Source organism: Lynx rufus, unplaced genomic scaffold (genome assembly GCF_022079265.1).
Source record: "Lynx rufus isolate CCGP_SWC_20201006 ecotype Redwood Valley unplaced genomic scaffold, mLynRuf1.p SCAF_5, whole genome shotgun sequence".
Classification (NCBI taxonomy): Eukaryota; Metazoa; Chordata; class Mammalia; order Carnivora; family Felidae; genus Lynx; species Lynx rufus.
The window spans coordinates 40973464-41117642 of NW_025814867.1; the positions used below are offsets into that span (position 1 = coordinate 40973464).

Sequence of the window (144179 nt, forward strand, 5' to 3'; positions counted from 1 at the left end):
GGTGGTAAGGTTTCTACATTCAACTGAAGAGTTAAATATTAACTGAGTAGACTCTGAAAACGTAAGTACGTTTATTGTAACACTTGGAAAATATTCAAAGAGATATATTCAAAACTTAATTGACAAATTAAAATGAGATATTTAAAATATTTAATTAACCCAAAAGAAGGCACAAACAGTAGAGTGAAAAACAAAGGAGACAAACAGAAAGAATAAATGGTATAAACGTTATCGGTAACTACTTTAAAGATAAATAGTTTAAGCATACCAATTAGAAGACAGCATTGTCAGACGAGAAGAGGGAAACAATTATATGTGGTCTATAAGAAATGCACTTTAAATATAGTGATAAAAGTAGGTACAAAGGAAAAGAATACAGTTATACTAGTATACCAATCAGAGGAAAACTGGAATGGTTATAGTATTATCAAAGTAAACTTCAAAGCCAGCCGAATTACCAGAAATGAGAGACACTGCATCACGATAAAAGGGCCAATCCTTTAGGAAAATGTAACAATGCTAAATGTATGCAACTCACAACAGAGCTTCAAAATATGTGAAGCAAAAACGGATACAATGGACAAAAGAAACACATAAATCCACAATTGTATTTGGACATTTTAACACTCGTTTCTCAACAATCCATAGAAGTAGCAGATACGAAACCGTTAGGAATAGAACTGAAGGACATCATCAAATAATTAGGCCAATAGACTACTGGAGCCACCAGCAGAAGAATCCCCATTCTTTTCACGTGTACAGGAAACATTCACTTTGAGAGACCACACCATGGGTCATAGCATCAAGCTTAACAGATTTAAAAGAATGGTAATCATACAAATCATGTGCTGACCGTAAACTTATTATATACTTACCACATAATATAGCCCTCTCCCACTTAGCTAATTCTGTGGAGAAATGGAAACTTGTGGTGATGCAAAACATGTACATAAATATTTAGAAGTTTTATTCATAGTCACCTAAAACAGGAAGCAACCCAAAATGACCTTCCATAAGTAAATGCAGTTTAAAAAATGTAATTCATCCATACAGATTACTCCTCAGCAATAAAAAGGAACTATGTGTATACACAACACTACTGATGAATCCCAAAGGCATTACACTGAGGAAAAGAAGCCAATCTCCAAAGATTACAAGCTGTATGATGCCACTTACCTAACAATCTAGAAAAGGCAAAACCGATGTGGAAGAAGAGATTCATTGGTGTCAGCCATTAGAAGCAGGGAGAGGTTTTAAGTCCAAAAGAGCAGTCAAAGGGAATTGTTTGATGTGATGCTGCTATTCTATATTCTGATTGTGGTAGTGGTTACAGGAATTCACACACATGTTACAACTTACAGAAGTGTACCTCAAAAACAGAAAAGGTTAAGAACATAAACCTTTAAGTGAGTTGCCCAAGATTATGTGACTCTGATATGACGAGTCAGAACGAGTGTTTGCACTGGGCCTTCAAATATTTGTGGAATACTCCACTGTCAAAATAGTAATTTGGCAATAAATGAATTAATTGTAAAAACTGAAATCACAATTTTTAATGTATTTAAATAACACCTGATACCTTTCAACAATTCTTCCTGCTTCAACAATCTCTGCCATGGGACACTGCAGTTTTTCCTTCTAAAGGTTCCACGTGTATTTCTCCAGGCCTCCGTCTGGTTTCAGCTATGTGACTTGCTTTGGCAAAAGTATTCGGTAGAAGCGATGATGTGTCCGTTCAAAACCTAGACCCTGAGAGGCCTTCTATGTTTCCATTCGCCCTGTTAAACCTCTATCAATGCCATGAGAAACACCTGCTGGGATTAGCCCACCAGGCCTGGGGGAAAATAAGATATTTGTAGAGGAAATCCCATGAAACTGAGCCCAGGAGACTCACAGATCCATGAGTCTTTTGTGTGGCAAAGGCTAACTCGTATCTTTCTAAAGCACAAAATGACCTCCAGTCCCTGACAGGATCCCAGTCTTAGGGTGATAGCAATGAGAATTAAGGTATCTAGGAAAGAATTCAAATAAAAGGAACAAGACATATCCAGTTCTAGCAAATGGAGTGCATGATTTCTCCACAGGCTCAAAACACCTGGTTAACAAATCTGAAAGGAAAAAGTCAAAGCAAAATAAGCATCAGTGTTAACTTGTTACTTGATCTACATGGGGCTCTTAAGCGCAGACAGGATTAGAACTGAGTTAAAAGTAAGAAAGACTGAATCTCTAGGTGAAGGTCTAATAAATACAGAAATAGGAAAAAAAAAGATGAGTAGCTAGGGAGAGAGGAATGCCTTTATTGCAATATAAAGAGGCCACTATATAAGCATTGTGTTTCTTCTTTGGACTTGGTTAACATGGGAGCTTAATGATAAGTTTTATGTGCAATTACAGTAAACTTCTCACCACTTCTTCCAAATGATTCTGACCTTTCTTATCTCCATTTTACTAGTATTAACACTATTCCTTCAGGGAAAAAAAGCACTATTCCTTAGAACTATCTAGTAATTCATTTTACAGATGGGTATGACAGATATAAATATCAATGTATGAGTTCTTAGCCTACGAACTAATGCCTTCGAAATTGTACATTATAGGGGCGCCTAGGTGGCTCAGTCAGTTGAGCTTCTAAGTTATCGTTTCAGTTCAGGTCATGATCTCAGAGTCATGAGATCAAGCCCCTTGTCAGGCTTTGTGCTGGGTGTGGACCCTGCTTAAGTTTCTCTCTCTCTCTCTCTCTCTCTCTCTCTCTCTCATTCTCTCCCTCTGCCCATTCCCTCCTCACACGGGTGTGGGGGTACTCTCTCTTTCTCTCTCTCTCTCTCTAAAAAAAAAAAATGTACAATATGGTCGTCAACAATGTACTCAATATACCAAGAATAATGGGGGATACTGCATGAGGGCTGCTCCTTGTCTTTTAAATAAAGGGCCAGTAACATTGACTTTTGTGAAATTCTCATTTACTACACTGCAATATTCAGGCAATCATCAGAACTTGAAAAAAAATGTCTTGCCAAATGCTTCAGAGATGCAAATTTAAGTAATTACAATTGTTCCTCTTAACTCTTACCCAATACTGTGATTAATTTCAGATGTCCAGGCTGAAATTTTCTGTTGCCAAACTTTCTGAGAGAACACTCCTTTTAACAGCTGAAAGATCTCAAAAGCAAAGGAATAAGAAGTAGTTTAATTTGGATATGCCTTAAAACCCAGTGCTTTAAATAAAAAGAGCCAAGTAGCATAGCATTAATGCTTGTTTTATTTGGAAAGACCTTGAATTTGGAAAACCATCCTTTTATCCCATGCTTACTGGGCCATGTCATTTGCTATCAGTGATCATCCAAGTTTATTCGAAGTATGATCGTAAGATGTTCTTATATAGAGTACAAATTATGTTGTGCATAAATTCAGTAAGATAAGAAACATTAAATTGAAATGAATTAGTATTTATACTTTCTCAAAATCCTTTCTAAACTTCTCTAAACATTTTATGGACATCAACAGCAATTTTAATATTCTAATTTAGTTGAAAATTGACCTTATAAAATTGCATTTGGAAATTTTGGCAATCCTATTATTAGAGATAATTACACTGGAACAGAATAAAATCTGATATTTACATTCAAATAAAAAATTGTATTTACATAAAGGTTGAGAGAAACCTCATTTAAGAGCAAAACTCATTTTGTTACATATTAGAACAATTGCAACACCTTACAAAAATACCTACACCTGGGCTTTTACCTCCAGAGGTTCTGGTTTATTTCATTAGGGCCAGAACATTAGACATCAGTATTTTTTAAAAGCTCTACCGGGTGATTTTAATATGCAGCCTGGATTGAAAACCACTGAGCTAGTATTTTAAGTCATTGTGGTAGTGATCCCTATAAAACCTGATAAAATCTTAGGTGATCTTTCTAGAAGTACAGTGACCAGACCAAGGGAGGCAATCAGAACCACTGCGGTAGTCTATGTCCCACTCAGATGACACACTGGGAAGTGTGATGTTGACAAAGGAGAAAGAAGCAGGGAGTCACAGAGGACAGGGCGGTGACATGGTTGTTAAACCCTGAAATGTTTACTTTGGAGAGCAGACTTAGGAAGATTATAGTCCATTTGCATTGCTAACTCATGGAAAAGGCATTCATAGTCTGTGTTCCTCCAGAAAGCAGAACTAGAGCCAACAGGAAGAAGTTAAGAGGGCAACTGGTGTCAGCTCGAGATAGGAGAATTCTGATAACTACAACATTTCATCCACAGATGAGCAAGCTGCAAAATCCTCAAGTAGAGGCCAAGTGATCTGTCATCTAAATGGGAAGGAGGTTGAACTAAATGATCTTTTCTTTCTCTCTCAACCTGACAGAACATCTTGAGACTTCATGAAATTTCTCAAACTGTGTTCTAGTATTTTGGGACATGAAGCAGAAGAAACAATTGACTGTGGGAACTTGGCTGGAACCAAGGCTGTCTATAATCATGAACTGTTTCCTTGTGTGATCACACTCGGTCCAACGTGGCCACCTTAGCACTGGTCAAGTCTCTGGATGTAGTAACCGAGGGAGAAGTTGGTTATTTTTGTCTTCCAATATAGAAGTTTTTAGATTTCATTTAGATTGCCATTCAGCGATTGATTAGACATTTTTTATTCACCATGGTTCCACTAATTAGCTGGAAATCCTCATTCAGTAAGCAAAGCATAGGTTATAAATATTGTGTAGGGATAGAAATAACATCTTTGGTAAAGAAAAATTATTTGATGACACCTATTCAAGCACAGTAAGGCAAACTTTATTCAGGACCATTACAATAGGTATAGGGACCACTGCAGTAGGATGTTGCATTGAGTGGGAGAAATTGGGCTCAACTTAGAATATAGCATGGGCAGTGGGAATTTATAGCCAAGGAACAGGGTGGAGATCAGCTGATGGGAAATTCCTAAAAAGGAACATCAGGGAAAGGGGGAATTCTAGCTAAACCAACGTAACAGGATTCTTGCTGAAGTCTGGCCAGAGTGGTCAAATACCCCTGGGGGATGGTGGGAGATGAGGATCTCAATCAGAAATCAAAGGTGATCAGATATCAAGCATCTGGTGGAGGGGGGGGAGGGGTCCTGTTAAACTACATTTTTTTAAGCTTATTTATTTTGAGGTGGGGGAGGGGCAGAGAGTGAGGGGAAGAGAGAGAACCCCAATTCCAAGCAGGCTCCGCACAGACAGCACGGAGCCTGATGCAGGGTTCCTGAGACCATGACCTGAGCTGAAATCAAGAGTCAGAATTTTAACTGAATGAGCCACCCAGGCACCCCCAAAACTGCATTTTACAAGGAAGGGCACAGATTGGCTTAGGAGAAGTTTCAGGAGCCTGACTAAAGTTTGGCCAAGCAAAGCATCTTTGTCACTTTCAGGGGTTAAGCTAGATCCCGTCTTCCCAACCTTTGCTGTATATTAGATGTATTTAGGTAGCTTTTAAAATTAGCTCACCCCCCCCCAAAGGTAATTTTATATTAAATTATATTGACAAAAATCTAAAATATGAGCACTCTTCACTTTGTTTCTATACCACTAATACTTTACCTATTGAATTTAGATCTGGGCACCACCATGGGTATATGGACACATGTCCGTGGACATATTGACAAATCATTCCAAGAGGAAAGGAGAGTGTATGTAGTGATATTAACACTTTGTAAGATCAGGAAGCCACACTGGGCAGGAAAGAGGTCCAAAGGTGGTCATTTATACAAGGACTATGAAGAATCTGATACTTTAAATGTGGAAGAGATTAATATGGTGAGCCAGAGGTGGTGGAGGGGAACGAGGGAATGTTTGTGATTACTGCTTTAAATATTTGAAAGATAAGCCCATATTAAAAGACAATAATTTTTTTCACATCATTCCCAAATGTACAAATAGAAACTTTAAGTAGAAATTACAAAAGACAGGGGCGCCTGGGTGGCTCAGGAGGTTGAGCGTCCGACTTTGGCTCAGGTCATGATCTCACAGTTCATGGGTTCAAGCTTCGTGTCGGGCTCTGTGCTGACAGCTCAGAGCCTGGAGCCTGCTTTGGATTCTGTGTCTCCCTCCCTCTCTCTGCCCCCTCTCCCCACTCATACTCTGTCTCTCTCACTCTCAAAAATAAATAAACATCAAAAAAAATTTTTTTTTAAGAAATTACGAAAGACAGATTTTGACACAGTTAAGACAAAGCTTTGCTGTCTCTGTCTCAGGATTCAGTGATGAATGCATCACTGGATTGTAATGGAAGGACAACATCTAAGTCATTTCAGGTACAAAGATGGGCATGTAACAGATACTTAACAAACATTCACTAAATGAAATTTTCAAGTGTAGTCTTGGATAATCATCAACCAAGGAAGCTTGAAAGGGATTTATTTATGGTGGGAACAAGGCAGAGATGGGACTTCCTAGCTTTTAAGACCACTTCCACCCCTGAGAGTCTATTGTCAGATGAACAAATGAAACCACAAAACCCTACAATGACTCCAGTTTTTTTTATTATTTTAAAATCAACACATACCTAAGTCTACCATCTCCAAACAAAATATGTATCATTTTCTCAAATATATGATTGGTTTTATTAGCCAGGTAAAAATAAGTTATCTTATTGAAACTTTAACATATCAAGCTTCATTTCTTTTTCACACGCATCTATTGTGGGCCTGGCACCTGTTAAGGCAAACCCCCTTCCAAATAGTGACTCAGGACCCAGACATCTCAATATATATGCTTCAAGGGTCACTACTGTGGGCTCTGAAATGGGAGTGCTCTTAAATTGGCCTTTGGAGCGATCATCACTTCTGCTCATAAGCCACTGGCCAAAAGCAGTCACATGACTCCACCTAACTATGAGTGAGAAATCCGGGAAGCATATGAATGTTCCATGAAAAGCACATGAAACTGCCACAAAAGTAAACCATCACTGAAGATTTATATTCTGAGCTACAAGCATCTGAGAGTGGATGCAAATTAATCATGTCACATAGACAAGTACATATTCTGCACTTCTTGTTCTGTCCTCATTTTAGATGTTAAAAAAATAGTGCAACATTGGACTAAATATTTGCAAGAAAGCCTGTTGAAGGATGAAACTGGAAAACAGGGCACACAGCATACTTTCCAAAAATAACAGAACAATCTGAAATCTTAACATCAAAACAAATGCCCTAAATTAGTAGCTATAACCCCTCTAATCAATGGCAAGTTAGATGGGGGTTCATGCCCGCTTGTCACATTCTTATTTTGAAATATAATTAGATTGATTATAACTCCTGAACCTCATTGCTCTCTCTCAATTTTTTACACACTTGAATTTACTGTTTGTTACCTTTCAAATGGCTCAGATCTGCCAAATCCTTTACCAATTTTACGCAGTTAAAAATATCTTCTCCATATTTGTATAAAAATACTGCTTGCTGCCCGAGTCTGCTTTATTCAAACTATTACTTACATGCAGTCAAGAAGTTTCTAAGGTCTGGATTTTTCTGACATAAACTCCATTACAGCTCTCCGAAACAATTCATTTTTTTATCAGATTTATACCGGTCCATACTTCTGAAATTATAAAGCTTTAATTCCATTATTCATTACATTTCTAGGATCACACTGAAAAGATGTTAAAATGGCGCTTGGTTAAAATCAACAAGCCACACCCAACAGCAGTGTAATCTGTAACCATGGCAGCAACAGTGGTTCCAACGAAAATACACATCAAGGCCACACTCTCCTTGGAGTTTAAAAATCCACTATTTTCACAGTTTTCTATTTTATAGATAAAATATAGAGATGTTAGTCACTAAATAAGCATAATGCTTCTTAAAGCATTTTATTAAAACTGTCTTAAGATAGGTAAAACCAAACTCATGGAATTCAAAATACTTTTTGAAAGCCTAATAAACATATGGCCCCTAAGCAAGCTACTCATAAACTGACCACTCCCTGTCTCAGTCCTTCAGCACAGCATGCTGAGGATAATAGTGATATCAGTTTAATATTACAACACAGCAGTATATCATTCTATCCAACTTGAGGCCACCTATATATCCGTTTATTCAAGAACAAACTGTACAATCTTTCTCAAGTCTTTCCTTGAGAAAACACACCATAACCAAAGTACACATTATTAAAAGCGCAGATTTATTTTTATTTTTGGTCTATCTGTTAACTTTAAAACTCCTATTCCCTTCAGCAATCATTTTGATTCAACTACAATAAAATCTCAGACATAAAACCAAGTGTCCATTACTCACTCACACATAAGAACATATTATATGCCAGGCTGTATGCTAGGGTCTAAAATGGAAAAGATTAAACAAGGGCCAATCCCTTTCCTCAAAGAGCTTATGGCCTTATTGAGGAAAATGAAAGGTAAATAAACTGGTGTGTTAAGTGCTCAGAAAAGCAGGCCCAATTAGAGAACCAGTATAGACGATTATCCCTGGTTCAGTTATCTACACTTGACTGGGCTCAGCAGGTGGATTTGCTTTCGGACTCACATGTGGTAGCAGTAGGAAGTCAGCCATGGAGATAACAGCCATCTGAAGGTTTGACTGGGTTCATCATATCCAAATTATTTACCCACATGGTGCCCAATGATACTGTAGATCATCTTCAGCTCTTGGCAAGAGTACTTGTACACGTCCTCTCCTTGTGGCATAGGCTTTCTACAGAATGGCACCTGGATTCTAGAGGGACCGTCTAAAGAATGAATGCTTCAAGAGAACCAAGCCACAAGGTCTCCCATGACTTAGCTTGGAATATGCAGAACTGCTTCCCAGTAGACCCGCCCATATTCAACGTGGGAGGGAACTGGACAAAAGCATGAATCCTGGGAGTCATGGCTCATTGAGGACCATCTTTGGTGACTTGCTCTCACAGGTGCCAAATCATTTAGGTTTCAATAATCCATATTTATTTTTATCTCCTCTCCTCTTAGCTCACAGAAGATCAATAAGGAAACTGTCTCGGGATAATGCGAAAATCATTGAAGTCACTCTAGAGTCAGAGTTAGTTCAGGAGCACCTGAATTCAGCCAAGCAGTCAGAGCACAAGGTGATCCCCCGGGAGGAAAGGCAATCAAGAAGGATATGTGGGCAACATTTGAATACACGAGAGCTGGAGTAAATTAGCACTATGGCAGTACACCTCCCTTCAACAACTTAAGCAGGAACAAATTGCATTCATCCTCAAAAAATCAAAACAGAGATTATTAACTTTCATAGTTTGTCTGAATCACCCAGTTTTTGCGCCACAGGAATCCTGTCCTCATTGCTGCACTTACTGGCCCTTTGCTGATTATGAAGAAAAATATTATTATGACTTCTCTTTCCCTACCACAAACACATTTTTAAGAATATATTTATTTTTACAATTAAACTCTCTGGAACTGTTCTAATGTAAGTTATTTTGTCTACTCAAAACCAACTACTGTATCAGTTGTAATGGAGTCTGACCACTTCTATAGTGATTTTATTTTTAGTTCAGGCCCATGTCCACTAGTGAACACAGATTAGCAGTCTACAAAGTAGGTAACGAATAGAAAACAAATTATTTCCTCAGTACTAACTGGAAATAATGCTAGCTATCCTTTATTTCAGAAATAAGGTATCCAAATCCTTCTTTTAAAATATTATACTATGTTACCAAAATAAAAAAAAGCAATTCCTGAAAAAACATTCAACGTTATCATTTTTGTTCATATTAGCCTTTAAGAAAAATTTTGAAAGCATGAATTTTTTTAAAAAATTAAAGTTCCTGCTTTTTTGCTTAAAATTTAGACCCTATTAGTTATCTACATTGACCACAAGATGGGGCTGTGATGTCACAATTTGGCGAGATTTATAAAATATATAAACTATGTGAATACAGATGAAAATAATTTAATGAAGCAAAGTTTAATAGGATAATCTCATTTTAAATATGCATATATCTTCAATTAATCAATCATCTAATCATTTATGCTCATCAAGAGAAAATCACACTTTAATTTGTCCGTTTCTCACTTGGAAGTTATTGAGCTTTTTCAAACACAAAATTCTCCTGTGAAGATGCAGAATTAAATATCACGATGTGATTTCTTTAAGGATTCTACCATTTCACATTGTATTTTTAAAAGAAAAGTTACCGAACTTAAATCAGTGTTAAGAAAAATGTCGCTTAAAAGTATTTTTTAAATTATTTTATAATTAAGCACAAAGAAATTCATTCCTCATCAAAGCTTCATGAAATTTTTTCTCCTCTTCCACCTCTTAATTTTTTTGGGGTAATCTAATATAGTTGACCCTTGAACAACATGGGTTTGAACTGCACGTGGTCACTTATATGTGAGGTATTTTTTACATACAGTACACTGCTGTAAATGTATTTTCTTTTCCTTATGATTCTCTTAATAACATTTTCTCTCATTTTCTCTAGTTTAATTATAAGGATACAGTATATAATACATATAACATTTTAAAAAGCATGTGTTAGACTATAAGGCTTCCAATCAACAATACGTTATTAGTAAATTCTTAGGGGAGTCAAACGTCATACGGGGATTTTCCACTGTGTGGAGAATGGGGGTTGGAGGGTGGTCTTGGCATCCCTAACCCCTGCGTTGTTCAAGAGTCAACTGTATTTACTTTGGAGTGAGGATAATTTGAAAGAAACAGTATATTCTTTATGATATTTATGGCGTTCGTGATCTCTCCATTTCATTTGTTGAAACTTCTTTAAGTTGATTACTTCTGTGTTTTGCATCATTAAATAGGCAAAAATTCCTTTCTATTTTGAAAAGATTATAAGGAATCTGATTTCTTAGCCAACCATTTTTCAGTAGAGACACAAAAGCAGGCCAAAATAATCAGTTAGCTGATTTATTAAAAAAACAAACACCACCACCTCAAAAATCAGCAAAGACGTTACTTTTCACGAGTATATTCTATTTTAATATGTTAACAATGATACAAAAATATAATTTAATTCTTAAAATTAAAAAAAAAGCTGTAAGAGTTAAGATTTATAAAGTATATACATCCCTCGTATGTTTCATCTTTCCAATTGTTCTAATTCCTTTTATTAGAATAAGTTAGCTATGTTGCATTTTTAAAGCATGTCTTCATGTAGTTTTCTACTCTTTTCACTACTTATTTCTTAATGTATGTCTTCAAATTTAATGCAAAACCCATTGTGTTATTAAAGAGTTTTATACATTTTTCCTCTTCTTTTCCCCAAGGGCCTTTTCTTATTAAAGAGCTATTCTAAAAGAAGCATGTAGCTTGCTATTCTGAAAGTCCACAGATAAACGGTGCTGTTTGACAAAGGGTGCTTTCATGAAGCCTCCAAGACTTTAATTTTCCAAAGTAGTTGACATCTAGTCAAAGAGAGCTATTTGCAGAGACTGACTCTCAACTGTGACTAAAAATTGTATTTGGCTTTCCTGCAACTTGAAGAGATCTGTTGAATAGGCCACGCCATATTCCAAATGAATGACAGACCCCTAAAATGTCATACAAGGGGGACTTAGCGAGCAGAGAAATTAATAAGTGCAGATGACAGACAAGAAAACAGAGGAGTGAAGGAATATACAGATTCTGTCATCAGGATGGACAGAATGGACTCAATTTGTATGTTAATCGTTTTCCATACTTTTATTCTGTAAACAGGTATTTGATCTCTCAGGTAAGTTACCAACACAAGTAAATTATTAGTGCTTTTCAAAAATGAAGCAGAATCAAGAAAATTAATATACTGGACTACTACTAAAGTATCTGTATTAAGTGAAAATATTCACATTGATTCCTATGCACATGAAGAATTAGGAAAAAAAAGCCACTATGATGAGCATTTAAAGCTTTTTGGGAATATATGTTATACACACACACACACACTCACACCTGCAAACACAAATAATTACTATTGATATCAATATACTTCCATTTATTCAAATTAAATCAGTTATGAGAATTCTCCCCTTTTCTTTCTACTGGTTTTTTCTTTCTATTAAACAATTAATACACAAATATATATCTACAGCAAAAGATTTCAGTTCCACAAAACAGTAAAAAGAGCAGTGATATGATCTAGCAATTCCACTTCTTGGAGTATATCTTATTTGAGATAAAATCATTATCTCAAAAAGCAATCTGCACCCTTGTGTTCAGTGCAGCAGCAGGATTTATAAAAGCCAAGACACGGAAACAACCTAAGTGTTCACTAGTGGATGAATGGATAAAGGAAATGTGATATGTATACAATGGGATATTATTCAATCTTAAAAAAGAAGTAAATATTACCATTTGTGATAACATGGAAGGGCCCCGAGGGCATTATGGTAAGTGAAATAAGTCAGAGAAACTGAAACACTGTATGATATCACTTACATGTGCAATTTAAAAATAAGAACTCAGAGAGGCGCCTGGGTGGCTCAGTCAGTTGAGCGGCTGACTTCGGCTCAGGTCATGATCTCGCTGTCCGTGAGTTCGAGCCCCGCGTCGGGCTCTGTGCTGACTGCTCAGAGCCTGGAGCCTGTTTCAGATTCTGTGTCTGCCTCTCTCTGACCCTCCCCCGTTCATGCTCTGTCTCTCTCTGTCTCAAAAATAAATAAATGTTAAAAAAAATTTTTTTTTAAATAATAAATAAAAAAATAAAAATAAAAATAAGAACTCAGAGAAACAGAGAACAGATTGGTGGTTGCCAGAGGTGAGTGTGCCAGAGGTGAGTTTTCCGGATCCAACCAATCCTGCCTATTTCCTGTATCTTTCAAATTTTCTGACCTACTTGGGAGAATTTTTCACACCTTCCCTGATTATGAATTGTTCTTTTTAAAAGTACATTTCATATCATTTCATAAAACCTGAGATAAGAGGGAAGATGGAAAATGCTCAGTTGACTGCCTTGGTCCAATTTCTGAAAACATGGCACAAAATTAAAAGTTACTATAGTTGCCGTTCATGTATACAACAACTAAAAAGAAACAGGATCTCATAGATGTCTTTCTTCTGAAGTGTATCACAAGGGATATTAAGCTGGTTTGCACTGGTAGATTCTGTTTTTTGTAACCAGAATCTGCTCTGATTGGCTGGCATCCATACCAGTTGTTACATATTTAGAATACTATCCCTGAAGTACAGTAATGTAATTCAGAAAGAATTACTAACATGTCTCTTCAACAAAGTTGATGGACTTTGTTGGAATTTACTTTGAGTATTAAGTGCCACCAAAGAAAAGAGGTAGAACCCCACTGCCTTATTTCCTCGGTCCATCTTCCAGTATTTATATTATCTTGGTTATTATATTATCTTGGTTAAATATTATAATATTTATATTATCTATTTCCTCAGTGCCTGGAACAGTTCATGGCCCATAGTAGGCACTTGAAAAACACCACAGAACAGATATATTGAATATATGTTTTGTCTCTATTTCGTCACTTATAAAATAACTACATCAATCTCTAATCATTTTCAGATTGAAGATAATTACAATTCAATTCATAATTCAATAAGTAGAGTTTTCATTAAGTTATTATAATATCAGTAAATGTACCAAGCAAAATGAAAAATCATAGCCTGTTATATCCAGATATTTGGATACCCCATCATATATTCACTTCTAAAGATAAATCACCAATAATAAAGAGACCAAGAGAAACTTATTTTAAATTACTTTATTTTTCATAAGTTTCTAACACATGGTGTTAGAAAAATGAATTTTGGCACCATGACTTAGAACTTTTTTTTTCAAGTTTAACCTTTAAATTAAAAACAGTAGCTACAATAAGTATATTTAAACTGCACTCAGAAAAATGGTGAGAACTCAAGACACAAATTTTTTTGTGCTGGGGAATTTTTTTAAAATGGGATCAAGAAAAGGTAATCAAAAAAGTAAGAAGGAGGATAAAATGGGAACTAGGCTGGGAAGACACAAAGGTGAATAACTCTCTAAAAAAGAATGAGGAGGGAGACAAAGGGCGAGGAGAAGAAGAAAGGCTCACCAACTTTATTTTCCTGATATAAAATTCAAGTACTTAACAAAGTTTTTTTTAAATCATAAAATGCTACTACTAATCTCATGAAATTTTCTTTTCCTCATTATTTTCTAGAATTAAAATCAAAAGTCTGTTTTGACTTAAAGACACTTGCTGATCTTAGGTTGATACTTGATATACTTTCAATAATGGAAAGCTTTGAAAGCTTTCCTAAATCTAATACCGACTCAATATAATCCACCTTGGAAAATTCATCTGAAGGAATAGAGGGCTGGATTTGTAATATAAATGTAACCAAAAAAACTTTGTTTAACAATATAAACAGAAATGTTTTCAACTGGCTCTGTACCTCAATTGTGTTTTATACTAAGTGTCTTGAGGAAAAACATTGTGTGATATTTATTGTCCTCTGTATTCCTTCAGTAACTTCTAGAAAAGGTACCTGCATAGGTCATCAAGAAAGTACTTACACAATTAGTTGTATACAAATTCAGTTATAACTCCAGTTTTCCAATGATTCAAAAATTGTCAATATTCATTTATATTCATTTTGTCTACATGTTGATAAATAACATTCTTCCCGAGCTTTCTTAATAATAAAATATTATTAGTCTCACTTGTCACTTGTACATTTGTAGCTGAGTATCTGATCAAATGAAACATGAAATCAGAAAGTTGCCATTATTCTCAGAGACAAAAGGCATAGAAATAAATATTTGCTTTTACTTTTTTTCTTTTCTTCTTCAATCTGTGTTTTAAGGCTCAGAGCAGACATTATGAAATATCAAACAATTTTTTACAAAAAGTTTTTCAACGTTTGGCCCAAAGTGAAGTTGTTCTGTTGAAGTTATTTAAATATTCCTTTCATCTTCTCAAGCACAACTCCAAAGACAGGTTCATCCATTCCAAAAGAAAAATTCATTTCTATGAAAAGTAAATAACTTAGGGGTCTATAAATGACACTGCAATGTATCTCGTTCCATTTTTAACAGGAAGTCCTTCATGCAAATGTGTGAGTCTCCCTGGATGCATGAAGCTCCAGCCTTTTCTGGGTGATTCAATAGAGCAGTTGTACCTCAGAAATTTGCATCCGCCTCCCTAGAAGAGATGGAACAAATAAATGTATCAGCTTATTGTTTAATTTCTAATCGGTGGCAAAATTCAAATTATGCCCTCTGAGCAGAATTTTTAAAAAATAAGGCAAAAACCTTATCGTCATGACATATTTCTTTTAAGAAATGTAAAAAAATAAAAGCCGTAATTACTTGAAAATCTTCTCCCACGTTATTGAGTGCAATGTTGATGGTAAATGTAGAAGCATCATGATGAGGGCGAAGAGAGCGTTGCCTTTCAGGGGAGTATTTTACTACAAAATTCAATAGTGCAAACCCCTAAAAAAAGCAAAGTAAACCAATGGATTTGCTTATTAATAAAAATATAAAATAGCACGTTTGTGTAAAAACTAGTAGGAGGTAGACGGGAGGAATGGGAGCATAACTACCTTCGTATAATAACCTGCAAAGACCTTCAGTGTAACGGGTGCAATAAACTCCCGGATAAAATGAAGCCATACATTCTCCAGATCAATTTGCTTCATGTGGATATCATCAGTTGGGACATTTTCATAACCACCAGATATACGGCTATCCTAGAAACAGCATTAATGATGTCATAAAGCGTGGTCCACATGCAATTCACATTTATATTACCTTGGAATTTTTTTCAACCACAAGATCATAATAGACAATAAAAATAACAGTTGTTCAATTATGGTGTACCATCTGCTTTAATTGCAAAACTATCAAAATAACTTAGATAACATGGCTTTGCAAATGTATCAATGATGAAGCAAAGTATTGCAGAGTCAATGGACTCCTTTCTTACTTACTAATATACATTTGAGGTCTGACTGTCAAGTAAATAAAACTTATTTCCAAAGACTTCCTATGCCCTCTAAAAAAATTAGTTTTTTACAGTAACCCTTCAGGCAGTCTTAGATACTTGATGGATAAAGATTCTGCCAGTCTGCTCTTTGGATCCCCTATCACTGAAAACAGGCCTTCCCTGCTATGTTCCCCACTTCAATTTTATTACACCTCAAGTCCTTCCATGATTGCTTTTTATTATCCTACAACCTGCTGGCTTCAGGTTCCTTCTCATACTTTGAACTTCGGCTTACTAGCTGGGGTATGAAGTTGAGCAGAGGCAGTAATATTAGAGAATTCTAGAATTCCTTGGTATTGTTAAGGAGCAGGCATGTGCAAATTCTCAGAGGAAAAGAAACACATTGAACCACCAACGGTAATACTTCCTGCCAAGTCTTTGACACTGAATGTAAATTCAGTACTGAATTACACCAATGGCGTTCAAACAGATTTCTTCTTCCAACGTTTACACACAAGAAAAAGCTTTGGCAGTGAACCAGATAAACTTTGTCTTGGTATTTTCACTACAGCTCACTGTGAAAACGCAGAGAATAAAAAGTGGCCTTGGAGAAGACTTAATAGCACACAATAGGCATATATTTCCTTACCATTCCAGCCTGGAGACACTGACCTTTAGAAACTATCCAGTGTAATTGTATACATAAATGAGAAACTGAGGCCAGATAGATTAAATGCAACCAGAGTTCTCTTGACAGCCTTGGCTAGCCCCTGCGTTGAGGCACATAAGTCAGAGATATCTGACAAAACAGACAAATCTCCTCTAAATTCTCAAAATATCCATCCCCCGACTCCTATCCAACATACACATTATAGTTCTTTGTGTGAAAGTACAACTCACATGATGTTTCCCCCCAGACCACTGGCCATAATGCTCCATTTCTTCCACCAATTCATCACAGGCTTTTTCAGAAAAGATGGGAAACCAAAAGACATCGGGACAAGGCTATAAAACAAGGGATCATCATTAAGAGAATAATATTTTGTGTCTTTTAACTAATAAATAGATTGCAAAAGTAATTGGATGGAATACTCAATACTCATCTCACTTAGATGCCTTTTTAAGAGGTTTGCCCAATATTATTGACATAACTGTTACAAATGTTAGTTTTTTTTTAATGCTAAGACTTTTTTCTTTTTGCATTTTCACATCTGTAAAATCAAGACATATCTTGGACTCACATTTGACCAGGCAACCACTATGATGTAGCTGTAATGCTACAGTGTATGTATACTTGATCAAATTTTCATAGTTTCACCTTGTGTGTATGTATATATCACTGTGTGTGGATGTACATGTGTGCATTTAGCTGGTGTTGCACTTGAGTTGACTTGCCCTTTAAAATGTTTTTTAAATAATGTACACTATGATTTGCCATTGAAATGGAAATTATTATGCATACAGTGCCCTACAACATATGATAACATCTATACCTTGATAAGTCTAAAATAGCTCTTCCAATATGTATAAAATTAAAAATTCTAAATGACTAGAAAACGTTATGTCATAGTTTAATTGGCAGTATTCTGGTCATTTCTTACAGTACACAAAATAACAGAGCATCTCAGAATCAAAGATGCCTTATGTTCTCTGAAATAAGGTATTAGCAACAGTTTGGAACACTAACCTAAAACAGAGTTCATTTTTTAAAAGACATCTTTGAGAAGAGACTCTTAAAGATCAATTTCTTGCAAAGATACACTTTTATTAAATGAGGGCTACCTCAGAGATTTGCCAAAGGTTCCTTACTTTTAGTGGTTTGGGACAGCTATAACATTTGAAAGTATGGCCAAAAAAGGGAATGATCTTAAAATTATGGTTGATCTTCATGTTCTATATTTTTACAACTATATGATCCTTAAGGTTAATTAAGCCACATGATTTTTATCTACAAGATGGCTTCTCCACTTTCACAACACCTCTGATAAAGCAATATTGCATTAATATTGTTCCCTTCTGGAAAACATAGCAAAAGTACTCTACACATCATTGAAATTATTAATACAAACCTGTTCAACTATATTTTCAGTGAAAATTTTTGAATAATCCCGGTTTATATATTTTTCTTTCCAGTCCTATCAAAAAAAAAATCAATTGCACAAATCAAAAGCAAATACCTTTTAATAAATAATAGAAAATATAAAGTGTATGCATTTTAGAAATTGCTCAATTTATAAATGACTAGTGTATTGGACAAAAAAGGAATTTTCAGAAACCACAGTTTATGCTTGTTAAACTTTGACTCTATATGTTCACATCATTCTATGAAACATGAAATTTTTATTTATGAATTTTTAGACCTCAGGATTTTAAAATTTGTATGTTGTATTCTATACATAAACACAGAGATAGGTAAATATGGGCTTAAAAGTTAATGGTAAAGAACAAAATCCTAACAAATATTAGTAAAAATAAGCTAATTAATCAACTAGGGTCTTACTCATATATACAGGACTTTGAGAGTGAATTACTCTAAAATAGTTATGATATTTTAAAATGTATTTAAATTTTCTCTCTTCACTTCTGTTTTTATTATGTATCAAAGAATGATCATGGATTACTAATACTTTCATTTCTTTTAGTTCCTGAAATTAAGGTATAGAACCATACATTAAGAGAGAACTTGTCTTCATGCTAACTCAGGAATCTGATTCTTCTTTGACTAAGCTCTGATATATAAACCACATACTAAGGTATCTCAAGTTGTGTCAATATCAGCTAAGGAATTCTCTTCCTGAGTCAAGTGTTTAATTTAAAAATCACATATTTAGAGAGTATAAATGAAAATGTGGAGACATTTCGTATCAAAAAAAATCTCTTGTATTTAGACATGTTTAACAAAATTCTTAATTTTCTCTTTACAAAGTATAAACATGGGGAACCAGAAGGGAAGACTTGAGGTATAGACTCAAAAGAATTCCAATCAAAATATGTTTCAAAAAATATTTGTCTGAAATACATCTTTTAAGCCATATTTCAGAGAAACCCTGATAATGTGTATGCCATTCTTAGATTTTGCACATCTCTGCTTATATGTAGATCATATGAAAGAACCAAAGTTATCTTCAAATTCTTTAAATAAATTTCATTTATACTTCGTATATAATTGTAAGAATCAAATACTCCATTATCTCATTAATCCCTTTAATACTGATTAGTTCTCTGATTTCAGAATATGGAGGCAATTAGAAAAAAATCATTTATAACATTTCAGAATCTTTAAGTATTTTTTAAGCATCATTATCGATTTTTTGAAATTAAAAAAAAAATTCCTAAGATCTCACATTAAGGCATTAACGTCTCATTTTAGGCCACCCTTCAAATATCATTTAACAAACTCTTACTTGACTAATTTTTTAGAAGTTCTGATAATAGGACAATGGTTGAATATTTTGCTATGGGACATCCCTCATGAGGCGTATTGATCAGGGTAATCTACCAAAAACAAAACAAAGCCATGGAAAGAAAAGCAGTTCCTACTTACTTCTGATGTTTTCATTTCATATTCTCCAAAGTTATGAATCCTGACACAAATGTCTACAATTCAGGATATAATTTGGGACATTTTTTCAGGAGCTAATATTACCCAACAAATATAATAATTCTATTCCTCAAAATAACCAAGAGGCTCAGTGCCAAAGTAAAATATGTAATTCCACCCTCACCACTTAAAAAGCCTCTTTTTAATTACACTCTTGTGAAAGATGAAGATATGTAGCTTAAACGAAACAAAAATACTTTTAAAATACAAAAATGTCAAAAAATGTTATTTTTCTATTCAACAGAGTCTTCAGAGACTTTGAATTTACTATTCCTGGCTGTCAACTACTCCTACGAAATAAAAGACAATTCTGATCAGGTGGATTGAGTCTTTGTAATTTAAAACTTTTACTATTGGCAAGGGGAAAGCTGTAAACAGTAGCATTCCACAGATGAATACTAAAGAGAGTATTTTCCCTGGAATAAGCGTTCCAATTTGACTGAAGAGAATAGGCTCCAGCAAGACAAAAAAGGAATGAATTCCTTGAGGATTCAAATCTTTAAGATAAGAAATAATTTTAGAGTTTAGAAGGAAATAGTTTCCTCAATTTAAGACTTTCTATACATGCTGAATCCACTTACTCTGCAATTTTCTCTGGCTGTCTTTGGTGTACATTCAAAAAATTGTTATAAAAAATAAATAAGATAAAATAAAATGTATTTTCTCAAACTAACTCCTTGAATTCTCTTCTTGAGCTACTTGTAAACAGTTTTTCTGAAATTACAATTAAAAATCTGATGATGCTTTTGAATATATAAAATAGAAATATTAAGAGAAATTGATCATTCCTTTCCCCATGCGTAATATACATCTATATTTTAATATATTATATTTTAATATATTTTAATATCAAATTCTTGGTCAAGAAATATAATCAATTGTAGCTTTTAAAAATATTTATTATTATATTAAATTATTATAATTAACAGAGTATTAATTATAATTAATATTATTATACTAAATTATATTATTTTTAAAAGCTACAATTGATTATATTTTTAAACTGTTTTTTAAACTTTAACTTTTTAAAGCTTCTTATCACATTTTTATGTTATTAACCCAACTGATTTACATCTGAAAATAAGAAATAAATGAAGTTGAGTATGAAGTACATACCACAGGATTTTCAAAAATCTGCCAGAGGTCATTGTTATAATGTGAAGTATTGTAATTAGCAGTTGATAAAAGTCTTCCAAATTCATGTCTATTAGAAATGTACATAAACACACCCTATGTGCCAAAGAATAACAGTATTAACAATCTTAGAGGAAAGTACAAGAAAATAAACTTAACCATAGGAAAAATATATAGGAGATATTAATTTCAACTTTTATATCTCATTCCTGAACATGCATTTTATTTCTCATATAAAAACATGCATGATTTAAAATAAAAGAGATAAAACTTTTATTAATTATAAATTCAGGCACCACACAAAACTAATTGATAGCACTGACACTCAACTGAAAAAAAGAAGAGGAAGAATGACTGTTTTTGTCCCTTTCTCATTGATCCTAGATGTAGACATCAGGGGAAAAACAATTCCTGTTTGAAAGCAGAAATATTTTTGAGACACCAAGTGCAATGAATTGTACCTCTTTTGGCTTCTTTCCCTTTCAAAGAAGATGTCACATTTTTAAACAAGATTTCAAATGTCAGTATTTTTACATCAGACTATTTCATTTTCTTATTGTCCTGATGTTTAAAAACTGAACACAGAAATTATTTGTTCATTAAAGGCAGCTAAAGAAAATCAGTCTCGTATCCTTGCCTTAAACGAAATAAACTTGGCAAAAACCACCATGGTAAGGTTGTTTCTTTTTGTACCTGTTTTAATGGTAAAAGAGTTAGTTATTAATAAAAAAAAAAATAATGATGAAGGGTACCCAGATCTCATTTTAATCAAGATATACTTTATACTTACTCCTATTTCTTCTCTCCCTTTAAAAAACAAAACTAGAAAAACCAGTGAAAGAGATTTGGGTTTAACTTTCTCATCTGTCAACCATAAAATGTACATCAGCCTGAAGAACTAAGAATTTAATATTACACGATGCCCATCCCCAGCACACAAAATATACATACACATACACTAATTAAGAACCAATGAATACCAACATTTTACCATGCTAAATGGAAAGAAGACTGTTAAAGAAACTTTACTGCTAGGCAATATACCATATCTAGTATTAATTAAACAAACAAAAATAAATAAAAATAAATAAAAATAACACCTTTGGGGGGCTGAGCATTTGGAATGTTTCCGGAGTAGGGGAGTCTTTTTCCCTTTGTAAAGTCTAAAATGAAGAGAAGCATTGGGTAAGTTGACCTGCACACCCATACTCTCTCAGGTATTCTTAGGTAAATAAAATTAGCAGCCCTTGATCAAAAGCTGACATTCTGAAATGTCCTTCATAGACAACATGCATAACAAGCAAAGCTTATAGTGCACACAAAGAAACAACTCCAGCCCAATTTTTTTTTTTTTGGTCAAACATAAATCCAAGCTCATTCCTTAGTAGAGTTTTCATTAGACACAAAATTAAGACAAAGGGGAAAACGTGTAAGACAGGCCATTCCAGGACGCGCTGTTGAGTCAAATTAGCAAAAGATGAGCACAAGTTATAATCACAAGTACTGAAGATACTCGATATAACAATGCACACAGGCTTGTAGGAAAAACACATACACTCCAACAATACATGCCTTATTAAACTAGAAAAAAATACTTGCCAACTTTTCTGATTTTTTCCAAAATCACATTTGTATATATAAATTTGAATAAAATAACCCAATCATTTCTAAAACAGAAAACTATACAAACAGTCTTTACAACATTTACACATTTTGAAAAACAAACTATTTTCCACGATCATTAAAATTCTACAATGAAAGTATATTTGTAGAAAAACAATGTATCGTTACTTTTCACACAGATCAAATACACTCCGTAACTCATGCCTTCTCCTAGTATAGTGGTGAGGAGCGCCTTTTGAGCAGTGTGCAGTTTGTAACAACAGAAATAATGGAGACATTGATTTCAGAACAAAAGTGTGTTCTTCTTAAATGTGTAAAGGATTGTTTCACCCAGACTTATCTAATTAATTTAACTAGGTCAGGTTTCCACTATAAAATTTTGAATGAAAGTAAACATGATTTCTTAGAAATGCAAAGCTGATTTGCAACAAATCCATGTTTGTGACTGAAATCTTTTTGTTGTTTATGAGTTAGCCTAAGCACCAAAGCTAACATTTTTCAAACTGTTTCTACAGACAAATGGTCACAAATTATGCTCTATAACTGCTCCCAGTTTTTTCAATACAGAACCAAAAAAATTGGCTAGTACTTACAAATTAGAAAGAAAAGGAGCATCAAAACAATGACACATCAACTGGTAAAGCAGGCCACTTTATAAGAACATTCAAGCAAGCCATCATTGTATACCCTACCATTTCTCTAGCATTTCGGCACAGAGCCATATCAGGATCCAATTTATCACGAACAAAATAGTTCCTTTCATTCATCTCTGATCGGAGCGTCTTTCCCTTAATTAAGTACACGTTAGCCATGTATGGGACATTCCATATCCCTCTGAAAGTAAAGACAAAAGATTCCAAAATACCAGAAATTAAAATATATATATATTTAAAGGTTTATTTTTATGTTTTTAAAATAAGTGCCCTGTATGTTTTAAATTTTGTATATATAAATTATTGAATCAAATTACATGCAAATGCAAACACATTTTATGATATTTAAAATATACGCACACACATCTATGACATTACTTGTTACACACTACATGTTTATTTGATAAATACTAACTCCTTATATAAACTTCACTTTAAGACTGTTATCTGTTCAGCATTTTGACTATAATCCTTCATGTCATTGTTAGAGTATAACACAGAAAGTATTTCCACTTAGGATCAAGCAGAGTGATAGCAAAAATAATCACACACACACACACACACACACACACACACACACACCATATGGTGTACTGCAACCAGCTCACACTGGCTCCCAGAACACTTAGCTTCACTTCCCAAGTCTAGACTCAGTGACTTCATGTTGGAAGCTTGAAATCAGCCATGGCAGGAGCATTTACATCACAGAAACTGGCAAACACTACAAATCAGGGCATCCCTCAACCCCAAGACCCAGTTGTTACACATTCACCAGCACGCCACTGAATACAACCTAAAATTTTCCTAAAATATATTCTCTGGAAATTCACTAAGCCAACTCAAATTTCTGTAGAAAGAGAAGATAAGAAAAAATATAGCTAGAAGTACATGAGTGTTGAGAGACACTATTTTGTCCTTTATTCTTCCCCACATTTGTCTTCTCATTCTGAACATGACTCATTTCCTAAGAACAGCAAGTAAGGTTTCGCCTGAAGGCATATGCCTGTTGCTTTTAGAGAACAAAAAGGAAAGATCTTGACCAAGGAAATGTAGTTAGATATTAAAAGGAATATGATTTCACTTAGTCTTGCTAGATGAGCCTCAAAGGAAACAGCCATAAAAATATACAATGTGTCATCTGATTTCAGAAATTTATCACTGGCGGAGTAGGCAGTGTCTCAGTTTTGAAGAAACACACACACACACACACACACACACACACACACACACCCTTACATGTGTACATGTCATAAGATGTCATTCCTTCATGTAGCTTTTGGCCATGAAGTGCATTCTTGTATTAACTAGATCAAAAGCCTCTCCCATATTCTTTTTCTTACACTTTAAACAACAGTGACAGGAAGCTGCACAAAATATCACCAGTGCCTAAAGCAACTTAAATGAAACATAAAATTCTCTATTCCACTTCTGTGAGCCCTTATTTCTGCTATACCCACAGATAGTATCAGGCATTTGGTCTATACAAATCCTCAGAGAGACAATAAAAGTACTTTGAAACAATAGTATATGATCTGAATAGTGTTTTCTCAGCTATCATGCTCCTTAACCACAGCTAACAAAAGCTTTTATCATTTTTGTATTATTCAAATTTATTACTATTTTCACAAGCGAAACATCTTTTTCATACTCAACTGTTCAACAATAAATGTGTGGGGTTTTTTACTCTAAATTTAGGGGCACGTATATTTACTCATGAAAGAATGTTTTCGCTTTTAAGTGGGTGGATGCATCTGAGAAATTAGGCAAAGCCCTTAACACTCAGTTAAGATGGCCTCTGGTAGAAAAAATAAAAGATACCATGCCTCTCTATCTTACCTTAGCAAAACCACACTATTACATTTGTGATATTTTTTAGTCTAAAAAATACCAACTGTTGTCTCTGAAACAGGTATCAATCATGCACACACTTTGTAGCAAGCATATTCTTTTCAAACTCTAGAAATGGAAACCAGATATTAGTGAAGAAAGTGATCTTTAAAGTAGAATACTACCTATTTCACACAAAACTCTTGCAGTAGGAAATGTTGGAAAGTTATGGCCTTTGGTATTGTTTTTGTTGGTTTACTTGTAAATTTTAAAAGCTATCAAACAATTTTCATCCTGGGTGCTAGAAAAATCAGCTAAACAAAATTCCTTTTCTAAACTTTGAACTAAATACTACTCCTCCGACAGCTATCTCTGGCTGCCCCTATTAACCATGTAGTGTCTCTTACATTTCCCACAGCAGTAAGTTTGTTCCTGTGAAGATTTAGAATTTCAAAAACAGATTCTTTTAATATTAGTTTTACACTAGTATTTCAGGATTCCAGGTTTTCAAATTTCCATTAATCACAAAGAAAAGAGGAATAAAAATTCAGGTAATGTTAACAAGACCACATTTTGAGATTATGGCACTTTTACAGTAAAAGAGTAGATCAAGTAACTTACACTCTATTCCCTTGAACAATATCTACATAATCTTCCGATCGAGCATAGTATCCATCAGGACTCAAAGCTCCCCAGAAGTTGGACCACAGTTTTCCATGACGAGTTACAAGAGGGGCAATGATCTTTCTAAAGACAGCGTGAGAGAAAACACTAAAGTTCACTTAATACACACATGGTAAGTCCAAAACACTGAATTCTACTCCTGAAACCAATATTGCACTGTAAGTTAACTAACTAAAAATTAAATAAAAATTTATAAGAAATGAAGAAAAAAATAAAAGAAAAACGAGAATTTCTTTCCACTTTTTCTTAAGCACACTAATTTTCTTAAAACAAGTAACAAAAAAGAAAAACTGAAAATGCTAATGAAAGTCTAAAAACGACTTTTAAAATAAGTCAAACTACTTCCATTATTTAATTACGTTAAGTAGTTCAGAAATTATGCTAAATGAAATCAAATATTTTCACCGTCATTGAGAAGACATAATAGTCCCTGGCGTATTCAATTATTCAATAAATATTTGTTGAGTGAAAAAATGAATAAAGATGAGCTTAGATTTTTATAAATATGCCAGTTTTCCTAAAGTTAAGTCCTGAATCACTTTAAAGTATGTTTCTTTTTTAATTTTTTTTATAGCTTATAAAATGGGTTGTGCTAGCCTGGCAACACTGAACATTCTTCTGGTCCTTCAACTACTGTAAAAAACAAAATAGGTGGTAATTGCCATAGCACTCGATCTGACTACCTACCAGGAAAGTAGTCCCTTTGAGAAACGCACATGTTACAAATTCAAAATAAGTCACATTTTTCTTAGGAAAATCTAATTTATAATGTGTTAACACTTTCCAAATGAGGTAACAAAATCCGAAGCTGTTCTAGAATTACTTTTAAAATGAAATGAACTATAGTAGTGGCCATTTTTTTTAAGTTTATTTTGAGAGACAGAGAGAGGGTGCACAAAGGGGAAGGACAGAGAGAGAGAGGTAGAGAGAAAATCCCAAGCAGGCTCTGCGCTATCAGTGCAGACCCTGATGTGAGGCTGTATCTCAAGAAATGTGAGATCATGACCTGAGCCAAAACCAAGAGTCAGGTGGAAGCTTAACTGATGAAGCCACCCAAGCACCCCTGGTGGTGTCAGTTTTTATGAAAATCTCACACGTCTTTATCCATTCAACAGTTGATGGATATTTGGACTCTCTCCATAGTTTGGCTATTGTTGATAATGCTGCTATACACATTGTGCTGCATGCACCCTTCGAATCTGTACTTTTGTGTCCTTTGGGTGAATAACTAAGAGTGCAATTGCTGGATCATAGTTTTATTTTTAGTTTATTTAGAAACCTCCATACTGTTCTTGAGAGTGGCTGCACCAGGTTGCATTCCCACCAACAGTGTAAGAGGGTTTCCCTTTGTCCCCATCCTTGTCAACACCTATTGTTTCTTGTGTTATTGATTTTAGCCATTCTGACAGGTGAGAGGTCATATATCATTGTGGTTTATTTGTAGTTCCCTGAAAATGAGTGATACTGAGCATCTTTTCCTATGTCTGTTAGCCATCTAGATGTCTTCTTTGGAAAAGTGTCTATTCATGTGTTATGCCCATTTCTTAACTGAGTTGTTTGTTATTCAGGAGTTTAGTTTGGTAAGTTCTTTACAGATTTTGGACACTAAACCTTTATCAGATATGTCATTTGCAAATATCTTTTCCCATTCCATAGGCTACCTTCTAGTTTTGTGGATTGTTTCCTTCACTGTGCTTTTTATGTTGATAAGGTCCCAATAGGTCATATTTGCTTTTGTTTCCCTTGTCTTTGGCAACGTGTCTAGTAAGAAGTTGCTGGGGCCAAGGTCAAAGAAGTTGGTGGCTGTGTTCTCCTCTAGGATTTGATTGTTTCCTGTCTCACGCTGAGGTCTTTCATAAACCATTTTGCATTTATTTTTGTGTATGGTGTGAGAATGGAATATTACTGGGGTACCTGTATGTCTCAGTTGGTTAAGCATCTGACTCTTGATTTCAGCTCAGGTCATGATCTTACACTTCATGAGATCGAGCCCTGCATCAGGCTCTGAGTTGACAGCAAGGAACCTGCTTGAAATTCTCTCCCTCTCTCTCTGCCCCTCCCCTGCTTGTGCTTTCTCTCTCTGTCAAAATAAATAAACTTAAAAATATATTTAAAATTTAAAAAAAGAATGGAAAATTATTCAGCCATCAAAAAATGAAATCTTGGCATTTGCAACGATGGGGATGGAGCTAGAGTGTATTGTGCTAAGTGAAATAAGTCAGAGAAAGATAAATAATACATGATTTCACTCATATGTAGAATTTAAGAAACAAAACAGATGAACGTATGGGAAGGGTAGGGGTAAGAGAAGACAAAAGCAAACCACAAGAGACTCTTAATGATGGAGAAACACCAATGGGTTGATGGAGGGAGGTGGGTGGGAAATGGGCTAGATGGGTGATGGGTACTAAGGAGGGCACTTGTTGGGATGAGCAGTTGGTGTTGTACATAAGTGATGAATCACTAAATTCTACTCCTGAAACCAATATTGCACTTTACGTTAACTAACATTTAAATTTTAAAAAAGGAAAAAAGAAAGAAAAAGAAAACCTCACACAACACCTCCATGAGGATGTTTATGAACCAGGTATTCTCAACAAAAAAACTATTTCATAACACTCCAGTCTTGAGAAGACCAGGTGTGCCCTTTCTCTTACTCACAGAAAAGTGAAACACAGTCCATAAAGACATACCATACAAAATGGTTATTTTGGTTTATTTTTCCTGGTTCCTTTTAAAATGAAATGTTAACCAAAAACACTTATATTCTGTTTTGTTTAGAATATCTACAATATAAGATATATTGTGTTGATTTAAGAACATATATTATGTTGATTTAAGAAATAATTCAATGGTAAAAAAAAGAAATAATTCAAAGGTAATAACTGACAAGATCAAATATATATTTAAAAAATCTTGTAATTTATAATCCCAGCTGCCTCCCAAAGAAGGCTGGGCAAAGAAATGGAAATCAAACTCTGTCTGCAGTGTGCCTCAATATTTTTGAGTATTGAAATACAGTAGGCCCCCTTACCCATGGTTTCACTTTCCATGGTTTCAATTATCCCGGGGTCAACCATGGTCCAGAAGCAGATGATACTCCTTACGGTGAATCATCAGATCAATAGAAGCCTAATGCTACATCATACTGCCTGCGTCATTCACCTCACTTCATCTCATGCACTGGCATTTTATCATCTCACATCATCACAAGAAGGGTGAGTACAGAACAGGAAGATATTTTGAGAGAGAGAGACTTCATTCACATATTTTATTTTTATTATAGCATTTTGTTATAATTGTTCTATTTTATTATGGTCATTAATCTCTTACTGTGACTGATTTAGAAATTAAATTTTTACGTAGGTATGTACATATAGGAAAAAACATAGTATGCATAGCGATTAGTACTATCTGCAGTTTCAGGAATCCACTGGGGTCTTGGAACATATCCTCTGTGGATAATGGGGACTCCTGTATCAGGATAGCAGCTAGGGGATGCTGAATTACACGATATTACTGAAGGAGTAAAATTTGGAGCAAGGCAGTAAATGGCAGAGATAGGAAGAGGAAAGGGAAAAGAGCTGATGAGATGCTAGAAAGCCACATACCCTAGGATGTGACACATCCCCGTCCCTCTAACCTTCAGTCTACTAAATCTCACAACATTTTTGGTAGAAGTAAATTTTTTCTGAAAATTACATGTTTGGATACAGGAGCAAGAACCACAAATGTCATACGAACCAAAACCTTTGATCAGTAACAGAAATTTATGGAATTGGAGAAATACCCTGAGTTTTACTGGCACTTCAAGAACAATGGCCCCAGATGGCAGCTGAGTTACTTATGAGGTAATTTTATTTGTTACAAGGTTTAAAACATTAGGTTAATATTAAAGGGGATATATGCTTAATCCATAGTATAAATTCATTAAATAGTTCACTAAAAGAATAGTAAGTACCTACAAAAGTGTCATATATAGTAAAAACATACAAAGATTATTTTTAAAATGTGCATTCCACAATACTGAATTTAAATCAAAGTTAAGAGGCAATTAACACTACAAATTCAAGATAATATTACTGAATTCCACTAGGTTTTAAGAGTTACAAATTACAACTATAGCCCTTCCCTTGTCTCTAGGATAACCTAAATGCTTTTCCTTGCCTTATTTCCAAATCCTTATTCATACGTTTTGAAAATTACTTGTAACTTATAGATAGTTATCTTAGATAGATAAGCATCTATTGCTAGATATACAGTGGGGCTGTATATAGAGATTAATACTAAGAGATCTTGGATTTTGAAGTAATAACTAAATTCTCAAATTGGCAAATTATATTACATATAGAGTAGGTTAGAATAGCATAACAGATTTCTTATATATTTTACTAAGCAAAATAAAAACAGTAATTCTAACATTTCACTGTTAGCCATTCTATTTGCTAATTGTGTTCATACATATAAACATACTTAAAAACAATACTAGTCATTTAATAAGCACATACTGTGTTAATATATATAAACACACATAAAAACAATACAGGTCATTTAATGAGCACATATTAAAGGTATGCTATGCTATTGATAAGAGGATTAATAAGTATTAATAGGAATAGGAGTAATATAATAAATAATGATTAATATCATTATAAGCTGGAATAGATGGTGTCTTTTTCACACTTCAGTTAAATAAAAATAGGTACTGCTGAGTAATAATTATTAGTTCCATACTAAATAAAATCACAGATCTCTGAAATTTTTTTTCAAATTCTAAGAACTTAGATCTCTGTTTGCAATAACTTTTCAAAAGATCATAGGTTTTATGAATTCTAATTTAAAAATACCTACAGAGAAAAAAAATTCCAATTTTTCCAAATAGATCATAATTCCATCTAGCTTTAAACAGAAAAATAGTCCAACTATAATTGATAAACATTGCATTTGTGATTGTAACTAATATTAAATACTTCTAATTTTCATCAGGTTGTTTTCTTTTTGACTCCTTTAAAAGAAAACTAATCAGAATTGAAAGTTATAAGGTATAGAAAATAACTTCATGGGATTCCCCTCAATTCACTAAACACAGATAAGTATAGTGTGCCCACATAGACACAGAAAATGATTGTCATTTTAAATAAATCGACATGAATTTTAGGTAGTACCTGTTTTGTTCAATCAAAATTTTTAAGGTCCTTGGATTTGTCAAAACAACATCTGCATCGATACTGAAATAATAATCACAGCTTTCATCCTGACGGCAAAAATCCCTAACATTGAAAAGGAAATAATAATTAGATAAAATATATATTTGCTGGTTAGAAAATGTCAACATAAAGCTTATATATAAAATAAGGTTTCTCTCACATATTTTTTTCTAATTAAAATAGTTAGGCAATATCCAAAGGGATAAATATTGTCTTAAATTGCAAAATAGTTTGTCAACATACAAATTCATATGTAAATCAACACCAAAAATTTTAGGTTAAGTGAAATACATTTTCAAGCCACTAAAAGATTTAAGACATAAAATATCCAGTCAGAATGACAATTTAGAATTTAGTCCTCTCTGAAAAGGAAACACAATTTATCTCCATGTATTTATCAACAACTTTTTCCACAAATCAAAATGCTTTTTGCACGCACACACACACACACACACACACACACACACACAGTGCAGAATCTTGCTTACCCAACAACTTAATTTTAAGTATATCTGGAGATACAAATGTATAACTCTTTAGGTATCAATAATTTTTAATCTTGATTTGCATGGAATTCTAAGATATCGACTCCCCTGCTTATTATCAGGGGTCATGGACTATGATATATGTTCTTCTTGGTAGTGTCTGTAGCATTATTATCAGGAACAACAAAGAAGGAGCTACTTGTTATACACGTGAAATGCTTTCAAGTATTATGGTTTTTATATTTGGGGCTCTCTGCTTTCAAGCTCCTCTCCTTCACTGTTAATCCTAGTCCTCACTTTCTGCTACTGTCAGTATGTATCCTTATACCACATTTGTTTCTAAGCAACTGTCATATAGGACAGCAGACATGAAACTTTGCTAAAGTTGTGCAAAAAATTAGAGAAAATTTTCTTTAAATTTTGTAACTATATATGGTGACGGATGGTAACTACAGACTTATGGTGGTCATCATTTCACAGTGTATACAAATATTGAATCATTATGTAGTACATCTAAAGCTAGTATAAGTGAATTATATCTCAATTAAATAAATGAAATAAATAAAATAAAAACAAAACAGCCAAAATTATTTTAGAAAAAAAATTGAAGGAAGTTTACTACTTGATTTCAAGATTTTTTTTTAAAAAAAATTTTTTTTTTCAATGTTTATTTATTTTTGGGACAGAGAGAGACAGAGCATGAACGGGGGAGGGGCAGAGAGAGAGGGAGACACAGAATCGGAAACAGGCTCCAGGCTCCGAGCCATCAGCCCGGAGCCTGACGCGGGGCTCGAACTCACGGACCGCGAGATCGTGACCTGGCTGAAGTCGGACGCTTAACCGACTGCGCCACCCAGGCGCCCCCTTGATTTCAAGATTAATATAAATCCCTGGTAATAAAGTGTGGCATTGGTCTAAGATCAATGAAACAGAAAAGAGAGTTCACAGTCACTCATAAATATTCAGCTAATCGATTTTTGACAAAGCCAAGTCAACTAAATAGGAAAAGAAAAACCTTAAAATAAAAAAAGGGTGTTGAAACAACTGGAATTTCATTTGTAAAGAATAAAATTTGACCTCTACTTCACTCCAAACACAAAAATATATTCAGAATGAACTGTAGATTGAAACATCTTAAACATAAATGCTAAAACAATAAAGCTTATAAAAGAAAAATTCCAAAGAATAGTTTCATGACATTGGAATAAGAAAGACTTCTTAAATAGAAAATAAATTCAATAAGCACAAAGCATAAAAGAAAAAAAGAGAGAAATGGAATTTTATTGAAGTTCACATTTCTTCTCATCAAAAGACAGCACTAAGAAATTAAAAGACCAAGCCACAGAATGAAACGCATATTCACAAAACATTGTACACATAGACACACACCCATACAACCCTCTTTCTAGACAGATTATATAATGAACTCCTACAAATTAATAACAAAAAAGACAACCCAATGTAAATGAAAATGCACAAAAAGATGTAAATAGATACTCCACAAATGAAGACATATCAATTAGTCTTCAGGGAATTAAATTACAATTGCAATAAGATACACAATAAAGTGGCTAAAATAAAAAAGATGGGCAATATCAACTGTTGACAAATGTGGAGCAGACAGAGGTCTGTTACATTGCTGCCAGGTGCATACGATGGTACAACTATCTTGGAGGACTATTCAGTCGTTTCTTATAAAATTAAACATACATCTACTCTAACCCTATGTCCTAGTTAGTCTACTCCTTCATATTTTCCCAAAACATACTAAAGCCAAATAGGTCCACATACACATATACACCTCTTATAAGGAATCTTCATTAACAATCTTATTCAAATGGCTCTAAACTGGACATGACCTAATGTCTAGCAACAAGCAAGTGGAAAATGCACTTGTGGTATATTCATATGATAGAATATTAGTTAGCGATGAAAAGGAATGAACTGCTAATAACTACAATGACATGAGTGAATGAACACTGTGCTGAGCCAAAGAAGCCAGACACAACAGAGTATATTTAAAAAAATAAATAAATAAAAATAAGTTCTGAATTTGGATCCAAGGTATTCTCCAGTGAACAAACTATGAAACCATCAGTTTGGTCTTTCTGAGGCTTGCTTTCCTGCCTATCCCTTTACTCCCACATCAGACACTATCCAGCACTCTGAGCTCTGAGCTTCCACAGCACAAGATGAGAGGTCACCATGACTCATTCACCTTTTTCTCAGCAGGACTTAACCCATTGCTGGCATATCTAATCAACACTCACGGAGAAATCATTGTTTTTATTATTATCAGAATTTTACTAGTATAATTGCAATCTGCAGTATTAAAGGGGCTAAACAAAAGACCTAAAAAATTTCTTCTGAGGGTTATAGTATTATCTAGATCATTCGGTGACTAGAAAGGAGGAATACCTTTTTCAGTCTGAAACACACATTTTTACCACACAAACCTTCAGATAGTCAACATCTAAATCACTGTTATATCAGTCATACTATTCATTTGTCTGAATCACTTTTTTATTTCTTATTTTAATTAATCTCTACCCCCAATGTGGGGCTGTAACTCACAACCCAGAGGTCAGGGGTCACATACTCTTCTGACTGATCCAGCCAGGAAGACCTGTCTGAGTAATTTTAAAAATCTTGATCTAAAGTCCAGATAATAGTCTGATTAAATATGTTGACCCATACCCATAATATATCTTTCCATCTCTCTCTATATATAATATCCATTGGCTTTTACACATAAATACACACAAGCACAGATAGAGTCTAACATTCGAGGTGTGCTCATGAACATACACAAACAGACATGCACACAAGACAGTCGAGACACCCAAGTTTAGGATACTAATTTTGAAGAAAAGTTGTTTTTCTTTAAGCTTCTTTAGGAGAAATTGTTTAACTTAAATTGATTAAAACATACATTTCTTACTTGACACGTCCCCAAAGGCAAGGGAACGAAAAGCAAAAATGAACTACTGGGACCTCATGAAGATAAAAACTTCTGCACAGCAAAGGAAACAACCAACAAAACTAAAAGGCAACCAATGGAATGGGAAAGGATATTTGCAAATGACGTATCAGACAAAGAGCTAGTATCCAAAATCTATAAAGAGCTCACCAAACTCCACACTCAAAAAACAAATAATCCAGTGAAGAAATGGGCAGAAAACATGAATAGACACTTCTCTAAAGAAGACATCCAGATGGCCAACAGGCACATAAAAAGATGCTCAACGTCACTCCTCATCAGGGAAATACAAATCAAAACCACACTCAGATATCACCTCATGCCAGTCAGAGTGGCCAAAATGAACAAATCAGGAGACTATAGATGCTGGAGAGGATGTGGAGAAACAGGAACCCTCTTGCACTGTTGGTGGGAATGCAAATTGGTGCAGTCACCCTGGAAAACAGTGTGGAGCTTCCTCAAAAAAAATAAAAATAGACCTACCCTATGACCCAACAGTAGCACTGCTAGGAATTTACCCAAGGGATACAGGAGTACTGATGCATAGGGGCACTTGTACCCCAATGTTTACAGCAGCACTCTCAACAATAGCCAAATTGTGGAAAGAGCCTAAATGTCCATCAACTGATGAATGGATAAAGAAATTGTGGTTTATATACATAATGGAATACTACGTGGCAATGAGAAAGAATGAAATATGCTTTGTAGCAACGTGGATGGAACTGGAGAGTGTTATGCTAAGTGAAATAAGCCATACAGAGAAAGACAGATACCATATGTTTTCACTCTTATGTGGATCCTGAGAAACTTAACAGAAACCCATGGGGGAAGGGAAGGAAAAAAAAGAAAAAAAAGAGGCTAGAGTGGGAGAGACAGCCAAAGCATAAGAGACTCTTAAAAACTGAGAACAAACTGAGGGTTGATGGGGGGTGGGAGGGTGGGGAGAGTAGGTGATGGGCATTGAAGAGGGCACCTTTTGGGATGAGCACTGGGTATTGTATGGAAACTAATTTGACAATAAATTTAATAAAATAAAATAAAATAAAATAAAATAAAATAAAATAAAATAAAATAAAATAAAATAAAATAAAATAAAATAAAATAAAATAAAATAATTAAAATATAAAAAATTTTAAAAATTTAAAAATTAAAAAATAAATAAAAAAGAACATGGCCTGTTTCTGACCCTATCACAGTCAAGGATTGCTTTTCAGCTTTTTGAAATTCTGTCTTCCCATTGTTTCATTTGAAAACTTTCTGTTCTGTTTCATTTTTTTCTAGGTTTATTGAGATATAATGGACACTTATCATTGTATAAGCATAAGGCAGACAATGTGTTGATTTGATACTTTTATATATTGCAAAATGATTACGACCATAGCCTTAGCTATGACCTACATCCCGTCACACAGTAACCATTTCTATTTTGTTGTGAGGTCATTTTAGATCTACTTTCTCAGCAGCATTCAACTATGTGATACAGAATTATGAGCTATAATCATCATGCTGTATATTAGCTCTTGGTAGTTTAATTTGATTAGTGCTGATGAATTACTACTTTGTGCCAGGCCCTGTGCTAGGCACTGAGACTTAAAGAAAAATGGGACACAGTTCCTGCCCATGAAGATTTCTAGCTCCTCCACTAGCTGGCTGGGCAGACTTGCTTAACATATTTAACCTCTCTGTTTCCTTGTCTAGAGACTGAAAATAAAAAGAACCAATTCATAGGTTATTGAAAGGAATAAATAAGATACTACATGCAAGGTATTTACCACAATGCCTCACACAGTATAAGCACTCATATATAGTAGTTACTATCATACGAATTAATTACTCATATATAGTAGTTACTATCATCTGAATACTATCATCATCATCTAATATGATAGTTAATATTTTATTAAGGGCTCACTGCAATGCTGTCTTCTTTAAAGTATCTTCACCAATTTTGCCTGTTGAAAGTAATTTCTCCTTTTCCTTTTCTTAGTACTTTGCATCCTGAATTACTACTTCTTCCATTCACTTTTGTTAAAGATAATTGCACCTGTATCATTAATGTCCACTAAACTGTGGGCTCCTTGAGGGCAGAGACTATTTCTCATTTATTTCCATTCATTCATTATTCATCATTTATTCATTCATTTGACAAGCATACATTATAACCATCTGTTATATACCAAGCATTATGCTAGCCACTGGAAATATAGCAAAGAACAAGAAAGTCATAGTCTGGTCCTTGCTATCAAGTTTGGTAGTAGAGATAGAGAAACAGGTGATTATTGACCAGCCTATAAAAGGAGTAGGCATAGGGGTTTATTAGGAAAACAGAAAACAAAAAAACATACATTCCCATGTTTCTGGCTTCGGCTTGACTTAGGTTTTCTTCTGGTCCTACTATTTTTATAGTACTGATTTCATGTTTAGCTTTATCAAAAAATACCTTGATGTCCTTTTCATGATAAACTTCCTGTAACATATTTTAAAAGTCAAAAATTAGTGCCAAAATGACAGGATGACTGAAGTGTTCATACATAGGGATGGCATCCCATTCAAAGTTGTCAATTCCACAATTCACATTATTTCCTCAATTACAGATGAAATGATAACCTATATTAAACAAATTCAATTTCAATATCACATGAAAAATCTAAAGTAGATACATAGCAATATTTTTTTCAATAGAAGATACTTCAAAATTCTTCTGACGTCCACTCCTAGACAGGTCCTCGAATCAATATTTAAATCCTGGCTGCTATAAAATGCTCTAACTCGAAGGAAAATGGTTTGTGGCCTGAGAATCTTAGACATGTGCTTTAAAATATCCATAAAAATGCCTACTGAACATAATAGACATTAATCTAAGTTATAAATACAATCATATTTTATAAAATAAATATTTTAATACTCTTTAAAGCCAGAGAGAAAAATCAGTGGTCACATATGAAACTGTGTTTTTACAAAAAGAAGGTAAAGTTTAACAAAATTTTATCAATAAGGAAATATAATGGGAAAATTATCAACATATAAGTCATCAAATTAGTGTGATTCAACTATGCTAAAATTTAGATAAGATTATCTAACATAGATAATCCAATATTAGAGCATTTCAGAGCTTTTTATGTATCAAGTCTCACTAAGTATTTTTGAAAGCTTTCCACAGCTTGTTAAAACTACTTATAAAGCATAAAAGCTTTATAAAGTTCATTTTATATATAAAGTTCATTTTATATATAAAAAAGGGGGGGAGGCAAAATCCTCTGCCATTAAGAAGGTCCTACAAAAGGAAGAAGACCTAAATAAAAGACACAATACATAAAAACAAAACACTTTAATGTATATAAATACATTACAATGCATTTTACAGAGCAAATGCTCAACGATTCACCCTTCTAAACTTTTTTTAGCTATGAAACTTTTTCTATGAATTTAAAATATTCCCTGGAAAAGGCAAATGATAAACTGACATGAACATTAGGAAGAAAGAACAATATTAAACCAAAAGCATTAGGACAAAAGGGAGAAAACAGTATACTTCACGCCTATTGCATTTTTCTACAATATGTTAAGTGTCAATTGTTTTAACAGGAAAGAGACAAATATATGGGAAAATTCTGAGAAAAGGGTCTTTAAGTTTAGATTACATGTGGGAGGGTTGGGGAGGTTCTGTATATTTTTGGAGGAAATGACAGTATCAAAATCCTTTGGGGGAGAGCATGCCATTGTGTGATTAATCAAAACAATACTATATCTGGAAGCGATTTCAAGTTCTGATGCTATGGTATTAGCTTAAGCTGCAAACAATTTAATGACCAGTTCCATAAAAGAAAATTCCATAAAACCCAAAGGCAAGGAATACAAGGACCTTTGACATTTCTTCACATATATATTAAGTTGAGCCATATGAAATGAGCTGATATTCAACCATTTTTGATCTACAAAACTGAGTTTCACGTGGCTCATTCCAATGTTATGATAGTTTCCAGATCCTAAAATCCTTAGGTTCGACATAAGCAGACAGTAATTACTCCAAAAATTCCCCACTAAATTTATATAAGTAAATAATAACACATATTTCCAAAGAAGATAAAAAATAATTTTCACATAAAATATTCATTGCTCAAATACTTACTTTATTATGAATAAAGAGTTTAAGTGCTTCTTTTGGGTAATCCAGTGTCAACAATATGTCCAGAAATCGAGGTAGGAAAGGGGTTGGTTGTTCAATAAAAATGCCTATTGTTACATTTGGATGGACCTTTGTTTTACAGCAAACATGAAAACAAATTATTATTATTTTGGATTTATTCTTAATTTTATTTATTCTTAATTCTTAATCTTAATCAATATTAATCTTAATTCTTAATCAATACAACATAAAATATACCGGCAATATCATTTCAATATAATCTGCTAAATCTGAATTGACTCATGGCAATTCGCTAACATGTAAAATACAATCTTATGGCCTCCATCAAAGTGATTTTACTCAATCACGTATGGGCATTATGACTTAGGTTTGAAGAGGAAACTCACTATCCTATTTATTACATGGATGTAATAAAGGATATTGCTTACTCTATTATTCAGTGCTTCCTTTATGATAGTCTTTAAAGAAATGTCCTTCAGTTCTGAATCTATTTTGACATCTTCATCTAAGAAGCCATAACGCTAATTGTGTTTCTCTTTTGGTTTCCATGGCTTGGAAGTCCCTCATTTAATTTGTAGCTCAAATAAAGCAACCATGGAGTTCTTGAGCCTTTATTTCTATCCTTGAATATTTCCTTTAATCTCATTTTATGGACAGTACTCTATTTTGCTTCATTATTATACACGAGAAAACTATAGTTTACCTTGTTCTATTTTTATAGATTTTCAAAAACCTGTTTGGGTATGTATTATAGGATAGTTTATCTTTCATTCATTGCATGAAAACTTTTGAAATACTCTTTATATTTGTCAGTCCTTGTGATAAGCAACATTTAGGACAAAGAGTGAAAGTTCCTGTCTTGAAAAATTTACAAATGGTTGGGGAAGACAGAAACATAAGTAAATGACCATGTAATAGTGTTATTACCAAAACTATATGAAAGATTTCTTTATAATGCCTTTTTTAAACATGTTTTGAGGCAGCTGGATGGCTCAGTCAGTTGGGCGTCCGACTTCTGCTCAGGTCGTGATCTCACAGCTTGTGAGTTCAATCCCCACATCAGGCTCTCTGCTGAATGCTTGGAGCCTGGAGCTTGCTTTGGATTCTGTCTCCCTCTCTCTCTGCCCCTCCCCTGCTTGTGCTCTGTCTCTCTCTCTCTCTCTCAAAATACAAATAAACATTTGAAAAAAATAAGAAAATTAAAAATAAACATGTCTTAAAACCTGAATTTAAGGATTAAAGTTTTTTTAGAAATATCATATATGTTAAGTGCTGAATGAGGTACCTCATTTCCCATCTTTTCACACATGATGCCTCATATATTTCTGTTATCTGGATTATAAGTTAATATTTGTTTGCACTGATGTATACCTTGTACACTGTTCTACTTCTTTATAAATTCATTCACTCACCCAAATATTTATTATTGAATAAAAAAATCCAAACAACTAAAGACAAAATATCTACCCTCTGGGAGTTCTCAATTTAATAGAGGAAATAAGTGAAAAGTAGATCACAACTGTCCCTTATCAAATGATATAATACATTTCATTTACATTTCATAATAACCTTAGAAGTTATTTATTATTCCAAATTTACACATGAGGAAAATGGGATTTAGAGAAGTTGAGCAACTCAGAACACATAATTAACAGGTAAAGACCTGGGTTTCAACATGCTACAATTTCATTATCCATCTAAGTTGGCTTTATATACTAATGATAATACAACAGTTAACACTGATTGAAGGCTTAGCACTGCATATGTATATACAATTTATAAATATAAATATCATTTATATATGTATAAAGTTTCATTTAACCCTCCCTTTCTTTATATAGAAAGAACCTTACCTATGGCCCACATCCAAGAATATGGTAGGCCTGAGATCTTAACTACCCATATAATTTTAATTTTTATATCTTTATTGCATAATAACTAATATGTAAAACATATAAAAAATCTGTCTAGCAAAATATAATAGCTTTCCTTTCTAACATATTTTATCAGTCTGTCAGACAAAAGAGTTTAAGAAACAAGTGATTTACTCCTATATGCAAAAACTAATAGTGAGAAGATAAAAAATTTTAAAGTAAACATTTTTCTATCTTTGCACCAGAAAGTTTATGTAAAAGGAGACCGAACAGATAAAAAGCATTAACCCTCCCTCCAAAGGACAACACTACTTTCTGCAGAAAAGATCAGGTTGAATTTTTAAACATCATGATGCAGCTTCATTCAAAAATATTCTGGCATTCCTTCCGGATAGGAAACATTCAGTTTGTTATTTGAGAGACCGGCCAAAAAGTCTTATTTTCAAGGAAAGTAAGGCTCTATTCAGAAGCTCCTATATATGCACAAGTTACTCTTTGTCCTCCTTTCAGACAGTGATAAGCATAGAAAGTATTTAAATTCAGGAGCTTTGGTTCTACACAGTGAGAGTATTTTATATTTGCATGGATCCAGGAGTTGCCAGAACTACATTACTGGGAATTTTATTTTTGCTTATATTGGTTCTACTTATCTGGCATGCTGTAGAGACTCAGTAAACCCATGATGAATGAAGGAAAGAATCAGCCTTAATGACAAAATCATCCCTAGAATCCAACTGCTCATATATGTAATAACAGTTTTCTAAGTTACAAGAGCAACTTTTTGGAAGAAATACGTTACTATAGAATACACTGAAACTGCTCTGGTGGATGACAGAAGAAGAATGCATGCAAATGTTCTACAGGTAAATATTATTTCTAATTGCTCCTTTATCCTCAAACTAGTTATAATTCTCTATGAAATATGCCTATAAGTAGCACTGTGTCTGGCACATAATGTGTATATGACATCTAGGCGAAATTGCAGTGGTCAAGAATACAGGGTCTAGGGCCGGGCTGCCTAAATTCAAATCCCACCTTCAACGCCTAAAAAAACTGTGTGCCCTTAAGCAAGTTACTTAATCTGTGTGTCCCTCAGTTTTTCATTTGTAAAACTGTGTCAACAGCACTACCTACTTAAGAGATTTTGTGAAGTTTAGTTGGAGTATTTTATGCAAAATACTTAAAACAATTCTTAGTTATATAATCATATATTATTTTTTAACTCATCAAATTTAAAAATCAAGCACAGATAATATTAGTCAATACAAATGCTGAAGCATTTTTTTCCTCAATGCTTTGACTAAGTTGGCAGACTAAAAACAAGGGCACCCAATCATAATAAGATTAATATTAAATATTAACAACCAAGCTCCTTTTATTGGGATCAATTACTAGCCAGTTTTACTCTCAAAAACAGTTCAGAAATACAAAACTCTAGCAATTTTCTGTGTCATCCTGTTTTAGCCATATAAATGCATTATCTACCATATATCAAAACTATAAGCTAATGTTCTTTCAACAAATCACTGCACTTCCTGACATTTCACACATTTCCACTCACATCTACTGTAGACAAGTCAATTGTATCCAAGTCACAAAGAGTGCAGCCATTATCCTGTGTCCATGCATTAGGTACATAGTTTCCAAAATAATTCAGGAGAATCTAGTAAATGAAGGAAAACTGTATTAAAGAAAGTAAGCCTCTCCCATCAATGTGCTTTCATTCTCTAAACATCTAACTTCAAAGCAGGTTTTCTGCATTAGGTATATTCTTTAATAGTTCTACTAATATGTAAGACCTAGAGGTTTATACTGAACTAAATTCGTTCCAGACAATGAGTCATAAAACCAGGGCAAACTTTGTCTAGAAATGCCAAAAACTGCATTATAAATCATAAAGGTCATTGTATTTCCTTATGTAAGAAACAATACCAGATGAGACACAATTAAAGAAATATGTAAATAATGAAACACAGAGATTTAATTGAGCTAATGAGACTTACCAAAAACAACACTAATGAGAACAGTCACATGAATAGTAATTTAGTAATAAGACATATATGTTTAGGGGCGCCTGGGTGGCTCAGTCAGTTAAGCGTCCGACTTCAGCTCAGGTCACGATCTCACGTTCTTGAGTTCGAGCCCTGCGTCGGGCTCTGGGCTGATGGCTCGGAGCCTGGAGCCTGCTTCCGATTCTGTGTCTCCCTCTCTCTCTGCCCCTCCCCCGTTCATGCTCTGTCTCTCTCTGTCTCAAAAATAAATAAAACATTAAAAAAAAAAAAAAAAGATAATATATGTTTAAAGGCCCAGGGCAGACACCTATGGTGAATGGGGCAGTGCCAGACGATCGCCACTCAAAACAAGTTTTATACATACTTTATCACCAAAAAGCACTAACCTCTTCCAGGAAACCATGCTACCTACCATAAACTAGGCTTCTGGGCAGTGGTTCGGGGGGCACTGACTTCAGGAAAAGAAAGTCTGCAGTTTAAAACAGATCTACAACAAGGCCCTAATTACTGCCACCCCACAATTGTTAACAGTAAACTGAAGTACACTACTGCTTTTCTCCCCCCACCCCCCGCCCCCGCCCTCTGCTACCCCTTTTAGGTCACTCAGGGCATCTCCTTTTTAACTTTTCTCCCTCTGCCCTTAGGCATCATTGGAGATCATTTCACCTGTAAAATCTAAGTCCCTTTGTGTGTTTTGGCTGAAGAAGAAAGTGAGGGAAGGTAGATGGAGGAGAGACATAAACACACTAAAATATGCTCTGAGCCCTCAAACAAATCTTGAGTATCCCCAGAATGTAAACATTTTCAGGAAACTTGTGCGGATTTACTTATAGGTAAGATGAACTCAAAAGGGAAATGTGTCGATACATTAAGTATGATGGCCAAAAATGTACAGAAGTGCCTACTGAATTTTTCTAGCTTCCTAAGTCCCAGAACTTTTGGTGCAGAAAGATCTTATGGTGCAGAATAGATGAGGTAATTAGTACCATTTTACCAGATTCCTCTCAAATATATGGGATGCCATCTAAATATCTCTATTGTACTAAAACAAATGTTGTTGAAATGATACAGTATTAATTGCAATGGGAAAATCTTTGTACTATGCAGATATTGTAGATATAGTTACATTCAATTTGTAGATTACAGTCATAAGACATCGGAAGTAATTCATTCACATCTCTTTTGAACTACATGATAATTCAGGAAACAAATTACAAGGCAGGAAACATGTACTTATGAAATTCATTAATGACATTTCAAGAGTCAATGTGGTCATTTTAAGGTGCCTCTAGCGCAAAAAAAAAATTACTGTTGTCAAATTACAAATGCAAACATTAAACATTCATATTCCATACAATAATATGGTTTTGAAGGAAGAAAACAGATTCATGTGAAAATGGATCCTGTCCTAAATATTATTTCTAAAAGAAATTTTAAGAAATTTAAGGCTAGAGGAAAATATAACTTTTTTAAAATGTCCTGGAAAAGAGTTTTTCTTTAAAGGGAGAAAAAAAATCCACCATAGTTGGCCATATCTAAAAGCCCCATCTCTGTGTAAAGACTGGCACTTTCCTCATCTCAGAAATCTCATAAAAATTAAATATTTATTTCATGAATTATTGATCAGTCTATTAGAACCCTTATGTGAATATGAAAATGATCAATATCTTTTCAAAGGTTAGAGCATAAAAGGTATTACTTTTAGTTTTCAGAATTAAAACTTTATTTTGTAACCTTTCCACATTCTACTCCTTACCTCAATTTAATTTTCATAGATAATTAAGATATTTTAAAAACGTTACTTTTGACTGGAAACCTTTCTCTTTTGGATCGCTCACTACACAGGCAGAAGTTATCCATCACCAACCCCCACCTTCCATTTACATCTGTTTTCTTCATTAAAATCTGCAGACATTTATGCTGGCAGCTTTGGAAAGTGCAGAAAACTGTTTATGTAGTTAGGCTGTTCCAGGCAGTCCCCAGCTACTAGGTGGTAGTACTTTCCTGATCTTTCTTTCACAATATCAAAATGTTTCCAGAGATGATGTCATTTCATTGGCAGAGAAACTTTTCCAACCAAATCTTTTCTTTCTTTCTTTCATTTTCCCAAATCATCCAATTATTCAAGGTCATAGTGACCCAAGCATTTAATTTGTGTTTTTATGTACAGAATTAACATCCCTATTTTTATTATAAATCAAATTAGTTTCAGAAATGTTTGTTTTCACGTGCAAATTAGGTGATCTGATCTTCTGTTCAATTTTAGCTTGTATACTACCACCAATGTCATGATTACCTTAACAGGTATATTATCTGATATGTAAAAGAAAAGGTTAGGTGTTAAAGTAAGCATCTTTTAATGTGTTACGAACAATAAATGAGCTTCTAGAATAAAAAGTAAGGCTTCAAGCCAGAAATCATAGTTTCTGTCTAAAAATTTATTAATATTAGATTGTGTGTATCTAGCCAAGTGAGAAAATAAGTATGTAGAATACAAAAATATATTGTAAATAAAATGTTACTTAAGAAACACAAAATTATTTACATATCATTATGAAAATAAATGAAAAGTATAAATGCTCACAGATATAGACTAAAAAGACAAAAAAACCTGAAAGCAATCATGAATAAAACAGTATCAAGGGCTAGTGAGATTATAATTGATTTTTTAAGCTACTTATAATTTTTTTTTAGTGTTTATTTATTTTTGAGAGAGAGAGAGAGAAGAGTCCAAGCTGGGGAGGGGCAAAGAGAGAGGGAGACACAGAATCTGAAGCAGGCTCTAGGCTCTGAGCTGTCAGCACAGAGCCCAACATGGGGCTCGAACTCACAAACCATGAGATCACGACCTGAGCTGAAGTCAGATGCTTAACCGACTGAGCCACCCAGGCGCCCCTAAACTACTTATAATTTAAAAATTACTCTTACTAACAGCATGAGATTTAGAGAAATTAACTTTAATAACTTTGGTCTGTAAACACATTAAAAATAATTTATCATTTCTAGATTATGTATATATTTTTAAATGAAAAAAATGGCTTAAATATTATCAGTTAGGTCATTGTTATGGTTCAAAGCCACTGGCATTATAATCACCCCTTAACTAAATAAAATAGTAAGTAAAATAAACTTATAAAAATTGATAGAAAATATCCTTTTGCCTTTAACGATGGTTTAAAAACAAAGTTTCTATCTAGAGAATAATCTGCTTTCTTTCCCATTAGCCTGGACACAGGGGAAAATGTAATACATTCATGTGCCTTTAACTTTAACATAATATTATTAAATTAGATATTAGCGCTAAGTAAATGCTTATTTACATAATCTTTTCTCAAATGTTTATGTTATCACAAGTTTAATTTTTATAATAAAAAACTTGCTTCATTCTTTGTTGTCAAATAGAATCACAGGAAGGTAGACCAGATAGGATCATGTCAGAGAAAATATAATAGGATCATCACACTGCTTGAAATTCCAGAAACTGTGACAGCCCAAACTGAGAATGTTTCTTAGAAGACCTAAAACAGGTCTTTCTGGGGCGCCTGGGTGGCGCAGTCGGTTAAGCGTCCGACTTCAGCCAGGTCACGATCTCGCGGTCCGGGAGTTCGAGCCCCGCGTCAGGCTCTGGGCTGATGGCTCAGAGCCTGGAGCCTGTTTCCGATTCTGTGTCTCCCTCTCTCTCTGCGCCTCCCCCGTTCATGCTCTGTCTCTCTCTGTCCCAAAAATAAATAAACGTTGAAAAAAAAAATTAAAAAAAAAAAATGACTAAAAAAAAAATAAATAAAAAAAAAAACAAAACAGGTCTTTCTAAACGGACTAAGGATTAGGGCTCCTTTTCTCATGAGAGGTCCTAAATTAGTCACTCTGTAAAACTTTAGGCAGTATCATCCTGAGAATTCAGGAGAAACTGGTGATGACGTCACAACCACTGAACATCAGGGCTTGCCCACAAAAGCTTAACACTCAGGGCCATGCCCCCTCTTTAAAGACATTTACATTTGATTTAGAAAATTACCAAGAAGAAACAGCACCCTATGTGGTTATAGGAGATGTCTGGTTGAACAAGCCCTTGTCTAAATGGCACCAAGGATATCAGACAGAGGGCTAAAATAGACACTGTGTGCATGCACACGTACAAACACGTACGCACACACACATGTATTGCAAAGGACGCTTCATAGACAAAAGACGTCCATTTATCTGCTTAAGGAAAAGTTACAGGGATCCACATCAGTTTTATGACTTTTTTTGCCCTGCCAAAAAATAATCTGCCTTACCACTCCCAAGAATAAGCTAGGTCATTAGATTGTTTATAAATTCTGACATTTACTGAAAGGTTAATATATGCTAGATACGTGCTGGAGCCTGCGGAAACAAAAAGTAAACAGGATAGGTATGGTTTCTATAATTCCTAGGCTAAAGGCCCAGTAAGTAAGAGAGACAAAAAAAAAAAAAAAAGTAAATCCATACCTGTCTAGCGTGTGGTATTAGGTATTGTGATGGACAAAGTTCCAAATACTATAGAAAGCATGCAGGAGACCTGAGAAGTAAAGACTAAGCTGATGTCTACAAGATGAAGAGGATTTAGTAGGTGGGTAGAGCAAGTGGGATTAGGGGCAAAGGATTCCAGGGTTCAAAGTTCAAAGGAATTCAGTACGTAGGAGTGGGGAGAGAGAAAGAGGGAGAGAATGAGTATGAGAAACGTTCGTGCAGATATCTGCAGTGTCAGGAGCGGGGAAGTAGATGGAAGAATGGACTGGTGATCACTAAACCAGGAGTGAAATTTTAAAAGGAGTTTTACAAGGCAAGGTGAGAATTTGGCTCTTTACACCTAAGTCTACAGAGGGCATTATACAGGTGACTGATGTGACTGACTTTCTGCTTCAACACAATGCCCTAGGTTCCAGGTTTCTGGTGGGTGGTTTGCTAGGGGTGGCAGGGTGCAGGTGGCCTGAACTAAGGGAGCTGTCACTGGCACTGAGAAAATTAGACAAACCACCACATACAGGAATCAGAAAAAAAACAGCTCTTGGGTTGGGAGTGGGAAGCACCTAGAGCCAAAACAAGACCCACGTTCCCATGAACCAGCTGGACAAAAGAGGAGGCAGAGCTGAAGGTCTTGAGTTCAGGTCTTCATATGATACACAAAGCTACCAACTGGGTATTCAGACCTGGAGCCTGAGAAAGATACAGGAGCTAGAGCAAGGATTTGAAAATCATCAGCATCACAAGAGGATTGGCTGACATAGGAAGGAAGCAAATTAACCAAGAATTTGTGTAGAAACGAAAGGTGTCTCAGAGAGATACCTATGGAACACTTAATTAAAACAAGAAAGGAAAAAGATCGCTCCCACCACCCTTGAGCTGCCCCACCCATACGATGTCTTAGTTTTTTTTTTTTTAATGTGTATTTAAAAAAAAAAAAGGCAGAAAAAGAGAGAGATTTAAGAGGCCAGAAAATCAGTAGACAAACCAGCAGAGAATGGTGCAAAGGGAAACAGTGTTTATTTCAAGTAGGACCAAACGGGATCAACATGGTCAAATGTTATCTCTGAGTCAAGTAAAATGAGGGCTAAAGAGGATGTCACAACAGACCTTGGCAGGAGCATTTCTTGGTGTGGTGGGAAGAGGAACAGAGGTGGCAGTAAGTTGACTCTACTTTAAAGTGTGTGGCTGTGAAGGGGAGGAAAAAGGCAGGCAGGCTCGAAGGCAAAAGGATTGAGGAGGATGGTTTAGTTTGTGCTGCCTTGGCTTTAAGATGGGAAAGACTTGAGGGTCTTTACATTGCTAACGAGTAGGAGAGGATAGATCTGGGAAAGTGATACAAGACAGAGAAAGGAGTGCCCCCAGCCAGACTGCAGGAGGGCTGGAATGGGACAATACGCAAGTTGTAAAGATTAACTAGAGGGGAAGAGGAATCTTCTTCTTCCATTTTGAGGGTAAACAAGCTGCCAGTGTGAGCTTTCCCTTGCCCTGCTTCCCATGCGTATAGCTTTTACTGGAATTCACACTACTCAGTCCTCTGAAACAGCAGAGGACATCTCCCCATCCCCTCTTCCCACAGTGCACATCTGTTCATCTCTTTTCTAGGTACTTACAAACTAGGCATCTCAGTTTCTCGGAACACTGTTTCAAGCACACATCTGTATCTCAAACTTATCTAAACATTTTGCAGTCAATAACATTCTCAGCAAGCTCAATGATGTCTATCTGAAAAGCATCTAAAATTTCATTAGTCGCAATATGTCTTTCTCAACTATAACCCATCAACCTCGGTATTAAAATAAGTGCAAGAAGAAGCTTCCAGCCACACAGTGACACCTCAATCTTTAACAGAGTTGTTAACTCAGAAAATGGTGAGTTAAGGACCTCAGCATCTCCTATTCAGATAGGATATCCTGTATGAGGAAAATATGGCTCATTCTCAAGTTCGCTGTTATTCTTAAACAGTAATGTGTCAAAAATAGAATGAAAAAGTATCACTTTGCTCAAGAAAAATCATCATTTGATTAATCTGAAGGAAACCACATAATACACAGTGTAAAGATGAAGCCAGTAGATTGCTAGCACTAAAAATAGAGACTCTTAAAGATACTAAAAAAGAGAAGTAGAAGGAGGAGAAGGTAAAGGAGGGGGGAGAAGAAGATGACACCCTACATACTGCTCTGTAGTAAGGAAACAGGGAAAAGTCACTGTGACTCACCTTGGTGGGTCCATTTCCATTAAGTGCCACTGGTAATGTTTCATAAAATACATTCTTAGCTCTGGCTTTGCCATTTTCAAATTTTAAAACAACTTCATCTGGGTTAAAAAGGAAAAAAAAACAGATTTTAGTCATTTAAAACGTGTGTGTGTATTCATATGCACATATACATGTCTACATCTATCTATACCTTCTTGTTGTTATAAAATTTCTCACGAATGCTATTCCATGTGCTACAACACGTTTAGAAATTTTGCCTACTTTAGGTCCGCAGAGCACCTCCATCACTCCAACCCGGCACCCGCAAACTGAGGCGCTAAGACACTGACCGGGGTGTCTGGCTGGAGAAAAGCATCTTTGCCATCCTGCCTCCAAGGGCTCTTGATAGTAATGTGATCCCAGATGAGGTAAATTATTATCTCAATTTATTCAACTGTAAAAATGGGATCTTTGCCTGCCTTTCAAAGTTATTATGAAGATGATAACAATATAAATATGGCAAATAGAACACTGCCAGACATAAGCAAGGTTTCTGCAGTTGGCCATCATTGATAGTATTTCCAGTTCTTGGAAATCAGGCCTAATGCAAATACCAGGAATACACAAGTCAGATGGGAGCAGGAACAGCTGTTTTTTGTTGCTGTTTCCAGTTCCTTTCCTCACATTTCCTAAGCACTTCAAACTAAATGCTTTCCATTCTGAGAAACTCTTTAGTGCATGAACTGCCTTGAAGAGTTGTACTGAATTACAATGTATTTTTAATCTTTAAAGTATTAATGCATTAGTGAATTAGTGTATTTTTATTTTCAGTATATTGGTTAATTTAATGGATTAATGTATTTTTGCCAAGAAATATGTCTATCTAGGCAAACACACACACACACACACACACACACACACACACACACACACCACAGTATGTGTGCCTGGTTACCAATTACCATTTAAGCTAGGTAAAGTACTCCAATACTCTAATATTCCTCATTAATTCACAACACAGAGAACGTACACGGAAAACTGTGTAATAATAAGGTATCATTAAATTAAAAATATATCTCCAGATGGTGAGACACTAAATTCTAAATTACCTAAAGCTAGAAGCTTATCTTTTTTACACTAGTCTTAAGAAATGATTTTCAGTAAATGTATTTCACGATGTCAAACTAAGCTCAAGTCCATTGTTTTTTAAAAGTTGTAATATCTACACAGTAAACCTTAACCGCAGCCCCAAAATGGATATAATACAGGACAGAGAGTTGAAAACACAGGTGTTCGTTTGTATTCATGAACAATTCTGTATTTAGGAAGCATACCTACAGCTCCATTTAAAGTCTGGAAAATTTTGCATTTGTGATCCAATGTGATGTTAATAGCCTCCTAAAAATGAGAATAAAGATACTATTGAAAATGAGAACAAAAATAGCAAACAACACTATCGTGGTAATATAGTTTATTCTTTGGGGGAATTTAAGATCCTATTTGTAAATTATTCCAGCAATATTCTTCAGAAAGACAGAAAGACTATAGAGAGTTGACTGAATTAAAGGATAAAGGGTATGTTAAAAAATTCATGCTATTCTCCTAGTATTTCCACTTCACTGCATTATGACTAATTCTGACAAGTGGATTTTTAGCAGAAGTAAAATGAATCACTTCTAACCTGGAGCATGGAACTTCCAGTTTGAGACCCCAAGTGGCACACAAACTAGTAAGATCTATGATGGCTGCTCCATCAGCCGGGGTCCCCAAGCGACTGCAATAAGCAGAAACCCTCTGCTGACCTATCACTGACATGTAGCAGGAGACATAGACCTCTGTTGGGTTAAGCTCTTGAGGTTGGGTAATTATTGTGGCATACTCCCCTACCTGTCAGCTACAATAGGCACGTAATCAATCAACATGATTACAAAGATTAATCCCCTTTACAAACTTTATGATTCTCAATGTACCAGTTTTTCAGCTACATTTCTCTGTCACAATAATATTCCTAAAATTATCTTTGTGTATTCCTATAGATTGAATGTTTGTGTCTCATCAAAATTCATATGAAGCCCTAACCCACAATGTGATGGTATTTGGAGACAGGGCCTTTGGTAAATAATTAGGGTTAAACTGAGGTCATGAGAGCAGGGACCTCACAATAGAATTAGTGCCCATTTAAGAAGAGACACCAGCGTGTTTGTGCATGCTCTCTGTGTATGTGTGCGTGCCTCTGTGTCTCTCTCTCTTTGCTACGTGAGGACACAGCAAGGAGATGGCTGCTGTCTACAACCCGGAAAGAGAGACTTTGCTAGAAACCGGCCATGTTGTTGCCCTGATCTAGGGTACAGGGTATGTCAAAGCATTCATGCTTTTCTCCTAATATTTCCACTTCTCCACCATATGACTAATTCTGAGTTCCTCCAGAACTCTGAGAAAATACATTTCTGTTGTTTAAGCCACCCAGTCTAGAGTATTTTGTTATGACAAACCAAGCAAACAAGGACATGTGCTAACCAGATAAAATCTTACGCTAAGAGAGAAACTTAAACAGGATTTACACAACTAAAAACATTACAGACTCAGTAGTGAGATTTCAGGGAAAGCATCCTGAAGCACAGACAACTAAGTAAGACTCAAAGTACTTTCACGGTTGAATTACACAAAGGCAGACAGACATCATGCTGCACAGGCTAGCACTCGTGCCAAGAGCAGGCTTCTCCTCCCAGATGAAAGAAGAAGTCCTCAGGCTTGCTACGTCAGACACATAAGAGGGAAAGCAAAAAAGGGAGACGGATAAAAATAAACATTTTAAGCATAAAGTTTCCTAAGTATTAAGTGTCTAATGAAAACATTTAGATAACTGAAATGTTTATCTAAGAAACAGAAACAGCTACAGTTGCAAACTCGCTGTAAAATATACTTTAAAAAAACTTTTTTCTGGGGTGCCTGGGTGGCTCAGCCGGCTAGGCGTCCAACTTCAGCTCAGGTCATGATCTCACAGTCTGTGAGTTCAAGCCCCACATTGGGCTCCATGCTGACAGCTCAGGACCTGAAGCCTGCTTCGGATTCTGTGTCTCCCTGTCTGCCCCTCCTCTGCTCGTGCTCTGTCTCTCTCTCTCTCAAAAACAAATAAACATTTAAAAAATTAAAAAAAAAACTTGTTTCCAATAACAGCACCCACAAATTATATAAACTCAGTACATTTAGAACGATTATGTTACCTACGGTGAATTTATGAAACATTAACTTACATTATGTAAATATACTAACAATTTTCTAAAATTAGAGAACTTTGGTTTTACTTTTCTCCAAAGTTTCATTTAAATCAATCTCAGGGGGCGCCTGGGTGGCACAGTCGGTTAAGCGGCCGACTTCAGCCAGGTCACGATCTCGCGGTCCGTGAGTTCGAGCCCCGCGTCGGGCTCTGGGCTGATGGCTCAGAGCCTGGAGCCTGTTTCCGATTCTGTGTCTCCCTCTCTCTCTGCCCCTCCCCCGTTCATGCTCTGTCTCTCTCTGTCCCAAAAATAAATAAATGTTGAAAAAAAAAATTTAAAAAAAAATAAATCAATCTCAGGAATATTCTCTTTAGGGTCCATACCAGACAGCTATTGTTCCCTGCATTCCTCCTCCTTAATAATAGAAATCCGATTTTTTAATAGGACACTTACACTTGAAACAAAGGACAACATTTTCTTTGCATATTATGCGTAGCCACATAAATATGTTCTGGTCAAAGAAAAGTAACAGAAAGTTTTTTCTAGAAAGATTATTTAAAAAGAGGTAATGTAACTCAGATGGCCCCGTATTTACCATTCTGTCTGTTAACTGCCTAGAACACGGATACGATGGCTGGAGCTCCAGTAGACATCTTAAATAAGAAGGTTGTATTAAAAATGCAAGCTATTACATACCCTCTTCAGTGGATCAATGTAAATTTTAGTGTAAAAGAGCTGATCATCATCATTATCCTGGAGATTCCACTGCTGGACTATACGGTTGATATATGGAGCATAGCCAATAAATCCTGCAATATAACAGAGAGAGATTAGAGAATTTAGTAATCAAAGACCAAAACTGGTTTCTATTAATTCCATTCATCAGTTGCACAGAGGTGTAAATCCATCAGGCCTAATACTTAGGTTAGAATTTTACAGATTACCATGGAAGAAATGAGTTATTGAGCATACTTTGTTTTATATATAAACTACAAGAGTGAGTTTTTACCAACTGCAAATCAAAGACTTTTTTTGAATAAACACATTCCCAAAATTAATCGACACAAGAGAGGGAATAATGTTTTCCAAGGCTCCTAAGGGAAAAAGTTACTAGGAAAAGAACAGAAGAAGACATTTTTTTTCTTCCTGACCTTCTAAAATGATCTTTCTTGGATCCTTTGGAGAGGATTCACTGTTTCTGGAAAAAAAAAAAATCTCTACTATGGTGATTTAATGTCAGTGCAGGATGCTAACAAAATCAAAGGAATGTTGGAAATGTCACTGACTGCAAACATGTCAAAGAAATTTTATATCTAGGACATTTTGGGAATTTTTCCTTTACTTGAACTGGTCATAGTTGTACCTGCTAAACCATTTTCTGGCTAGATTTTTTATGTCACAGTCTGGAGAAAGGAAGTCTAAAATTGGATTGTTCCCCTTGGCCTTCGAGCATAAGCATTAAATTTGCCAATAACAGTTGTCTATAAAAGACACAGACAACAGTATCATTTTTCTCCTGTTTGAATCTTCCTCTGAATTTCAGAAATGTAGCCAAGCTGTTATGTTTCATTGACCTGCAATACTTTTAAAAAGGGACGAAAGTTACTCTTGTGAACTGAAAGAAAACCTAATTTTTTACCCTCAAAATTAAAATTTCCTCATAGGAATAAAAGAATGAAAAGAAATAGGTCCAGAAAAATTACTGTTATCTAGAGAAATCAAGAGAAAATGAAAACATGCTTAAACCAATCACTGGTTGCTCCTCATTTGTTATTTTTATCAAATTAAAAAAATCTTAAAACACTGAAATATAGTCAATTTTTTAATTCCTATTACCAATATACTATAATGAAAAATATGTCCAAGTAATGGCATATGACATTTTCCAATAGTTTATATTACTCTTTTTCAAAATCTATGTTTCCTTATCCTTTGTATAAACCCCATTCAAAAATGAAGAGAAATTTCATCTATTTTCATAGTATGTGATATATATTTTATGATTTATATTTTTCTATTAAATTTCCATATTATTTCAAACCAATAAAGTTTATAATATTCTGAAATCTTCCTGATAAGGAAACATGGTTTCTTTCCATAATTTTTTAAAACTAAATGATATAATCATAAACGAAACTCATGTCCCTTAAATAACTCTCAATAGTCCATTCATGAAATTATATAATCTTTTATTGAATATATTTAGATTTTCTAGCATCTCTTTAATAATTATGGCTACAGAAAGCATAGGAATCATGTTTTGATCTCTTTCCCACTTAAAAACACCTTTTCCTTAATTAAACTTTCTCACAAAGGCACTCACTTGCTGGGTTTTTGCTGTTTCCACAGCACTGTGCATCTGTCTGAAATTTAGATTCTTAAACACATATACTCCATCTAGATGAATTTCACCATCTCAGTGAATCATTACATAATTTGTATATAAATTACATCTAGATGTTTGACTATATATATGTTTAGAAAAATTAATAAATATAAAATAAAACTTCTCCCAGAGTCCCTCAGCTAAGTGGTTTTTAGACTATATAGGACTTCAGATAAGTTAAAAGCCAGCCATGTGCAACTGACAGGCTGACAGTTTGGGGGTGCAAGTCGCACCAATCCATAATTAAGGGGTTAAGACAAAGAAGTAAAAATTGGGAAACAATCTTAGGGAGAGGCTTTGTCAGTGCATTAACTATAAATCTAAGAAGGAAAGACTACTAAGGTAATGAGGTCAAGTGACTAACATGAGAAAACCGAGGTTGTAACTTGATTATGGAAGTAAAATCCAAAGGTGGTGGATAGATTAGGAGAAAAATAAAATGGTCAAGAAATCCCCGTAACTATGAACTGCAGTTGGACTGAGATGGAGAGAAAAAGTGAGCTGAAACTAGGCAGTGCAAACTGGAATTTAAGGTGTCAGAAGTGCAATATTTATATGGGCTGACAAAATTCCAAGGCATAACTATGGGAATATATTGCATAAAATACATTGCAGGTAAATAGAGCTGGAATTGAGGCATCACAGAGAAAGTAAATTACTTGCGAAAGGTTTCATTGCCATAAATTCCTTGATCAGAGCCTAGAATCCAAAAACGCTGCTGCTGCTACATCAAGTAGGACTTAACCTGAACTAAACTAAATAGTATCAGTTATGTACACGTGAATCATCCAAAAAAAATTTGTTTTCCCAATGTGGCTTGGAACTTTCACCGAACTTATTTCTCTAACATGTCTCCCATCCTATTTGGTTATGTCTTCGGGTCATATGTTTATATTAATCTCAGTCTAAGGAAAACATTTTGGAGTCATCATAATGTCCAAAGTCAAGTTTATTAATTTTTTTTTTGAAAGGAAAGGGAAAATGTGATAATTTGTTCCTTTAATCCATGGTGGAGTAGCTAATGCAGCACTTTACATCCACTCAGTGTTGAACCTTTTTGATGAGTGATTTCAAGACAAAATCATTCATTTACTCTGATATATTTAAAAAATAGATAGAATTAAGTAATGCCTATATTTTATAGCTACATGATTATAGCTTACACTTTTTCCTAAGTAAGGGAACTTACTTAGAACTTATTAGATAAACCCATTATCTAATAGCCAGAAAATTGTCAATGAAACTATAATCAGACCAGAATCCATGCTGTTTTTCCTTGAACAACTGAATGTCTCTAGGAGAAGTCACTTAAATTTGGGGAACATAGGTTTTCCCACTTATATTCTGGAAATCATAACATTTACACGGCTTAGTTCTGTTAGGAGCATCATATGATATAATACATGGAAAATATTCAGTTAACTAAAGCACACCATGGATTCTAAGCTGATAAAATTTTTCATAGTAATAAGAAGATAATGGTTCATGTCTATAGTTACCTATACAAAAAAAGGTTGTTTCATCAATATTTATAATTTTCTATGACTAGCAGTTAACTTCTCTGCCAGTATCTTACCCACCTCCCGAATTCAGGTAGCGTTTCCCAAAGTGCACAATGGGATACTTGTCTGCTAGTCTTTTGTCTGGCCACAGAATTCCATCGGCTGCAAAGACCACTTTATGGTTTGACTTTTGGAACTTTTTTAGAACTTCTTCTGGACCACCAGCAAATATGACATCAAAGCTGTTTAATGGGGGGGGGGGGGAGGAAGAAGTTTTAAAATACACTTGTCAGAATTTAGGCATGTAAACCAAGAAATAGTCATTAATAAAAATCAGAATTTAGAATCCAACATAAGATTAATACCAACTATTTACAGAATATTCCAATTTTCCTTCAATTTAAGTTATATGGGTTATACTAAATTATTAATGTTTACATCACATCGGCAGATAAGTCCAAATAAAGACAATGTTTTTTAGCACCAGTCTTGATACATTTTTTCAATAATCGCATATTCCCAAAATCAAAATGCTCAATCAGTATTGAAAGGTTAAAAAAATCAATAACTTGGGGTGCCTGGATGGCTCATTTGGTTAAGCATCCAACTCTTGATTTCGGCTCAGGTCATGATCTCATCATGGTTCATGAATTCAAGCCCTGGGTCAGGCTCTGTGCGTCAGCACAGAGCCTGCTTGGGATTCTCTGTCTCCCTCTCTCTCTGCCCCTTCCCTGCTTGATCTCTCTCTCAAAATAAAAAAATAAACATTTTCTAAAAATTCAATAACTAACTATATATAACAATAATATAGACATAGTCATTGACAGAAGCTGCCATTATAACTGCCTAATGTTTCGATTTAATTTGTATCCAACCATCATCATTTCTGAAGATTTCATTATCTTTGATAAAATGTGTTCAACTACTAAAAATCACCATTATAAATTTATATTTAAATCACTATTTAGCCTAAAATCCTAAAATAAAAGTGTTAGACAAGTGCATCTTTTTTTAAAAATTTGTTTAATGTTTATTTATTTTTGAGAGAGACAGAGCGTCTGCCTCTGCATAGCTTTAACAAGATGCACTTGTCTCTGCATCTTTTAAAGCTCAATAAAATTGAAAAAAATTATCTAAAAATTGACACTATAGGGCACCTGGGTGGCTCAGTTGGTTAAGCAACTGACTTTGGCTCAGTTCATGATCTCACGGTTCACAGGTTCAAGCCCCGCATCGGGCTCTGTGCTGACAGCTCGGAGCCTGGAGCCTACTTAAGATGTCTCCCTGTCTCTCTCTGCCCCTCCCCCACTCACGTGCTTGCCCTCGCTCTCGCTCTCTCTCAAAATAAACATTTAAAAAGTTTTTTTTAATTGACATTATAATGTCAATGGTTTCATTGAGTTTTCTGAGGACATTATTGCTCATTGTTCATTCACAGAGTAACAATGACTTAACAAAACATGAAGTGTAAAAGCCACAACCAGATATGCTTCCACTCTGCAATAAATTCTTTATCCTTGTTACAACCATAAATTCTTTTGCATCGTTTTTTTTCACATCAGAGAACTTCAAGACCAAAAGTTTCCAAAGATGATAATTTAATGACCTAATATCCCAGGTAGTAAACAGTAAGAACAAACTAATGCTCCTGAACTCAGCACCAAGTGTTCCCAACAGCCAATAGTGCAGATACACTGCTGTGATATCTGAATGGAGGAGTAAGGAGACTATTCCACATGCTTTTCCCAGCCAGACTCGCTCTCAAAAAGCCTGGTAATATGCCAAGGCTGTAGTAATGCATCAGGCAACATTTAATAACGTTTTATATAGGAGTTATTTTGTAAAACAAGCCACACGATTCCTCATCTCTATAAAAATAAAAACCCCATGAAGTTTTAAAAATTATTTTAGAGCGGCACCTGGGTGGCTCGGTTAAGCGGCCGAATCTCGGTTTTGGCTCAGGTCATGATCTCAAAGCTTGTGGGTTTGAGCTCCGGGCTGAGCTCTGAGCTGACACTGCAGAGCCTGCTTGGGATTTTCTTTCTCTCCCTCTCTCTCTGCCCCTCCCCCGCTTGTGCTCTATCTGTCTCTCTCAAAATAAATAAATAAACTTTACAAAAATTTACTTTAGCAAGAATAGTGTAAGTTTATACTTGTGGCAGCGGTGCTAACTGACCCTCATATACATTCCCCAGCCTTTATTTCAATAATGGAACCCCCCTGTGTTAACTGGGCTCATGGTCACCTTATTAAAGACTACTCTGAAGCTAGATGTGGGCACATGTCTAAGTCTGTCCAGCGGAATGTGAGTGGAACTGGTGTGCTTCTGTAATCTCCAGAACCTGTACTTTAAAAAGGAAGTTGCCTTCCCTCTGTTCCTTTCCTCTCTTTACCCTTCACGGTGAACTACACTTTACAAGTAAAAAGTACTCGACATACACAAACCCTCACCAGATAGTACACTTCTGAGTCTTAAACAAAACTAAACAAAACACACGAGAGTTAAAATGTTACTAATGTGCAACTACACTTAGTAAGTTTTTTAGTGAAGCTTTTTAGCCAAGTTTTTTAGAAAGAAAAAATAAGGTTGGGATCAGAGACGTTGACTACTTCTTTTCATTTTTATATTGTTCTAGAAAATTTAAATTTTATGATTTGTTACAGAAAATATCATCTCAAAATTAAAACTTATCTATATATATACCTTTCCATACATGGCGTCTTCTTTCTTCCAGAATCAATAGGCAAGCTTCTGCTAATACTATTAATAACATAATCATGAAGGGACTCAGAGCATACAGTTTGAAGTCTTCTAGTTGTGTGTCTAATTTCAGCTCTGCCATGTGCTGAGTAACCTTAGACAAGCTACTTAAATTCTTAATGCTTTAATTTCTTTATGTATAAAATGGGGGAGGAGGGCAGTACCTATCTCATCAAGTTACTGAATAAAAAATTAAGAACAACTCATGGCATGTTATAAGCACTCAATAAAGTTAAAAATTAACATTATTGTTACTAGATGAAAGGGACTGTAATAATGGGAGAGGCAGGAGGAAAACTCACTTTTAAGTTCATACCAATCTGTAGTTTATAATAATTTTATTTTTATATACACATATGTTAAGATAAATTTTAAATCAGAATACATGTGTTCTGACTAAAACCTCAAACTATCTTCTCCCTGCCTGTTGATTGAAAAAGCTGAATTAATCTAACTGTACAAAATAATATTTATAAAAATATATCTATTTCCTCTTTTTCTTATAAATATGTACAACTTAGTTCCTCAGCATGACCACTTTAGATTTGACCACTAATCCTATCTTACTTTCCTGAAGTAGGAAAGAAGACCAGTGTCATGGGTAATTCAGCCACGAGAGGCAAGACAAATAAATCAAACCTTCTGAGACACAGACTGCCCTTCAAGTTGCAGAAGACTCCCAACACATTGCCTAGAGATGGAAAAAAGGGATTATTATGTCAGAGAATCACATGATTGGGAGACTTGGGCCAACGGATTCAGAAATTTTGTAGGTAGCATCACATCTTCAGAGGTAGAAATGCACATTTGGAAAGTGAATATTTTCTGTCTTTATAAACCTGGTGAAGACTATAGTATCTATACCATCTATCTGAAACTATTAGCAGAATCCAGTAGCTTGAAAGGGAGTTGTAGCAACTTCTACTTTTATGATTTAGTAGTTGATAAGCAAGCATTACCTTTATAACACAAAATAATTATTTTCAGCTTATTTATTTATTTTGAGAGAGACAGACACAGCCTGAGTCGGGGAGGGGCAGAGAGAGGGAGAGAGAATCCCAAGCAAGTTCCACAATGGCAGCACAGAGACCGATGCAAGGCTCAAACTCACGAACCATGAGATCGTGACCTGAGCTGAAACCAAAAAGAGTTGGACACAACTGACTGAGCCACCCGGGCACCCCCCAAAAATAATTATTTTAAAGCAAAATGGAAAGGCAAAGATTATGTTCACACAATCGAAGTGAGAATTTAACTCTGAATAAAAATTTAAGGTAGCTAAAACTTTCCCATTTTATTTTAGTGGCATTGTTATTTCCATGTTTAAGGATTTTAGAACAGTTCTCTGAATTGATTTAAAACTTTTCAAACGGCAAGAAAGTTTTTCTACTTAAAATTACGTTGGCCACAACAACCCAAATAATCAAATTTTTTAAAATGCACAACGGTCATAAAAATAATTCTCACAGGAATTTGGTCCATTTAAATGCGAAAAATAAAATAAAATTTTCCATAGTTAACTGTGGTAAATATTCCTGGGTCCTGCAAAAACCATAAGGTCCCACCTTATGTGGTCATACTGAGTTCTCTAACAGACATGTCAGCATTCTATCTCTAACAGGTCATTCAAACTTTTACAAGTGTTTGCCCTTCTGTGTTCCCTGTTTCTGTGGCACCATCAACCACACAGTCGCCCAAGCTGAAAATCTTTCATCCAGCTTTACCTCCTCCCTTTCTATGCCCTCTCGAATCAAATATTTCACCAAATCCTATTGACTCCATCTACTTAATCTATTTAGCATTCAAATCTTCTCCACCCTTTCTAGAAGACACTGGACTAGATTAATTCCAAAACCCTACAAGCCTCTGCGTTACCTATCTCCTCACTTCTGATAAGGACTCACGGACAAACTCTCCTGAAAATCATTCTGTGCTAGTCCCCAGGCTGGATCAGTAGCTCACAACTAGGTCTAAAGCAGGACTCTGCAAATATTTACTATCTAGCCTTTTACAGAAAATAATTTTGGCTTTGAGGGCAATATGGTCTCCATTGCAAGGACTCGATTCTGCTGTTGTAGTGCAAAAGCAGCCAGAAACAATGACCATAGCTGTGTTCCAATAAAACTATTTATATAAACAAGCAGTGGTCTGGCCCCTGGCTTACCAGCACCTGGCCTACAGGGTAAAGTCTAAAAGAATCAGCGTCACAATAACTTTCCATTAAGTAACCTGTTCCAAAACCAAACTGAACCATTTGATCTGTCATTCTCGTATTTTCTCAAGATGTTTCCATCTGCTTGGCACATCTTCTCCCAATCGGGTCCAAACCATTCCCATTTCAAATCTCACCTCCTTTAAAAACTTCTATTTGATTCACCTAAATAGAAGAGACCCTTTCCTTCCTTTTAGTTCCCACAGACCTTTTTTCCCTTCTCATTTCATGAAACATTTTATTTCTTCCCCTTCACACTGGGACTGCCTATCTTATACTAGACTGCCTATTCTTTCTTCATATGCCAGATCCACATCATTATTCACCTGTGTATTCCTCTAGCTTTGTATCTGGGAGACAGTCAATAAATATTTGTTGAACAAATGAATAAGCACATGAATGAATGAGTCATCCCAAGTCTTAGTAAGAAGCAAAAGCTACTGGGTAGCCAGAAAAGAAAGCAATAGAAGTGTTCCCTAATTTTATTTGTTCCTCCCGAATACAACACTTTCTTCATCATCATGGACATACGCTTAAGCCAAAAGTTATAAGCATTCAATCTCTTACCAGCTAGTCTAATGAAACCAAAGCACACAAGGAGCAACGCACCTGGTACTTCTGTCTTTAATCATGTCCTCATCTTAAATACCTATCTGTATTTTCATAGATAATACCGCAAACTGATGCTACGAGATCACTCCTTCTCTCTCTCTCCCCTCACAAAAAAAAGTTAAAATGTCAACCAGGAGATGTCTGGCTGGCTCAGTTGGTACAGCTTATGACTCTTGATCTCAGGTTCATTCATGAGTTCGAATCCCACATTGGGTATGGAGACTATTTAAAAAGAATGAATGAATGAATGAATGAATGAATAAATAAATAAATAAATATTTTTAACAATGTCAACCCTGTTGAACTTGCAAAATAAATTACAATAAAATCACAGTATAAAATGATAAATACATTTCACTATAGGAATTTTGAAGGAAAGGGTAGGAATTAGCTCTTCTTAAAAAGCAGGTACTCTTTTAAAAAACAAATAATTCTGGGAGTATTTTCCTTCAAATGGTATCTACTTTCATTTCCTGTACAGTATTCCTACTGAGGCTGGGTAGAGGCAGGAGTCAGTCAGGACACTGCTTAGCTAGAGAGTCATTTTCTCCAGACTGTTTCCTGAGAACGGCTAGGAGTAACACCTAACAGAGAAGGCAGCCAAGGTAGGAATGGTGGCAAGACGTCAAAGTAGCTCAAGCTGCCATAGCTCAAGGCACCGTCACTCGCTTTTCTGGGTCAGTCTGCTTATTGCTAAAATCAGTAGTTAAAAGATGATTAAGTAAATGACAATTTTCCTTCTACTTTTAAATAATGCTTAAGTTTATCTCTGTAACGTTAGAACTTTCAAATCTGACACATACTTAGTACACAGCAAGTATTCACTAAATCAATGAGGGGGACAAAGACTTAAAAATCGCCAACATTTATTATGAAGCTCCAGCATGCCAGATACAACATATACAGAGCTATGTATGGATAGAAAAATATATCTAGGGAACAAGATCTCTGTCCCACTCAGCACTTGCCGCCCCCCCCGCCCAACTCCAGTTCCAACCACACGACCAGCACTGTATTTTGCACATAACAGATACATGTTTATTCAAAAGAACAAACTTCAAGGAGTGGGCAATCTGGTTTGGGGAAAAATTATACATATGCATTATATATTATATATTATATATACAAACACATATAGTCAGGCAAGTTAGTGCATACAAGATTATACATATCAATCGAGAGACAGATGATATATACATATATATAAACATCCAATGCTTGTTTTGTGTACAATTTATTTCTTCCTCATTCCAACACACCAATTAATATACTCAGTACAAATTAACAAGAACATGTGAACAATCTGAAAAAACAAAAGTCACTCATTTCCTACATAATTCCTAAACATATTTCAGGCTGTTCTGGGTAAGCCAGAAGACCATGCAATATATTTACATGACAGCTAATGATTTTAATCTTTCCTTCAAAAAAGGAAAAAAGAAAAAAGCAATACTCAAACTAAGAACTCTGATGTATTTTGGCTTTCCTTCATACTAATATAATGAAATGTTGTCCATTGCTAATAACTAGGTTCTTTGTGTCTGCACAATTAAATTGTCATCGCTGACAGGAAGGAGGAGTCCATCAAATAAATCTGCCGTAGTTGGTTAAAATTATAGCCATCATACTTGAAAAGCTTTGCTTTCAGAAAATTTTTTTTCTATCTTCTGAATAAGCTATGTAAGACAATATAAAATGCAGGCATTTTATACATACTGGGTATGTAATGAGCTATGAAAAGTATAAAATATTTATTTCATAGAATAAAATAAGATAGGATCTGGTCATCTGTAGAATTAATACACATAATGATACTTATGACTTATATGACTTATATAAAATAATTTTATAAACAATTAGCAGAATGATATAATAAAACATAATCTTTGACAATTTTCTAAAAGTAAATGATTCTAAAAAGATTATGTCAGGGGCGCCTGGGTGGCGCAGTCGGTTAAGCGTCCGACTTCAGCCAGGTCACGATCTCGCGGTCCGTGAGTTTGAGCCCCGCGTCGGGCTCTGGGCTGATGGCTCAGAGCCTGGAGCCTGTTTCCGATTCTGTGTCTCCCTCTCTCTCTGCCCCTCCCCCGTTCATGCTCTGTCTCTCTCTGTCCCAAAAAAATAAATAAACGTTGAAAAAAAAAAAATTAAAAAAAAAAAAAGATTATGTCAACATGCAAGTTTTTCTGAAATCATATTATTTCTTCCAAATTAGATTTGTTCAGTTTTGTTTGCAGAATTAGCATAATATGAGAATTCTTTGAGCATGGGATCTGTGTTTCTCTCTTTTTTTTGCAGTGTTAACTTTAATGCCTAGATCATAGTTTGTACTCAAGACACGTGTACTAAATACAAAGTAAAAAAATCTGTCCACTTATCTTACTTTTTCAGCAAAATAATATTTAATTAGGAGCCAAAGAAACAAACATTAGCTTACATGGGAAAGATCAGCAACAACAACATCATTATTTTCATGGCTTCTGACCATCAAAATTCATTTTTTTTTTAAATAATTGCAACCTTTGAGATCTAGAAAATTTGGACACTTCTTGGCCTTCGCCAATCGTTTTAGTATCTCCAAACGAATGAAGAAAATCTATCTTTAAAAGCAGTTTCAAAGTATCTACCATATTTCTTCTAAGATCTGTTTCTTGCTCTTTTAATGCCAGTTTCTGTTACCGAATATTTATCGATACCTTGTTGTTTACCCAGACAATATTTAAATCAGGTACAGCCCTCAGCCTCACTGTCTGGAAGTAAGGACAATTACAATTCAACATGCAAGGTACATGGAAGCTAGCAATATACAAGGGGTAAGGCATATATGTTAACAGAAAAGAATTTGTGACTAAGATTATTCCTGGATTTTCAGCCAGTGCCCTTTATCCTGGATCAATTTCCCAGGCCAGAGGCTTTACTTTATATTCATTTTAATTCTATATCAACTTTTGTGTTATAACAGTAACTACCATTCTAGTTTTTAAAAAAATTTTTTTTCAATGTTTTATTTATTTTTGGGACAGAGAGAGACAGAGCATGAACAGGGGAGGGGCAGAGAGAGAGGGAGACACAGAATCGGAAACAGGCTCCAGGCTCTGAGCTGTCAGCACAGAGCCCGACGCGGGGCTCGAACTCACGGACCGGGAGATCGTGACCTGGCTGAAGTCGGACGCTTAACCGACTGCGCCACCCAGGCGCCCCCCATTCTAGTTTTTTAAATTCAATCTTCCTTACTGCAATCTTTAGTGAGTAAGAGCTTATAAACTGCAAAGTCAATTCCTTTATCTTACCTCAAAATCATTTAGTTAATCATCTTTAAACAAATACTTTAATGAACCAAGCAGTTTCTTTTTTTAAAAATTTTTTTTTTTTCAACGTTTATTTATTTTTGGGACAGAGAGAGACAGAGCATGAACGGGGGAGGGGCAGAGAGAGAGGCAGACACAGAATCGGAAACAGGCTCCAGGCTCCGAGCCATCAGCCCAGAGCCTGACGCGGGGCTCGAACTCCCGGACCGCGAGATCGTGACCTGGCTGAAGTCGGACGCTTAACCGACTGCGCCACCCAGGCGCCCCCTTTTTTTTTTTTTTTTTTAATTTTTTTTTTTTTCACCAAGCAGTTTCTATATACCCCAATCCTTGGGTAGTTATTTTAATAGAGGAAATATTCCTTTTGGTGAGGCCAATAACCACCCTTGAATATGTCTTTTAAATATTTCATACATTAGGAGTCTTTCAAAATGTAGCCCATCAGCATCCTGATTAATGGCATTATTTTCATCACCAAAAAACAGAAATTTATGCTCAGTCCAAAATCAAAACAAAATAATTACATCACCTTTATTTCTAACAACTTTTCTGCTAAAGAATTTTCTCAAATGTATAAGAAAAAAATAAAACAAATCACTAAAGTTTTATTAGATACTGACACCCAAAATAGAATTCCACCGCATGCGTATTCTGGGGTCTGGACTCTGGCTGGTTTATATTTTATTACATCTAGTACAGAGCAAACTTGTGGGGATATTCAATTTGTATGACTCACAATAAAACACTTTTTGTTACTTACTGGCCTACATATTATTTAAAGAAAATACTACCTACTATATAATAATAATTAGGCCTGACCATCTGTCTTCAATGTGACTGAAGTAAAAGAAATACATAATTTACAAGGTAATTCTAAAAGTAATGCAATGTACCTTGTATTAAAACTCAAAGTGCTCAGTTACTTTGATTAAGGTGAATTATAAAATCTTTGTGGAATAATTTTTCTCCATACGGGAATGTGCAGCTATCAAGTTACAATATTTGTCCTCAAAATCTTCATGAGCATAGTCCAAAAGAACTCATTGCACTCCATCCATTAAAAGTCATCAAATTCATTATGATTGGAATTATCCATTACAATTATATTAAATAAATTCATCTAATCAAGGAGAGATGGTCAGCTTTACAAACCATCTAATTTATATTAACACACACACACACGCACACACACACTCCAGCATCAAATAACTTGAAAAAAAGTTTATGGTACTTTCTCATATGGATAGCTTCAATTTTCATTTTAAGAACCCAAACCCTTGCCAAATACTTGTTTTTATCTAAATTAAATACGATAAATCTTACTCTATATAGTACATTTATAAACATCTTGTCTCTAATTCTAAATTTTCATCCAAAAGTCAGTTTAGAATACATATTCCCATGGAAGCAGTGTTATAAAATTGTTCCCAAATTAATTCACAAGAGCGTGTCTAAACAAACACAAGGGATTATTTGGAGGTGTTAGAAATGCTCTAAAATTGAGAAGTGATGATAATTGCACAACTCTAAGATGACTAAAAATCATTGAATTTTACACTTAAAATGAGTGTATGTAATGGTATACAATTTATATATACCTCGAGAGAGGTTTTTTTGACAAAGCCTATCCAAACTATACAAACCATTAAGTACATAAATGTTTGTATGTTTTCATACAGTGGTGACCTATGCTTCCATAAAATGAATTATTACAGTTGAGTTGTCCTAAGGAAACCACCTAAGGGGCCCCATGAATGGTTCACGTGGTTAAGTGTCTGGCTCGATTTCAGCTCGGGTCAGGATCCCAGGACTATGGATGGAGCCGTGCGTCAGGCTAGGTGCAGAGCGTGAAGCCTGCTTAAGATTCTCTCCCTCTCTCGGCCCCTCCCCCCGCTATTGCTCTCTAATAAAAAAATATTTAAGAGAAAAGAAAACCACACAAGAAACAGGAATTTGATTTATAAAAAAATTAATAATTCTACCTTTCTGAATTCTACCTTTGACCAAAGGTAAACTTAATTAGGAGACTAGCAGTTTTGTTACAGAACGGGTATCCTAGTTCAAGTAATTTAAAAATAGCCTTATCCATTTCTCTCAGACCTTAGATTATGCATAATTTTCAACTATATTCATCACTCTGTACATGACACTTTTTTTAAAGGGTGCTGTTTAAACAAATAAATAAGAGGAGAAAAAAGCTCTAAGGTGGCAGCACCTGCCCATCCCTCTTTACCTCAGTTACTTTCTCATGGTCCCTAGGCTCTTCCAGCAGAACAGACATGCTGGGTCAAGATAGAGAACATGATCCTTCTCAGACAGTGGCTTGGCTGAGTTGGGTCTGCATATTTTCAGTTACCTGGCTGTTTTCACAGAGGAAAGTGTCAGAAATTTTGTCTGTTTGGTTCACTGATATATCCCAAACACTAACAGTGCCTGACACACAAGTCTTCCATTTAAAATGTTACTGTTGTCTTTTTGTCATGCTGGGTCTTAAAATATCATCTAAATAAATAAATGCAACTGCAGGCAGCTTTCAGATATCTAGAAGTATCCCTTTCCTTAAGAAAAACAAACTGGCACCTTATTAAACCAATTTTTCCCAAGGCTAAGTCCTGGATTGGGGGATGGGGGAGGTGGAGTGGGACAGGAGGGTAAAGGTAGAAGGAAAGAGGTTCTTCCGAAAACACAAAAGGAGGCTTAAGAACCTAAAACCATTACTGGCTCATATGTGGTAACTTGTACAAGGAGAATTTGCCTCGAAATGAAAATCAAAACGTACATGTGGCAAGTTCAAGCTGACCAAATTGGCTACTTGAAGTCCACCGTATTTTAAGTTTTTTTTTTTTTAATTTTTAAATGTTTATTCATTTTTGAGAGATGGAGAGAGAGCATGAGTGGGGGAGGGGCAGAGAGAGAAGGAGACAAACAGAATCTGAGGCAGGCTCCAGGCTCTGAGCTGTCAGCACAGAGCCCAATGCGGGGCTCAAACTAGCAAACCAAGAGATAAGGACCGGAGCCGAAGTTGTACGCTTAACCGACTGAGCCACCCAGGCGCTCCTCCGCCATATTTTTAAACCAAAACATACTCAATATTTAATCTAAACAGTTATTGTGAGCTTTCTACTCTTTTCCAAAGGTAAATATATATATAATAATAGATTCTGTATAAAAATTCCCAGTACTCAAGCTGACACCAGCTATCCTACATCTCATGTTGTAAGAAGAGGTTAGCTATAAGCAGAACTTTATTTTTTTTCCTCCAAGATATTAAGGAAATTCTATGGGGCACCTGGGTGGCTCAGTCAGTTAAGCGTCTGACTTTGGCTCAGATCATGATCTCTCGGTTCATGAGTTCGAGCCCCACATCTGGGTCTGTCTGTGTTGACAGCTCGGAGCCTGGAGCCTACTTTGGATTCTGTGTCTCCCTCTCTCTATTCCTCCCCCGCTCATACTAGCTCGTTCTCTCTCACTCTCAGAAATAAAGAAACTTTAAAAAAAAAGGATATTAAGGAAATTCTAAAGAAGCAAGTAATGTAGACCTTCTCAAAACTTTTAATGGTTGATGGCAGCGGGACTTTATTATGTCTATTTTCACTTCAAAATTTATGCCTTTCTTATATACATATTTGTATGAAATACATTACTCTTACTTTTATCTGCAGTAGTAATGGTTTGGGATTTTCAAACTGAGGAAGAGATTCAAATAAGCTTTCCTAAGTTAGAGGAGAAAATGCATGGGGATTTGAAATAAGCAATTAATGACCAAAACATAAAAATAAAAAGGTGAAGAAAATGGAAGAAAGAAAGTAGCAAACACTAATGACTCATGACAATTTGACATTATAAAAACATGCAGAAAGAAGGTAAAAGAGGACAGTGGGCATTCCAAATCAAGGAGAAGGAAAATAAAACAGTATACAAAAAGATACACACTGAAAAGACTTTTCTTCCTTAAAAATAGACTTTATTATTTCTCATTTATAACTTTTCATGATCCGTTTCCTCCTGGTCAGCCAGGACCCACTGAGTTATTCTCCTCAATAGAAAACCTCAACATGATCTTTCTTCCATCTCAAGTCAGGATTAAAACAATGATTTCACAAAAATGCTAGCTCATGCTGTATTTTCTCATTGTTGCTTATGGTAACTCATTAGATTTGATCCATTACACAACTATGTTAGATGATGGTTTTCTAATTATGAGTAAAATCTACTTTTTAAGTTAATGATTCCTTGTGAATAAAATAATATATAATCTGCAAATATGAATTTCAACTTTTTAATAATAATTTAATGTAGACTTAAAAATTCGTAAGTTATTTCTCTTACCATTCAGTAAACAAAACAACCAAATCCTCTTGATTAGCATAATGTTCCATGACTTCTTTCATTAATCTCACTTTTTGGCCCCCTCCAATACTATTAATTCCAGCACCACCTCTCCACTCTTCTCCTTGACCAAGGACCTATAAATGAAATCAACATTTTGTCACTGAGCAAAACTCAAGTTATAGCAGTACCACAGAAGTCATCAGCAACTTGTACAATATTACACAGTATCCACTCTTCAAACATTTCACTAAATCACTAAATCATGATGTTACAGAGAAAAAAACACTTGATGCCTAGTTCAGGTCATGGTTCTTCAATGTTATCCATCCCATAAAATGTCATTCCTGATTTTACCATTTCAAAAGTAGAATCTAATCCAAGGAGGTCAAGGGGGTAAGGAGCACTGAAAATATTTCTCATATCTTATTTCTACTTGTTCAGACTAAAGTGAACAAGAAAATACAGAAACTTCCCATAATGCTTTTCAATCTGACAGGAAATCTGTACAATGAACACCAAAGCCAAGTCCAGAAGGGTTTTGGACAGGACTCTTAAGTGATTTTCCTACTGAACCAAATCAGCTGTTCAAGGAAACACAGAGGGCATCAGGTCAGATGTCACCTTCTTTACTTTATAAAGTTTAAATTTACATTGCCCTCAAAAACTTAATAACAATTCATTAACGCAAGGAATTGCCTAAGCACAATTAATCAGAGCTAAACTTGTAGCTGTTCTCCTCACCGTCTGCCTCAGCCTCAGCAGCTGTCTCCCATATTGGAAGTACACGGAACCACACCTGGCTGGAGGGAGCAGCAAGTATAGGTTCCCCTCCGCCACACACACACCCTGAATTTTAATTCCATCACAAATTCTAATGTTCCCAAGATAATGCTCTTACTAGGAGATTTGTGAAATTAAGGGAGAATGAAATTAAACACAAGAGAAAGGGTAAAATAAATTTAGAAAATAATTTTTTATATCAAGATAGGTAATAGACAAAATGGACTTTATTTCTTAATTTATTTATGTACTATTTTATTTATTTTCCCCATGATAAGGGTACACTTTAATCTCTATCCCCTATTTCCCCCACCCCTCACTCACCTCCCCTCTGATAACCATTAGTCTGTTCTCTATACTTAAGAGTCTATTTCTTGGTTTGTCTTTCTCTCATTTTTATTTTTCCTTTGTTTATTTGTTTTGTTTTTTAAATTCTACATACGAGTGAGATCATATGGTATTTGTCTTTCTCTGACTAACTTATTCCTCTTAGCATTATATTCTCTAGCTCTATGTTGCTGCAAATGGCAAGATTTCATTCTTTTTTATGGATGAATAATATTCCATTATATATAATTACCACACCTTCTTTATCCATTTGTCTATCAATGGATACTGGGCTGTTTCCACAGTTTGGCTACTGTAAATAATGCTTCTATAAACACAGAAGTACATGTATCTCTTTGAATTAGTGTTTTTGTATTTTGGGGGTAAACGCCCAGTAGTAGTGTATTTACTGGGTCATAAGGTAGTTCTATTTTTAATTTTTTGAGGAACCTTCACAGCGTTTCTCACAGTGGCTATACCAGTTTGCATTCCAAGTTTACATTACAGTTTACCATGCAAGAGGATTCCTTTTTCTCCATATCATCCCAAACACTTAATGTTTTTGATTTTAGCCATTCTGACAGGTGTGAGGTGGTATTTCATTGTGGTTTTGAGCTGCATTTCTTTGATGATTAGTGATGTTGAACATCTTTTCATATGTCTGTTGGTCATCGGTATGTCTCATTTGGAGAAATGTCTGTTCATGACTTCTGCCAATTTTTTAATTGCATTATTTGTTTTTTGGGTGTTAAGCTGTATCAGTTCTTTATATATTTGAGACACTAACCCTTTATCAGATATATCATTTGCAAATATATTCTCCTGTTCAGTAGGCTGCCTTTTAGTTTTGTTGCTTGTTAGAAAATAAACATTAGCTCCAACTTTGCTAAACACTGAACCAAATATAAACTCTGCTGGCAAAGTCCATGGGGCTCCCAGCCTCAGATTTCTAGTTATCACTTCATCACTACACTCACTACTCTACTGCAGGTTGGGGATAAGTGCTAACAAGAAAACTCAAAACTGACATGTATCTGGATTCATACTGGGGCTAGTCTAGGAGAATTACTGGTCTGGTACAACTATTAGTTTTTACCCTAAAAACTGGCCTCCTATGGCCCATGATTTGCTACACTTCCATTCCAAAACCCTCTGGGCTTCTCCAATACTGCACTAATACCAGGCCCAGCCATATCCAAGAGCCTACTCTGTGCAGTGCACTATGCTAAGCTCCATTTTCTATTTTCTTTCCACTCTATCAGTATGTCAAACTTCAGTGTGCATCAGAATCACGTAGAGGGCCTGTTAAAACACAGACTGCAGAGTTTGTGATTCAGTAGATCTGAAGTCGAGCCTGAGTATCTCCTTTCTAACAATTTCCTAGACGATGCTGATGTTGGTAGTCTGGGGTCCACGCTTTGAGAACTACTACATTTCATAACGGGAAAACAGCAAGAATCACTCAAATGGGCTGGGGTCCAAGATTTAACATTTCATAGCCATATACCCTGGGGCAAGTTTTCCTCACCCATAAACCAAGTAATATCTAACATACATGGTTTCAACAGCATACCACATATAAAGTTCCAAACAGTGCCTCACACATAAGGAACATCCCACACCCTCCCCAGTACGAACTCTAATGATCCCTCCTCATTGTATTTCAGTATTATTTGGCATAATTTTACCCTGATTTCTCTGTTACTTCCATAATGCCTCCCATCAGTACATACTACTATATTTCTCCTCTATCCTAACAAACGTCTAACAGACTTCTCATTTATCCTGTAATAAATATCTGGTTGTTAACACTAGATCTCTTTTCCAGCAGAGTTTAGCCTCTTTACTAGCTGTTTTATATTATCATCCGTACCTAGTCTCCTAGGGGTTATGTAAGTGAATACTACCTTCCTTCTACATTACATACTAGAATAGCTCAATTTTCCCTAGGCAAAACAATCTTTCCTTCTTCTTTTTTGTTAAAGTTGTTTTTTGTTTCTTTGGTTGGCTTTTTGTTTCTTTGTGTGTGTTTTGCTTTTTAGTTTTTGGTTTTTTGTAAATGTCTTCAGTTTGTTGGTTGGTTTGTTTTCCTACCTGGGATACCTCCCCATCCGCCTCTTATTTGTGGAAAAGACCTGGCTGACAGATCCTCATTTCTATAAAAAAATAAATAAGTAAACAAAAAAGGCAGGCCTTTCACAGCTCAGTTTACTAGTTCTACTAAATTCCCCAGGTTTCCTCTGATCATTTATCAATGAGATATTCCCCTGGAGATCAGTCTTCTAAAAAAAAAACCTTTTATACTTTTAATGTTCTCAAATTCCTCTAAAACAAACAACAAGAAAAGCAACTCTCAATAATGAAACAGAAAAGGTATCCCCTTCACAGCCATGTTTCCCCTTCTCTGTAAACAAAGAAACATACTATGATAGACATACCCATTATAGAAAAAAAATTCTTCTTAGTAATGAAAAAAACTGTCAAATCTGCTATGCTGTGCTTGTACATGGCCCCTCAAAAGAAACATAAATATATATAAACATATTTTTCTGTTGTTTCATAGAACATGTTTATATAAAGCATTAGCAAATATGAAGAAATCATTGTCTAAGTGGCAGAGTATTAATAAGGCCAAAATGTATCCTTAAAACAATCAATTATATACACAAACTCAGTAATTATGTAACCAAATTTCAACTTCCTTGTGTAGACTGCAGATTGTGGCGGTAGGATCGTTGGTATTTTTATGAAAAATGTACTTTAGTCACATATTCTAACATGTCTGCGAATTAAAAGATATACTGTACCTTCACAGTATAATTGAAGTATTTGGCTGACTGCATAAATCGATGGAATCCATCACTTTCTTTTGTTGCTACAGTTATGACTAATAATTTATCTGTAAAGACAGAAGGGACTAACATAAGATGGTTTTGCAAGAGGTTAAATGCTCCCACTTTACAACCCACTACAGTGATTAGAGTCATTAAACCTACCCACCTACCTCCTATTCATTTTCGTAATGAACAGTCTTAGTAGCCACAACAACATATACATCGTCTTCACTGCTTTGTTGTTTATTTAGCAAATAAAGGAACCAAAATCAGGGCTGCCCTAGTAAATACACAGCTTTTAGTCACCATTCTATAATGGACAATTATTTTCAGTCCAACATAAAACCATTTGTCAGTAGGAGGAGGCAGACTTAAGCAATCATTCAAAACATCCATAAAAGCTATTAAGGAGAATGCTTATCAGGAAAAGGCATGCAGAAAAATGTATAAAAGAACAAAGTATATTAGCAAATATCAAAAGTGCTGGGACATTTCTTTTAACCTGAGGACACAGGAGGACTCACGGACTAAAAAAGCAAAAGTCAACATCTTTATAACATTCAATGCATTGAGCTGTACCGTTTGTCACCTGCATGTTGCTACCAATAACACAAAACTCACAAGGTATTAAATGTCTGCTAGGCAATAGGCAATTATTGGAAATAGCACTAATGCATTACAGAATTCAATTAGAAATAATTTCATATAAATCAAAGTAATTTTCCATCAAATTTTAAAAATAATTAAAATAATAAAATATAAATAGGTGCAATACACATGAAGAAATAATAAATTCAAACATTCACTAGTCAACTAAAGAAAGGAAAACGTTTCCATAAAGATAAATATCAACGTCCTTAGATTTTTTTCTGGAAAAAGGTATTTCTCACATAATTTTCACCACTATGAGAAATAAATATTCAAGGAAAAATAAGTTATCTTCATAAAGTTGACGGCAGCAAGTAAATATATTTTAAGAGCACTTTTGTAATTATTTTTTTTTAAAGACCAAGTTGTCTTTTTTTTTTTTTTTTTTTAGAGAGAGTGCGTGCATGCAAGCGCACACACACACACAAACACACACACTTGCACGCACACGAGCAGGCGAGGAGCACAGAGAGAGGAAGATGGAGAATCTGAAGTGGGCTCCATGCTAACAGCAGCGAGCCTGACATAGAGTTCGAACTCACAAACCATGAAATCATGACCTGAGCCGAATCAAGAGACAGACACCTAACCGACTGAACCATCTGGGTACCCAATTAACTGCTATTTTTTAAGAAACAAAATTTATACCCAATTAGCTGTTATTTTTTAAGAAACAAAATTCAATTTGTAAAGATTCAAGCAGGGCTTAACTGATTAAGAAAATATGACATATTACCATTCACAATAAATTTTAAAATGGAGACTACCAGATTTTATAAGAGTAAAAGAGCATACTTTAAAGTCTCTTTTCTCTGTAATAAAATTACTGTATTTAAAGATACCTTTCTTATCTTAACCTTCCATACATAGGTCATAAGAATTATCTACGAGTTTACATTTTGGTTAGATGGATTTTTACGCTTACCATTTTCAGTATAAAATTAGCAGCAAGGATTTCATCATCCTTAATAGGAAAAGTAATGTTGGCCAGACCACTGAGTAGACAGAAACGTTACACTAATCCAATGACTCAGAAGGCAAAGTTAAAAATGGGTAGTCTATGTCTGGCAATCTTATGCCAAATAAGGACTCCTATTGTTTCATTATTGTTGCTAATTACAAAAAAAACAAATAGTGAATTAGTAACTTTGTTTTAAAAAAATGTATGATTAATAGCATTACATATAAATTTCTGTTTCCTTTTATCTGCTATTCAGTACATTACTGTGATAAGAAACAAGTCTTATTTATAATAAATATATAATAAATATATTAGTATATTTATTATATATTAATATATTAATATATAATTTTATATTATAAAAATATAGTATATAATAAATATAATAAATATTAATATTGTAAATATACTCTATAATGTATTGATATAATATATAAAATATAATATATAATAAATATATTTATTATAAATAAGATTTATTTCTTATCAGTTCAAAAGTCTAACTTTTTCACCATTTATGAAATTTTCTTGTCAAAAACTTTAACCTAAATTTGATATATACTTAGATTTCACAATTAACCTATAGAATCAGTGACAAAAGGGAAAAAAATGGAAGGGAAACGGATACAGTATATTAACAGAATTAAGAGACAATTCAACCACATGTAAACCATGAACTTTATTTGGGTCCTGATTTAAAAAACTAACCACAGAAAAGTATTTCTGAGAAAATTAGGAAAATCTGAACATGAATTGGATATTTGTTGACATTAGAAATTAGTTAATTTTTTATCATGTTAATGGCATTGACTTTTTTAGAGTCCTTATAATTTAGAGACACATACTTAAGTATTTACCCAATGAAATAATATACAGTATTTACAATTTGTTTTAAAATTATCTGAGGTTGATGGGAGGCAATGGAGGAGGAGGATAAAGGTTAAACAAGACTGGCCATATGTAATGACTATTAAAAATGGATTCTTTTTGTGTATGTTTGGAAACTCCTACAATTAAAAGAGAGTTCAACTTCATCTACAATCCCTCATTTTCCAATCAAAAAAATTACAGAAAAATAGGCAATGGAATCATCTAATCGGTCTAAATCATCTAAGAGGAAGGATGAAATAGCAGAAATTCTAACTAAACCATATTGTAATTTAAGCAACTATCGTGAGTACATTACTCAATCCACCCACCACAACCAAAACGATAATATGAGATGATTGAGCAAGGAAATGAGCTTGAATAAAAGGCATCCATCAACAATTACCAAAATCAATCTACAATGGTGTCAAAGAAAAGACAAATGGAACCTCAACTGTAACCAAATGGAACCTCTGTTGCCACTGTCTGATCCTATTAGAAAATAGATTAATACAGTTTGCATGGGCAAGAAACATGTAACACACCTATAGAGTGCGGTAGATTAGAGCAACCATTTATCAGTGAAAATCACATCATGGCAAAAAACAAAAACTTCTGTCCTCATCTCTACAATCCCCCAAATGCCTATCATTATAGTAAGATTTAATAAATACTGAAGTGTTTAAATATATAGCACTCTATAAAAATTCAGGTGAATATCAGAAATTCTCCAAAAATCAAGTTGTCAATTTATTTAAAAATGCCAAAAAATGCTATATTCTCTCTTATTAATACACTTCTGGGGGCTGTGGGAATGCACTGTTAAAGAGCCATCTTTTGGGGCACCTGGGTGGCTCAGTTGGTTGAGCGTCCAACTTCGGCTCAGGTCATGATCTCACGGCTCGTGAGTTCGGGCCCCGCGTCGGGCTCTGTGCTGACAGCTCAGAGCCTGGAGCCTGCTTCAGATTCTGTGCCTCCCTGTCTCTCTGCCCCAACCCACTCACATTCTGTCTCTGTCTCTCTCAAAAATAAATAAACATTAAAAAAAAAGTTTTTAAAAAAAGAGCTATCTTTATTCTCCAAATAGTTATTTATAAAGAGCAGAATATATCAATATTTAGTGCAATTTTTGTTTTCAAAGACAAAGCATGAGTTTAAAATAGAAAGTGTTTTGTTAATATATCCTGTTTCCAAATTCTAAAGCAGCACATAAAATTCATCCGAAATTCATTATCTTAATGACAGACATCACATTAAGTAACTCAGCACCAGCCCAGCTGCTTTTGATCCCAATACTGAAGGATAACTCTCCTATCTTTCCAAGAAACTACACAGTCATACCAGTCCTTAATTTTAAATTGGAAAATATCAAGAAAAATAATTCTACAACAGGACCTATGAGTATACTGTTTTCACTCCGCAACTAACTCATTTTATGACCAGATACGTCCTTCATCTATAATGATCAGTGACTCTCACTGATCTACTAAAGGAAGGTATCTTCTTAGTAATGGTTAGCATAGTGCAGGGGCCAGCAAACTTTTTCACTGTAAAAGGCCAAATTGTAAATATTTTAGGCTTTGTGGACCACATATAATCTCTGTCATGATTTTTTCTTTTTTTAAAATACTTTTTAAATGTTAGATTTATATATAAATATACATATATACAACACATATAACATACATATATGTATGTATTTGTTTTCTGGCTGTCTTTACAAAAACAATGGGCCAAATTTGGCCTAAGAGTCATAGTTTGCCACTGTAGTTGGCCATATGAATCTGAAGACAAATACCTGGGTTCAAATCCCAACTCTACCATTTATTTGTTAGAAGTTGGCCACCTATGTGTGTCTCATCTGTATCTCATCTATAATATGTGTGTAATAGCTCCTGCCTGACAGGTTTGCTGTGATAATTAAATTAGTTAATATATGCAAACTGGCTGACACACTGTAAGGTCTACATATATCTACATATATAGTATCTTCTTATTCCTACTCAATAGATGCATAGATAAGGTGGGCTATATTAGTGAAATCTCAGCAGATTATAACTCCATCTCTTTCTCTACTAGAGTTATACACTCACGAATCTGATATCTCTTCCAACTCTAGATTTTATGATGCTAGTCATGACTGAAGCACACATACCCAACCTATATAAAAACAGTCTGCTTAAAAGTATGCATTCAAATATTTTAACAAGAAAATGCAGATATGCCCTCTCAAATGTTCACATGTCTCTCCATCTCCAAGCAAGCTATAATACTAACTCAAATTATGGTCATCACTAGCCCAGGCTCCTACAACAGCCTCCTAAACCCACTTAACCCACTCTAGTCATATCTCCACAAAGCAGCCAGAGTGAACTTTTCAAAACACCTAGATATCCAATCATGTCGTTCCACTGCTAAACACCCTTAAGTGGCTTTCCATTGCTCTTAGGATGGTGGCCAAGCTCTATCACTTCAATGTAGTCCTTGACTGTGGCCCTCTCCAATATCATTCATTACCTCCCCCTCTTTTGTTCTCTCTGCTCCAACTGCCCAGGACTTTTTTGGTTCTCCAACAATGCTCGCTCCTTCTCACCCAAAGAGAAGAGCGTATGCTACGTCATTATCTAATTCCCCTCTTGACCTCTTGATGGAGTCACTGCCTATTGAAATCTGAGGTTCTTACACATAGGCTATTTCCTTAGGGAGACCATCCCTGACCACTGCACTGTCTACCTCTCTTTCAGAGAACTTAGCACAAATTGTACATTAACACTCATGATTATTATTTGAGATTAAAGTCTCTCCCCCCCGTTTGACTCTAAATGTCTAACAAGATGTCTTTTTCTGAACACTACACTCCAGGGTCTATTAGTGTTCAGCACCTAGTAGGTTCTTAATACACATTTGTTGGATGAATAGATTCAGGGATAAGTAATACTACGCTTCATGTAGATGTGTGTAGAAAGCAACCTGTTTTCAACAAAATCCCTAGATTGTTAGCTTTATTATCTCCAATTCAAAAGTAAAGAAAGTAAGTTTTAAGTAAGTTAAACAATTTGGGGTGCCTGGGTGGCTCAGTCGGTTAAGCATCTGACTTTGGTTCAGGCCATGATCACACAGTTCGTTGAGTTCGAGCCCTGTATCAGGCTCTGTGCTACCAGCACGGAACCTGCTTGGGATCCTCTGTTCCCCCTCTCTCTCTGCCCCTCCCCAACTTGCTTGCTCTCTCTCTCTCACTCTCAAAAATAAATAAACTTTAACAAATAAATAAAGTTAAACAACTTCAGTGAAGTCACTCAACAAGTTACTAGTAAAGCCAGGAGTAGAACTTTCGTTATTCCTCAAAGTCCATTTCTTTCCAACGTTTCATGTGGACTTACTTGCTAGAGAGAAGTCAAGAGGCTAGAAGCAAACTTTGAGTTTTATTACATGTGTAGAAACGAGATAACTTGGCAAGCCTGAAGCTTCTATCCTTAGACCTGCTTGCAGGTTGGTCCTTGGCTGCCATCTGGAAAACTGAATTTGGGGAAGTTCCTACCATTCCCAGTAAGAATGGTTCACTGTGCCTAAATTGCACTAACAATGTACTTATGCTGAACACCTGCTTTCTTTCTAGAAGTTTGGAATTTTGATACAGCACTTGCCTGTATGAACAGTCTCCATTAAAAACCTTGGGCAGTGAGTCCCTAATGAGCTTTCTTAATAAATAACATTTCAAATGTGTTGTCACAGCTAGTTGCTGCGGGAATTAAGCAAATTTTGTGTGACTCCACTGAGAAAGGACTGTTGGAAGCTGTATCTGGTTTTCCTGGATTGACCCATGTGCCTTTTTCCTCTGCTGATTTTGCTTAATATTCTTTTACTGTAATAAATCACAGCCACGAGTTTGACTTATATTCTGAATTCTAGGAGTCCTCCTAATGAATGGTTGATTCTGGGGACAGATGGCCTTGAGGATGCCAGACCCAATATGCTTCTAGCTATAGGCAACAACTCTTCATCTGAAAAAGACATTATGAGCCTAATTGGTTATGTGTCTGATAAAGGGATAGATATTAGATTCAGGCTTCAGAGGCCAGGCTAGAGAGATATAGAAAAGACTCCAAACACACTCCACAGAAGTATTTGGTACATAAAGCAATCACAATCTTCTCCTCCACCGACAGTTATTTTATTGTGATGTAAATTGTGATCTCATGAACAAGCTAGCAAAGTCCAATTCCTTTACAGAGGAGGGAACCAAGACCTCAAGAGAAAACAAGGCTTGCCCAGGGTCCTGCAGTTCAGCTAGGTGGTAACCTATCCAGGACTGGAACTCAAGATTCCCAATTACTAAAAACATGGTTTTGCTAGGTCTTACTGAACAATTTTGTTGCTTTCTTAAGTACGGGGTCACCCAAACACTATGACAATTAAACCAAAGCCAAGGTATGTAGGTAGCAAGGAAACGAATTTTATTTTGTGGAACTGTTGAAAAACAAAACAAAACAAAGATTCTTCAAGAACAATTAATGCCAAAATTTCAACAAAGAAAAAAACTAAATAAATAGGATGTGTCAAAGAGACATCAAAGGATTCCATTGGGTTTTCATAGGAAATGGAGGAGAAATGAGAATACTAAAAAAAAAGAAAAGAAAAAACAAACAAACAAAAACCTCCAACCACTAATGCTGCATAGGGAACAGCTTTACACATCAGCATTCAGATGAATGCCTGAGCTTCCACAGACCACTCTGGACCATGCACAGATATACAGAAAATCAGGAGATACGCCATGAGGTAGTGGGAGAAAGGGCAGCATGTAGGGTGACCAACCACTCCAGTCTGCCCAGGACTAAGGTGTTTCCCAGAACACAGGGATTTCAGTTGTATAACCTGGAAAGTCCTGAGCCAACCAGGACAATGTGGTCACCCTAACAGTATGTGCAGTGGGATTAGAGAAGGTGAATATTGCCAGTTATGTATAAAAAGACGAGATGGCACAAGGAGTCAAACAGTAGGAAGGCAGTAAGTTAAGGATAAACTCTTCCAGAACCAGAAGGTCAATCAACACAAGACATCAAGTGAAGCAGGACCATATTAAGATCTCCAGAGGCCTCAGGCACCTAAAAGGACAAGCCACTGTCCTCAGCGAAGCCCATGCATAGAAAATTACGAGATGTTTGGCATGGTACATTGAGGAAAATTTTGACAAACATGGAGTTTGACCAGCATGGTTAGAGGTCTGGCAATTATTTCATACTTGAATAGTTGAGGGATTGAGAATTTTTCTAGCTGAAAAAAAGATTCAACACCTCCATTATCTTATCACATTTGAGGAGAAAAAAAAGATTTCTTCAATCTAAAGAAGATAACTGGATGGGGAAGAATTAATGGAGAGAAGGCAGATTTTATATCAATATTGTTTTAGCCCATTCAGGCTGCTATAACAAAATACGATGGACCCGGTATCCTATAAACAACAGAAATTTATTTCTCACAGTTCTGGAGGCTAAAATCCAAGATTACCCCACGAGCATGGCCATACTGTGGTGAGGGCTCTCCTCTTGGTTCACAGCCAGCACCTTCTCCTGTGTCCTCTCTTGGTGAAAGCAGCGGGGGTCTTTTTGGAGCCTCTCTTATTAGAGCATTAACCATATTCATGAGGTCTCTACCCTCGTGACTTAACCACTTCCCAAAGGCCCCACCTTCTAATACCATCGCCTTTGGGAGCTAAGTCTTCCACATATGAATATGGGGGAGGGGATGGGACACAAACATTCAGACCATAGCAAATATGAAGCATGATTAAGAGCATCCAGAATGAATGGACTGTCCTGGAAAAGCAGTGTTTCTTATCTTTACAAACATTAATACAAGGAGTGTAAGTCCACTTGCCAGGATTTATGACTCGGAGGACACACTTGATCCATTCGAAATATGAAATTTACACCCTGGATACAAGTTTAATGTCAAAGGGAAAAGGTACTGCCCCCTTTACAGACAGAACAGATTTTAATCTGTAGAATCCCAAGGGTTCAAAGGTTACAGGAACCTCCAAAACAGAAAGATGTACCAATAATTAAAACCTCCTTTGAGTAGGATGGGATAACCCATCTGCTAGCCAAATGCTTTAACAGAGACTATAAATTGCCTGCCAGAAATCTGGTCCCAAGGTTATGTAGTTTGTTCAAACAAATTTGATTTATTGCTGTTTATTCCATATCTTACATAGGCACTAAAAATATTTCCAGACTTATAAGCAAAGAAATCAATAGTAAAGTTAACAACCAGTACAAAACAGCAGAGGCTGAGAGGATATATTTCTGCTAATTCACCTACAAATGAAAAGAAGAGGTACCCTAGGGCAGAGACCAACTTGAGATGGACTTGCAGCTAAGCAAGCCCTGTGCTAAGAGAAAGTTGTAAGGAGGAAGTGCCTGAATCAAAATATCTTTTCTCCTCCAAAATGGAAAAAGAATCTTGCTGAAGTCTGCCTAACCTAAAGGAATAAAAATAACTGGCATGCAAAATTAAAAGCAAGCCTGATAAAGTGTGGAGTGCCTGAAATGGAAAGTCTTAACTTTATTCATCATCTTCAAGTATAAACATTTGCTTCTTCTACTCTACACTGCCATGAACACATTATAAATACATTTTTTAAAAGAGGGTATTTTCCATCGTATCCATCTTGCACAAAATGAGTACAATTAATCCGAGCAGCAGCCCATTCTCACACTGTCTGGAAAGTTTTACAGCATGTATTCCTCCCCCAACAACACACTACTTCTCCACATCGTTCAACAAATTGAACTTGCCATGTAAGAGGTTACTAAAAAGTTGAATCAGTATATTTAGACCTTGGGGAACATAAAATTAAGTGCAGATGAATTGATTTCTACAACTATGGATATTTTCTTCCATGGAAGAAGACTAAAAACAAAAAAGAGCCTCATTGTTTAATTTGTGTTGTAAACTGTCATAAACTTTCATCTTTACATAAGAGAAATGTCCTATTTTTTGGAAACCATGTCCGAGAAAACATAAAAAACATTCTAGCATTCACTGTGTCAAGTTAGAGTTTTAAAACAGGGGCGCGTGGGTGGCGCAGTCGGTTAAGCGTCCGACTTCAGCCAGGTCACGATCTTGCGGCCCGTGAGTTCGAGCCCCGCGTCGGGCTCTGGGCTGACAGCTCAGAGCCTGGAGCCTGTTTCCGATTCTGTGTCTCCCTCTCTCTCTGCCCCTCCCCCGTTCATGCTCTGTCTCTCTCTGTCCCAAAAATAAATAAAAAAACGTTGAAAAAAAATTTTTTTAAACATATACACGTGACTGATTTTTCCCTCCCCAGCCACTCAAATTAGTAATTTAATTTTTTGGACTAGGTGATAAAGTAGGAAGTGATATGCCTTCCCAGACCTTTCTCCCAGACCTCTACGTAACTTTCCCTCAGGAGATATCAATAATGTTGTTCTTATGGATGCTTCAAAAGACGTCAATGTAGGGGTGCCTGGGTGGCTCAGTCAGTAGGGCATCCAACTTCGGTTCAGGTCATGATCTCACAGTTCATGAGTTGGAGCCCTGCGTCAGGCTCTGTGCTGACAGCTCAGAGCCTGGAGCCTGCTTCAGATTCTGTCTCCTCCCTCTCTCTCTGCCCCTCCCCTGCTCAATCTCTGTCTCTCAAAAAATGAATAAACGTTAAAAGAAGGTTTTTTAAATGTCAATGTATATGTTAGCAAATACTTTATATTCTACACTTTAATTTTGCATAGTTTAATTTTTTTATTATTCAATTTATTTAAAATTTTTTTTAAAAGCAAAGAAAACTTCACCCATTTCTCCTACCCCTCCATCTCTGACCTCTGGCAACCACCAATTTGTCTACACCTATGAGTTTGGTTTATATATATTTAGTATGTTGCCTTTTCATTTTGTTGGTAGTTTCCTTTGCTGTAAAGAAGCTTTTAAATTTGATGTAGTAAAACATGTTGTTTTTGATGCTTTCCTTTTTGCTTTTGTTTATTTTATTTTTGCTTTTGATGCTTTTACTTTTGGTGTCAGATTCAAAAAATAATTGCCAAGAACTATGTCAGGAGCTTACCACCTATGTTTTCCTCTAGGAGTTCTATAGTTCAAGACTTACTTTCAAGACTTTAATCCATTTTGAGTCAACTCTGGTAACCCGTGGTATAAGATGGTGGTCCAGTTTCGTTCTTTTGCATGTGGATGTCCAGTTTTCCCACAACAATTGATTGAAGAGGCTGTCCTTTCCTCACTGTATATTCTCGGCTCCTTTATGATAAATTAATTGACCATAGGTATACAGGTTTATTTCTGGGGTCTCTATTCTGTTCCACTGATCTATGCATCTGTGTTTATGCCAAGATCATACTATTTTAATTGCTACATCTTTATAATATAATTTGAAATTATGGAACATGATACCTCCAGCCTTCTTCTATCTCAAGTTTGCTTTGGCTATTCTGGGTCTTTTATGGTTCCATACAAATTCTAGGATTGCTTGTTCTATTTCTGTGAAAAATGCCACTGGAATTTTGATAGGATTGCACTGAATTTGTAGATTGCTTTGGGTAGTATGAACATTTTAACAATATTAATTCTTCCAATGCATGAGCACAGAATATCTTTCCATTTATCTGTGTCTTCTTTAATCTTCATTAATGTCTTACAGTTTTCAATATACAGATCTTTTACTCCCTTAATTAAATTTATTCCTAGGTATTTTATTATATTTGATGCAACTGTAAATGGGATTGCTTTCTTAATTTCTCTTTCTCATAGTTCACTAGTATATAGAAACACAATAGAATCAGTATGGAACTGTTAGTTCTAACAGTTTTTTTCATGGTATCTTGGTTTTCTATATACACCATGTCACTGGCAAACAGTAACAGTTTTACTTCTTCCTTTCCAATTTGAATGCTACAATGGACATGGGGGTGCATATATACCTTTTTGAATTAGTGTTTTCATTTCTCTTGCTAGGACTACCAATACTATATTGAACAAAATCGGCAAGAGTGGGCATCCTCGTCTTACTCCAGATCTTAGAGCAATAGCTTTCAGCTTTTTACACTGACTATGATGTTAGCTGTAGGCTTACCATATATAGCCTTTATTATGTTGAGGCATGTTCCCTCTATACCCACTTCGTGGTGTGCTTTTATCATATGGATAAAATGTATATTGAATTTTGTCAAATGCTTTTTCAGCATCTATTGAGATGATATATGACTATTACACTTCATTTTATACATGTGGTATATAACATTGATTGATTTGTGTATGTTGAACATTCTTTCATCCCTGGAATAAATCCCACTTGATTGTGGTGTATGACGCTTTTAATGTATTGCTGGATTTGATTTGCTAATATCTGCTCACATTTGCATCTATGTTCGCTAGGGATATTGGCTGTAATTTTCTTTTCTTGTAGTATCCTTCTCTGGTTTTGCTATAAGGGTAATGATGGGCCTCGTACAATAAGTTTGGAGGAGTTCTCTCCTCGTCTATTCTTTGGGAAAGTGTGAGGACTGATATTAATTCTTCTTTGAATGTTTGGTACAACTGACCAGTGAAGCCTGGTCCTCGACCGGGTTTTTGATTCCTGATTCAGTCTCCTTACTAGTAATCAGTCTGTTCAGATTTTCTATTTCTTCATAATCTAGTGGTAGTAGGCTGTATGTTTCAAAGAATTTATTCATTTTTCCATTTGTCCAATTTGTTAAGAAATAATTGATCATAATAGAGTTTATGATCCTTTGTATTTCTCTGAGGTCAGTTGTCCCTTTGATTTCTGATTTGATTAGAGCCCTCATTTTTACCTTTTTCTTTTATTTTTTATGACTCTAGGTTTGTCGATTTTATCTTTTCAAAGAACCAGCTCTTAGTTTGACTGATCTTTCCTATTATCTTTTTAGTCTCTATTTCATTTATTTCTGCTCTAATCTTTGTTACTTCTTTCCTTCTACTAACTTTAGATTTCATTTGTTCTTCTTTTTTCTAGTTCCTTGAGGTATAAAATCAGTTGTTTGAGGCTTTTATTGTTTCTTGAGGTAGGCATTTATTGCCATGAACTTCTCTTACAACTGCTTTGGCTGCATCTTATAAATTTTGGTATGTTACATTTCCATTTTCATTTGTCTAGAGGTATTTTTTTATTTCTCTTTTGATTTCTTCTTTGGTCCATTTGGTTGTTCAATCTCCACAGACTTGTGAATCTTCCAGTTTTCTTCATGTAATTGATTTCTAGATTCATACCACTGCCGTCAAAAAAGGTGCTTGATATGTTTCAATCCTCTTAAATTTATTAAGATTTGTTCTGTGGCCTAACATATGATCTATCTCAGAAAAGGTTCCAGGTGCTGTTGACAGGAAGGCATACTCTGTTCCTTTTAGGTGGAATGTTCTGTTAAGTATATCTAGTCTAATATCTGTTAAGTCTATCTGGTCTAATGTGTCATTTAAGGTTAATGTTTTCTTATTAATTTTCTGTTTGGATGATCTCTCCATTGATGTAAGTGGGATATTAACATCACCCACTATTATTTATTGCTGTCTATTTCTCCCTTTAGATCCATTAGTATTTGCTTTATATATTTATTTATATATGCTGGGTACATATTTACAAATGTTATTTCCTCTTCTTGGAGAGCCCTTTAACACTATGTAATGTCCTTCTTTGTCTCTTATTACAGTCTTTGTTTTAAAGTTCATTTTGTCTGATAGAAGTATAGCTACTCCAGCTTTCCTTTGGGTTCCATTTGCAAGGAGTATCTTTTTCTATCGCTCCACTTGCAGTCTGTGTGTATCCTTACATCTAAAGTGAGTCTCTCATAGGCAGCACACAAATGGGTCTTGTTTTTTACTCATTCAGCCCACTCCATGTCTTTTGACTGGAAAATTTTGTTCATTGATATTTAAAGTAATTATTGGTAGGTATGTGTTTATTGCCATTTTGCTAACAGTTTTCTGGCTATGTTGTAGTTCAAAAAATTTTTGCACCTCTTTCTAAAATCTACATATCTGTAAGGTATTTTCAGATGTAATCCAGCTACACTGTATTCCATCATATAGATAAACCACAATTTAACTAAACACCATGCTACTGACAGGTATTTACACTGTTTCCAATCCAATGGTGTACTAAAAAATAATCTGTAATGGATAATGATATATATAAATACTTCTTACATATAAGATTGTATCTTTAGAATAAATCCGAAGTCGAACTTCTGGGTCAAACATTTTCCTCCCATTTGCCATTTACCCTTTGACTTTGTTTTGATTGCATGAGTCTTACCAGGCAGAATTTCCTTTTATATAGCAGTATTTTTATCGGCCATTAACTCTTATGTCCTCTAGGTTTTAGAAAGGCCTTCTACCTGCTACAGTTATACAACAAATCTTTCTTATTTTCTTTTAGTACTTTCATAGTTTCATTCTTTTCACATTTCTTTCTTTTATCATTTGGCTCATGTTGAACAAATGAAATGCTGAACCCGCTGAGATCTTCTCTCATATCATTCCAAACAGGAAAGTCCTTAGGTTCCATTCTGAATTATTAAAACTTATGATGAATTAAGACAATTATGCTTTAGGAAAAATATTACCTATCTCAACTATGACAGGAAAGTGACATGTGATTGCTCTGAAGACTTAAACCAAAGAGGAGTTTCTACGTCTCCAAATATACAAATCCCAAAACACTAACAATAACAGGAAGATAATACTATTCCATAAAGGCTTTTTCTAAGTAAAGTTGGCTTTCTGACACTATTTTCATCGGATATAAAGCTCCATAGAGAAGGTTCTCTATGCGCTCTCATCTGCCACACTGACAAAAATTCACCTAAGGTGTAATTGTCTCTGTCCCAATCAGCTCCCTATTGCCTAAGTGCCTGATTTTCCTTCCTTTTTATTTCTTCTCTCAATTTTGAATAGTGACTTCCTTGAATTTTGAACCAAGCCATATGTTAAAAGACACACATGGATGATTCAGACAAGTCATTGTTGGGTAAGTCTGGCCTGTGTCTGATTAATCTCACAACCTTGAGAAAGCCATACTCCAGGTAAGGCCTCAGTCACACCAGTCATGGTGCATCAGAACCTCTGTACTACATTCCCAGATCTAAGCAAATTCCAAGGGGGAGGGGGGGATGGTGTGGTGTGGGTAAGTATGCACCTCAAAATGGGGCTTAGAAGGCTTGAAGGACCACTGCAAAGAAAGCCTACCCAATTGAAGGTTTACCTTATTTCATGTACAACAATATAAAATCCCAAACATACTCACTTTTTTAAGTTTTGTGCCCATGATAATATGTATGATAAGTCAGTTTTAGCAGGGAGCCAAAAGTGTTTCTGAGTATGTGCTTATATTCTCAGTGATTGAAGCACAGTTTTATGCAAGTTCAAAGTTGGGGGAAAGTCCAAGAGATTGAAATCACATTGTAAACACATATATATGATTAAAATAAGCCCTCATAAACAGCAAGATATTAAAATCTTTGATTTCAATCCATTATCATTCAGACAATGAAGAGTCAAAAAGATGTATAATGTATAAATCACCTGTCTTCAAGTAAAATATTTAATTGGATACACAACACACAGTAGACACCTTCTGCTGACCTTAATGATTTGTGTGATAACCAACCCCTCTAAACACCACCCCTGAGGCCATTTAACCTTGTTCCAGGAGCTCACACTAACCTATTCTCAGTCCTCAGTTCTTCCAATTCCAAGCTCTTTTGTAGAGATGTATTCCTTTCTTAATAACTGGGTTTCTTGTCCTTTTTCCATCAGTGGTCAGATCCCTATTATGACATATCATTTCAACAGATGATCAGAATTTGATTTTGTACCCTTTTGTTTAGTTTTAGTTCCTGTCAAAATATTCCAGTCTGAGAGCTGGTACCCCAAATTCTCACCACCCAGAAAAGGCCATATGTACGACCTTAATCTTTCCATGGCTTACCACTCTCAAGATCTGCCTAATGCTAACATTCAACTTCCAAGTTCTCTGCTAACCATCTATTTTCCAAAATCTACTCAACAAGAAAGTCTTTGACATATTTCTATTCCCTTTAGTATTCTTTATCTTAAGACACATTTCCTGGTTTCTGATACATTTCAGAGAAATGTTTTTGTTTTCTCATTCTTGGAACATTCTACCTCTGGTCCTCCTATAACCAGTTTAGTTTCCCTCCACCCCTGGGGATCACTGAGCCCTGAAGATCCGACTGGATCCTTAATCCAGACACTCTCAATTAGATCCATCATGCCCATGTCCTTGTCCCGTGGTTTTCAAACATTAGCATGCATCAGAAATACCCAAAGTCTTATTAAAACAAAAATTTCCAAACCCACCCCCAGAATTTTTGATTTGGTACACCTTGGGAAAGGCTCAGGAATAATTTCTGAGCACCAGGGGATGGTAATCATGCTGAAGAAGTATGCCAATGAGTATACATACTTAGGTCTATTTATAGATTATAGCCCAATGAGGAGGTTAAACAATGAAGGAAGAGATCAAGAGTAGTTGGGAGTATTCCCACATAAGAAAAAAATTTAGGTGGGCCTCAAAGATGAGATAACACTGTTATCATGGAGTTTCCACACATGTGGTGGATGAAAACCAAACAAAATATTTTCATCTAACTTACATGGCTAAAGAGAAGGGCGGGAGAGAATAGGGAGTCTTGAATATGCTACAGTTTGGGATAGCAGAACCAAGTTTCACTGAGAGGGTAACATGAAGCATAGGAAGTGAGTTAGCCATGCAGACACCTCAGGAAAAGCTTTCCAGCAAAAGGAAATAATAAATACAAAGAACCTGACTGAGCTGGGTCCAGTCCTCATATGTCCTCAGGGGAGGAGGAGAGGACACCAAAATCACCAGAAAGGGCAAAAAAGCCTAAGCAAGAGAGAAAATGAGATGAGTTCAGAAGTCAGAGTGAAGAGATTGTGTAGGGCTTAGTGGGTCAATGTAAAGATTTGCCTTTTGCTCCAAATGCAATGGGAAGCTATTAGAGGATTTTGAGTGAAAGGATGACGTAACAGTTGCTAAATGGTACCACTACTATTACTACTATTCCTATTATTAGTACTATTAATCACTTCTGTTAATAACAGAGTCTACTATGTAGATACTATTAACTAGTATAATCCAAGTACTACAGTGTGATATAATGATCTATCAGAAATACATATTTGGTCATTCAAACAACTAAAACATATTTCTCAGATATATTTAGTCTTCATCTACACATCCTAAAAATGTCTCCGAGCCATAAAAGTGAAATGGGATTCTCACTATTAATGAAGGTGACTTTTTGGACCTCACCCAGGGTAGGGATTGGTTACCAGGGAGACAAACAATGTGATTAGAGGGTTTGAACTGTCAGTTGAACTCTGGGGAGGGAAGAGGGGCTGGAGGTTAAGTCACACAATGGCCAATAACTTAGTCAATCATGAGAATGCAATGAAGCTTCCATAAAAATCCAAGAGGATTGGGTTCGAAGAGCCAACGGGTTGTAAACACATGGAGATTAGGGAGAATGACAGGCCTGAAGAGGGCATGGAAGCTCTGTGCCCTCTCCCTATACCTTTCCTTAGCATCTCCTCATCTGATTGTTGATACATATCCTTTACTATGTCTTCTAAGAAACTCATATAAGCAGTAAGTGTTTCCCTGAATTCAGTGAGCCACTCTGGCAAATTAAAAGAACCTAAGGAGGAGTTCATTGGAACCCCCAGTCTGTAGCCATTTGGTCAGAAGTACATGCAACAGCCTGGGGCTTGCAACTGGTGTCTGAAGTGAGGTTAAGGGTGACTGAGCCCTTAACCTGTGGAATCTGACGCTATCTTGAGAATACACGGTGTCAGCTGGTGTTTGAGAATTGCTTGTGTGTTATGGTGGGGGCAGGGGTAACCACCCCATTGGAATTGGGTCCAGAAACACCAAAAAACAGAGTTATTTCAATGTTTCAATTAAATATGTTGCCCAATATCAAACAGACTATAAATGGCAGGACCTGGATTTTAACTCAGGCAATCTGGCTCTCAAGTCTGTGCTTATGACTGCTATACAATACTGTGTCCTGTAATTGGACTGACGTTTTAACAGGATTACTCTGGTTGCTATGACTGAAAGAAGTCAAGGATAAAATCAGGAAGCCTGAGTGGCAGAGTGTTTACAACAATAATCTAGGGTAGAGGCCATGGTGATATGCACCAATGAATAGCAGTAAAGAAGGCAAAAAGTATTCAGTCTGGATATGTTCTGAAGACAGATTAAACAAGACTGACTGACAGATTAAACGTGAAATTTAAGAGAAGGAGGGAAGAGGAACTCCAGATTATTTAAGAAGACTAACTTTAAAAGATTAGCCTGCTGTACGGGTACAGTGGTTAAGAAAATGTTTAAATTAAAAGTATTTACTACAACCTTCTAGATGATAAAAATGCCACATACCCTATCCTGAAGGGGATACAGTCCCTGTAACTTCTCTGGTACTTGTTTGCTTGTAAAGGACTTATAGATACCAACTATCAGGCAACCTAAATGTAGATTAAGTGTTATATGATAATGCACAGAACAGGACAGTGACCGAGTTCATCCTAAAATGTGAAGCTTTTCTGTACTCCGTAATATTGTGTTTACATTTGTATTGGTTTCAGGCAGAAATAAGTATGTAGAGGTTTTCTTTTAAAAAAAAAAAACTTATTTGTAGAATAAGGCATAATTGCACATTTCTACATAAATGTCATCACTTTGAGTCATTGGTAAGAAATGTGTTACAAGGATTAGAACATGTACATTGAAAAGTAACTTGGGAAAAGAAGCATCAACTGTTGGCAAAGAGCATTGTTAAGAGGATGGTCACTGTGAAAAAGTTGATCTCTCCCTCCCTCTCTCTTTCCCTGCCTCTTGTACAGTCATATTCTATTAATACCTAGCTGCAACACATCAGAAATGAATGGTTCACCAACTGGTTCTTCAAAAAGAACAAAAACATAGCAAGGCATTAAGCAGTCATAAGCAAGATGCATATTTAAAGCAGATGTTTATAAAACAGCCCTCCTTTGAATGCAGTCTAATCTTATCAGTATCAGTCCCTACAGGGCCAGGATGCTCCTGTATACTGGGTCAGGTTGTATCTGAAGGAGTCAGCATTTCAGTCAGAGAACTTGTGTAATAGGAATAAAGACACCCTGGTTGTAAAGCTTGGCCAGCGTCCATGGGAACCACTGATGTGAGGAATCCCCAGAATTCCAAGCTCTCAAGATGCCTTTACACTCCAGAGTCAAACAAAGAGACATTCCCACTGCTAAAAGGGTTCCTGGCATTACTCATCAAGGCACAGCTCTCTAGTGAAGTCTGATTTCACTGTGACCTACAAGCAGCAGTAAGCATTCAGTAGTTGGTAGGATGGATGATTTCTCCAGCACTCTTTACTCTTTTTTTTTTAACTTTTTTTTTTTTAAATTGACATCCCAATTAGTTAGCATATAGGGCATATAGCATATAGGATTTCAGGAGTAGATCCTTAGTGCCCCTTACCCATTTAGCCCACCCCCCCCACAACCCCTCCTGTAACCCTCTGTTTGTTCTCCATATTTAAGAGTCTCTTCTGTTTTGTCCCCCTCCCTGTTTTTATATTATTTTTGTTTCCTTTCCCTTATGTTTGTCTGTTTTGTCTCTTAAAGTCCTCACATGAGTTAAGTCATATGATATTTGTCTTTCTCTGACTAATTTCACTTAGCATAATACCCTCCAGTTCCATCCACATAGTTGCAAATGGCAAGATTTCATTCTTTCTGATTGCCAAGTAAAACTCCATTGTATATATATACCACATCTTCTTTATCCATTCATCCATCGAGGGACATTTGGGCTCTTTCCATACTTTGGCTATTGTTGATAGTGCTGCTATAAGCATGGGGGTGCATGTGTCCCTTCGAAACAGCACACCTGTATCCCTTGGACAAATGCCTTATAGTGCAATTGCTGGGTCGTAGGGTAGTTCTATTTTTGAGGAATCTCCATACTGTTTTCCAGAGTGGCGGCACCAGCCTGCATTCCCACTCAATCACTCTTAATTCCAGAATTTCTCAAAGTAAAGAAAACTCACTACACTATTGAGGTGTCATTTTTCAGAAATATATAACATGGCTTAAAATAATACTAGAAAATATTTCTCAAATTCACAAATTACCGTTAGCATTTTTAATTGTTGAGCATTCCAGTCAGTTACACCATGGAGCCTGGGATCTTCCTCTAAACCCTTAACAAAAATCATTCTACAAAATACTATAATTAAGCAGAGGGCACCAAGTGTAATCTCTTCCTGATGTGTCATGATCATTCCTTACTATACTTTCCAGTGACACAGGAATTCCCCAAAACACATCTAATCCTATACAGCTATTTATCCCCTTAATAAGTTCTTCACATGCTGTTTTTTACCTTTAACTTCTTGATCTCCATTTTGATGTCTGAATGTCAATATGCCTGCTTCTATCAACAACACAGTATGTTTCTACAGTTATTGCCCTCTTATAATTTTTATAATGTATTATGTGCCAAGAGGTAGAAAACTCATTTGTTCATACCGCGTACTGAATAAAGTCAGTAAATGGTTTTCCTATCTCCAACTATAAATAACATGGAGAGAGAGCTGGGTGTTTAGATAAACTATGTCCAAAAAGAAAAGTACAAAGTTAACTACATTAAAATTAAAATAGATATTATTTTGCATCTTACTTAAACTGTATAAACTCATCAAATGCAGTTTTACAAAATAATATCTAACATTAGGGAGGTTCTAGTTTGTAATGGAAAAAAAAAGTTATCCTGACCTAAAACATACTCAGGCTCAGGCAGTGAAAAATATCTCAGGCTTCCATGGTATTTGGTGAAAATTTGTGATGTTCTGATAATTATTAGAATGGCATGGAAACAAATTCAAAACTCCTTCTGGAGAAAAAAACACACAATCATACATGCACACACCCTACCTAAAAACTCTGCTGCCAAAATAAAACAAGCGGTATTTGAAGAGAGGAAAATCCTCTCAACTCCGTACTCTTCTTCCTTGGGGATAGTAATTTTGGACCCTGCATGCATAATACAAAAACCTAAAGAGCTTTAAAAACAAAAACAAAACTTTATGCCCCAGACCCACCTCAGACCAATTAATCATTCAGAATCTCTGGATTATTCTTATGTGCCTTTTCAGAGAAGTAGATCACTGAGGTCAGAGAGAAACCCTTGTGCACCAAAGGAGGACTACACAGTCAGAGGCACTTGGAAATCTCAGCCTGTGATAGGGGAAAAGAGTCCCAGCCTCAGCAGAAGTTTATATTCCTCACTGACTCCATTCCACCTTTGAGCCCTGCAAATAATCCTCAATGGTTTTCATTCTCCCAACAGTTATTGATGGTTCTCTATGAACTAGGCACTATGTGCTAAATGTTAGAGATCTAAGCAAACACCAGACTTTAGGACAATGCAAACTTTAGGAGCTGTATCCCTAACTTCTAGTTGACACACAGTAGTCACTCAGTAAATATTCTTGGAAGAATCAATCAGTGCCTTCATGGATTTTACACTATCATAGGGAGTGCAGATGGGAGCGGGGTGAGAGACAGTAAGCAAATAATTCAATAACTAAGTACAAGTGGATATTGCTGTAAATGCTAATAATGAATTCAAAGCAAGAAGGAGATGAGAGATTTTAAATTGGGGGGTTAGGGAAGAACTCAGAGGAATTCACTCTTTTAGAGTGAGCCATGGAGAAAAGATGAAATCAGGTGAAAAAATGTGCTGTGTGTATAGGGAGTCAGATTGAATATAATCCCAGCGACCCCCTCTTTGCCAGCTATTCTAGATTTCTTCATTTCTGTCCCTAGACAGAGGATTTGTAACAATGTCCTCCTACTGCATGGTTTACTAAATGTTCCTCTCAGAAAAGCAATTACCAAGTTACAATTTAACACAATAAGAAAACAGCCCTTTGAAAGTAACTGTAAATAAACCACAACTGAACTATCTACTACTATTAAATTTCCTTCATTAAAAGAAACTAATTTTTTTCTCAACACATTTTTGTCACCTAAATCAATGTGTGTTTGGTATTTTCTTTTTTTCAGTAAATGGAAAATTATGTAATCCAACAAGTTTCCTTGTTTGATTCAATTAGCAGAAAAGTTTAGTGCCAACTTCACTGTCCAGCTGTATCAAACTATTCCCTCCAGATATTTGTCTCCATTGTTTTTTTCCTCCTCTCGTTGCTTATTCATTTTTGGTGTCTGTTTTCCAGTTTTTCTCCCTCCATTTCCTTCTGAAAACTAACGGTGGCACATATCAGAAGCACTGGGGGCCTTTTTCCAACTACAGGGTAGCTGCATGTTTTAGGCAAAGGATGGTCAGTGAAAATGCTACAAAATTCAAACCTCTCATATTACACAATTAATTTTCCCATTGAACTAAATGGAAAGGGAAGTATTTCCCAAGTACACAAATCTCCCGGTGCTTGCTTTTAAACATATGAAGCATGATAAATAACAAACACTTGAAAGATGAATTCAAATAAAGCTTTTTAATTAATATATTGCATCAAACCCTAAGAGAAAGGAACCATCAGCACATTCCGATCTCTTGTCAAACCAAATACACTGATGCCTTGGTGCAAACCACAGCTGACTCTGCAGGAGCGCTTGACTGATCTTACAGTCATGAAGCCAGAGATCCCCCTCCCCCCGCCCCCAAATTTGTTCCCATCTTCCATGCTTTAGTTATATGGCACTTTCTATAAACTTAAAAATCTGCTTCAAGCTGCCCTGCAATTTTTCAGCACTTTAACGATCATTTTTGCGGAATGCTCCCTCCCAAACTTAGTGAAAACAGTTCAGTGAATCACAGCAGCTGTTTTGGACTTCTTCCTAGAGTTTAACACTCTGACTTCCCTTGCAAAATTTCTGTAGTAGCAGGCCTGCTTTTCAGTACCAGCACCTTACTGAATAAACGTTTGGAGAGCAAACTTAGAGACACAAAAAAAAGACTATAAATTTTAATCACGGTGATTATTCAAATAACTACATAAAATAGTTACCAAAGTTCCTTAAAGAAGTTCCAATCAATGCAAACAAAAGTGAGAAATACATGGCACCTAGACTATATTACTAACATAAGTTCAGGCAAATTTAACCTTTTTTTCGAGTTTTATTAAGAAATGACTGACCTACATCACGGTGTATGTTTAAGGTATACAGCATGACAGTTTGATTTACATATCCAGTAGTTGCCCCTTAATGGTGGGGGATAAGTCCCAAGACTCCCAGTAGATGCCTGAACTTGAGGACAAATTTAAACTTTTAACATGAAAAACTTCAGCCCCTCTGTTCTGCTCACATTCCCCACCCAATCTATCTGCGAATTCTATCAGCACTGCAGAATTCAGCCTTACCAACACCACCATCTGTGACTGGCCTAAATCTGGGCACCATCATCTCTTCCCTGGACTACTGAAATGGCCTCCAGAAGAATCTCCCTGCATTTATCCCTGCCCACTTCAACCTATTCCTGACACCACCCCTGAATAACAAGTCTACAACTCTACCAACTGAGGGATCAGTGTACTCCACATAGCCATACAGCAAAGGGGCTTGTTCTCAATAAAATCCAAATTCCTCGTCATAGTCTACAAGTCCCTAAGGGATCTTGTCCTGTCACTCTGATCTCCTCTTCCACCACTAACACCACTAGCCCTCCCTGCCCCTCCTGCAGGCACATGGGAAAACTTGCTGTTCCAGGGACAGACACATCAAGCACATTCTCAGGTATTGGCACTTGGGACTCTGGCTGCCTATAATGTTCTTCTTCCAGTGACAATTCCTCCCTTTGTGTCTGTGCAAATGTAACCAATATGAAAAGTCCTCCCTGAAAACACTACCTGAAACAGCACTGCCCACTTCAACAGTCTTGCCCCTCATCCCATTTTATTTTTCTTTGTAGTACTTGTATCTCCCTGATAGGTCTATTTATTGTTCCTTTCTCACTCCACTAGAATGCATACTTCGTTGATATGAACATGCAACTCACAGAAGAAATCGCAGGGGCAAACAAATGCTTTCATTTTGGCAAGTTAAGAAATAAATCACTATAAATTGGAGAACCAAACTCGATTTCCCATAAAAACTAGAAGAAATTCTTTTAAAAGTCGTGCAGCTGAGAATTCCATGCAACAGACCAGTTGGTACCCTGCCGGTGAAGATGACAAACCATATAACCTCTAGGAAGCAACTCGATAATATGCAACAGGAGTTCAAAGAGTTCATTTCCTTCGATTTCAGTGCTTTGTTTCTTGGACCTATCTTCTAAAAATAGGAAATCAAAACTCATTTTCAAGAATATCCCTATAATATTATTTCCATTAATAAAAAGTAGAAAAAGAAACCATATATCCAATAATAAAATGGTTGTAGAAATTATAGCATTATTGGGGCACCTGGGTGGCTCAGTTGGTTAAGCATCTGACTCTTGATTTCAGCTCAGGTCATGATCTCGCAGTTTCGTGGGTTTGGGCCCCACATCGGGCTCTGTGCAGGCAGCGTGGAGCCTGCTTGGGATTCTCTCTCTCCCTCTCTCTCTGTCCCTTCCCCACTCATGCTCTCTCTCTCTCAAAATAGATAAATAAAACTTAAAAAAATTTTAAAGAAATTATAGCATTATCCCACATATCAAAATGTTACTTAAAAATCGTAACTTCAACAGTATTTAAAGCCATGAGAAAACACTTACAGTGTAGTGTTTCATGAATATGGTAGAATATAAAACTATCTCTTTATGCTTGTCAATATATGTATCCTGATTTTATAAAGAAAATGTATGGGGCGCCTGGGTGGCTCAGTCGGTTAAGCGTCCGACTTCAGCTCAGGTCACGATCTCGCGGTCTGTGAGTTCGAGCCTCACGTCGGGCTGTAGGCTGATGGCTCAGAGCCTGGAGCCTGCTTCCAATTCTGTGTCTCCCTCTTTCTCTGTCCCTCCCCCGTTCATGCTCTGTCTCTCTCTGTCTCAAAAATAAACGTTAAAAAAAATTAAAAAAAAAATAAAGAAAGAAAATGTATGAAGAAATGTGAACCAAAAAAGGGAAAAAACTATCAAAATGTTTTACACTGTTTACTAATGATAGTGGGATTATGGACAAATTTAATTTATTCTTTTTAAATGCCTTCATTTTCATTTATATTCAGATATTTTCATTGTAACTAAAATACAATTTTTCAGTGAGGTTATACCATCTTCATGAAGTCTGTTGTAATTCTTACTGATTCCTGCTGCTTCACCATGTCTTCAAAAGATTTGTCACTTCTTATGAGTCTTCAGAATGATTTACAGATGAAAAACATCTGTAAATGTTGAGACTTATCATTTTAAACATACACACATAAAACCCAAACGCTAAAATTTCCATGGTAGCATATTCAACCTATATTGGCATTTATTTATTAATCTAATCCATCCATATCCAACCTAGCTTTTGTTAGTTTGTTCATTTTAACATTGAAATGTATGTACTTAACATCTGGAGTTGTCAAAAATAAGCAAAACAGATGTAATTGAATAATAAATAAGTGCCATGTGTAGTTAGGGAAGAGCTTAGAGCCTAGAGAAGTCAAGTAATATGAAATATTTGTATGTCTCAACTCCAGATAATTTTGAGAAAGCCCAACATTCTAATTACAATGCAAGATACTCATGTAGATTTGCTCAGCAGAAGTTTCAGCCACAGGCTTATTTATAGTTTCTGCTATGAGCAAAGAAACTATAAAAGTAAAGAAAAAAATTACATGAAAACCAAACTTTCAAATAAAAATCATTAAAAATAAGTCTATAATTGTGAAGTACAGTTATGGTAATCCACAAAGTTTTCTCTTCTACTTTTGCTTTCACGAATACTTAAGAAGTGGAGTCAAATTAAATCCTTCCTTCCTAAATGAGCCAGAATTTTTTCCGTTATCTCTTGACTCTCTCAAATTCCAGAAGCCTTAAATAAGCCCCAGTTGTTTCATCTCAGAAAAGTGACTTTAGTCAGCTAAGTATTCACTGAAATCTAATAGGGTGTTGTGTAAGATGAAAGTACCAGAAAAGAAGAAAATGAACAAACAGCCGAAAGTCAAACAAACACTATAAAACTGTAATTAGAGATAAGTTGCCCTATACTGTTCTCCATGTAGGTTACGATCCACTACAAAAAGCGTCTTTAAAAAAAAAGGATAAGAGATAAATTCCTACTACTTAGCTGCCTCTATTTTATAGTTTTATTTCCTTTTTCCCATGACTTTCCTCAGCAGTTGGTTCTTAAAACTTGAAAAAGCATTCAAAAATCTTAGAACTTTATGACAGACTTTCGTGTAAGTAGACCATATGTTTCATGTAATGCTGACCCCATACTTGCATCCCTACTGCCAAAAAGCCATAAAATTCTGAAAATACTGAATGATTTGTCAAGCTTCAAGAACGATTACTGAAGAAAAGTCATAAAAAAAATAAATGTTAAAGCCATATGTCTCCAACTCCTTTGGAGCTAAGCTTCTAGATGAAAATTATGCCCCATCATCCCGATTCAGTTCTATGAGATGTGGAAGACAAGTGGTCTTCTCCCCACGATTTCTGTCTGTTTCCACTGGTAAGCATGGTCAAAAAGATGTGGAGTTATCTACACCAGTGTTCCAGTCTTCCATTTTATACAGCTAGAGAGAAAGGGAGAACAGGAGAGAGGGAGGAAGACAGACACACAGACAGACATACTGCAGAGGCAGTAGTTGAATTCTGCTTTCCAGAGTCTAGTCACCAGTTTTGTGTGAATAAGGAGTCAATGGAGACAACTTCCTGATCTCTGAATTATATTTACGGCAGCATATTCCCATCTACCACCCGTTTGTAATTGAGGTAGGTAACGTGCTACTTTGGTCAGCTGCTCTGCTATCCTAGGAGTCAAGGCTAAAGAGTGAGCCTACAGCCTGCTCTTCAGCCTTTCCTGTAATTGTGTAAGTCCATACTTACTTTTGTTAAATCCCCTTCTGCTCCAGATATTTAAAATGGCTTCTCTTTCCTGAATGGAACTCTGACAGACATAGTTACCCACTTCTCTCATTAGTTGTGACTGAGGTGAGCCATGGGTTACCAGACTACCCTTCCATAGGGCTCCTGGGCAAAGAAACTTCCAGAGGCTTGCAGTTGACAGGCACAGCAATTCATAGACATGGTCCCCAAAATAAGAGATACTGTCAATGTCCTCCTGCAGGTAAATCCAGCTGAGAATTTGAAGTTAATTCATATGAAAAGATTTAGAATAACATATAAATACCTAATTAAGTAACATGTATTAGCATGGGGGGGGGGAGGCAAAGAACCAGGAGACGCCTTGGATAGATCACTTAATATCTCTAGATTCAGTTTTTTGGATTAGAGAAGCAGGGACGGTAGTAAGGGAAAATGTTAAAATAGGTCATCTTTTAAAAAGTCTCCAGGGGCGCCTGGGTGGCGCAGTCGGTTAAGCGTCCGACTTCAGCCAGGTCACGATCTCGCCGTCCGTGAGTTCAAGCCCCGCGTCGGGCTCTGGGCTGATGGCTCAGAGCCTGGAGCCTGTTTCCGATTCTGTGTCTCCCTCTCTCTCTGCCCCTCCCCCGTTCATGCTCTGTCTCTCTCTGTCCCAAAAATAAATAAACGCTGAAAAAAAAATTTTAAAAAAATAAAAAAATAAATAAATAAATAAATAAATAAATAAATAAATAAATAAAAAGTCTCCAGAAAAAAAAAGTCTCCAGTTCTAATAAAATGATTTTTGGAGAATACTGTGATAAGGTGTCATCAAAGACAGCTTCATGAATGGGAAAGATGGAGGTCTTAAAAAGGACAAGAGGGATTCTGACAGAGAAAAGGAACTGAAAAAAGAGATAGGACTTAAGAAAGGCAAAAGTATAATATTTTGGCTGGACACTGAGGAGTCCAGTATGAATACAGAGTGAAAACTGGGAAGTATTTCACACTTGTGAAAATAGGGAAGGCACAGGAAGCTTCTGAACAGGGCAGTGAAATTTGAAATTGGAAACATTTGGAGCCAGGTAATCCCTTCTTGTGGGGGAATGTGCTGTGTGCATCGCAGGATGTTTCAGCAGCATCCCTGGCCTCCACCCACAGGATGCCAGGAGCACCCACCACTCAGGACAGTCAAAACATGTCTCCACACATTACCAAGTATCCCCTGGGCCGGGGGCAAAATCACTCCTGGTTAAGAGCCACCGGACTCGAGAAAGAGGACTATGGAAAGATGAGACAGGCGTGTTAACTTAAGAAGCAATTATAACTATTTCATCCTGCGATGTGTGCCCAGAGCAGGAGTTGCAAACACATATTAGTGAAGAGGCCAGGTGCCAGCTGTGGTGAACACAGGGGCACAAGCACCAGCCACGGGCAGGGAACCCTCAGCATCAGCCAGCTGTTGTCGCCACGTGGGAAGGCAAATCCAGCCTTGCAGGTCTTCCTTCCCCACCTCCCTTCAAGAGAAATAAATCCTGGACTTCAGGTAAAATTTCCTGATTTTAAAAATATAGGACTTAGTTCAAGTCTTCTGGGAGACAGCAAGCAGGGTGGATTTAACCCTCAAGCTGCCCAAGATCTGCAGCCTGGACTAAGTTGGTGATAGCTTGGAGAGTGTTTAGCAGGAGAAATTAATGGACCCTGATCAAACCAACTGTAAAACCACAGATTTTTTTTTTTGTAATGTTTATTTTTGAGTGAGAGAGAGACTGAATGTGAGCGGAGAAGGGGCAGAGAGAGAGGGAGACACAGAATCTGAAGCAGCTCCAGGCTCTGAGCTGTTGGCACAGAGCCCAACAGAGGGCTCAAGTTTATGAACCATGAGATCATGACCTGAGCCAAAGTCAGATGCTTAACCAACTGAGCGACCCAGGTGCCCCAAGATTTTTTTTTAAAGACAATTTTGAGAAAGACAATTTTAAAGACAATTGTCTTTTGAGAAAGACAATTTTAAAGACAAAAGTGAACTTGAGTAAGCATTAGATGACGCGAAGGAATTACTATTGAGTGTGATAACAGTATTATGATTATCTCAAAAAAGTTTTATCTTTTTGAGATAATGACATATTATACACAGATACGCTTTCCATTATAAATGAAACCAAAAAAAAAAAAAAACAGAAAGAGAGAAAATAATGAGTGAAACTCAACACATTTCAATATCAAGAATAAATCAGAGGAATGAGAAAAAGTGACTTCAAAGATTTGAATTTGAGTAAATAAGGAACATCACCAAATAGACTGTGCCACTAAATTTATTATTTATTTCCTTGGGGTTCCCCTGGGGAAAAAAAAAAGTTGTCTTTATATCTTAACTTGTTAAAACTTATTCTCTAGAATTTATTGAGAGCCTATAATTTTTTCCATTGTCAATCAGAATACAGAATTAACTCTATACATTCTAGGTTCTACTTTAGGATAATGTTAATCAGAATTATACTGTGTAAAATAATAACATTAGTTAGTAGCACTTCCTGAGCATTTTCTGTTTGCAGACCCTGTGCCAAGCCTTTTACTGGCATTATAACATTTAATCCTCAAATCAACTTTAGGAGACAATCACCTTTATAAAGAAAAGATGATTCAGAGAGGTTAAGTAACTTATTCCAAGGATAACCAGCAAAAAAGAGAAAAGAGAGGAGATTTAAATTCAGGTTGTCTGATTCCAAAACCCTCTCCCCTTAACCATTACCCTACACTGTCTCAGGCCACAGGGCATCTTTTCCTAATTAGCATGTAAGCAGCTTATTAGCATCTGACTGTATCCCAGTAAGCCAGGTGAGCTCATACATACTTTAGTTAATTCATAGTTAGAGGTGTCCAACCTCCTTGCTGTATGGTGAACCCTCTTTGGCTATATGTAGAAAGCAAACATTCTCTTCTGTATTGCTTAACGTTTGAAATGCAAAGGAGTATCGTCCTCAAATTCTTAGTAAAATATTCAAGATGAAAGTGGGACCAATATAGCTTTCCAGATAATTCAAGGCACAACAGGCTTCTACCATAGTTTATGAGAAATACTAAGAGACGTGAAGCACCCTCTTCTGCCATGTGGTCTTCAGAGTCACAGTGTCTATGTTTCTGAACCTCTACTGATCCCCAAGGCAACCAAGTGAAAAACAAGCCCAGTACTGCACACTGCCTCGGTGTGCACGTCTGGGTACACAGGACTGCAGGCTGGGAGTCATGCATGGCAAGAATGGCTGGGATATACAATTTATTGTGAATAATAGGAATGCTATGCCATCAATTAGCATAATCCAGATAAACAAATCCCTAAGTAGGAAAATACTCAAACCAAATTTGTTCAGTGCACATCCAATTTTACATAAACAAAGTTCCCTTTTGCCAGCATTGGGGCAGTGGCTTCTAGTTCAGTTTTTTGAATTAATTGTCAGAACACATTCGAATCACGTATGTTATCATTTTCTAACATGCTTGCAAGCAGTTTCACCTTCTCCACTTACCTTCTACCTCCCACCACCTCTTCACACTGAATAGGACTCATTTTCAAAAGAGTTTTCTACAATTCAAATATGCTTGAAACTAATTCAAGTGTGGGGTATTCTGACACGTGTTAAGAAAAATTCACATCTTGCATCCAGTTACAGAAAAGATGTTAACTATGAATTGTAGTCATCTCTTAGGTATGCATGTTCGGTATAAAGTAAGCTTCTTAGTTTATCTTTTACCCTCAACCTGAAAAATTTTCCCTATCCACTCATCCATAAATAGTAGCCCACAATGGTGCTGCTCGTACCACTGCCATCGAGGCCAGTCCGTGACTTGCTATGGAGAAGGGGGGCTTGGCTGCTTAGGATTTTATACCCTACGAGAAAACCTTATGCTTATGGGACGTGAAAATACCAACCGCTTTGTGTTAAATAATAATACAAAGGTTAGTTTATCAGTTTTTAAAAGAGATCTTTCTTTAACCTTACCTACTCTATAGGAAAAAACATCTGCTAATGCTTACTTTCTTATTCAATAAACCACAGTTAATTTCCAAAAACAACATCCAGGCTAAATGGTTCTGTGATTTTTGGTAATGTTGCACATGAAAAAGTAACAACTGTAAATATTTTCAAAATTAAGCCACCCTTTTCCCCCTCCAATTGTTTTATTTGAACTGCTTCCTTCAATTTACATAAAATCTCTGCAAACAGTAACAGTAAAAGCCAAGAAAAGAGAAAAAGCATAGGGCACCATCTCCTGAAAAGATTGGGTCTAAGACACTACCACTCACAAGGTATACTCCATTCCAGAGGCGCAAACACACGTAGAATAAATGGTACTGTGACAGTGATTGAGCAATATACCAAAGAAAAGTCCAGATCAAAAGGCATTCCAACTTTATAATCCATTCTTAAGGCTTAACTAATCTCCATGGCTAGAGACACATGCAGACACAGAGACATACGCACACACAAATACTTTTACCCTATAAACTGATTTTCTTTTTATTTACCATGTTTCCAGTTTACTGAATGCAATCATATTTTAAAGGTATTTAGTGAATCTAAAAATTAGATAGGTGATTTGATGACTGTTTCGGGAACAATTTGGAAGAGGGCCTCCAATTTTTTACAATAGCTTCTTTTTAATTTTAGAGAATTACCAGCATCATTTTTAATAACCAGTAGGACTTAAACAGTCAAGACTGAAGCAGAGGAATATAAAGCCATTTTTCAAAACAGCTTCCAGTATTTAAATGTACTGAAGAGTACATGATTTCTCTCAGAAGACAGAAAACACCTTCATATCAAACACTAGACTAGTTTCTCCTCTCACATAAAAACCCTTGGAATATTTTTAAATGTAAATTTAATTCTAGTTATTCTTGGGCTTATTTTCTTACCTCTAAATCAAAAGTTAATTAGGGAAAAAAGCAGTATCAAGGCCTGTCCAACTCCAGCTCCTGAGAGAACTAGAATATTAACATACAAAGCAACTTTGTGTCTATGCTTCCTTTGGCACAAGGGATGTATTGATAGTAAGTTTCTTCAGATCTGTTTTCTGGTTCCTGCAGCCTTTGTCTCCACTCCACTTCCTGACACAATTCAAGAGACATCAAATAACGGAGCTATAAAGAACATACATTACAAAGGAAGTCTGGAGAAGCAAGATAATTGGCTCAAGGTTGGTGAATGGAGGGGTTAGAACTTAGATCAAGGTTTCCTGATACCCAGATGTCAGTGCTATTCCCCACAGGCCAGGCTGCTTCACCGTAAGTGCTTCTTTGATTTGTTCAGTTTTACATATGCATCATTTCTCCTGTAAGAATCTCAGAATTTCAATATGGAACAGGGACTGAGTCTGGTGTGTTTTTTTGTTTGTCTTGTTTTGTTTTTCTATTTCTCCTTCCCATAAGGCAACACAGAACACAGACTAGCCAATGAATAAATACTCGAATTAAATTTTGAAATATTAATAGTCATGCTTTGTAATATTACACAATGGGAATTATTTCTAGCATACGTTTGTATCTAAGAAGTTACAATAGGTTAGTTACCTCTAGAAAAAAATGTATTCTGGGAGAATTTTTAAAGTTAAATTAATTAAATAAAATAAATTTATTAAAGTATGTAGACTCATAAAAGCTAATGTAAACTGGTGCTCAAAACCAAGAATTAAAGCAACACCAAAAGAGTTATAGGCAAAAATGCATTAAAACTTTTCCTTACAAAAGAAAATAGATTGGCCAAAGGCTAGGGTTATGCTGATATGACCCATGAAACTATAAAAATACCTAGTGTACTTATGTCTAGGGAAATACAGGAATGTTTCTCTTCTAGTACTACACACAGTACTTCTGACACCAGATGTGTGGACTTTTTCCCCACACTGGCCAATTTTCCCAGACCAAATGAGTATCCTCTTGTTCAATTCAATTCAACCAGAATTAGCACAGATCCTAAAAGTTAAGGGCTCATTCCCATAAGACTGTTCCCACTTCAGATGCCAATCCTAAGTAGCAGGTCCCCAGGTAACCCACAGCTTTTGTCTGACTTGACTACAAATAAGAAGTTACTAAGAGCTCCTCCTCAGGTTTGATCATTTGCTACAACAGCCCACAGAACTCAGGAAAACAACTTACTATTGCAAATTTATTACAAAGGATATTTTAGAAGATGCAAGTGAAGAGTCATATGAAGAGATACATAGGGTGAGGTCTGAAAGGATCCCATGTGTCCCCATAGAGTTGGGTTGCACCACCTTCCTCGCATATAGATGTAATCACCAACCCAGAAGCTCTCCAAACTCCATACCTTAGGGATTGTTATAGATGCTTCACCATGTAGGTATAACCAATTAGTAACTTATTTTCTAAACCCTGTCCCTCTTCAGAAGACAAAGGTCAGGGCTGAAAGCTTCAAGCTTCTAATCATGGCTTGATTTTTCTGGTGAAGAGCTCCCATTCAAGAGCCCATCAAGAGTCACCTCATTAGAACAAAAGACATTCTTACCACCTAGGGAATTCTAAGGGATTTAGTAGTTCTATGACAGATACTTCTATCACTCAAAAATTACAAGGGTTTCAGAAGCTCTGTGTCAGGAACCAGGATCAAAGACCAAATATTAGCAGGAACCAGGGGCAGAGACCAAAAAAATATTTCTTATTATTTCACAACCTAGCAACACTTTTGGAAATATGAAGTCTGTGGACTTTATGGACTCCAACCGTGGAGAAGAAAGAGCTGTATGTATAAAAGAACATGGTGACAAAAAGTAGAAATGGGATTGAAGAATGGAGAAAGAAAAGCTGAGCAAGGACCCAGAACCTAGAAACTGCCCAAAAAATGCCAGGTATGCAGGTCTCTAACTCTACTTAAGTCAGAGTATAGTAAGAACTCTGAGTCTCTACTTTGTAAGTCCGTTCATTTCTTTGCTTTGGTGGTTTTCCAGTTGGGAGTTTTGTTTTGTTTTGCCTTTGGTTACCTAGTAAAGTCACTGTTTAAAAAATTCCAACCTTGTTTAAACTAAACTAAGAAGAAAAGGAGAATTGTCCTTCTCTAGATGTGGCTGACAAGAATTTTAGATGGTCTGGACAAGCAGAGCACTCTGGTCACAGTTGTGGTGCCAGCTGGAGGCCAGGAAAGACCGAACATGGCTAGAGCAGGAGAAGGGGGGGGGCGCCTCTGAAGACAAGGGGCCTCATTGCTGGCTTGGGCATGACTGGAAAATCCCATCAAAGGACCAGTTTGCTTCCTGCATAACAGCTCTGTGAGACTTCCCTAGGTGACTGAATTAGGGAGGTCATTTTAGTCTGCCTGCAAACTGTTTGCCAGGTTTTGTGTGTGTGTGTGTGTTTTTTTAAGAAATGATTTAAATTCTGTATTTGCTGATTTTTTGTTTTTGAGATGTTGAAATGGCTGCTGGTGTTTATCATACTGATAGAACCAGGAAGAAAAGGAGTAAATGTTTAAAGAACTAGTTGGAGAATTAAAATACCTAAAAGTAACTGGCTCCCTTCTTAGCCCTATGTGTATGTGGTAACTGTAAGTAATCAGCACCCTAAGCCCCATAAGGCTTCAAACCAGTGAAACAGACGAGCCGATGTCAGAGCCTTGCTAATAGGACAGTGGCTCTGTCCTGAGACTTTGTGGCCACGGGAATTAAGGAGTAGAGCTTCTGGAGTTTTTCCTGAACAATGCCCAGAATGAAGAACCTAAGACTGCTAGGATTCCACATACCTCTTCCACCTCCTGCTGTGCCTGCAGGAGGGTGAAGCTGTGTGGCATGATGTATAATCAACTTAGTGTACTTGAGTGTCTGGGACTGACTGGGGATGGTAGGGAGAGAGATAAAAACTGCATGTGCTTGGGGCACCTGTGTGGCTTAGTCGGTTAAGCGTCTGACTTCAGCTCAGGTCATGATCTGATGGTTTGTGAGATTGAGCACCACGTCGGGCTCTGTGCTGACAGCTCAGAGCCTGGAGTCTGCTTTAGATTCTGTGCCTCCCTCTCTCTCCCCTCCCCTGCTCAGGCTCAGGCTCTCTCTCTCTCCTCTCAAAAATAAACATTAAAAAACATTTTTTTAATAAAAAATAAATTGCATGTGCTTGAAAGTTCCTTCATGCCATAAGAATGTTTACCTTGTAATGTCCACAGCACAGAGGAGCAGAACCACATTAGCATTTAAATCAGAGGAAAACCCTCTCTCTTTCTCTTTGGAAGGAACTTTAAAAAACATTAGCAGGGGCGCCTGGGTGGCTCAGTCGGTTAAGCGTCCGACTTCGGCTCAGGTCATGATCTCACGGTCCGTGAGTTCGAGCCCCGCGTCGGGCTCTGTGCTGACAGCTCAGAGCCTGGAGCCTGTTTCAGATTCTGTGTCTCCCTCTCTCTGTGACCCTCCCCTGTTCATGCTCTGTCTCTCTCTGTCTCAAAAATAATAAACGTTAAAAAAAAATTAAAAAACATTAGCAGTAACTAGAAATAAATAAGAGAATTCCTTCTAAAAGCTTGAGACTGTAATCCTAAAGAAAATGAACAGAGGACCGGTAAATGTAATACACACTGGGATGTCTTATGCACCCACAAACAATGAAAGCAATTATTAAAATCAACATAATGATCAATATAACAAATGAGATTTAATTCTAACTCTGACCTATTTTACTAACTTAACCATATTTGTTAGAAACACTTTTCCTGACCATCCCCCCATTTAGTCTCATTTTAATTGCATGTTCACCAAAACTCTTACTTGTATTAGAAGTTTTACATAGTATATTTGTATACTTACTATAGAGTAAATGTAGAGAATATAATTTTGCATGTTCTTTCAATTGTATTAAAATTAACATGTGGTGTTTATTTTTTTTACCTTTCTAGTGAAGATTTTGATTAGAAACACAGTCATTCTCCAGAAATATGAACCTTCAGCCTAAAAGGAGAAGATACTCAGATGTAGCAGACCCTGACATTCCATCTTAATAATGGAGTGCTCCCATCATTCAGAAACTTGCATAGAAACTGATACTCCCTTGTAGGAAGAATAAAATTTGAAAGAACAGTAAAAGAAAAGATATCACTGTTGATCTTAAAAAGGAAAGCAAAGACTGTCTGTCTACTACTCACTCTTGGTTTAAAGTTTTTCCCATGTTAGACAAAATTTAATTCTAAACCTATACAAACTACAGTTTAAAACAAATTCCTTATAGAATAGAAATAGTAAATGAAGTATATTTCCACACTAACAAATTAAGCTTCTTCCTCAGTCACATCTCTTTTAAGATATAAATTTAAGAGAGAAGATATAAACAAATTTCAATAGGAATAAAAAAAGATTGCTATTTTCCCAAAACTGCTACAGTATGCTACTAATACAATTTAAGCTCTGAAAAATACTTGAGTCAATTCAGTAACCAAGCAAATAAATACACTAGCCTGAATTAGGTTTTTTAATAAAGACATTTATACTTAAAATTAAGTAAAATCATTAACAGAAGTCAATTTCCCTCCTCTAACGTGCAAAAGAAAACACGTAATGGAAACCATTCCTCTGTGTATAAAAATAACACATGTCCACTCTTTGAATTGTGTTTTAAAATAAAGTTATCCAGGGGGCGCCTGGGTGGCGCAGTCGGTTAAGCGTCCGACTTCAGCCAGGTCACGATCTCGCGGTCCGTGAGTTCGAGCCCCGCGTCGGGCTCTGGGCTGATGGCTCAGAGCCTGGATGGAGCCTGTTTCCGATTCTGTGTCTCCCTCTCTCTCTGCCCCTCCCCCGTTCATGCTCTGTCTCTCTCTGTCGCAAAAATAAATAAACGTTGAAAAAAAAAATTAAAAAAAAAAAATAAATAAATAAAATAAAGTTATCCTGAGTGGGAGATATTGAAAGTTATTTTTTGATTATAAACAATAGTGTTTGAAGGGGCATTCCTGTGACATAGTTAATAGAAAAGTAATAAATTCTGTACTGCTAGACCATCCTCAGTAACATCATTTCCAAACACAGGCTGTAACACTGTAGGCCTTAAGGTAGTAAATAGTACAACGATAACAAATTACAACACAGTCTATAATTCTACTACTCAGGATAAGTATATCTTGGCTAATATACTCTCGATGGTTTTTAATTTAGTGAGGCAAGCACACCACTGCAAATGCAAGCTAGTAAAGTGTCAAAGAAAAATATTTGTCACTTTAAAGGCCACCAATTTCTCAGTTCAGTCTAATTCATAGCAATTGTTGAAGAAAAATGAAAGTACTCATTGATAAATGTGCGAATCATTTCCTCCCAGGAACTGAGCCACAAATTCATAACCAAGTTTCTAGACCAAAATACTAGAACACCCACTAGCTCTGAAGAAGATGCATCTCCTTTCCAATCAGCCATTAGTGTTTTATTCCTTTCTGATCATAAGTACACTATTTATAACAAAGTACATGTCTAGTTAGCATCAATGCCATGTTTAAAAAGAAATAACAGAGAAGCCCTAAAACTATATTAAAGACACCACAGAAATCACTGGAAAGTCTAAAATGAAAAACAGGCCTTTCAAACGCCCAGAATCAGCTGCTACTGTCCAGAATCTGGCTCATTCCAAGAGAGCAGATCTGTTTGAGCCACAGCTTAAACGGGAATGTCATCTCCCAAGACAAGGATCCGCAAAGTTTTTCTATACAAGGGCCAGATAGTAAATAATCTGTGCTTTGCAAGCCATACAGTCTCTGTGGCAACTACTCAACTCTGCCTTATGGCACCAGACCATTTATAAATAAATAAGTGTGGCTGTCTGCCAATAAAACTTTATGGACCCTGACTACAGAATTTCAAATAACTTTCACATGTCACAATGTCCTATTTTTCACTTGATATTCTTCAATCATTTAAAAAGGTAAACACGATTGTTAACTCACCAGCCATACAAAAACAGGTAGCTATGGTGCCACCAGATTTGGACCAAGAACCATAGTTTGCCACCCTGGCCTAGGGCCCAGTTTTCCCGCAGCCCATGCCAATTCCTTTCCCCCACCATTTACATAAACCTACAAATATGTGTTTCCCTTTTAGCAAAACATTCCTTTTTTTTCTTTAGGTCTCTGACGCCTGGTCTCTATTTCTTTCCCCCAGGTCCCGAAAGTCCAACAGAACAATAAGGAGGTCAGGAAAGACACGGAGCACGGCCTGGAGAAAGGACACAAGTTCCTCCTGTATAGCTTTCCAGCTATGTGATCTTCTGCAAGTTATATAACCCTTTCAAGTCTCCACTTCACCATCCATAAGTTTTTTTTGAAAAATCATGATATCCAATCACCTGAAAGTATTCCTGAAGGTGTGACTTTATACTAACTAAGGTAAGTAGAGCAGAAAGATATAGCCCATGGAGACGAGTTGCCAACCACATTTCAGAAACAAGGCCTTGTCAGATATTTCATTGATAAATTGCTACATCATGTTAGTGTATGGGTCCCCAGGTAGAGAAAGGGAGGTTGGTGAATTCAGTCAAAATCCTAGGGAAATGAGCAGCTAGCAATCTCACTGACTGCATACTACTTTTCAAAATTCTACAAGTGGGCCAGAAACTCAACAAATATACATCGAGAACCTTGGTGACAGAACAGGGAAGATACTGTGACGAGCACAAAAATGAATAACTTAGTCCCTCACTTCAAAGAATTTAGTTTGTTAAACATAAAAATCAATCATACAGGGGCGCCTGGGTGGCTCAGTCAGTTAAGCGTCCGACTTCGGCTCAGGTCATGATCTCACAGTTCGTGGGTTTGACTCCCATGTCGGGCTCTGTGCTGACAGCTCAGAGCCTGGAGCCTCCTTCGGATTCTCTGTCTCCTTCTCTCTCTGCCCTTCCCCACTCATGCTCTGTTTCTCTCTGTCTCAAAAATAAACATTAAAAAAAAAAGCAATCATAAAAGTAGGTATTATTTATATAAACCAACTGCATTAAAAAGTGAGAAAGTGAGCCAAACAGAAGACAGTAAAGGAAAGGATCTCTGAGGAGCTAGACTTACCAATGAATAGAATTTCAAAGAGAACAGACAGACACAGAAATTTGAGAGTATTGTACATGCAGACCTGCCGGGTATGTGAATTATCAATTCCACCAGACATTACTCAACTGTCCTCCAAGGATGATGCACTTCAACCAGTAGTTTGCAGGTTCTGATCCTCAAAAGAGTTGTTATGATCAGAGTTTATTCTTAAAATGTCTAAGTTGGTGTGATGGGAAGAAAGGGGTATTTTAATTTAACTTTCATTTACTATCCTCACATTCTCCAGAGGTGTTTTCTATGTCCCTTTTTATATTACGAAATAAAAGGCACAGTCTTTTTACGCATGATGAGTTGTTCCATGCGGCTGGAGCCCAGGACACAGAAAATGTGCAGAAGGACAAGCCTCTCTCTGTCTCTCTCTGTCTCTCTCTCTCTCTCTGTCTCTCCCTTCCAGAGGTTTCTCTCTCTCTCTCTCTCTCTCCACACCCCCTTCCAGAGGTTTCTCCAGGACCTTGGTCTTCCCTTCTCCACCCCCCAAATTGCCAGTTTGCATCAGCAGATCGGACAAACCTTTGCTTTCCTCCCTGAATGTGCCAGAGTAAATTAAAGAGTTTATAAATGAACATGGTTGAAAAATACTGGTCTTGACAGAAACATCTGAAACCATTTCCTTCATTTTTGCCCAAAACTTGGTTTCTGCCCAACTTAGATCAGGGAATAGTCAAGGTACCTCAGAAAACACACAAAAAGTTTGATCCTGGCCTGGAGACCTGGTTGTAAATACTTGGTGGAAATACATCCACACGTCTCCTTCTCTCATCTGGAAGGCGGAAAACTATAGGAAAGATAAATGAGGGTTTTAATCTGATTTGTGGAAACTCATTAGGAGAGTTTTGCCTCAAAAGCTCCCAAAGGGATAAACTTTTATGGTAAAATCCCTATAAATAATTCTAGGAGAAAATAAGTGTTATTAACCAAAATCTTACTTAGATTCTTTCCATGCTAAAAGCAAAGTGGTAACCAAAAAGGAACGAACACAGTACACAAGCGAACTCTCAGTAGGTATAACTAAAAACAATGTTCTCAACTCTGGTCAACACACAGCATCAAACAGAGCTAGGAAAAACGAGATTCCAAAACTTGATTAATGTGATTCAAATAGCACATTCCTTACTACAGTGGAAAAACGGAAAATCACTATAAACATTTGCTTTCAAAAAGGAGTTGCTATTATCATTCCAGTAACACCCTAACGCCACACTGCCTCCCATACGCATAGATTTTTCTAATCCAGGTGTTTTTAACCTCGGGCAATTTTTCCCCTCAGGAGACATTTGATCCTTTTACATTTTGAGACATTTTCCATTCTCACACTTGAAGGAGGGTGCTTTTGGTATCCAGTGGGAGGGGGCCAAGGATGTTACTAAACATAGAACAATGTGCAGGACGGCCCTTTTCAATAAATAATGATCTGGCTCAAAATTTCAACTGGGCCAAGAAAGCCTGGTATAATCCATTTCTTCATGGCTAACTGGGACATGGTGACAAATACAGCTGGAGAGAAATGATAAGCACTTTTCTTAAAGACCTCCTAGTAAGCTAGACAAGTTCGAGTTCTAAAGTTCACGTGATGCTTAGATAGATAAGGAAGTTTCCAATTTAGCTATTCTCAGTTGTAGTATTTTAAGGGAGAAAATGAAACACAGTCCATGACTCTGGCCATATTATCAAGCAGTGTACCCTCTATGTTTATCAGCTAATCACATTTACCTACACAAAAGTTCAAACTGGCTTCTGCTGCCTCCACGTATTACGAATTAATATCTTCCTGCATGTAGGTGCTAACTGAATTCCCCATGCCTACCCACCAAGATCAACCAGAACTCAGATTTCAGCAGCGGGTTTTATGTGGTCACTTTCTGGGGAAAACATTCGTATCTACAATTCCCTCTTATGCTACAATCCGTTAAATTTTTACTGTCCAGGTCCATGAAACTTAAAAGCCAGAGTGGGAAAGCAAGATGACTTTGACTGTAAGCCTAAAGGAAGGTACAGAAATACCTTCTACTAAAAAAGGGGGGGGGGGGGTTGGGGGGGGATGGTGTCCGTAATGCAGTGAACTAAAATATACAAAGCCTGAAGAGGTCCCTCTAAAGGAAGAAAAGCCCTTCGAGGTTATTTTATTTCCCGGTAAGGTTTCCTTGGGTGTTTCAACAAAGAAAGTCATGTTTTTCTAGGGATTTTTTTTTTTTAATGTCCCTATTTCCAAGTTTGCTGGAGGCATTTACTTGTCTATTTTCTAGGTGTTTTACTAGAAGGAAATGTTAAAGTTATGAAAAAAACTTAGTTCAAATTTAAAAGAACCACACAGGTTTCAGAAATGCATTGTGAACCAAACACATTCATCTAGGAGAAAGAAAAGCATCATGTAACTGACAAAAATCCATCTAAATGCTGAAGTTTCTCAAGCTCACAAAGCAAGTACTGTTTGGCAGGAATGTAGAAAGATAGGCAATGCAGCCCACTGAAGCCTTCTGAAACACGAAAAGATAAAGACAAAACTATGGCTTACATGGACTACCTTGGTTCTACATCAAATGTCATTTTCTGACTGTAAACCTGAAATAGAAATTTCTGTCCTTCCGCTTAAAGTTCAAGCAGAAAAACGCCCTATTTGCTTACAAAAAAAAAAAAAAAGACAAAATGATCCTAATTTAAAAAAAGAAACAGTACAGCACAAGGACATTTAAAGGCAAGATCTAATTTCAGAGAGCTGACCATAGAGCCAGAGCACAAAAGTGGAATACTCCAAGGATATCTCCTGCGCAGCAAATGGCACCAGAGTGTGTTTGGACAAACATGTGGTGAGGCTCTTTAATGCTGCTAAATGTAAAAAGTTTTGTTTTACACGAACTTGACTGCACTCTTCGCCGCAGTTCCAGCTTCTGAAAACAAGAAATGGCACCAGGCTTAGGAAAAGGGTGGCTAAGGGGAGATGTGTGTCCACAGCTTCCCCTCCAAATCCCCAAGGAGGAAAGCTGCCGCCTGGAGGTATTGGGTAGCCAGTCCGTCTTAGAGAAAACAGCCAAGGTTTTGAGCGTTGTTTTTGGCAAGAGGTAGGTGTTACCGGCTGCTTCCTGGGGCGCTGGAAGGAATGTGTCACCATCAATCAGAAAGTACACTGAGCCCCGTGTTTAGGTCACAGAGGGAGTACTGCCTCTTCAAACACGAATAAACCATGCCCATTCCAGGACAGGAGGAGAAAGGAGAGTTGCCCGAAAGGTGTTGGTGCCCCGTGACCTGCAAGACGAAAAGGAAACCCCAACTGGTGCTGAAGGAAAACTTCGTGCGCTCCCAGGTTACGGAGAACTCCGAGAACCCGCGAGGGCGGGTGCTTCCCCGGGGACCAGCGCCGCCCTAGCGCACTTCTGGAGAAGACCTCAGCCGTCCCTAGGAGGAGGGACGATCACTCACCTCGGTGGTCCTGGCGAAGGGCAGGCTCCCACCTACTCACCTCTGCAGTCCTGGGGAGGGACGCCCCCCCCCCCACCTACTCACCTGGCCAGCCCCGCACGAAGGGCCAGTAGATGAATGAACTGCCCCCACCCCCACCCCCGCCGGCCGAGCCTCCCGGGACACGGGCAAACCGCGGGAGGGCTCACCTGTGGGGATGCTGGAAGGCCTCTCCGGGTCTGCACCCACGCAGGGGCTCCAGAGCTGCAAGACGAGCGCCAGCAACAGCAGCAGCGGCTGCGGCTTCCCGGCGCAGCACCCCATCTTCGGCCTCTCGAGGGCCGGCGCCGGCCCCGGCGCCCCCACTGCCCTGCAGCGGCGCACTTCTCGCGAGAGCGCGGGGACCCCGGTCCGCCCGGGGCCGACGATTGCGGGCGGGAGGCGGCGGGCCAAGTGCGCGCGGCGGAGCGGCGGGAGGGCGGCCGAGACCAGGCCGGCGCGGAGGAGCGGGCGCCCCCCGGCGTCGCGGGCAACTTATAGGCTCCCCGAGGGGGAGGCGACAGGGCGGGCCGCACCCCGGCTATTGGCCGCCGACTGACCCGCCGCGCCGGTGCGGTCGCCTCCGCTCGCCTTCCCGGGCCCCACGTCTGAGATTGTTTGCTCAACTCCGACCTATTTAAGGAGCTGTCTGCGGCTACGTGTAGAGACTCACGCAGGGCTCTGGCTGGAACAGGGAGCGTGTGCTTAAGTTTGGGAGTGGGGGCCTGGGAGAGTGGGGAGGAGCCGCGGGGAGGCCGGCGCGCGGGCGGCGCTCTCTTCTCTGCTGCCTCAGCACCAGAAGCTTCCCGGGAGCCTCCGAGGGTGCGAATTTGCCCGAGTTCTCCCAAGTGGGTGTCAGACACCCTCTAATCAGAAGCGGCTGCGAACCCTCGGCAACCTCGCCAGACTCTTAAGTCCTGGAAACGGAGCGCCCCCACCCTCCACCCCTACCCCCAGGGGGGCGAGCTTCTTCCCTCTGCGGAAGGAGGGCCCTGTTTTTCTTTTACTCTGTAACCTTAAGGTTTTTTTTTTTTATGGTCCGGCGAACATTTCTTCCTCCTCCCGCCTGGGCCAGGAGAGCTCTCCAGTAATGGCTTGTAAATCCTGCGGAATGGCAGTCCAGCGTGTGTAACCTGAGGCTGTGCCTTACAAGATCTTCCTTCAGTGCACATGGAAAATTACTCCCAGAGTCGTCCGAGCCATCTCTCAGGTCCCTGGCGCGTCCTCCCCTGCTTCCCGTTTTGACTCACGTCTAAGCAAATTCACTTTCTGTGTACTCCGTCTCGTCACATTTTAGCTAGCCCGGTGTTCAAGCTGTTGGGATGAGCAGGAGCGAAAGCACGGGCGTGACAGTTGTGCTCCATATATTTCATGATTTGAGTGAGCTATCCTATGGGAGAAAAAGAATCAGATTGGTAATACGGCAGTATTCTGTAATCTTTTACCGCTCTTTTCCTAAAATGAAAAAAAAAAAAAAAAAAAAGATTGGAGCCAACACCTTCTCCCAACTCTGAGCCTTTGAAGTTAAAACAAAATGATTGGGGCGCCTGGGTGGCTCAGAGGGTTAAGCAGTGGACTCTTGGTTTCTGCCCTGGTCGTGATCTCAGGGTTTGTGGTCCGAGCCCCTCCTTGGGCTCTGTGCTGGCAGCAGGGAGCCTGCCTGGGATTCTTTCTCCGTCTCTCTCTATCCCTCCCCCACTCATACTGCCTCTATCTCTCTCAAAATAAATAAATAAACTTAAAACAAAATGATTGAAAAAGATATCCCAATATGATCAAATTTTCAAGATATATATATAGATGAGTCACCTCTATATAGATACAGTCGCATATCAGTTTAATGGTCGCGTTAAAAACAGGTGGAAAAACCTGCAAAGAACTGTTGCCTGGGTGTGACGTTTTAGAAAACCATTTCCTATGCCCAGAACTAAGCCAGTTGTTACTGTGTTTTGAAGGTTTGGTCTCAGTATTTTAAGAGGAAAATTGGAGAAAGTTCAGAGAAGGGTAACAAATAATTAAAGAGATGGAAAGTATGACCTGTGAGAAGAATGAAATAAGGTTTATTCAGCCCGAAGAAGAAAAAGCTCAGGGATGGATTCCTTAATAACATCCCTCAGTGTGTGGCCAGCGCCACTCCATAAAACCAGGCAGAAAACAAACAACATCAGTCCTCTGAATCTGAGGACTCAAGGGAATGGCCAGTCTTTGGGCCAAATCTCAGTCTCCAGAATTCCAAAACCTGGCTACTGCACCTGAACTCTGCCAAACTTTGTGAACTGGACTCCTTGCTTCCCTGGTTGTTCCATATCTTCAAGAATTCACCTGCTTAGAGCCTAGCTTTTTGCCCTGCCACAAAAGCCTAGCTTTCGCCCCCGTGCACACTTAAACAGCCTCTCCACCTCGCAAGTGTGTGTGTATTTCAATTGCAAGGTCCACCGATGACTGCAGGTTACGACCACGTTTCTCCTCTATTGAGAGTCACAAGGTCAGGGCTAGAAGGCTTGTATAAAGCCAGTGTTTCTTGGGGATTTTCAGATAGCCAGGCACATTTATCGCTGTCTGAAAGAGCCCCAGTTCTGAAACCAAATCCTTCCTGCCTTCTTATATTTCCAGCTGTCTGCTGAACGTTTCTGCTTGGACATTCCACTGGCACAAACCCCAAATGTCTTTAACTCATCAAATCCAGATCCCACTCACGGCTTCCTCATCTCTGTTAATGATACTTTTCCTCTCTAACTCACATAGCCTCAGACATTTTCTACTTCTCTCCTTCCACCCCCGTAACACACAGAACTAGATTCCAAAGCCTGTCATTTTTTCCCTTGGACATTTTCACTCCGTCTATTCCTTTCCATTCTCACTGCCACCTCACCAACGCACTCCTGAATATATCCTAACTGTGCTGCCTGAACGGTTTCCTAACTGGTCACCCATCCCGTACACCCCCCCTGCCCCGGTACAATACCACTGTATCTATCACAGGTAGTTTCATCATACTCAGATATCCTTTTGATTACTTTATCCCCAAACTCAGAGATTTCATAAGGAATTTGGAAACAATCCAAATCCCTTAACATAGAATTCACATTCCATTACTATCAAACCTAATCACCTCCCCACCCATACCCTATACACAACCAATATGGTTTGCTTTATTATCTCCCAAAGCATACTTTGGGAGATAAATGACTTTGTCATTTTTATTCGCTAGAGTTTGGGTAAAAATCACTGTATTCATCTGGCTTTTTCCAGAGGCCAACCCTGAGCCACGATTCAAGGATCAACAGTTTGTTGGGAGTTTCAAAGGAAAGGGGTAGCTGAGGATGAACTGGCAGAGGAAAGGGAATTTAGTCCACAATGGGTGCATTATTAAATCTACAACAGTGAGTGACTGGAGTTCAGTCCAACAGAATTGATGTACTTACCCTTCCAAAATAACCTGGCCAAGGGGGAGAGAACTGGGGTATATATACCCTAACACTCATTAGTCATTAAGAACTGAAGGAAACTTGTTAATTCTGAGGCATTCCCAGCCTGGCTATGCTGTAGGCATAGCAGGCTCCCAGTAACGATGCAGCTCTTGGCCGTAAGTCAGGTTGGCATATTCAGAAATGGTAAAAAGCTCTGAGGAAAAATGAGAGGAGCACTAACAACATCTACTCAGCCACCATGTCTCCGTCCATGTCGTCCCTCCGTCTAATAAGCTCCTCTCCAAACCTTCCCTCCTCCTTTCGTTAGGCTAACTTTTGTCAGGCTCAGGGGCTACCTCCTATAGGAAGCCCAACTTTGGTGCCTCATCCTACCTCAGGTTGGGTTAGGTACCCCTGTTCCAGGCTTTCTAACTCCTTAAACAAACCTCTCTCGTTTTGGACTGTTTTTTTTTTTTTTTTTTTAATCTGACAGTTTGTTTATTGAGGGCAGGATCCAATTCTTCATCATTGCATATTAAGTAACTGGCTCATAGTAGTATGTATTCATTCATTCATTTAGTCATTCAAAAAACATTGTATACTTACTATGTGTAGACACTGTTCTAGATGCTGGTAAAACACATATACCCATGAAAAAACAAACATCCATATCCATTTACTCTTACATAAAGAAAGAGATAATAAGGGTGCCTGGGTGGTTCAGTCAGTTAAGCGTCCAACTTCAGCTCAGGTCATGATCTTGCCATTCAGAGTTCGAGCCCTGCTCTGGACTCTGTGCGGACAGCTCAGAGACCGGAGCCTGTTTCAGGTTCGGTGTCTCCCTCTGTCTCTCTCTCTGCCCATCCCCCACTCACACTGTCTCTCTCTCTCTCTCTCTCTCTCTCTCTCTTTCTCTCTGTCTCTCAAAAATAAATAAACATTTAAAAAAAGAAAGAGATAATAAATATATATCATGGTGATAAGTGGTAGAGAGAAAATATATCAGGAAAGGTAACTAGGAAGGACCAAGGAGGGGAGGGTATGCTGAATTTTTGTATAGGAGGTCCTAGGAAGTCCTCATGGAGAACATGATGCTTCAGCAAAGATCCAAAAGTGATGAGGAAAAGAGGTGATTGTGCTGTATGGGGAAACTGTGTCCTGGGAAGAAGAGACAGGCAGTTTAAAGATTCTGAGGCTAGAACATATCCAGAGTGGTAAAAGAAGGCAAGATAGCAATGAGCAGGAGTTCAGTGACTGTGGATGAGACTAGTAGGAGATGTAGCCTGAGAGGAAACAACGAGGGCAAAGGTAAGCAGATATGGGGGCGGCGTGAAGTCATAGAGCCTGGTAACATCTTTGGTCCTAAGCCAAGTGAGATAAGCCACTTACATCTGAAATAGTCAAACTCATGGAAGCAAAGAATAGAACGGTGGTTGCCAGGGGCTGGGGGAGGGTAAAGGGGAGCTGCTAATCAATGGCTGTAACATTTTAGTTGTACAGGATCGATAAGTTCTAGAGATCTGCTGTACAACATTGCATCCAGAGATAACAATAATCTCCTCTACGTTTAAAAGTCTGTTAAGAGGGTCGATCTCAGGTTAAGTGTTCTCACCACAAGGGAAAAAAGAGAGAGATTGCATCATTTGGATTACTGTACACATAGCAGTGACATGGTCTGGTGAAGGGTTTGAGAAGGATCACAGAATCTAGATGCATGGTTAGACCAAGAGGCATGAGTGGGGAAAATGAATTGCAAAGCCTGGAGACCAGTTTGGAAGTTAATGCAGTGGTCCAGAAGATAATGGTGCTTTCAGCCTGGTTGGTAGCAATAAAAGCAAGTCAGTTTCTAAATAGACTTTGAACGTAGAGCCAACAAAATTTGATGGTTTCAATGTACATGTAAGAGGAAAAAAAGGAGACAAGGATATTTATTCAACGAGTATTCATTAAATGAATGAGAAGTTAAACCTTGGGAACACAAGAAATAGCCTTTGGGGTGGAGGGGGAGGGACAGATTAAATGAAATCGATGAGAAGGAAAAACAACCAGATAGCCAAGAGCTGAAACTTGGAGAAGACATACACTTTGAGAGGAAGTGAGGGAGTCAGCAAAGTTGATTGATAAAGTCAGAAAAATAGCACAAATTATACAGAAGAGAGACCTGGGGAATAGAAGAAAGCCTGGGGAAAGTGAGTGCTTTTAGCACTGTGGCCATGAGTTTAAGATCAAAACCTTAGATGGGAGCAGAAACCACAATGATTGCAAGATATAAACCAGAGATGAGGGAACGAAGGACACAGTGAAGCAGAACTTTCATGCTGTAAGTCTTTAGTCTAAATCAGCCTCTTCTGCAGATGTCAGGGGGTGACCTTTCTAAATTTAGGGGAAGCAAGTTGCCACCAAGCTAAAGTACCTTCTACAAGTGAGAGGCTCGTAGCATACTCTGTGGACCCCAGCCATTGTCTTTTTAAATTCTTTAAGCTGCAATTTGAGGGGAATGATTTCCAAGGTGACTTTTCAAGAGTTGGAGATCCAAGCAAAACCCGTATGAGAAAAATAAACATATGCTTAACATATGGTAAGCAAAATATTTTCTTCGCTGAGCAAAAATATTGATCTATCACAGGGGAAATGTGCGTGGATTATTTTCTGAAGTTTTTTACTTCTCTGGTTTCTTTTTTATCCTCAGGAAAAGATAGGAGCCCTTTATAAATTCTAGTTCTCATTCAGCACTCCCAGCCACTTTTTTAACTTTCATTATATGATTTAGGCATCTGAGCATGACTGTATAGAATCTCCCCCATATGAACTGTGAAACCCTCATACCTAGCAAAATGATGTCAGACATAAAGCTAAACTCAGCCAGATTAAAGTAAGAGGAGCAGGCCAGGAGAGTAAAGAGAGCCAGAGAGCACACAAATACTCCAAAGATGATCCTAGCAGATGTTTTGTGACTTTTTGCACCGATTGAGACAGAGCTCTCTGGGCCGTGAGTCACCCTATAAGGTCAGCAGCAGCAGTCTGTGGCTTCTGCATTCTGTCTTCCAAACAATTTTACCAAAGTTCCATACCAAAGCTATGACATTATTTGCTGACATAAGTGACATCAGAATGACATTAATGATGATACACTACAATATAGTTCAAAAATTTCTTGTTCAACAATAGTTTCTAATGAGACTCCTTATGGTAGCTCTTCTGGTCCCTCATGCCCCTGGACCCGCTTCTTCTCAGGACCATTTAACTCCTTTCGTCCTGAAGCTAATCGAGTGTGTAAGCCTCAGTGCCCTCCCTTTCGAGAGTCTCTGTGTATTGGGAGTGTCTGGGAGTTGTATAATGTCCTGTGTTGAAAAGGAAGAAGGTTGTAATCAGGAATGATTACTAAAAAAGCATTTCTCAGCAACTACCTAAGGAGATCTTAGGGAAAAAAGTAGAGCTCTGACCTCTAAGCGTTTCATAAATTGTTAGGTTTACTTTTCTTAACCTAAATAAGTATTCACTCCTTTAACTTATTTTATATTTGTAAGTCTATAGTGTCTTTCTTCTTTGAAATGCCTAAAATGATACAAACTTTGGGCCCCATTAAACCTTGATTTAATCCTTGACCTACCCCTAAATCTAGACCCAATCCCTTCCATAAGTCTTGAGACTCTCAGGAGTCTACAATCAACATTTCCTGATCAGCTTGGAGTTGGACCTTCCTGAGTCAACTCTGATCGTATACTGTTTCCAAAACTGATATTGTTGCTTTTTTCCTCTGTGACTAAGTTCTTCTTCGCATGCATTAGCTCAAGTATTTAGTTATTATCTTGGATCCCTGTCTGATAGCCTACTTCATCTCAAACTGAGATCTTTCCTGGTCTCCTCATAAATCTCTGGAGAAGAGTTTTTAGCTTAGCCAACCTCAAATCTCCCCAAGGCCTCCTGCGGGCACTATCTTAACTACCTGCCATTGGGTGGTTCCTTATGTGCTCTGCCCCATGACTGGTTGGTCTGATTCTGGCCATCCCTGTTCTGGCAGAACTGATTAAGGCAGAACTGAACTTAGCATACATCGATTATGAGTGTTTGATTCAGCCAGAATACTATGAGTAAAATAATTACGATATAATTTCACTTAGTGACATTATGTTCATTGCAAATGAAACATAGCCTAAGACATACACAGATCCATAATGCAATAAAACAGATATAAATAACTCTAATATCAGATGCTATAAAAAGAACAGAGAGAATAAAATTATTGAATACTATAAAGCTTTGGCCCCAGAGAAATGGATATCGTTTAGAAATATGCCATGAAAGTGCTAGTACTATTTTTAATTCATCATTCCTAAGATCTGGAAAATGAATTTTGAGACATACATTAAAGGAAACGTTTTCACAGTAGAACTGAAAGAAAGAAGGATTTGCTTAAAAGGCGTATTAGGAGAGAAAAGCACAGCGTTGGTCAGCATGCCATGCCCATTCTGAGTGCAACACCCTGAATTATAAGTGTTGCCTTCTTCAGAGCATTTTCCATTACAGGTTTCCAAAAGAGATGGTTGGCATCAGATATAATTTTCTGTATTATAGACTCAGATCACACTTCACAAAGTACCTGCATGCTTTTTGAAGGCGTAAGGAAATGCAGCCCCCTTGCAGACTGCTTGTGAGCCCTTTGCATTATATGTGAAATGTTGGGTGAACCCCCCACAGGCATCATATTTTGCAGAGTTCCCTGACATTATCTCTGATACGATTCTGGTATCTGAAGGTAGCCATTTGGTGCCTGCCCTCTAGTTTATCTTTCACTTCAACCACAGAGTTTTTCTCAATAACCACTCTCATGTTACTTTGTTAATGTGAGGCCCTCATTTTTCTCCAGCTATTAATATGATTCTTTTTTTTTAAATGTTTATTTATTTTTGACAGAGAGAGAGAGAGAGAGACAGAACATGAGTGGGGGAGGGGAAGAGAGAGAGGGAGACACAGAATTCAAAGCAGACTCCAGGCTCTGAGCTGTCAGCCCAGAGCCCGACGTGGGGCTCGAACTCACAGACCGCGAGATCATGACCTGAGCCAAAGTCGGACGCTCAACCGACTGAGCCACCCAGGCGCCCGAATTCGATGCTTAAAAACCACAATTTTTACCTAAAGTGGAAGGAAACACTACTGAGATGCAAAGGATTATCAGTATTTTTTTTTTAATGTGTCAGGTATAGACTATACAAGGCAAATAATCATTTAAAGAACAAATTTTTAAACAAGAATATTTTTTCTTAAAAATTTAAAAATCTTTCAAAATGAAAAATATTCACAGGTCAGTTACATTAATGCCACCCTTTGAATTCTTCAGTTTTTCAATAATTATTATTTATTACCTAAATCAAAACAAATAAATGTTACAACTCGTATCCACATAGCAAAATTGCCCCAAATCAACCACAAAAGTGGAAAACCCCTTTTTCTCTTTGTTCCACCCACAATTTCCTTAAAGTAGGTTCACAATTATTGATTAATCAGTCAACAAATAGTTACTGTGCTGGCACCATATTTCAGACACTACTTCCTCAGGATTTCAAAATGAATTAGATCCTTCTCTCACTTTGAATATCTTCATGCATGTTTAAATCAGGGTGCTAAATAGTAAATTCAATCATATTATGTATTTCTTTAGTCTACAATATACCGAAATGAAAATTTATTAAAGAAAAAATATTTTGAATTTTGGGTGACAGAATATTGGGGAAATACCTTAATGTCACAGATAAAATAATAATTCGAATTATCCTCTCAAGATAATATTTTTTGTCATTTCTTGTTTATAAGGATAAGAATAGCATATGTTGTGGGGCACCTGGGTGGCTCAGTCCGTTAAGCGTCCAACTTCGGCTCAGGTCACGATCTCCTGGTCTGTGAGTTCGAGCCCCGCGTCGGGCTCTGTGCTGACAGCTCAGAGCCTGGAGCCTGCTTCAGATTCGGTGTCTCCCTCTCTCTCTTCCCCTCTCCCACTTGTAGTCTGTCTCTCTCTGTCTCTCAAAAATAAATAAATGTAAAAAAAATTAAAAAAAATTTAAGAAGAATAGCATATGTTGTTTATAAGGCTTACTGATTTTGGCATGTAGTTACATATCAGAAGTGAGTAATGCTATGTACTTCCATATCTTTTTGTTCTTGTCCATGTCAATTCTCAGTATCAGGTTTTTTGTTTTTTGTTTTTGGAAAGTGTAGTACAGACCGAAGAAATGATTAGTTTTAATACTTCAGGTACATAAAAAATAACAGTTCCCAAAAATGTCATTTTTATTGCAAAAATAAAGCAGTGAAAGGCAAGTTACTGAAGTTTTAAGGTAATCTTTACTCATGACCAATATGGCATGTCACCTAACTTTCATATGCTCTTATTATTTTCTCTGTCACAAAGCCAGTTTCCATTTTTATTTTTTTAATTGTTTCTAATGTGTATATATGTTTGAGAGACAGAGAGAGACAGAGTGTGACTGGGGGAGGGACAGAGAGGGAGAAGGAGACATAGAATCCGAAGCAGGCTCCAGGCTCTGAGCTGTCAGCACAGAGCCCTATGCGGGGCTCGAACTTACGAACCGCGAGATCATGACCTGAGCTGAAGTCGGACACTTAACCAACGAGCCACCCAGGCACCCCAAGCCAGTTTCCATTTTTAAAGTATAAAATAAAGTATTTCAGCAATGGCCACATGGCATTATGTTTATCTCAAATCTATGACTCAGGTCAACCTGGGTTCTGATCCTAATTCTACCACTTACCACCTGTGAAATCTTAACTTGGTTTCTTAACCTCTTGAACTGGCTGAAAGTAAAGAAAATCTACTATTGTACAACCGACTGTGTCCAGAAGTAAGGAGGTCCCCAGGCATAGTAGGTTGGGTCTTAGGTCCTGATTCCTTCTAGTGCTCTTGGCCTGCCCTACTCTTGCTCTTGGACGCATAAGAACATGTGTGCAGGAATTCTAGGTATTACATCAACAGGCAGGTAGCCTGAAAAAGAAAAGGAACTGCCATTTTTCATGTCTTTGCACAGCAACAGCCCCCACAAACATGTCAAAAATCTTCCTCTGGTGTCCTCAGTCAGACTTAGATTACGTTGTCATTATGAAGCCAATCATGGTGGGAGAAAGGGATTGCCATTCACATTTAGCTGGTGAGGATCTTTCCCTAGAGTTGTGAATAGGGTCATCTTTCTCTGAGTCACATGGAAGGGAGGATTTTTTTTTGTTTGTTCGTTTGGTGTTTTGTTTTTTTTTTTTTTTTTGAAACCTTAAACAAAATTAAGGCTCTGTTAGGAAGAATGAATAAATGGTTGACAGCCAACATAGCCCATTATCTATTTATTGACTGGCTACCAAGTAAGTTGAGGATTCAGTACTTCTCTCTCTCTCTCTCTCTCTCTCTCTCTCTCTCTCACACACACACACACACACACACACATGCACCCTCTCCAAACCTTCCAAAATATGTCATGATTTTAGCTGGATTACCATCTAAGGTTTGCATGATTATGATTGTGTAAAGAATATTCACTGTTAAGGTAGATAATTTTCTATGGTTTCATTTCCTTTCTTGTATGTTTTCTGTTTTTCCTCTAATTAATAATCACATTTTTAAAACCGTGAGTGTCTTGTTTTCAGTGTGGGTCCTATATTCATCTAATGGGAGTCCCTGAGTCCATGCCCTCTGTTCCATGTTTTGCAAAGAATAAATCTCCATGTGGGGAAAGGAAGGAGGATATCAAGGAAAGAGTAGTTCTCTGGCCGTACAGGTGCAACAGGGGATCTGAGGCATACAGACTTTCTATAACAGACCTTTAACCAATCCTTTTGTTTGTACCAATCAAACTCACATTCCAAGGTATTTGACAGCCCAAATTATGACCATTTTGTCCAGTAAGAACTCTTTTGTTTCTTGTCTGCTGGCCCTCAGTTTTCAGCTTTCTCCACTCTGCTAAAAGAGTTGCTACGGGGGGCGCCTGGGTGGCGCAGTAGGTTAAGCGTCCGACTTCAGCCAGGTCACGATGTCGCGGTCCGTGAGTTCGAGCCCCGCGTCGGGCTCTGGGCTGATGGCTCAGAGCCTGGAGCCTGTTTCCGATTCTGTGTCTCCCTCTCTCTCTGCCCCTCGCCCGTTCATGCTCTGTCTCTCTCTGTCCCAAAAGTAAATAAACGTTGAAAAAAAAAATTAAAAAAAAAAAAAAAGAGTTGCTAGGGATCTGTTTTACATTTTCCCGTAATTGAGTCTCATAAATCATTTATTTTCATCCTATTCATGTTACCTTTTGGGTTAACCCAATTAGTTTTTATTCCTTTACTTATATTTTAGCTGGATTTTTGGAGAAAGACAGAAATGCAAAATATGTGTTTAATCTGCTATATTTAGCTAGGTATCTGTTTTTAACTACATTAAGCCTTAATTTTTCCATCAAAAAATGAGAATGTGAACAGTACCTATCTCATGGTATGGTTGATGAATTAAAGGAGCAAAGTATTAAAATTGTTAGTACATTGCCTAACACATAGTAAGCAGCAACCTAATATTTATATGGGTTATATTTATATTTATAATATGGTTATATTTTATATATAATATATATTATATATAATAATATATATTATATAATAATATAATATAATATATATTATATATATTAACCATATTATTATGGTTATAAAACATATACATAAAACAAATACACATTAAAAATAATATATAATAATATATATTATATTTTATGTATATTAACCATATTATTATGGTTATAAAATAAATATACATAAAACATTTGTATGCAGCAAATAATACACATACATAAAATATGTTAGAATTTTAAAAAATTGTTTAATTCTATTTTATATTAAAAATCCCATAAGAATAGAAACGTTCCCTGTGCTGCCTATTATTGATTAATGCAGATTTTTCTAATTAAATTGAATTGAATTTTTCATACTTGCATTATAAGATCCTACTAATTAAATAAAGAAACATCTTTGAAATGAGAAGATGCATTTCACAGATGAAGACATGTGGGCTTACTGGGCTGAAATCATCAAAATGGAAACTCTGAGACCCTTGCTGTCATCGGTAAATATTGATGACCTGCCTCTCCCTCATGCCAGCAAATAATTATCTCTTTGCTGTGGCTATAAATAATTATATTTTTATAATCATTTCCTATGGAGAAACTATTGGTTTTAATAAGACAATTTAAGGTAGAAGGGGCAGAGTGAGACTTAAAAATGGATTTATAAATATTTCTAACATTTCTGTCAAACTTTGATTTATCAAAAACTGAGGACTTCCATAGTGTTCCCTGATAGAAACCATCATCACCACATTCTACATAAAGTCCAATGATCAACATATGAAAGACATATTGTTCAAAAACTGTCGCCTGGGTGGCTCAGTCAGTTAAGCATCTGACTCTTGGTTTTGGCTGAGGTCATGATGTCACAGTTGGTGGGTTTGGCCCATTTCCAGCTCTCTGCTATCAGTGATGAGCCCGCTTTGGATCCTCTGTCTCCCTCTCCCTCTGCCCCTCCCCTGCTTTCTCTCTCTCTCAAAAATAAACATTAAACAAACAAACAAACTGTATCATCAGGATGGACCTAGTCATTAAAAAATAAGTTTAATGGTGCCTGAATATACTGTAAAAAAAAAGAAGCCGTTTATCATTTTATCACTATAGGGTTTTCGTGATCCCTGCAGCTGCCAGTGTCCCCTCCTTCTCTGCCCTGCCTGGCATTTCATCTGTATCCCTTCGTCACACTTGCCATCTCAGAGTGTACTTCCTTCCTCACACCTGGATTGTATTTCCCCTTGCGGCAAAGCTATACCTGATTCATGTTTCTATTCCTCAAAGCCTTGAAAATTGCAGGCGTGCCATAAATATCTGATGAATGAATAAGTGCATTTACTTTCCCCCCCTCTCTATCATAGATAAAGACCCCCATTCATTGGTTTCTTTTTCTAACCAGTTTTTTAGTAATTGATATATACCTATTTTACTTACTATACCGAGATCAATAAAACAGGCTTTTGACTCCTCCTATGTAATTTTATACCCACCTGCACCTGTTCTACAAGCTATTATAATAATACTTCCCTGTTTTTTTTTTAATTTTTTTTAACGTTTATTTATTTTTGAGACAGAGAGAGAGCATGAACGGGGGAAGGGCAGAGAGAGAGGGAGACACAGAATCGGAAGCAGGCTCCAGGCTCTGAGCCATCAGCCCAGAGCCCGACACGGGGCTCGAACTCACGGACAGCGAGATCGTGACCTGAGCTGAAATCGGACGCTCAACCGACTGAGCCACCCAGGCACCCCGTATACTTCCCTGTTTTTAATTGCTTCACTCTTTTGCATCATTATACCAGAATCTCCACCTCTCTACTTTTTTTTTTTTTTTTTTTGATTCAGATGTTAGGAAGCTGATGTTAAGCTTACCATCACGTGCTATCAGTTTGGGAAGGGTGACTATTGAACATCGTACCTTTTCAGTTTACTGAGGGATGTTCAGTTGAGCCATATTTTTTTCCCTGCAAAATTCTAAAGTTTCATTATAAATGAAAAACAATGTTAGTTTGCTGTCATAATTGTGGCTTACTGTGAATCTCATTAGCATTTACCTGAAACTGGCATTTAAACATGATTTTAAAACAAGTGTGATGTATTGTCAGTTTGAAATAATAGTATGTGATGAGAACAAAATGTTTTCTATAGGAGTACCTCTCCCATCTGATAAGAAGTCAAAAGGAAAGGAAAATGAGGCAACTTACAGTCAACATAAGAAAACTGTGACTGGTTGATAAAACCTTTTCTGATCTTAATAAAATATAGATATACCAGTATTTTGTAAAGTCAATCAGTCTTGACTGCACCTCACTAATAACATGATGTCATATTGATTTCTTCAGAAAACATTCATTTTTGTTTCAGCTGTTCACTATAAGGTATTTGTCATTTCTCCAAGGTGTTTAATTATGGAATTTTTAAAGGACTTATAATAAGCGCTATGAGGGACTAATCTGAGTTTGAGGCCATGGAAATTTATTTAAACATGTGCCTGGTCTCCTGTTGTGGAGACAAGTGGGTCTTGGGGTACCTCTACCAACCTTTACATATATGATAATCTAATTAATTGCAATCATAGGGCTAGAAATTCCAAATAATCTGTACAGTACAGTCTGTTGGATGAAATTTTAAAGAATAAAACACATTTGGAGAAGTAACTGTTAAATTCACAATATTTCTTGTACTTTGTAAATAACTGTTTCCCATGTGCATGTCTCCAAAGCCTGAGGCTGGCATTGCTGTGTCATGCTGGTGGTGGGACAAGAAAGGCCGAGGATTGAAGGCTGAGGTGAAGATTTGGCCTTTGGTCTTTGGTCCCTGTCTAGACCATCCAAACTGATACTGTCTCCTTCTTGTCAATTGTGGCTGAGGCCTTCACATGTCCATCTACAAAGGGAATCTGTGTGTGTTTTTACTGCATCGTTTGAGGACAGTTTGGTTTTGGTCACGTGACAGCATGAAGAGATTGTCACTGAATTTGAGACGTAGGTTTCACATTTCCCTGAGCCATCTCAAGGTTCTGTTAATGCAATTTCACATCATTGATGGTGTCACTAAGCTCGTTGTGCGGTGAAGCAATAAAACATTTGCTTCTCAGAGGGATTATAAAAAGGAGGATAATGCTTCATAATGATGTGCCTTTTATACCTTAAGATCTTTTGCTTCGGGGCGCCTGGGTGGCGCAGTCGGTTAAACGTCCGACTTCAGCCAGGTCACGATCTCGCGGTCCGGGAGTTCGAGCCCCGCGTCGGGCTCTGGGCTTATGGCTCAGAGCCTGGAGCCTGTTTCCAATTCTGTGTCTCCCTCTCTCTCTGCCCCTCCCCAGTTCATGCTCTGTCTCTCTCTGTCCCAAAAATAAATAAAAAATTATAAAAAAAAAAAAAAAAAAGATCTTTTGCTTCTGGAGCGGGCTCTCACCACAGTTGCCTTCTCTCACCCCCCAGGCCCTGACATATGGCAGGCCCAGAGTTACACCGAGGCTTTCCACTTGCCATGAAGCCTGAACAACAGCCTTCCCCCGTGAAAACATATTTCATTATTCGGAAATATGAATTAAGTTGAGGTAGCATTTCTTAATAGTTTCATCATTTTGCTTGAGAGGTAGACATGTCATCCCTGGCTGTGAAAGAAACGAGGTATATAGCCCACCACATATTTTAAACATTGTATCAATGCAATTCTGTGTTAGGGAACTTTGGATGGTGGTTTCAGGAAGAATTTTTTTTTTTTTTTTTTTATCTCGTGTGCATTTCCAACCTCACAAACGGTATAACTCTTGCTCTACCCTTTAAAGCCACAAACTAAATCTGAAATAGTCACATTGCTTTTAATCTATAGTGGACATGCAAAACAAATATGCAGAATGGCTTTTCTAAAAGAGAGAAGTGAAAACCTTTCATTTAACTTGCTGTTCAGTTTCCTAACAGTTACCTAACATATCTAACTCCAAGTTGTTATTATTGTCTCTTTTATAAGACAAACCTTTCTTCATTTTTCATTCTTCAGATGAGCTAAGCACAATATGAATGAACAACATCCAATAACAACAAAAATTTTGTTAAGTTCTTCCACGGAAAGTTTCAGGAATTCAACAACTCATCTGTGATCATTTGCCAGCATGAGACTAAATGCTCCTGCAAAGCTTTCTCTCCTATTCTTGTAATGGTTTGTAGAAGCCATCAGTGTAAATGGTTTGAACTACCTTCCCTCCCTATCCCCATTGCTGAATCTTGATCTTGGACTTCCCAGCCTTCAAAGCTGAGAGAAATAAATATTAGTGAATCATGTCAATGAACGTTTGGTATTCTGTTACATTAAAATTCATTGGTCTATTTTGCACTTTGAATGGATCTTTTACTGACGTATTATGTTGTAACATTGTGAATTAAAAATTTGAAATATATTGGCTCATTGAGTCATGCAGATCTTCCAAAGACGCATACATGATATAATAAGAGTGAAAAGAAGTCAAATAACCTTTAATATTATTATGAAAATAGTTTTGACTATTTCTAAACAGTACCGTCTAGTGGCTAAGAGAACAGAATCTGGTGTCACAGTCCTGGATATGATTGTCAGCCCTATTGGGAAAAATCTGCATACCCATTTGTTTTAGGACTAATAAAAGTACTTTCATCATTAGGACTGCTGTTTTACGTTGAAATGACATAACATATGTTACGACTGGTGCACAGTCAATAACCAGAAATAACTGCTCTTTTTTTCATTTCTTTCACTTCCTAATTTGATCCTGTGCCTCTAGTTTATATCTGTGTTCTCTACTTTGACTTTGTTTCCTCTTCTAATCTCTGATATTCAAGGTATGCGTGACCCAGATCAAACCTGAACAAAAATTTCAGAGATCACAATCTTCAGCTAAATCCAAATTGGAAGGCAAGGAGACAGGTGAATGCATGCTTTTTAGGAGGAGAGATTTCTAGAATTTAAGAGGTAAAGAAAATGAGTCCTTAAATCCTAAGGGTCCAAGGGCGCCTGGGTGGCGCAGTCAGTTAAGCGTCCGACTTCAGCCAGGTCACGATCTCGCGGTCCGGGAGTTCGAGCCCCGCGTCAGGCTCTGGGCTGATGGCTCAGAGCCTGGAGCCTGTTTCCGATTCTGTGTCTCCCTCTCTCTCTGCCCCTCCCCCGTTCATGCTCTGTCTCTCTCTGTCCCAAAAATAAAAAATGTTGAAAAAAAAAATTAAAAAAAAAAAATCCTAAGGGTCCAAAAGGATGTTTCCTTATTAAGGAAAAGCTATGGTTTATTAAGATGAGTCTCTATTCCGAGGGCCTCCTGGGACATCTCTGTACTAGGAAGCAGAGCCTCTCCCTCCTGCTGGTTGAGCTAATGAAACATTTGGGAAATGCATTATGTCAACCTAAGAAGAATGGTAGCATTTGGTTCCTGGGTCATGGAAAAAATAGCTGACTTCAGCCCTTTGTCAGAATTCTGACTCAGGTTGGGTTCAAGTTTTCTGTTTTGCTTGCTATTGCTGTGTAACAAATTACCCCAAATGTCAATGTCATTTAAAATAACCGTTTTATTAAGTTCACGGATTCTGCCATCAGTAATTCAGACAGGGCACAGTATGAACAGCATGACCCTGCTTCTCCACGTCTGGGGCCTCAGCTGGGAAGATGTGAAAGCTAGGGGAAACCCTACAAAACTGGAATCATCTAATGGCTCATTCCCTCTCACTGTTGGCCTCACCACCTACACGTGGGCTATCTACCCATGGGGCTGAGGCTAACTCATTACATGACAGCATTAAGGTAGGCACATGCCGGTGTAGGGCTCCCAGGCTGAGTATGGCAGAAAACAAGTTAGAATCTGCATTGCCTTTCACGACCCAACTTTATAAGTCACAGAGTATCATTCCCACCATACTGAATTGGTTGAAACAGTCTGTCTTAAGATATACATGGCATGACCAAAATATTGTTTCACATGCATGCTCACACACACGGATATGCACATGTACACACACACACACACACACACACACAGAGTCATTTAAATTATGCAATTCTCACTCCCATACCTACAGACACAACACTGAAACAAAACACATCAAACTGTAAACATTGGTTACTTCTGGGTGGTTGGATTATGAGTGACTTTATTTTCTATATTTCTACTTTATTTTCCCATTTTCTTTGCCAAGCTTTCTCATTCAATCTTTTCATGCCCAGCTCCGCTACCAAGCTCCAAACTGTCCAAGTCTACTTCTGACTCACTGGCTCTAAAGCCTTTGTTGTTTCTCCTATTCCTTCTTATCACTGGGTCTAAGCTCATGGGGTTGGACTGTTCTTTACCTTAAGCTCCAGAGAATAGTTTCCTTGTCTGGAACTTAGGCAGTTTAAAACATGACCACAAAATTCTTTGACACTTTTTTTTTTTTGATTGGGTGAGGTCTCTGTCCTCTCCTCTTGAATACAGGCTTTCAACCCAAGGTTTGCTTCTCATTGGCATCCTGCTCTGAACAGATTTGTTTTTCAACTTTATTCACTTCTGCTAAGTCAGCTAAATTAGTCTTGACAGAGTTCCCTTATGCCCAGGTTTCTGTGCCCGGTGCCAATAGCCTGGCACTGAGTTTTTGTTGTTATTGTTTTTGTAAGTATTTACTAATTTGAAGAAGTCTTCCCATCCTAGAAATGAGTAAAGTCACTAATTAATCCTGTCTGTAAGGGTAAAGGCCAAGGCTCAAATACAAGAAAGCTTCTGCCCTTTAAACAACACCCTGCCATCTTTCATGAATGTTCCATTCCCAGTACAACAACAAAGAAGATAAGAAAAAGTTGCTACCAGTAACCATCACTCCTCCCTTCCAGAAACTATAGACATGGCCCCAGGTTCACCGTCTGACCACTTGGGGTGTGCTTGTTTTCTCCTTGTAACAAATGTCCAAAACAAGGCAGCAAACTCCCGTCTCCTCAACTGGTAGCTTCACCTCCTAGCAACTGGTCTTTCTGGGATAGTAAAGAGTCCAGCTAACATCTCCCAGGCTTCCGTCTACCTCTGAGACATCTGTTGGGTTCCTAACCCTCCCCACCACATAGGGCCTAGCCAGAAAGGCTCTCTGCAAAACAAACTGATGAGGAGAAAATTATTCCTGGATTTGTATTCCAGGAAAAACCAATAGCCAGAAGTTAATATCTCTTGCCAAAAAGCTTTAAAGACCATAAGAGCAGGGAGTCAAGCTGAATATATACAATGTGTTGTATTCTTAAAGTTTTCTTTTTTTTCTTTTTTTTTTTTTTCCTTATGGTCAATGGATATTTCTAAGTAAGTAGTGCTTCCTTCAAAGTAGCCATCATGGCCAGGGACAGAACTATTTTAATGATGCTATTCTTACCATACCTTTTTTAAATGCCTCTTTTGAAATTTTCTTCAGAGAGGCCATGTTATCTTGCCTATCTGTCTTCAATGGCATTCAGTCAATATCTATTTAGCCTCTGCCTCTTGCTAGTTGCTGTTGTAGGCAGTGAGTACATAGTGGTAAATATGAAACACAAAATCCCTGCCTTCTCGGAAACTATTATAAAAAAATAAACAAACAAACAATATTTCTGATCGTGTTAAGTGCCGACAAGGAGAGAGTGATTTGAGAGAGTGGAAATACTTTAGAGGGCTCAGGGCCTGCCTTTCTGAGCAGGTAAACTGTGAAGAAAAGAAATAAGCTACCTTAAGATCTGGGAAGAATGATCTAAAGCCCTGAGAGGAAACCAAGTTTAGTTTATAACATATGGGTAAATGGAAAGTTACTAGAGGATTTTCAGAAGGGTGTAACTTAATTTGGTTAATCTTTGAGAATGGATTTGAGATAAGTGGGTGAATGCGGTGAGCGATTCAACTGAGTCATAGAATTTATGGTACAGACTAACTTTTGTAGTTTGGAGAGTCATTTTTAAAAGATGATTTCCCAAACTGTTTTAGCAACAGAGACCTTAGAAGATTCTCCACAGTGGCCTTGCCCTAAGTCTTAATGAAGAGTAAATATCTTATTAACAATGGACTTATATGAGGGAAATTAAGTTTGTAACGAATTGAATGTGTCTAAGAATTAAACATACGAATTATATACAGGTAGATACTATGGTTACTTATGTTGCTTTTCTTTTTAAGGGGGGTTAAATATACTGTCTGATTTTTAATTTTTCATGAATACTGTGATAGTACACTTGAATTTAGAGCTTGTCTGAATGAACACACATTCAAACTTAGAGGAGCCCAACACAATGCAGTTTCCCTGAACCCTAAAAACAGAAATGTGTAATGTTTTATAAGGCGAACTTAAACTAGCTAATCTATGTAGACATATGGAAACATGGCATCCATACGCGTTGTTTCCATTTAATTTACTTTACCACTCAGACTCTTGGAACCTTCCCGTAAGTTTGTCTATGACTCACCCTTGGGTCAGATGACTTAATACTTCCATCTAACCGAGGGAAGGGAACATGATTATTTAAGAAATCCACGATCCCCACTCAGGATGCCAGGAGCCTCTAAGGGGGCTAATCTTGTGGCTTGGCACTCTCCATCTTTTCTTTTTCCTTAGAAAAATCAGTGCTTACAGTTGGCCTGCTAACTGGCATTTATTTTATCCCTTGAGGGTATTTCTGGGTCAGTATGCTTTGATAGTGCATAAAAGACTATACAAGAGCCCAGCTAAATTTCTTTGTACAGAGCAAAACAAACCTTGTTCCTACTCTTCCTTCTTCCTTTCACTTCGTAAAAATGCTAACGTTTGGAAGAGTCCAGCCCTATCCACATAATTATCTCACTGGAATTCCCCCAATAACACTTATCAAGACAAGTCAGGCATTATGGTTTTAGGTTTACAGATGCAAAAGTGGAGAAACACAAGAGTTTCATTTCTCATCTAAGGTCACCTAATGAGCAAGGGCGGCAGCTGGACTCAAAGCAAAGTCTGGGCCCCAAAAAGTCTTGTACAGTCTTTCTGATACATCACTTGTCTCTCCAGAAAACATCCAATACTTACCAGATACGTGCTTCCCCACCCTCAACTGAATAGTAGACACTTATAGTATAAGCATTCGTTGTTCTCTTACCATACATTTGTTATCTGTAGTGGTGATCTGTGTGGTTAATAAAGAATTCTAGGCAATAGTTTTCAAGTTCGCACAGATGCTGGTACTTCTATCTTTTTGATAGACCATTTACTGAAGGGGACTCTGTGGTTTATGTTTGAAACTGACACAGAAAGCAGCAGTTAGGAGATAAATTTATCTAAATTCCTAGTTTAATAGTGACATGCTATTCCCTGAACGTTACATATCCACATGAATAAAAGCAGGATGTTACCAAAAGATGGCAGAGTAGTAGAGGGACCCAATGCTTGCCTCATCCCTCAAACCCACAGCTAGATGAATATCACATCATTCTGAACACCCAATAAATTGATCTGAGGATTGAGAGGACAAACTGCACAATGATAGCGAGAAAAGAGGGCACATCATGGAAGGTAGGAGGTGAGGAAATGTGATTTGGGGAGAAAGGAATCACAAGCGTGCGGGAGGGGAGGGGAAACTCGGTCACGGAGAGAAGAGAGAGAGGGAGACAGAGCATTGTGCAGAGGACTGCACACGAAAACCCCTCCCCAAACCATTGACTACAAAACCAGAGGGGCTGATTATCACAAGTTTTTATAAGCAGCAGTGCGCACAGTCTGAAGTTTTAGAAGTCTGCGCCATCACTGGGGTGGAGCTTGGCAGGCACAGCAGTGCTCCTGTGAAGACCGAGGACAGGAGCGTACAGGACACTCTGAGGATCCCCTGGGTCACACTGGGAGAGACAGTTCCCTTTCCTGGAGTGCATTTGGGAGATATTGCACTGGTTCTTGGGACAAAAAAGCTTGTGGGTGCCACTAAGCTGCCTGGTTCATTCGCACAGGGGCAGAGGCATGTGCTGAGGGCACTTAGCCAGGACACTGGCTTTTTGCTGCATTTTACTCCAAACTCCGAGCCCTTGTACATTCATGCAACTGCCCTTCTGGGACAAAGCAGCACCAGCCACAGTGCAACAAGAACCTCCCCCAAAGGATCACCATAGATCTTCTCCGTGCCGGGTCCCTAAAATTTGGAGTTTTGATACCAGATGGTACTCCTGAAATTAAAACACAGGAGCACTGTGCAGCTGGGTGGGCAGATGGTTCAGATAGACAGGGTGAGGGCGGGGAACCGAGGGATCCCTGGAATACACAAGCGGAGATTGGTCGCTTTTCTGTGAGGGCTTCCTGAACAGTGGCAGGTGCAAACTTCCCTCTCTAGGGACAAGAGTGGGCTGACACCACTTTTCCTCCCATCCATCAACATGGAGGGGCTTCAGTGGGCATCGCAGAGCCCAGAGTGGAAGTCTGAGCTGCTTACACGAAGCCGCACCCCACTGTATTCTGCAGGTGCTTCTGCACCAAAGCAAGTTGCCTGAGAGCCAGAGCAGCAGTGGGTCACTCCCCCAGAGACCAGTACAAACCCCCCACCCCTGCACACACCAAGTCCACTGACCATAGAGTGCTGCAAAAGTTCAACTCTAGTATAAATTGGGTCTAGCCTCTTTTAACAAGCAGACAAAACACAGCTAGTTACAACTTGTCACACACTGGACAAGGTCAAAATACTCTCCACTGCAGTCAAGGAGAAACTCTGAAGAGGACTGACCTGAGGGAAAAAACAATCCAACACAACAGCAGAGTGCACACAACATACACCAGAGACACTTACTAAAGTGTCAGGCCCTGGTCAGCATACGACCTCTTCTTAATATAGCCATTACTCTCAGAAGCAGGAAACATAATAGGCTCCTAACACAAAGAAGAGAGAGACCTAGGCAAAATGCCAAAATGGAGGAATTCATCCCAAAAGAAAGAACAAGAAAAGGTCATGGCCAGGGATCTATTCAAAACAGATATAAGTAATAGGCCTGTACCACAATTTAAAACAGCAAACATAAGGATACTAGCTGGGCTTCAGAGAAGCATAGATGACACCAGGGAGTCCCTTAATGTGGAGATAAAAAACCTAAAAGTAGCCAGGCCATAAAAATATGCTATAACTGAGATGCAAAACCACTTAGATGTAATGACCACAGGGATGGAAGAAGCAGAAGAATAAGTGCTATAGAAGATAAAATATAGAAAATAATGAAGCTGAAAAGAATGGGAAAGAAAAATATTGGATCACAAGGGTAGACTTAGGAACTGAGCAACTCCATAAAGTATAATAGCATTCATATCATAGGAGTCTCACAAAAAGAAGAGAGGGAAAAGGAGGCAGAAGATTTATTTGAGCAAATTATAGCTGAAAGCATCCCTAATCTGGGAAAAGAAACAAATATCCAAATCCAGGAGGCACAGAGAACTCCAATAATCAACAAAAGGAGTCCAACCAAGTCATATTGTAGTAAAATTTGCCAAATACAGAGATAAGGAAAACATCCTGAGAGCAGCGAGGTAAAAGAAATTCCTAACTTACAAGGGAAGACAAATCAGGTGAGCAGCAGACTTATCAACAGAAACTTGGCAGGCCAGAAGGGAGTGGTATGATATATTCAATTTGATGAAAGGAAACATATGCAACCAAGAATACTTTATCTAGTAAGGCTGTCATTCAGAATAGAAAGAGATAAAGAGTTTCCCAGATAAACAAAAATGAAAGGAGTTCTGATTACTAAACTAGCCCTGCAAGAAATACTAAAGGGGACTCTTTGAGTGGGAAAGTAAGGCCAAAAGCAACAAAGAGGAGAAAGGAACAGAGAAAATCTTCAGAAACAACAACTTTACAGGTAATACAATGGCATTAAATTCATATCTTTCAATAATCACTCTGAATGTCAATGGACTAAATGCTCCAATCAAAATAAATAAAGTATCAAGATGGGTAAAAAACAAGACCCATCTATATGCTGCCTACAAGAGACTTTAAACCTAAAGGCACTTACAGAATGAAAGTGAAGGGATGGGGAAACTTTATCATGCTAATGATGGACGTCAAATGAAAGCTGGAGTAGCCATACTTATACCAGACAAGCTAGATTTTAAACCAAAGTCTGTAAAAAGAGACGAAGAAGGGCACTATATCAATATAAAGGAGTCTATCAAACAAGATCTAACAATTGCGAATATTTATGGCCCCAACTTGAAATACCCAAATATATAAATCAATAGATAACACACATAAAGAAACTCATTGATAATAATACAATACATAGTAGGGGACTTTAACACCGCACTTACATAAATGAACAGATAATCTAAACAGAAAATCAACAAAGAAGTAATAACTTTGAACGACACACTGGATCAGATGGACTTAACAGATATATTCAAAATGTTTCATCCTAAAGCAGCAAAATACACATTCTTTTTGAGTGCACACGGAACATTCCCCAGAATAGATCACATACAGGGTCACAAATCAGCCCTCAACAGATACAAAAAGATTGAGATCATATCATGCATATTTTCAGATTACGATGCTATGAAATTTGAAGCCAACCACAAGAAAAAAATTGAAAAGACCACAAATACATGGAGGTTAAAGAACATCCTACTAAGTAATGAATGGATTAACAAGGAAAGTAATGGATAAATGAAGAAATACATGGAAACAAATGAAAAGGAAAACACAACAGTCCAAAACTTTTGGGATGCAGCAAAAGCAGTCATAAAAAGGAAGCATATACAATTACAGGCCTACCTCAAGAAGCAAAAAAAGTCTCAAATACACAACCTAACCTTACACCTAAGGGGCCTAGAAAAGGAACAGCAAATAAAACCCAAAGCCAGCAGCAGAAGGGAAATAATAAAGATTAGAGGAGAAATAAATGACATAGAAACAAAACAAAACAAACAAACAAAAAAACCAGCAGAATAGATCAATAAAACCAGGAGCTGAGTTTTCAAAAAAATTAATAAAATTGATAAACCTCTAGCCAGACTTATCAAAGAGAAAAGAGAAAGGACCCAAATAAATAAAATCACGAATGAAAGAGGAGAGATCACAACCAACACCACAGAAATACAAACAATTATAAGAGAATATTATGAAAAGTTATATTCCAACTAACTGAGCAATCTGGAAAAAAAGGGATAAATTCCTAGAAACATATAAACTACCAAAACTGAAACAGGTAGAAATGAAAAATTTTAACAGACCCATAACCAGCCAAGAAATTGAATCAGAGTCCATGGCCAGATGGCTTCCAAGGGGAATTCTACCAGATATTCAGAGAAGGAGTTATTCTTTTTAAACAATTCCAAAAATAGATATGGATGGAAAACTTCCAAACTCCTTCTATGAGGCCAGCATTACCTTGATTCCAAAATAAGACTAACACCCCACCAAAAAGGAGAATCACAGGCCAATATCCCCGATGAAAATGGATGCAAAAGTTCTCAACAAATTACTAGCAGATCTGATCCAATAGTACATCAAAAGACTTATTCACCTTAATCAAGTGGGATTTATTCTTGGGCTGCACGGGTGATTCAATTTTGCAACTCAATCGAGATTGACGACATTAATAAAAGAAAGTGTAAGAACCATATGATCCTGTCAATAGATGTAGAAAAAGCATTTGACAAAACACAGCATTCATTCTGGATAAAAATCAAAGTAGGTATAGGAGGAACATAGCACAACATCATAAAGGGACCCATAGCTAATATCATCCTCAATGGGGAAAAACTGGGAGCTTTCCTCCTAAGGTCAGGAACACAACAGGGATGTCTGCTCTCACCACTGTTGTTCAGTGCAGTAAGTTCTAGCCTTAGCAATCAGACAACAAAAAGAAATAAAAGCCAACCAAATCAGCAAAGAAGTCAAACTTTCACTATTTGTAGATGACATGATGCTTTATGTAGAAAACCTGGAGGACTCCACCAAAAAAACTGCTAGAACTGATACACAAATTCAGCAAAGTCACAGGATATAAAATCAATGTACAGAAATCCGTTGCATTTATACACATCAATAATGAAGCAGCAGAAAGAGAAATCAAGGAATTGATCCCATTTACAATTTCATCAAAACCCATAAGATACCTGGGAATAAATCTAACCAAAAAGATAAAAGATCTTACTCTGAAAACTATAGAATACCTATGAAAGAAATTGAAGAAGACACAAAGAAATGGAAAAACATTCCATGCTCATGGATTAGAAGAACAAATATTGTTAAAATGCCTATGCTATCTAAAACAATTTGCACATTTAATGCAACCCCTATCAAAATACCACCAGAATTTTTCACAGAGCTAGGACAAACAATTCTAAAATTTGTATGGAACCAGAAAAGACCCCAGATAGCCAAAGCAATCTTGAAAAAAAAAACCAAAACAGGAGGCATCACAATCGCAGACTTCAAGCTATACTACAAACCTGTAATCATGAAGACAGTATGGTACTGGCACAAAAACAGACACATAGATCAATGGAACAGCATAGAAAACCCAGAAATGAACCCACAACTAGATGGCCAACCAATCTTCAACAAAGCAGGAAGAATATCCTATGGAAAAAAGACAGTCTCTTCAACAAATGGTGTTGGGAAAACTGGACAGCAGCATGTAGAAGAATGAAACTGGACCATTCTCTTGCACCATACCCAAAAATAAATTCAAAATTGATAAAAGACCTAAATGTGATACAGGAAACAATCAAAATCCTAGAGAAAAACACAGGCAGAAACCTCTCTGACCTCAACTGGAGCCACTTCTTACCAGATACACCGCCAGGGGCAAGGGAAATAAAAGCAAAAACTGAACTGTTGGAACCTCATCAAGATTAAAACCTTCTGCACAGTGAAGGAAACAATCAACAAATCTAAAAGGCAACCTATGGAATGGGAGAAGATATTTGTAAATGAAATATCTGGTAAAGGTTAGTATCCAAAATCTATAAAGAACTCATCAAACTCCACACCCAAAAAACAAATAATCCAGTAAAGAAATGGGCAAAAGACATGAATAGACATTTTTCCAAAAAAGACATCCAGATGGCTAACAGACACATGAAAAGATTATCAATATCATTCATCATCAGGGAAATACATATCAAAACCATGATGAAATGTGACCTCACACCTATCCAAACAGCTAAAATTAACAACACAAGAAACAATAGATGTTGGCAAGGATGTGGAGAAAGGGGGACCCTCTTACACTTTGGTGACAATGCAAAGTGGTGTAGCGACTCCGGAAAAGAGTATGGAGGTTCCTCAGAAAGTTAAAAATAGTACTGAGCAATTGCACTACTAGGTATTTATCCAAAGGATACAAAAATGCTGATTCAAGGGGGCACATGCACCCCAATATTTATAGCAGCGCTATTAACAATAGCTAAATTATGGAAAGAGCCTAAATGTCCATCTATGGATGAATGGATAAAGAAGATCTGGTGTATATATACAATGGAACATCACTAAGCCATTAAAAGAATGAAATCTTGCCATTCGTGAGAATGTGGATGGAGCTAGAGTGTATTATACTGAGCAAAATAAGTCACTCAGAGAAAGACAAATACCATAGGATTTCACTCATACGTGCAATTTAAGAAACAAAACATGAACATAGGCAAAGGAAAAAAAAAGAGAGGGAGGCCAACCATAAGAGACTCTTAACTATAGCGGACATGCTGCAGGGTATGTTGGTGGGGGCTTGGGCCAAATGGTGATGGGTAGTCAGGAGGGCACTTGTTGTGATGAGCACTGGATGTTATATGCATATGATAAATCACTAAATAATAACTCCTGAAACTAATATTACACTATATGTTAACTACACTAAAATTTAAATAAAAACTTGAAATACTAAAAAAAGAGCAGGATGATACCTTAACAAAAAGTCTTAAAAGTGCACACATACACACACACACACACACACACACACACACACAAGCCAATACAACTGCACATTTTCTTTGTTTAGAATCTTTTCTGTGTAGTTCAGAAAAAAAAAGATAAGCAAATCTTAAAGTAGGTTGGTTTAGTTGGCTGAAAGGAGGAAGGATTAAGGGTGGAGAGGGGTGGAGGAGTTATTTGCTTCTTTATTGAGTTGAGTAGGGGAAATCAGCAAAGGAATTGAGCCAGTTGTTATAAAATTTAGGAATATTGGGGAAGAGAGATAAGTACTGTAAACTTTTAGATCCATTTCCTGAGCATTAGCAAGGTGATCTCTCTTCGCTTCTTCCTCAAGTATTCAACCTTTTTAAAACTCCTTTACATACAGAGAAGATCTATATTGCTCAGTGAGTTCTGGAGTACCATTTTGGAGTATTTTGTTTCACAAATGAAAATACAGGAAGCCCAGTTAAATGTGCTTTTCATACAAGCAATGAAATTTTTTTTTTCTGTGTGTAAGTGTCAGATATTGCCTGGGACAATCTTTTACTAAAAATGGATGTCCTCAATTTGAATTTAACCAGGCATCCTGTATTTCATCTAGCAACCATATCCATCTGGCTAAGACAGAGATAAAACAAAAAGTTTATTTTCTCGGATTACTTGCAAATTGGAGGAAAGTTTTCCAGAGGTTTTCGGGAAGTAACAGCTGTTCCCAAACTTGGCTGTCCGTTGGAACCAGATTCTGATGGTGTTGCTCTGAGATTCAGCCAGGACATGGAATTTTTCCAAGCATTCCAGGGGACACTAATGTGCCACAGTGAGGAGCTGGTGACTGATGTCCATGGTTCTCATCCTGCACAACACAAAACAGACCTAAGGATTTTTTTAAAAGTACCCATAGCCAGATCCCACCCCAGAGCAAATAAATCAGTGTGTGTATGGGAGGGGGGGAGGAGCAGGCCCCTTACACTGCAATTTAGGAAAAGCTCCCAGTAAATGCTAATGTTCCTTTAAAAGCTGGAAGCCCTAAATTATAGCTTAAACTATGGCATCCTAAGGAGGGCCATCTATAGGAAAGTTTTAAAAGTTTATCTTTCGGGGCAGCTGGCTGGTTCAGTCAGCTAAGTGTCCATCTTTGGCCTAGATCATGATCTCACCGTTCCCAGGTTCAAGCCCCGCTTCAGGCTCCGTGCTGACAGCTCAGAGCCTAGAGACTGTTTCAGATTCTGTGTCTCCCTCCGTCTCTCTCTCTC

At 37.1% G+C, this 144179-nt stretch overlaps 1 protein-coding gene across 2 annotated transcripts; it reads right to left on the bottom strand.

Annotated features, from left to right (window-relative positions):
* Positions 1-14807: 14807 nt before the first annotated feature.
* On the bottom strand, positions 14808-115376 carry PLOD2 (procollagen-lysine,2-oxoglutarate 5-dioxygenase 2). Of its 2 annotated transcripts, XM_047099971.1 has the most exons (20): positions 115247-115361; positions 73025-73116; positions 69108-69244; positions 55964-56127; positions 52694-52806; positions 50114-50177; positions 48801-48898; positions 41647-41748; positions 38194-38319; positions 36410-36531; positions 30558-30662; positions 25330-25455; positions 22921-23062; positions 21706-21768; positions 20588-20701; positions 17940-18005; positions 16771-16875; positions 15488-15634; positions 15252-15377; positions 14808-15084 (listed from the first exon to the last, which is right to left on the bottom strand). In XM_047099971.1, the coding sequence occupies exons 1-20, from the start codon at positions 115359-115361 to the stop codon at positions 14929-14931; spliced, it is 2283 nt and encodes a 760-aa protein (XP_046955927.1). In that variant the 3' UTR covers positions 14808-14928. The 2 variants fall into 2 exon arrangements, with proteins under 2 accessions (XP_046955927.1, XP_046955928.1); XM_047099972.1 differs by lacking the exon at positions 21706-21768 and having other exon boundaries at positions 115247-115376.
* Between the last annotated feature and the right edge of the window lie 28803 nt (positions 115377-144179).

Coding starts and splice junctions, on each gene's coding strand:
- PLOD2 (XM_047099971.1), bottom strand. CDS start 115,361: ATGGGGTGCTGCGCCGGGAAGCCGCAGCCGCTGCTGCTGTTGCTGGCG. Junction 41,749..48,800: donor ATGGAAATGGACCCACCAAG/GTGAGTCACAGT, acceptor TTCATTTACTAG/ATTCTCCTGAATTATTTTGG. Junction 20,702..21,705: donor AAATGCTCAGCCCCCCAAAG/GTGTTATTTTTA, acceptor TTTGGCACATAG/GGTGTGTTTATGTACATTTC.